At 39.2% G+C, this 137276-nt stretch overlaps 9 protein-coding genes across 12 annotated transcripts; 6 read left to right on the top strand and 3 right to left on the bottom strand.

Moving 5' to 3' along the window:
* The first annotated feature begins 9304 nt into the window (after window positions 1–9304).
* On the top strand, window positions 9305–13689 carry gdf10b (growth differentiation factor 10b). The gene is made up of 3 exons (XM_056772075.1): window positions 9305–9807; window positions 10495–11372; window positions 11670–13689. Exons 1-3 carry the CDS (start codon window positions 9564–9566, stop codon window positions 11859–11861), a joined length of 1314 nt encoding a protein of 437 aa, XP_056628053.1. The 5' UTR covers window positions 9305–9563; the 3' UTR covers window positions 11862–13689.
* Window positions 13690–13755: 66 nt separating this feature from the next.
* On the top strand, window positions 13756–16234 carry gdf2 (growth differentiation factor 2). Its single transcript, XM_056772076.1, has 2 exons — window positions 13756–14115; window positions 14224–16234. Exons 1-2 carry the CDS (start codon window positions 13770–13772, stop codon window positions 15072–15074), a joined length of 1197 nt encoding a protein of 398 aa, XP_056628054.1. The 5' UTR covers window positions 13756–13769; the 3' UTR covers window positions 15075–16234.
* A 4221-nt stretch (window positions 16235–20455) lies between these two features.
* On the top strand, window positions 20456–23005 carry rbp3 (retinol binding protein 3). The gene is made up of 4 exons (XM_056771809.1): window positions 20456–21668; window positions 21767–21957; window positions 22094–22236; window positions 22323–23005. Exons 1-4 carry the CDS (start codon window positions 20481–20483, stop codon window positions 22646–22648), a joined length of 1848 nt encoding a protein of 615 aa, XP_056627787.1. The 5' UTR covers window positions 20456–20480; the 3' UTR covers window positions 22649–23005.
* Window positions 23006–24704: 1699 nt separating this feature from the next.
* antxr1c (ANTXR cell adhesion molecule 1c) lies at window positions 24705–47286 on the top strand. Its single transcript, XM_056771782.1, has 18 exons — window positions 24705–25349; window positions 31517–31588; window positions 32814–32885; window positions 32976–33057; window positions 33142–33172; window positions 34076–34149; window positions 34265–34333; window positions 34555–34635; window positions 34730–34790; window positions 35261–35359; window positions 35504–35573; window positions 38328–38406; window positions 39527–39622; window positions 39885–39923; window positions 40219–40317; window positions 41272–41439; window positions 41554–41634; window positions 45198–47286. Exons 1-18 carry the CDS (start codon window positions 25207–25209, stop codon window positions 45447–45449), a joined length of 1668 nt encoding a protein of 555 aa, XP_056627760.1. The 5' UTR covers window positions 24705–25206; the 3' UTR covers window positions 45450–47286.
* A 15209-nt stretch (window positions 47287–62495) lies between these two features.
* On the bottom strand, window positions 62496–71081 carry ubtd1b (ubiquitin domain containing 1b). 2 transcript variants are annotated; one of them, XM_056771268.1, is made up of 4 exons: window positions 71023–71079; window positions 70433–70920; window positions 66656–66883; window positions 62496–63688 (listed from the first exon to the last, which is right to left on the bottom strand). In XM_056771268.1, the coding sequence occupies exons 2-4, from the start codon at window positions 70503–70505 to the stop codon at window positions 63303–63305; spliced, it is 687 nt and encodes a 228-aa protein (XP_056627246.1). In that variant the 5' UTR covers window positions 70506–70920; window positions 71023–71079; the 3' UTR covers window positions 62496–63302. The 2 variants fall into 2 exon arrangements, with proteins under 2 accessions (XP_056627246.1, XP_056627245.1); XM_056771267.1 differs by having other exon boundaries at window positions 70433–71081.
* A 938-nt stretch (window positions 71082–72019) lies between these two features.
* On the top strand, window positions 72020–91697 carry mms19 (MMS19 homolog, cytosolic iron-sulfur assembly component). Its single transcript, XM_056770863.1, has 31 exons — window positions 72020–72116; window positions 72565–72613; window positions 72808–72908; window positions 73182–73267; window positions 73593–73667; window positions 74488–74557; window positions 74653–74781; window positions 78247–78308; window positions 78461–78547; window positions 78686–78760; window positions 78951–79028; window positions 81869–82007; window positions 82310–82464; window positions 84604–84682; window positions 84872–84997; window positions 85297–85378; window positions 85459–85556; window positions 85646–85795; window positions 85992–86147; window positions 86232–86316; window positions 86724–86826; window positions 88626–88700; window positions 89038–89164; window positions 89356–89462; window positions 89828–89884; window positions 89985–90171; window positions 90280–90362; window positions 90472–90636; window positions 90723–90782; window positions 90866–90966; window positions 91041–91697. Exons 1-31 carry the CDS (start codon window positions 72029–72031, stop codon window positions 91069–91071), a joined length of 3066 nt encoding a protein of 1021 aa, XP_056626841.1. The 5' UTR covers window positions 72020–72028; the 3' UTR covers window positions 91072–91697.
* zdhhc16b (zinc finger DHHC-type palmitoyltransferase 16b) lies at window positions 91638–98503 on the bottom strand. Of its 3 annotated transcripts, XM_056770866.1 has the most exons (11): window positions 98335–98496; window positions 96596–96721; window positions 95790–96038; window positions 95471–95665; window positions 95260–95348; window positions 94735–94763; window positions 94454–94587; window positions 94141–94226; window positions 93921–94044; window positions 93085–93155; window positions 91638–92988 (listed from the first exon to the last, which is right to left on the bottom strand). In XM_056770866.1, exons 3-11 carry the CDS (start codon window positions 96027–96029, stop codon window positions 92886–92888), a joined length of 1071 nt encoding a protein of 356 aa, XP_056626844.1. In that variant the 5' UTR covers window positions 96030–96038; window positions 96596–96721; window positions 98335–98496; the 3' UTR covers window positions 91638–92885. The 3 variants fall into 3 exon arrangements, with proteins under 3 accessions (XP_056626844.1, XP_056626843.1, XP_056626842.1); XM_056770865.1 differs by lacking the exon at window positions 96596–96721 and having other exon boundaries at window positions 98335–98503; XM_056770864.1 differs by lacking the exons at window positions 96596–96721; window positions 98335–98496 and having other exon boundaries at window positions 95790–96578.
* A 369-nt stretch (window positions 98504–98872) lies between these two features.
* Window positions 98873–109679, top strand: prkar1ab (protein kinase, cAMP-dependent, regulatory, type I, alpha (tissue specific extinguisher 1) b). The gene is made up of 11 exons (XM_056770652.1): window positions 98873–99011; window positions 106390–106589; window positions 106703–106870; window positions 106954–107045; window positions 107135–107196; window positions 107272–107318; window positions 107415–107573; window positions 107677–107737; window positions 107859–107980; window positions 108060–108141; window positions 108294–109679. Exons 2-11 carry the CDS (start codon window positions 106416–106418, stop codon window positions 108464–108466), a joined length of 1140 nt encoding a protein of 379 aa, XP_056626630.1. The 5' UTR covers window positions 98873–99011; window positions 106390–106415; the 3' UTR covers window positions 108467–109679.
* A 151-nt stretch (window positions 109680–109830) lies between these two features.
* fam20a (FAM20A golgi associated secretory pathway pseudokinase) lies at window positions 109831–129238 on the bottom strand. The gene is made up of 11 exons (XM_056770650.1): window positions 128532–129238; window positions 125906–126099; window positions 125189–125239; window positions 123073–123151; window positions 122905–122997; window positions 112865–112980; window positions 112556–112736; window positions 112080–112189; window positions 111816–111897; window positions 111680–111739; window positions 109831–111484 (listed from the first exon to the last, which is right to left on the bottom strand). The coding sequence occupies exons 1-11, from the start codon at window positions 128876–128878 to the stop codon at window positions 111217–111219; spliced, it is 1581 nt and encodes a 526-aa protein (XP_056626628.1). The 5' UTR covers window positions 128879–129238; the 3' UTR covers window positions 109831–111216.
* Window positions 129239–137276: the final 8038 nt, after the last annotated feature.

The following is a 137276-nucleotide window of genomic DNA, read 5'->3' as shown; positions in this document are numbered from 1 at the left end:
AAACCTCAGATGTCCAAACAGTTTTATAGGAAAAGGACAAATCACTTAAATTCTTGAATCCTATGTTGTCAAAGTGTGCAAGTACTTTTTGATACTTATTATTGGTATTTGCAAAACCAAGAGCCAAACATAAAGGTTGACCGATTAAATCAATAATAATTTAAGGCCCCTAAGAAAATTTACAAAATATTGAGACAGCAGAAGGACAGCAGGGTTATTTGACACTCAACATTATATTAATTATTTTATGTTGCTAATAATATTCGCACACTTCTATTGATAACTGTCAGTAAGTTCGTATGTTCATATTCATATGTGAACATACGAACGAATTAAATTATACAAATACATGCGAAAGACGATGTACACACTGTTAAAAAAATCCAGTAAAATACAATTATTTTTTGCAGCTGGGGCGCCAGAAAACCCCCACAAAATAATTGTGTAAAATTACTTTTTTCCCCCGTTTTTACCGTATTTTTTTTAAATACATGGAAAAACTGTAAAAAAAACTCTGTAAATTGAACATCTTAATTATTCTCGTATAAACATCAATGAGAATACATGAAGAGCAAATAAAACTTTCAGAGGAGATCTCGACAATGTCACAAAGTAAGCTTGCATCAAAATTCAATATTGTTGAGGATCTCAATTCGAACTCAAATCCTGATTATTATTCCTCTACAATCTACATTCCTTTTACATCATAATCTTCACATATTTCAACAATTGTGTTTTATTGGCTGTCTCCCAAGCAATAAGAAACATCTGAGAGTACCCCTGTACTTCAATAAAACACAACTAAGAACTTCATCACATATCCTGAGCTATGAAAGAGCAACCTCTGAGCAATAACATAATGTTTTGACTTGTCAAATAGTTAAGAATGGCTGCAATGAGATTATGTTGGAAATACCTACACATAAAGCATTGGGACACCATTTTCTTGCAAAAGCACATGTAATGCAGTTGTGTTCAAAGAAATGCTATACTGACACTACCAGGTGGTTTGCCATTGTAAATGTTTATGAAAACCTCAGAAATAATCAAGTTAATTTTCATCCAACAGTCCTGTGACCTTCACCTCATTAGATGCCGCAGTCATACACCGCTAAACACTTGCGGAAATAATGCTGTATTAAAGGTTGCCAACAATCATTTATTCATTTCAGTTTTACAATGCCAGAGTATAGTCTGTGTGGTTGACATTTCTTGCAAACAAAGAAACATTTGTTCAAGCACTTGCAACTCATAAACCCCATTGCAAGAGGGAAAGGGGAAAAGACTCAAAATCATGTGATGTCTATGGCTTAAAATGGCAAAGAGTTTAGTGTGGTTGTAATTAGGCCCATTTGATTACAAGCTTGCCTATCAACATTGTGTGAGAAATTTATTTTAAGGAGCTGTTTTATGTCTTAAGCATGGATATCAGCCTGAGACACGTCATAAAATCTCACACCATTATTTACTGCCAGTAATTGTTGCAGGGATATTGAAAAACTCCAGTGTCTCGCCAGATGTTCACAGACTGGCCGACCACTTCGAAACCAACTGAAAATACAAACCACACTATAATACAACTCCCGTCATCCATCAACTAGCTGAAATCATTTATTTACGGGCAGGTTTCTTTCTCACACTTCACAGTGCTTCGAGGAATCTATATTTTTATACGTTTTTAAAACGATTCATTTTTGTTGCTGTGATCAAACAGTAGATTTGCTTGTATGGGGTCATTGACTTGCAACATATGCCTCAGTATATCAGATGAATTAGGAGAATGACAGATGTGAGACAGAGCATTAATGCCAATGACCTGTCTCTGAATGAATCAATGGGAAAATGGTCTGTGACGGTTATCATTTCGTGTTAAATCACAAAAATCAAAACCTGGCGATGAAGAGATGTTACATAACTTGGGACCTTTTGGAGTATGAGACACATTCTATCTAGATGATTGAATCGTGGTCTGATGGAAAGCATATATTTAAATGGATGAAAATAAGTAATAATGGTACAAAAGAGATGATCCGGCTGTTATGTTTACAGTCACGTTTATAACTTTGAGATCTTCTGAAATGTATTGAAAATAGTTAGCAAGAAAATATGTTTAAAATAACACAAATACATGAAAATAATAGATATGTTTTTATTAAATTGTAAATATTCTTTAAGCATGTTTTCTCAACCTAAAGCTTGAATGGTGTGAGTTTTTGTTTTTTGAAATCATATTAAGCATATACGTGAATCGACAGCTTCTTGTTTCTAAAGGAACTTAGTTCAGATAAGGTAAAAATAGCAAATAACAATTTAAATGTTTAGTTATTGTCAGAGTACGATTGTCACTTGATATTGAGGTTATCACCAAACAATAAAAACACTGATCAAGAATTACACACAAAGACAGTTTACAGTACAATTACAGTAGCTTGTAAAATATAAATCATAAAAGTACTTTTATTACAATGACCACCCCTGTAAAAACTTTCAATTTTCAACTCTCCATCCGTGTATTACACCGCTCCAGCTGTACCAAGTGATAAATGGATGTAAACCCTTGTCTCCACTTTTAGCCCAAGGCTCGAATTCCATATTCAATCCTTTCACCTGGTTCAGATATATCCTTTTCATATAAAAGTCTGCATTGCACAGAAAGTTGCCCATGTGGTATAAGCCTCGCAACAACATTGTCTATATAACTGCCTGTGGTCAGGATTTTCTGAATGTCTTTTCATATTATATTTTTTCATTTATTTCACTGTGTTGTCTCTCATTAGCCCTAGCGATCTCTCTCTTCTTCCGAAACAGGACTTGTGCAATGCAGTGTCTCAAGACTTCAGTTCGAAAGGGACGGTAAGATGTTATAATGTCTTGACAAAGGTGTAGCTGTACTTCATTGTTAGCTTTGAAACATGATATAATAAAACCTGCCATGCATGCCATGACATACATTTCAAACAGTCTTTCCAAGTTCCTCTCATATCTACAAGGTCATAGGGAGTGTAAGTGTAGAATTTGGGCTACAAAATGTCATAAGATACCTATGTGAAAGAACTATCCCTCAACCACAAGCTTCCTCAGACCGAACCTTTGCCAAGTTGCAAATTAACATTCATTTTAGTAACAACAGAAGCCTTTTGTTTTAATTCCTACCCTAAAACAAAAAGACACAGCTCATGTTTCCGTCTTGTTATTTTTCCGCACATAAAAGTTTCAAAAGGAAATAAAACTTTGCGCTAGCTTAGGGAGATAGATCAGATTCACTTGGGCTTGACTGAATGCAGTTGCACAACCATTGCAGTTCCTCACATTTAGCACTCATACAGACTCGAGACTGAAGAATAAGACATTTGAAGGAAAGGAAACGTCTTCACAGACATGTTTGAATATTAGATGTTTATCTAGAGAGAAACAGAAAGGAAAAGAAAAATGATAAAGACATCCATATGGTAATGAGGAGCTGGAATGTTATTCATCCTCAGACAAATAAATTACCGTCGCAGACTTCGGGAACCCGACCCTGACATCTGGGGAATCTCGAATGTAACAATAATCAAATAAATCAATTTCTGCATTTCGATTCATCCTGCTGTGGATCGTATTTTACAGAGCCAATGAATGGGAACTGCAACAGTCTACATCATCTCAGCCCAAATGTCTGATCAGCTCCACATATGTTGGCTGGGGCTTTGCTTTTGCTGGAACCAGATTCAATAGATTGTATTTGAGGAAAAGACCAAGTGGAGAAAAAGATGAGATAGAGAAGCAGAACTCTTGAATGTTTTGATGCTAGAGGTGACCACTGCTTAGATCTTTTGTGGTGTGCTATGTAGAATAAAGAATTAAGGTGGTCTTGTCACTTTGTCCATTGTCAGGTCTACCTCTATTCTCTAAAGTAAAATTCTCTAGAGCTATGCTACAATAGAGCTGTCTCCACAACAGCAACACCTTTCCCAATGCAGTCAAAGTAGAAAGTCATAAATCAAATAAGCTGACACCGCTTCCTAAAAAAGCCCTTCCCGATTTTTTTTCTATTCATTTGAAAGATCAGCTACTGAGACATGTCATTTTGCCTGACGCTTGACCCTTTAAAGAATATTTAGTGTAATGTAATAGGAACACATATCTGAACTAAATCTGCTAGGTGCCTTTCAGCTTAATGACAAATGCAGGAGTTGTCCCTGTGCGCTCATATTTTCCAGTGATTCGATGCTGGGGGTTCATCCAAGGGTCAGACAATAATTCAATATGAGGCAATAGCACATAACACAGGATAATAGTGAAATAATTCAGGTAAAACAAGAAATCATTGTATTTGTTAAGTACCTGACAAAAGAGAGCTCTGTATCGTGTAAATGTAAAACTGGTGTGTTTAGACAATTTAGAGTTCCAGTGTGTAGTTTTTTGGAGGATCTAGTGACAGAAATGCAATATAATATACAACTTTGTGTTCAGAGGTGTATAAAGACCTTGCATAATGAAGCGCTATGTTTTTATTGTATTAGAATGAGCTATTTCTTTCTACATACAGTGTGGGTCCCCTTCAATGGAATTCACCATGTTGTTTCTACAGTAGCCCTTAACAGACAAACTGCTACAGAGCGTTTCGGTAATACGTTATCTCCTTCGGCAAAGAAGCGAAAAACGCATGGCATCTTAGTTCTGTGTCAGCCTCCGTAGTGGTTTGAATGGGGGAAAGAGATCCATTGGTTGCAATTCGCATCCTCACCACTAGATGCCGCTAAAATCTCCACATTGCTCCTTTCACTGAAAGATTTTGTGCGCTTTCAGTTTATAATAAAAGCAGATAGAGTTGAATAATTAAGCAATCTGACTTTCAAAAAGAAAAATGAGCAGAAAATATCCCACACTTTCTTAGTTTGATGAAAGACTAAAAAGTAATTGCGATTTTGAACAACCCAACTATTTGTTAAACAAACTTTGCTGTAGTTTTGCAGCAGATTTGCCAGTAACTAACTGTAGATTTAATTTAACCTAGTTTTTATATTTTCATTTAAAAAACAAGACTAAATATCTGAGGTATCTTTACTTGTTAAAATGTTTTAAAGGTCGTTTGCTAGGAAACAAAACAAGAATGCTCAGGAAGAAAGTTTTTTTGTTGCTGTGAAGTGCGAGACCAGTCTTTTCGTGCTCATTTTGAGTCTCTGTTTTTCATTTCTCGCATTAAAAACAGTACTAATAGGAAAATCTAAAGCAGTAATTAAATCTACAGTAAGTTACTGGCAAACCTGCTGCAAAACTACAGCAAAGTTTTAAAGTGTGGGGAAAATGTTTTAAGCTTTTAAAATGATAAGCTTTTAAATGGTTCTGTGTTCTATAAACCAAATTACGCCAAAACATTACCTTGAAAAGTACACCACCAAAATGATGATTATCTCATATATCATATTGCAATGAGAACAGTTGTGGGTTTCACAGATGAAGATCACAAGACAAAGTTATCATAAGTGACAACAGACCAGAGATCAAAAATGTGATGCTTCAGGATGACTGCTTGGATCTGTGACATAAAGCCACTTTCGGGGGCGTAAAGAAGACAGACCATGAAGCCATGTGATCTTTTTGTTTTTTTGATTTCTGACAATTTGATTATAAGCTCCAATAAGCTCTTTATAGTCCTCTTAAAGTGTAATGTGTTCAAGTGATTCTGAATTATTTATTAGCTGAATCAGTCTTTACTCCTGTTCTAACTTTTAAGTAGTATTAAAATTAAATTATTATAGAATTTTATATGATTATGAATTATAGTTGCTTAACTGTAAATATACAAGTAAATGTTCTGCTAAAATACATAAAACATATTTATTGTGGGATTTGAAAATGAAACACATAACAAAAAAAGTGTTTTTACAGAATTTCAACATTTTATTTTCAAACGGTTTAAATGGGGTCACGTACCACACTAAACTAACAAAAACATGCGGGGAAAAAAATGAAATAATTTCACAGTTGTGCAGAGTCCAGCTTGGGCAATAAGTATGGATGATTTATGTGGAATGAAATGGGATTGGGGTGCAAGTGGTCAGACCATTTGGTACATTAATGTGCAGTGTAATAGTCATGCTGAAGGAGCGATGAGGGGAAAATGGCCTTCCTATTCAGGAGCCCTTGAAGTGATAACAGTGAGGACAAAATACAACAGACTATGACCAGTGACACTATCCTGTCCATGAATGGATAAACAAATGAGGAGGTACTGTAGTTACTTCAAAGGCCTTTGATTCATTTAAGCAGCTATTTCATAAGCACATATCAGGCTTATAAATAAATATGTCTTTTCATTTCAGTTATGCCTGTAACATATCTGTTATGGCTAATCGATGATCTAACTAAACAAAAATGTGCGCTGTAGTTTTAATATGACCATGTACATTGAGGCTCTGCGTTAAAGGTCTATTACTGAAATCCAAAGTTTTATTTTTCATTTGACATATTTTTGAATTTGAATTTTCCCCATAGTATAAGCATAAAAAAATACACATATGAACTTTCACTCACTTCTCTGTTCATATTTTCCACAGTGCTCCTCCATATTTCTCTTTTCATTTCAACTCCCCTGACAGAAACCATCTGAGCAAATCAAAATGTTTCAATTAAAATACCTCTCTGAATCATTAGCACATAATCTGCAATTTATCTTCATTGTTGGTGTTTAAACTGCGATTTTGAAAGCAAATTTATGTTTCAAGTCCAGAGCCTTCACGTCTTTATATATTTTTATCTTTATACTTTTATATAAAGAAAACACTAGGGTGCAAGAGATCTAAACAAAACACTAACTAACCCAAAACGTGCAAGTTCAAATCTAACATTCTCAACATGGTCTTTGGGTACAAGAAAATAAACGTGGAGCGACAGCAATACAAAACTAACCAGCACGGGAGACACAAGCAAACACAAGGGCACTAAATAGGGGAACAAACAAGGAATAATGAGAGTGGGCAGGTGCTGAGAATTAAACACTAATGGGAAGATATACTGTGAAACGAGGGGGCGGGGCCAAGAGACGCAGAAGAGAGCACATGGCACTATAAGCAGCAAAACAATGCCCATGTACTTCCACACAGAACACAACAAGCATAAAATACATGATACGCTCACGACCCTGTCCACAAAACTAGAAATCACAAGACAAACGGGACAGAATCATGACAAGTAAGCAGGTCGTGCATTGACTTACATTGTTGTGATGCTTAGCATATGAAATCTAAACTGTCATCGTTATAATTCATTACTATAGCAACTGATGCTCGTTCTCACATCTATATGCATGCAAATTACAATTTTGTTTATCCAAACACTCTCAAATTACCTGAAAATGTAACACCATTCTCTTCTTGCCTTCTAACCGCTGGTATTTCCCTCAGGAAGTGCAAATTTAGTTCATTAAGCAGCACAGTCAAAGCTATCTTTCTAACTAATGTTATTCTGACTCTTTATTTTTTCCTTTTCATCCACAAATTGGCATGACCATTCGCTGTATGCAAATAGAACAGGCCGGATATTTCTGCAAGACTAGATCTGTCAAAAAGATAGAGTCTGATGTGCACCACACAAGAGGAGGGAGGTGAGGCAAAACACTGACGGACCCTGTGTGAGCTACACATGGACATGCTGGCACAGATGAGGCGGTTAACAGAGGTTTTCATGGCCCACGGACATCACGAATCAGTCAAAACGGTCATTTAGCTGGAGCCAGCAATATGAAAAAAAGGCAAGCGGAGGTTGGTGAGGGGCCAAAACCAACATAGTGTACACTGTCTTCTACTTTAGATGAGCACCCTATGCAAAAATCTCAAGAATGAGCAAGAGCTTTCCGTCCAAGTCGCCATTGATACACCAGAAATGATTCTCTGTCAGGTTAAATGAAAGTCTCTGTACAGAATGATACGCATTTTGTATTTTATTTAAACATTGGGAGACAAAGACACATACCTTTCGGCTAACGCCTTATTCAATAATGAAAGTACCAAGGAGGATGCAGTGGGTTTGTAAAGGAAAGACAAAACATTGTAAATTCTGATTTACTTTTAGCAGCTTCTCTTAGGCCCAATTGTAAATGGCTGAAATGTGCACTTGATTTTATCCGCTACACCACAATAGTATTCAACTTTGCTCTTCATTTTTTTCCAGGCTATCTAAATGATTACTGCAACATTATTATCACAATGATGATATAGCTTACTGATGAAGATGAATTAATGTCTATCAAATTCAGATCCTATTTCTATACAAACACAGCTTTTTCTGTTTTACAGGGATTTGCATTTGGCAGATGCTTTTATACAATTTATTTAAGGTAGCCTATACAGAATGTGTGTTATGGAAATCAAACCCACAACGTTTGTCCCGCTAATGCAATGCTTTAACTAAACTACACAAACTTCATTAATACAGAACTGTGAAAAGTAAAGCTTTTTCGTTTTCTTTCTTTTTTTGGAAGTAAGCATAACCCAGTGTGAAAAGATTTTCGTAACTGTGGTGAGCAGTGCAGCTGGAAGTGTTTAATGGCTTGTCACCACCTCTTTCACAGGGCTCGCATTGTAATGCTGTGAACCCTCAAACTACAAGCTTCTGGTATCTTTTTGCAAAAGGTTATATTTACAACTAAATTCAAGGATGAGGAAAGCCCAGTTATCATGTCTCTCTATTGAAAAGTACAGGAAATTGTACAAGCATTTACTGTATAAAGTATTATAGTTCAGGTTTTCAGGTTCTTCCCACGGTACACATTCACATTAAATACTTTACTTTATGGGATCATTTACATTATTTATTCTCTGGACCTCACCCACAGATGAAGAACTGTATATTTCTGACATACTTCTTTTGACCTAATTCGTTTGTAGAAAAAATAGGCATTAAACATAGTTTCTTTCAATACAAAAGAATAGAGTTATTTTATAAAATTGCGTGTTGTTGACTCAATAATAAAGGAAAAGTTTTATACAACATAAGATGCCTGATGAAATGCCACGAGGCAAATTGTGACTAAACGGAAGATGAAAAGCCACATAAATTAACGTTTTGATTATTTGGGATTTTCTTTTAGTCACAACACAAATTACATTTGTGTCATTCTATAGTTATTTCTATCATAGGCCCTATATTGTTATTATTTTGTCATATGTACTTAAGACACATAATAAGCAGCTGCTACATTATATGATGCTAGTAATTCTGCAAGGGGTGAATAAACAAACAAACACCTTAATAAATTTGAAATGCGACCATGAAGCAACGAAGCTCAATTGAATTCCTTCAGTTATGTCGCTGCGGTAAGGATGAAGGTTTAATGCAGTGCAGCCTCTCGTTGGCTGGCAGCCCGGCACGTCATCATCTGTCATTGCTTCAACCGTAAGAAGAAACAAGTGTATGAACTTCTAGTAATTCTCATCCAACGCTGGATTCTGCAGCCTAGGAGACGGATTTCAGTATCAATCCTCAGACGGAACCAAGCTTCCCGTCAGGCATCAACTCCTCTGGTCTCTTTTCCATTCTTTGTGCACTTTTAACGGGATCGTAAATATAGCATTGTGAAAATGACAAAATTGTGCGTGGTGGCTCAAATTTTTCTTTGTCTTAACATCGTTAAAGTATACTTTGTGGACACATCAGAGCTGAACGGTGATATTCCCGCAACAGAACCGGCATTTGACAACCGCGCTCCAGACATGATGACCATTAATATGTACAGGGTTTATGATAAATACAGCAAGAAGCATCACCATCATCATCAACATAAACAGACCGTAAACACGATCAGAAGCTTCAGAGGCTTGCCTGGTGAGTAGACTGCACTTAAAAAACATTGTTAGTTTGAAATAACTGTGCAATATTTTTTTTAATTTTAGTGCTTTTAATCACATAAAAGTTTTTACTTTTAAAAAGGTGACACCATATACCACCTTTAGTTAAATGTTGTAACGCATACGTAGACGTTTCATTAAATGGTAATTTTGAAAAGCCATATACACACCTAAGAGAAATGTTTAGCTATTCCCCAGCATGTGAATATTACATTAAATTATTAATGGCTAAAAGTCAGGAATAATGCATATCGTATACTTTACATTTTACCAGTAATGTTGCCAAATGTTCAGAGTTGCTAAGTTTCCACTGGAGTTGCAATATTAAAAATATTTGCTCTTAAAAAGTATTAGTGGGAACAGGGAAAAAAACAAGAATCCTTGAAAGCCGCTCACTAAACACTACCATGTGGTCGTATACTGATTCAGGAGCAATGTTTATCTTTTTATTAAACTGCCTTGTAAACCGTAGACCATGGTTGGATATTAAATCTAGAATGTAGACAACGTTTTATTTATGAGAATGTTGTCTGGAAACTTTACTGGTCAATTAAATGCGCTCAGAATTATAGTTATTAATCTTTTATGGTTAATACTGACAGGACCCCAACTATAATTTAGCAATAAGACTTAATTGAATCCCTTTTCCAATGTTTCATTACAGAGATCTCCTATCACAAGGTTTTGTTTCACTTTAACCTCACCTCTATCCCCGATTCGGAGGTGATCCTGAATTCAGCGATACATTTTCCTGACCAGCAATCCCGTCACAGGTCCTGGTCGTGCCGGCGTTCCCGCGGAGCTGCGTGTCGCCTCCAGCACCTTCACCTGCTCACCCCAGCACATCTCATCATTAAGGGTGCATCACCAAACTCTGCCATGCCCTCTCAGTTGTCCAACATCACATTGTCCTCTAACAGAAAGGGGCTTTGGCAGATTACGGATATATCTTCAGCTATCAAACAAGCCCAGGTTCAAGGTGAGCTATTGATCACTGCTGAGTTCGACTTCGGTAGCAGATTCCAGAGAACCCAGGAGCGCTTGTCTCATCAAAGTTTGCCGTATGTTCTTGTGTATGCTGATGACATTGCCATAAACGAACCAAACAGCGTTGCCACGACTCTGCAGAGATACAGTTCATCTCCTGTGCCTGAGGAGAAAGACAACAAACCTCACTCTGCATTCTTAAGTTCAAGGATCAGGAGAGGAGTGGACCTTTTCCAGAGTAACTATCTACCCGATGTCCAATATGATGATCTAAAGAACAGGGAGTTGTGGGATAGTCCCTTTGTCGCGAAAAGGCACACACCTTTGTCAAAGGGCAAGGAGAACCATGAGGGGTTTAGAGGGTCCCAGGAGCTCAGCTTTGATGAGAAAACCATGAAAAAAGCAAGACGCAAGCAATGGAGCGAGCCGCGAATGTGTGCACGCCGTTACCTGAGGGTAGACTTTGCCGACATTGGTTGGAATGAATGGATATTAGCTCCAAAGGCGTTTGATGCGTACTACTGTGCAGGAACCTGTGGCTTTCCAATTCCAAAGGTCAGGGAATGATTTAATCTCAACTACATTTATGCATTTGGCAGACACTTAAAACAACTTAAAGTGCATTTGATCTTTACATTTTTTCAATCATTATGAATGTTCTAACAGAATTGTTTACCAATGCTTAAACGTTGATAAAACAATGAAAAGTTACGAATGAATAATAATTGGTGCAAATTTGGTTGTAGAAAATAAAGAAAATGTCTATTTAGTTGTGCTGTAACCGATCAAAACATGACTTGTTCTGAGCTTCTCCTTTAACCTTCTCTCTCGTCTTCTCTCAATGATATTCAGGTTGTTCAACCGTCCAACCATGCCACCATCCAGAGTATAGTGAGAGCTGTGGGAATTGTCCCTGGAGTCCCAGAGCCGTGCTGCGTACCCGACAATATGGGTTCACTGGCTGTACTGTTTCTTGACACAAGCAAGAATATGGTACTGAAGGTCTACCCTAGCATGTCTGTGGAGACCTGTGCCTGTCGATAAGATAGCTAGGTAGCTAATGGACAGTGATCAATAGACATCAATCAAAGACCATACTGTATATGAACTCAAGGGAGGGAGAAAACTGTAAATACTGAAGCACGTCATATTTTAACTTTATTATGTATGCAGATAAGACCTCAAAACCGTTCTAAGATCTTTGCACACATCCTTTCCTGTTTTCACTCATTTTACTGTGGAATGAATTGTATATATCAGCTATATCAATATGTTTTCGTGGGAAAAAATGGGGAGTAAAAATGTGCATAGAGGGCTTTTTAGTTAGTCTGTGCTAAGGAAGAAAATGAAAATGACCCCATTATGCCCTCCATGACTTCCTTTCTTAGGCTGAACACAATTAAATTAAAATGATATTAAGCTATATTAAACATTATCCTGGTTTGTCAAAACCATAGGGTCCAAATATTTTGAGCTCCTAAAAGTGCATTCATCCATAATAAAAGTATTCCATATGTACCCCGTGGGCTAATAAAAGGTTTGCTGATGTCAAATTATACATTTCTGAGAGAAAATTATGAATATTTCAAGTTTGAAGGTCTAGTGTATGAAATGTAACGCCATCTAGCGGTGAGGTTACAAATTGGAACCAACGGCCGCTTATTAGAAGCATTATGGCAACTGACTCAGGACTAAGATGTCATCACGTTTTCGGTTCTTTGCCGAAGGAGATAACCTATTTATGAAAAGCTCTGTAGAGCAGTTTGTCGAATTCCATGCAAGGAGACCCGCGGTATGTGTACTGTAGATAGAAATAGCTCATTCTAAGTTAATAAAAACATAACATTATATAAGGTCCCTATACACCTCTGAAGACATGGTTGTGTATATTGTAATGCATTATTGTCAAAAGATCCTGCAAAAAAATTAACATTATTATCAATTTATCAAGGTAATTTCAAATGTGGCTGACTTAAAATCTTTTGGGTTCTTTTATGCAGTGTTTCACAATGCATAAAACCATTTTTATTTAAAAATGGGGTTATTTTCATTTTCCAGTGAACTGTTATCTGTTTAACTTCCTATTAAAGTAAAATAGTACACTGCCGAATCTAGCATGTAAATCATAATGAACCACTTTTACTCATTTGTAAGATGGAGGGTATGAAAATGTTCAGCATACTGCTGCCATCTAGTGTCATGTGACTGTTATAGTTCCAGCATGAGTCTTTGTTTTTTGTCTGTGCAGCCAATGCAAGGATAGATGTATTGAGTATTAAGTAGTAATAAGCAATTTGATACCTTTACAAAAAAAGTACAGTTTGTAATACCAATTATCTGAAATTTGTATTTATTTATTATTTTAACTGTATTACATAATGATTGTATGCAAAAAGTTTCTTCATGTTATTTAATTCTGAATCCCGGTGGAATGTTTGTGAAAACAGAAAGGGCACAGGGCAACTTCCTTAAACTCATTAAAGTCTTTCACAACCAGATTCCAGCATCTCAATTTTATTTGGCGGTGGGGAAAGTGACAACTAAGAAACACTGAAAGCATTGGAATCTATAATGTTAATATTTATCATAGCTGAGGCTGATTAGCTCAAGCATGATCGTATATATATACAAACATATTAAGTGACAGATCTGCTTTTCAGACAATCCTGTCTTTTCTCAAAATCTAACCCAATTAGTTTTAAAAGTCTGTTTCCAAACTGTTTACAGAACCCTCATTAAATGCAAGCTTCCCCACGATAACAAGGCTCAAAATAAGACATCAGTGACCAAGATAAGAATAGCCGTGCTACTATTTTGGTTTCCAGTGTGTCGAACGCTTAGCGCAGAGCATGGGAGTCAACTTGAGGTTCACTTGAGGAACCCCAATTTCAAAGAATCCTCAACAAGTCTTGGATCAGAAAGTCGCCTAACTTCCGTAGCAACTAAAAGAAAATGCGAGGATTAAGATATCTGATGCTTCTGGTATACATCAATTTCACTGCCTCGGTTGGGATGTGTGAAGGGAAATCTTTAGGTGAAATCCCCTATCCGGGAGATGCAGCGTTCATCCAAAAAGAACAGCAAAACATTGAGGAAGAAGACAACAACGTTGACAAGCTGGAAAGCTTTTTGGGGCTCATGAAAGAAGATTTTTTGAAGAAGCTGAATTTATCAGGTGTGCCGCAGGAGAACAGGAAGGTTCAGCCTCCCCAGTTCATGATGGAACTATATAACAAATACGCTTCTGATAAGACGTCCATACCTCGCTCTGATGTCATTCGAAGCTTTCTCGTACAGGGTAAGAGTGTGAAAAATCTGATAATCTCTGAAGAATGGGAAACAGAGCTCTCTATTGTGAAAAGAAAATGATGCTAAATATGTATCTATAATTTCTTTTTCTCAACAGATGTGACTCACTCTGTTAGACACGGCAACAAAACCCAACACAGACTGCTTTTCAACATTTCCATCCCAAGTCATGAAGAAATGACATTGGTGCAGCTCAGGCTATTCACTCTCTGGGATGGTGATAAAACCGTCAACAATGACTTTTACATTTCTGTTAATGTATATTATGTAGAATATGGCCACATACACTTTCTGGATGGGAGACATGTAAATGATGCCATGAACACATGGGAAGCATTTGATGTGACTAGGGCCGCCAGGAGCTGGCAAGAATCTGGACAAGGAGCTGGTGAACTCCAGGTGGAGTTAGAACAAGACAGCGATTCTCTTAAGGATGGATGGCTTGACATAAACCTGGGTTTAGAGGATAACGCCTCTGCCGTTTTAATTGTTTTTTCAGATGACCTTGGGAACACAAAGGGAGAGTCTGTGAAAGAGGTAATGGAGATGATAATTCACGAAAGGGAGGTGGAATTTTTGAGCAATCGTGTTCAGGTGGACCAGCATCCCAGGAGAAAAAGAAAGGCGAAGAACAATTACTGCCGGAGGACGTCGCTGAAGGTGATTTTCAAAGACATCGGATGGGATAAATGGATTGTTGCCCCACCTGAATATGAGGCTTATGAGTGCAAAGGGGTGTGCAATTTTCCGCTGACGGATGAGTTAACCCCTTCCAAACACGCCATCATCCAAACTCTGGTTAATCTGAGCAATCCGAAAAAAGCAAACATGGCATGCTGTGTCCCGACAAAGCTGGACCCGATTACTGTTATGTACCAAGAAAGGGGTGTGATCACAGTACGACACCTTTATGAGGAGATGAAAGTAGCGGAATGTGGGTGTAGGTAGTATATGTTTGCTTAAAGATCTGTATCAAATATATTTGTTTTATTACATTTGTCCAAGTCATAGAATTAATATAAAAAACAATAACTTGCTTAAAATATTGGGTGTTGCATTGTATTTATGCCGACTTTTATATTTGGATATATCATCTGTAGATTATGATGAAAAATTGTATGGGTTCGGGGTGTGTTTTCATATGCTCTGCAAGAGTTTTGTCGTAAATTTCAAACGTGTTATGCAAACCCAGATAACACTGCATTGTTAAGCAAATGGTTCTCATGTACATGCAGTCCTGTGGTAACATTTTTCCCAATATTCTTTTTTTCTGAATTATTTAGATTCATCTTATTTATATTCTGTTATATTCCAACAGACTCTTTGTTACCTCCCCCACAAAATAAGATTTGTATATAATAATTTGCCTTCACTTGTGCAGGCTATTTTAGCATAACGCTGCTGTCCTTCTATATAAAACCTCGTATCTCCATGTTTTGTGATTTATTTATTTTTGCCATAAATCATTATTATTAGTCATCCCTCATGTTTGTCACTGAATTTTGCAAATATCTATGAAAAAAATATTAAAAAGGTCTTGTCAACTTTGGGAACTTTTTTACTGTAATCATTTAAAAAGTAAAGTTTTTTTTAATTTCCTGTAAAAACTGTGAATTTGGACATGCAGGGTTTCAGGACTGCAATGATACGCATCTCCAAATTAAAGTTTGTGCATTTTCAACATTGATTTATTCATTGTAATTCATACTTTTAGAAAAAGCAAGTTTTCCAAAACCTTTTAGTACTGTGTGATGAGCGCCCTCTGCTGGAAGAGTTTCATACATCTTCTATATTTCAAATTGTACTATTTATCCTTTTTAAGATGAATGTTTGTCACAAACTAAATAAGCAATTAGCAAGATTTTCAAACAATAAACATAACCTACACTTGTACCAATGATAATTCAAGTTTATTAACACACACACACACTCCATAGTCCTTGTACTGTACTATTCTGTTAGGTGAATATTACATTTATTGTTGGATTAAAAAACAATTCAGGGGCAGACAGTAGTGTTAATAACACAATGTCCAGCTCTGCATATTTTTTCTCCCGTTTGACGTACAATGCAACGATCCAGAAATGTTAATCAGAGATTCCTAATTCCTGATTGGCCACATGGAATCAGCAGACAGAATTGCATAAGACGCATAGCATTAAAAGATAAAGTAAGATTAACATTGTAGCACCAATTCGGATTGGCCAAGTTTGGGGTTACATTATTTCATCCTGTAGAAAGTGTCCATGGCCAAATTCTAAATAATTCTTTGCTCCATTTGATTAGAAAACCAAATCTCCTTACTGGTGACTGTTAAATCTCAAGCTAACACAAGTACATTTCTGTTTCAGTGTTTGTTCAGAGATGACCTATTCACCTGTATAATCATACTAGTTGGCCTGACATTACCTTTACATGTCTGATCTTAGTTTCTTCACATTAAACTCCAGTTCACCCAGAAATGACAATTCTTACATCGTTTACAGTCATTTCAAACCTGTTTGACTTTCTTTATTCTGCAGAACACATAAAAAAATATATTTTGAAGAATGTTTGTAACCAAACAATGGCGGTACTCATTGACTACTTTACAAAACCAGTGCAAATCAATGGGTATCACCGTTGTCCCATTACAAACAAATAAGAGAAAGAAAGTCGTACAGGTGAGTAAATGATGAAGGAACTTTCATTTCTGGGTGAACTTTACCTTTAATACAAAAAATATCAAAGTTTTGCATTGTTAAAAACAGCTTTACAGAAATACATTTTAGCGCACTTCATTTTCAGAACTCTAGGGCACTTTTTCATTATTTTTCATCTTTTTTTTTTAATGTTAACTGTGGAACAAAAGCCCAAAACTGTTGGCTTAACAGCAATTGACAATCATTTTGTGTCTTCCATATTCACACTGCTTCAAAACTAAGAAATAATTTGTTGTGCATAAGTACATTAAAAACATTCTCAATTGTTGATTTTTCATCTTGTCGTCTTTCGTTAAACTGATGTACTTCAGATAATGCGATTACAGGTTTATTCTGAGCCTCTTATGCAGTTGTGGTTGTTGTTGTCAAAAACCTGGCATCCGATCTGACAAAGTAGTGCACAAAACTGTGGCACAGACTCAATTCAGTTATCACAACAAAAGATGGCAGTGACTCTAAGAACTTGTTTAGTTTCAGTATGCACTTGTCTATGATATTCTCTAACATTTCTAGAGAATTTAGTTGGGATGCAGGAGGCAATCCAAAAACCTGCAAGCAGCGCAGAGATCCTTCACATGTCCAGTCAGAAAACGCTGGCAGCTACTGACTGTCGCATTCAAGGTGCACTCATTGACCCCAGACTGACCGCGTATGTTCCGGTCACGCCACCTGCACTTCTGTCACTCCCCACTGAACAGCTAATACGGCTAATCGGGAATTCTTTTAAATCGGAGGTGATGGACAACACTGTCGTTTACCCAAGGATTTAAAATACTATAGATCAGTAGACTGCGGCAAAACTAGGGCGCCTACCTCACAACATCTGGTAGAAGGATCTGGTGTACCATACATTGTTTTATATGAGCGAACCACTAACATGATGAAGGAGGCATGGACAACACAACTCTCCGTGAAGGCCGATTTAGGAAAAGAAAAGTCCTTCTTGTCTTCAGAAGATTTTAGCAAGCTGCACTGTTGGTGCAGCAGAGGCTGTTAACTACATTTTAACACCTGAGAAAAGCTCACATTGCTGGAGACAGATCAGGAGGGTCGGTTAAGGTCGAAAAGTTAAGGGTTGAGGACTTTATATGACAGTCCCTGTTGCTAGATCTGTTAACCCAGTTACTGGGCACAACCGGGATTAGATGGGGGTACATGAGCTATATAGTCAGTCTTTGAAAATCCTCAAGTAGATATCATGGCAATTGAGGGATTGTCTGTCAATACATAACGGGCAACAAGTAGATCAAATAAAAGAAGCTTATCTTTTGATTACACCATTATTGATGCATTATTCAAGCTAGAAATCCAGCAAACAGGTAGAAGTCTGGAAACACATCTCCGTTTAGACAGGTTTTGGGACTGAGAGATCAAATGAATGAAACTGTCTGGCGATCATTCAAAGACATTCAGTAAAGAACCTGATCTTTGCTCTGCGCCATAACCGTGGTGGATGCTTTGAAGTCTTGCCAATTCCGCTCTCCCATATGTTTGACATCTCATCCTATATTCACCTCTGTTCTTTATATAGTTAAACAGTATTCAAAACATCACCTGTTATTTTCACACCCTCCATAACATCAGCGGATCACCCCATGCTTCTACTAAAGCTGTTTATACAGTATTTTGACAAGCTATTAAACTGTAGGAGCTGGAATTTTTGCAGATAGGCAGCGCTAAAGGAAATAAGCTCTGGAATATATTTTTACACAAAGACCATTCATGTTGAAAACACAATCCTTGAATTCACTATCAATAATTCAATTGATGTAAATGGGGATTGGTGGATTGGGGGTGGTGTGGTTCCTGCTAGTTCTTGCTGAAAATGCAGGCGAGGGAGATCGTGAAATCATTTAGGATTTATCATTTATGACCTTTTAATGCATCAAAGCAGTGTGGAAGAAGCTGTAAAAATGATGTCCTATTGACAGACATAACACACCTATTTTATGATAAAAAAACGTTGCCAATACCATGGTTAAATATGAAAGAGGTCATGACCCTTCCAGAAGTGTTGTGGCAATATTATGGCTTTGAGAAATATTGTTTCATCCTGACGTTTTATTATGAAGTCACATGACTGGATTAGCTACTGAGCCATTCGCTAAAATGATGAAAGAACGGAAAAGAGCCACGTTAATTCTTAAGTGGGACATACCAAATAGGGAATGGTGTTTTAATGCTTTCGTTCCCAAAAACGTGGTTTTGAGTGCAGTTACTGGAAAATGATGGAGTGTGTCTGGGGTTGAGCCACATATAGCAGCTCAAGCAAGTAACGTTGACCAGAAAATAATCGGTTTGAGGCACCAGAGGGAAAATTCAGGGCTATTGGCCTCATTCTTGAGCGGATCTCTTTTTACAGTAAAACCTTATAATTGTAATGATTTTATGTTTCAGTTTTTTTCCCGAACATGTTTCACACATATTAAAATGAAAAATGAAATATCATTTTAAAGTTGGATCTGACATTTATGTTATTTATTGTCACTGCCCTTCTGAAACCTGCATGTCTAAATTTGCTGTTCTTCAAGAAATGGAAAAAACGCGGAACTTTTTCAATGATTGCATTCTGTGTTGTAAAAGTTGACGAGCACTTTTAAATACTTTTTATTGGTTAGATCTTTGAAAAACCCGGGGACTAATAAAAATGATTTAAGTCGTGAACATATCAAGGTATATGGAGATACAAGGTTTAAGAAGGAGAGCAATAATATGTTCCACTATTTACTACCGCTTTTTTAAGTTTGAAATTCTGTACATTCTTTATATTTGAATTCCTTTTCTTCTAGGTTAAGGAAATTAGATTAGTTATAAAGTATTGTTGATTTTTTTATATATATAATTTGTCTAGGATTTTGATGCTGTGTTTGTTATGCTAAAATTATGTAATTCTACAAAACATCGCAATAAAGACAAATGTCAGAATTTTCCATTTCAAGTGGACATGTGAACATTTCTTAAAAGAATGGGCGTTTAAAAAGTACAAATCATGTTTCAGCATCAAAAAACACAAAAATCCTGTAATCTCATAAATTGCGTGAAACAAATTGCATGAAAGGGTAAATACACATAAGCAATTAGATACGAGAGGCTGTGTTTTACCACAAATAAGTCCCGGCTGAAAACCATTGTTAGGCACAATTAAAAGCGGATTAAAATTTTTAACACATACGCTGGAAAAATAAGCAACAGAATGTTTATTTTACATTGCTAAGGGTGCCAATGAAGTGGTAATAGCTGTTTAATCTTGAATAAAATACAACTATTGACCAATAATAGGTAAATCGAGGACTAAAACCATTTTACAAATTAAATTAACATTTCATTTTCTAAATCCAGCCTGCTAAAATTAAATCAATAAATAATATTTCAAAAATGGTATTAAAAGACAAATCCAAATATATGCATGACCAAAATGTGTTCATGATGTGCTTTGCATCAACATTGTATGGTCGTACGTGACATGCATTTTAACTTGTTAGCTTGTTATTTTCCTACTGGAGAACTTTGGGTAATGAGATTAAGGTTTTATTGTAAGCAAAAGCCTCTTATTCACGTGTTAACAGAAACCTGACTAGAAGCAGTCTCACTTCACAAACCTCTCTGCATGAGGAGAGTTCAGCTGCATTAGCATTTGGAGTCACTCAACAAAATGGCTCAAGCTGTAGTTCTCCTCGCATCGATGCTGATCTTCAGCAATGTGGGACACTGCGTTTTCTCCCCCACTCTCATTGTGGACATGGCAAAAGTTCTCATGGACAACTACTGCACACCAGAAAAACTCAAAGGTATGGAAGAGACAATTGATGCCGCCAGGAGTAACACAGAGATCCTCAGCATCCCGGATCCGGCCACCCTTGCCAGTGTTTTGACCGAGGGGGTTAGAAACACAATAGGTGACTCCAGAGTGAAAGTCACATATGAGCCTGAATACGTTCCTGCCGTACCTCCAGCCATGCCTGACCTCCCACCTGAGCAGCTGGCCGGCATGATCAAGGCCTCCGTTAAAGTTGAGGTTCTGGAAGGCAACATTGCCTACCTGAAGATTCAGCACATCATCGGAGAGGAGATGGCTCAGAAGGTTGGTCCCCTTTTGCTGGAATACATTTGGGACAAAGTCCTCCCAACCTCGGCCATGATTCTGGACTTACGCTCGGCAGTCAGCGGTGAGCTATCAGGAATTCCTTACATCGTGTCCTATTACACTGACTCCGAACCTCTGATACACATCGATTCTGTGTACGATCGCCCCTCTGACATCACCACAGAGCTGTGGTCCATGCCCACTCTGTTGGGAAAGAGGTACGGAACCTACAAACCTTTGATGATCCTGACAAGCAAAAATACACTCGGGGTTGCAGAGGATGTGGCTTACTGCCTTAAAAATCTCAAAAGGGCCGCGATTGTTGGCGAAAAGACAGCTGGGGGAACGATGAAAATCAACAAAATCAAGGTGGGGGACACTGACTTCTACGTGTCTGTGCCTGTTGCTAAGTCCATTAACCCCATCACTGGCATGAGCTGGGAGATCGATGGAGTGGCACCAGATGTAGAAGTCCCTGCAGAAGACGCTCTTGAAACTGCAATCGCGATAATTCAACTTCGTGCTGAACTACCTGGGTTGCTTCAGACTGCGGCGGCACTTGTTGCAGACAACTATGCCTTTCCAAGCATCGGCGCTGATGTAGCCGAGAAGCTAACGGCTGCTGCTGATGGTGGAGAATACAACCTGATCTCAACAAAAGACGAACTGAAAGCAAAGCTCTCTGCTGACCTCCTGAAGTTGTCGGGGGACAAGTGCCTAAAGACCACCAGCAACACCCCCCCACTACCTCCAATGGTAAGACGTCCAATAAATGCTTATGAAATTTAAAATCAAAAACTTGTTTAGGATAAAGTTCTGCATTTTACTTCTCTACGTTTATTTTTTGTGTACAGAATCCAACACCGGAGATGTTCATTGAGCTTGTCAAAGTTTCATTCCACACAGACGTATTTGAAAATAACATTGGTTACCTTCGCTTCGACATGTTCGGAGATTTCGAGCATGTTGCTGCCATCTCAAAGATCATTGTGGAACATGTCTGGAACAAAGTGGTTGACACAGATGCACTGATCGTTGATCTGAGGTGACTATAAATTGTTTGTCAGCTTGTTTGAATTCAGCAACCACAATGATCCAGTAATGCAAAAAAAACTGTCATCCAACCCTTCCATTTTGCTGACAACCGCAATATGTTTCTATATTAAAATGTTCTTTTTAAGGAATAACGTTGGCGGGCCTATTTCCTCCATTGCTGGATTTTGCTCGTACTTCTTTGACAGCGACAAGCAGATTGTGCTGGACCGATTGTACGACAGACCCTCTAATACCACAAGAGACCTCCTAACCCTTACACAACTCACAGGTATTTATCCTGCGTTTATGCTTCCTAAATTTTGATCATATAAAAGCATCACTGCCAAGCTAACTGTACATTTTTACTCTGCCTAGGGAGGAGATACGGCAGCAAAAAAAGCCTGTTGGTCCTAACCAGTGGTGTGACTGCCGGTGCGGCCGAAGAGTTTGTTTTTATCATGAAGAGGTCTGGACGTGCAATGATTATCGGCGAGACAACCCGTGGAGGATGTCATCCCCCTGAGACCTTCCGTGTCGGCGAGAGTGATATCTTCCTGTCAATGCCAGTCGCTCATTCAGACACTTCTCAGGGCCCGTCCTGGGAGGGGGCTGGCATTGCCCCTCACATTCCGGTCCCTGCAGGCGCTGCCCTCGACACAGCGAAGAGCATCCTCAACAAGCATTTTTCTGGGCAGAAATAAGTCGCTCATCGGGGCCTAGTATGGAAGCCAATTTATATAGGATGTGCTATTTAGAGGGATAAAATATTGTAGAGGGCTGTTAAACCTGTATATCTAACTTATTGAATTTTAAGAAACTTAGTGACAGCGATGATCTTCTCCTGAACATTATTATTGATGGTTATCACATAAAGTAATACTCAGCCTGTTTCAAATTGAATGGTACTTTGTGTACTTGTTTCCTTTGTGTGCATTACAATTTATGTGCATTTGTATTAAAATCTACAAATGAAATACAGTTATGCATCACATGAAACTGAAACATGTCTTCAAATTTATAATAACTGAAACTTGGCCTCGGGGTTGTAATGAAACCAAATGATTCTGAATAAAAACAACATTAAAGAAGTTCTTATTGTTTTCTGTATAAAAACGGTCCTGGGAGAGTCCTTAAAATGAGCTAAAATTAGTTTAACGTACATAAACCAATTACAAAAAGCCTTGTTTGATTTTCACAGAAGATTTACCCCAACTTAGAATAACAGATATGAAACAAACAAAAAGCTCCACAGTAAAAACTTTCCCAATCTGGTAAGTCAACAATTTACTCACTGCTGTGGTGGTCATTCCGAAACTATTTTATATACGCCCACGTTTTTCTCCTTTTTCCAAAAAATCAGCAACAAAGGACTAGTTTAGCCAGAAGATGGCAGCATATCTGCTGGTAACTAAAACAAGTATCAGCTAGTTTTTGACACACTTTGATACTGGTCCAGTCCAGTGTTCTAATTGTTGTGGCTTTTTAAGTGGCTGACACTGGGGTCTTATGAGGAAGAGTGGCCTGGGCCCCCATGGAAAGAGTCACCGCTGCTCCACAGAGGTGGGTGACCTCAATTCAACACCAAGCCTGTTAAACAAGATACAGTCTCATTCAGCTCTTAAAAGCTAAAAGTAAAACAGAGATTCTCTGTATGTTCAAATATCCCAGCGGTCCAAAGCTGCCTCTCTTAGCTCTTTGAGTCCACAGCGCCCCCACTCTGCTGGCCCTGTCATGACACTCAAGATCGGTAGTAAAGCTTAGTGCAAACGCAACATACACCTTCAAGGAAAATTCTTTAGAAAATGCTTTTCATTAGCTTAGTTTGTGTTTTAAAAACACACTTAATTTGGTCGAAAAGAAGTTTAAGCCTAATATTCCACTGTTTTTTTTCTGACGAGCATTAGAGCTAAATAAGGCAAGGCTTTTTAATAAAAAATAATATTGTGCACACCCTTTTATACAAACGTTAGACATGACAATTTTACTTTAAGGAAAGCAATCGATTTTATTCAATTATTTAGGAGTAGCCTACATAAATCTTAAAAATTTATTCAAATATGGTCTAAAGATGTGTCCTTAAAAAATGTAACGTAAAGTCTGCTGTCAGTCCAGAACAAAGTGTGTAGGCAATATTCAATTAATCATCCCGCAAAGAGCAGAGCCCTTGAATGTAGAACTGTCATTGTCTCGCAATGTGATCGTCTGACATTGGCTACTAGCCTTCACTTGAAAGGAGCGATGAAAAAAGACCTTATTTTCTGTTTATACGAACGACCCTCTGTGTGGCGCCCCCTTCCCTCAAACCCCTTTGAGGCTCAAAACAGTTGCGAGCGATTCGTCTTGAGTTACATGTTCAAAAGCAACAATGTATCTTTGCCCACTTCTGGTTAAAGAACGGAACTCCAATAATATGAACTCCAAATATGGCCCTATTTACGCAGTAAACAAAATTAATGAGTAAAATTGAACATAAACAGCCATGAAAAAATACTAATAAGTAAATAAGATAAACCTATGGATGTGGATGTTTTATCATAGGTAGCCTTTTATCAAAATACATAACACTACAAAATTAATGTAGATTTTACGGGAATTTTGGAGAAACTGTTTACGTTTTCTCCTCTTTTTTACGAATAAACCGATAAGTATCTGCAATAAAACAGTTCAAAAACATATATTCCGCGTTTTCAGAGGAAGGGAGGAAACCTTAAAGGAGCAAAAGAAAAACTGGCCCCGTCTTTCTGAAGGGGTCGAAATATGACACCGCAGCTCCTCTGCCAACACTGAGCTCGTGCGCCTTCCAAACGACTCAGTGATCGCTTTGCACATTTATTAAATATCTAACGCTTGGAAAATACATATTGCCTTTAACAAGCGGATTCAGGACATAAACAATTTGTCATTCACGCAGAAGACATGATTTTTTTTTTCGGTTAGCCTACCAAAGTATCTCACTTTGGGGTCCGTTTCTACTGTTTTAACTTGTGTTTTTCCTCTTCACCATTTTTCAGTACTGAAACATTTGGGAATAGCTTAAACCGAGACCAGCTTTTAAAGGGAAGCGTGTGCAGGTCAAGTTTGGAGTTACTCGTTCTTCTGACTGAGTAAGGGCTGCGTCAACATCCGCAAAACTCGTTCTTTGTGTGCATCCTCTCATCCGGACCTCAGCAAAGGCTCCTAGCTGTTAGGCTTCATATTGTGGATAATGTGAATGGCCGTTTGCTACATTGCGGATTGACGTTTTTGCAAACACAAAAGGATGGCACGTTCCACGGCAAAAATGTGTCTTGGCATACTTTTCCTTGGACTTTTGTTGTTCACCTTTCGATCTGCGAAAGCCGAAGAAGATGCGGAGGAGAGGTCTTGTCAAGGCGCATTTGACTTGTATTTTGTTCTTGACAAGTAAGTATTTCTTATGACAATTATTTTTGTTATTTATTTGGCTTTGTTTAGTTTTAATTTGGCTAATTGATTTCTGAACAAAGAATCACATCTCTCGCTCTCTCTCTCTCTCTCTCCCCCCTCTCTCTCTCTCTCCTCTCTCTCTCTCTCTCTCTCTCTCTCTCTCTCCTTCTAAACATCGAGGAAAGTTATATCTGTTATCTATTTAGTTTTACAGCTGGTAAAGTGTCTGGCATTCAACATAAAAGTGTCAGTCAGTTAAATTCATATAAAAAAGCAACCTGATATGTAACTGCAAATGCTTTGATTGAGATGCTTTTGTGGTCTGTCGGCCTGATGTTTTCCACACTTAAAGATACTGCCCGAATAAAGTAGGCCAGTACATTTCCACTCACATTCTTAGACTTATTCTTAAAGATTCTCGTATTCCAGAACTCTAAAATAGACTTTCACCAAATTCACCAGATGTTCCTTTGTTTGGTATCATTTGGCAGGGTTCAGTTAGAGTTCAAGAGAGTACAGGAGACAATACTGTACCGTCAACTACAATACAGTCAAACAATACAACTGCGGCAATACCAGCAACAGCATGCAGGAGTCAGCAAATTTGTTTTTCTTTTTCTTTTCTGCTATTTAAGTTGTAACAACATATTATTTGTGTCATGTGTGTGTAATGATGACCGGACAGAGGGTACATGTTCCGACTGCTGAATAAGCAGTTAGAATGGTCACAATTCCATTCCTTTGTGGTTTTCTCTTCCTGTCTTTTTGTATCCTTAAGGAATACCTTTGTTCAACATGTCCAGCAAAACAACTTCCTTTCTCACGATATGCTCATGACTGTCTAGCAGAAAAGTAATGTGTGTCAGTTTTTCATTTGTCACGATGTGGTCTGCACAAACGTTCTCGGCCCAGTATAAGGTTCTCTGAAAACTTTATTCGAAACTCAAGTGGACATGTCTGGGTTGGTTAAAGATGACATTCTGTAGAGTGCGTCTCATATGTTTTTGTTTAGTTTGTTTTTCTGGATGTTTTTGTCCGCTCTTGTAAATTACCTACCCCCTTATTGCTTAACCTTGTAACAAAGAACTGTCCACTTCTGATGCTGACTGGAGGATGATGCCGGTATGACATGGGATGTCAAGCAATTCACTTCATTTTAAACTCGGCTGACCTTTAAATCGTGCAAGAGTAACCAAAAAATGAAATGCCTGACAGTGTCTGTCAGTGATCCTATGCAAGGCCATCATCCACCCAGTTCTTTTCATGATGGCATTCTGTCATGAAGACATAGCCAACCTCCTCCCACCCCTTCTTTAAAACTTTGGAAAAACTGACATTTGGTAAAATCGCATGCCCTCGAACATCTGCAACCCTGTCGGAATATTACAAGCCTTCAGTGTGCGCCATTTAAGATTACATGTGGGTACATTTTCAATATTTTTTAATGGTTGTTACATTACAAAAAAGCCTTTTTGTAGGCCTGTTAGTTTTCTCAAATTAGAAAAAGTGTTTTATCAAAGCATCAAAAACAACATACAATATATGTATTGCACAAGACCATTTGGCTTAAGGTGCACCATTATTGGATTTCCTGGAGTTATGTCCTGGATCTTGGCATGTATAACAGTGCTTCGTCAACATTTATTTTAACCTTGACCTTTGGTTTCTGGAGCTAATGAATATTTCATTTTGGGCACAACATTTTGATCTTAAATTAAATACAGTAATGTTGAAGTAAACAGTGTTTGTTTAGTTTTTGACATTCACTAAGAATAAAGAACAATTTTAACATCTCCAAATGTAATTGTGGACTTGTATGCATTGCACTGTTGTTATAAAAAACTACACAAATCTGTACTATGACTATTGGGAACACTGATGCTAAAATAGCCTGAATAGTTTTCAGACAAAACAAGAATGTGTTTTTTAATTCCTTATAAATTCTTTCTTTAAGCTGATTTTACTGTTGCACATGAATCATTTTGGAAAGTCACACGGTATCAATAGAATTGTGGCTAAATAAATTGCATAAATGACACAATAAGCCCTTGCATCATTGCTTTCCCTTCTGCTACATTGTGTTCCAGACACTCCCTGAGAAATAGAAGTCTGTAAATATATATATTCTCTAAGAATGTGCGCTAAACTTCCTCATTCAGGAATGACTTTTCTCCCCAAAATAAAATTATTTCATCATTTACTCACCAACGTCTCACTCTTGACCTTGACTTCCATTGTATGGACACAAAACCACTAAGAATTTCTTCTTTTGTGTTCCAAGAAGGAACGTGTGGGTAAATACGATTACTGAATTAGAATTTTGGGTTGAACAATCCATTTTATGCTTTCGAGTTTGTGATTTCACCATACATGACTCAAAACACTTGGCCATTAGGATTTGCAGCCTGTTGTCTTATATATTCTTGCAGTGTGTTTGGCTGTAAAAATAATGTCTGGACAGCAAAACAGAGACATTGATCACGGGCTGAGTTAGTCTGTGCTTCTACAACACTGTGTTGTGCATAGTTTTGGTCCCAATTACTGTTGTTTAACTTAAGATAACCCAGGCATTAAGTCATCGGTTTCGAAACAGCCAAAATAACAGCTGTACAGTTCTCCAATGATTAGGAAATGTCCAGCTTGTCTCTTAAAACAATGTAGTTTCTCCCCGAATGCTCACAATTCAACTTCTGGAAGAGTTTTAGGAGACATGCATTACTGGTTCAGTGTTATCACACACCACAAATCTGTTTTTTTGATGCTAGCCAGACTGCTAGGAAGTTTACACAGGGTGTAAAATGTAGTCAGCTTTGCAGAAAGCCTGTTCTCAAATGGACACAGAAAACTGAAAGAAAAGAGACACGTTTGAGGAATTTTGGAAGCATGTGCACAATGGCCCTGCTCAAGACTGAAGCTTAAAGTAGGTTAGTGGTTCTGTCAGTGCCCAGTTAACCGAAGTGGACTATAGCCAGGATTGGGTGGTTCTTACACATCCTGCTCAAGTAAGATGATTTTAATCAGGATTTTGATCTTAACACTACAAAGTGACAATTGAAGTAAAAGGGGTTAAGGGGTTTCGTACAAAAACACTGAAATCACTTTAACATGCTTTCTTGGGTTTTATGGTTATACAAATAAAACACAGAGGGCGGATTCACTCATACTGTAGTTCTGTTTATTTGCATGCATTATCTGTTTTTCTTAAAGGGATAGATCACCCAAAAAAGAAAATTCAGTCATCATTCACATACCCTGTTGTCATTTCAACCTGTATGAGTGATGCAGAACACAAAAGAAGATATTTAGAAAAATGTTGGTAACCAAACAACGGCAGCAGCCATCTTCTTTTATTGAATGAACACAAAACCAATGCAAGTCGATGAGTACCGTGGCATTCTGTCTTCTGCAGGACACAAAAGAAGATATTTTGAAGAATGTTGGTAAGTGAACAAAGGCGGTACCCATCAACATACATTGGTTTTGTGTTCATGCAATAGAAGTTAATGGGTACCAATGTTGTTTGGTTATACACATTCTTCAAAATATCTTCTTTCGTGTCCTGCATGAGGTAGAAAACCATGCAGGTTTGAAATGACAAGAGGTGAGTTGATGATAGCTGAAGTTTCATTTTGGGATGAACTATCCCTTTAAAGGAACAATCCAATTTCTAAGGATGTTCAATATTCTGTCCTGAAAGCAAACAAGCTACACATCCTGTTTGTGTGGGTCAGTGGTGAGTTATAGGTTGTTGAGGATGCAGGTTAACACGATCTTGTGTACTTTTGTGCAAGATCACTTGCAACCCAAGCATCTGAATAATTTCTGTAAAGGGCCAAAAGTGCGCTCAACTTCACTCATCTGGATATATGGCCAATTAACATTTTATTTGTTAGTCATTTGATAAATTACTGCAGTCATCATTGCTACAAAATGCAATTAACACCGTTTCTCAGTATTTTAGTGTCTATTTAAATTGTGATTAATAAAAAGATTTTTGCACTAAAATACTGCGCACAAAAGTGACCCATGAGTTCGTTTTGCCACTGTTTATAAACCCTGAAGAATCTGAGGAACATCGAGACTTGTTCTGCTAAACTGCTCTCAGCCTAGAAGATGTTTGCGTTCCCAAAGCAGCAGTAAACAGCACTGTCAGGGAAATGTCATAATAACCTTACCATGTCTTAGCCATTACAAAGCTCAAGGAAAAACAAGTCTGCATGTGTTATACCGACTTAACATAATCTTAGACCTTAAGTAACTTTTTCTTCTTCGCATTGTGCTGGCAGACAGACTTTCAACGTAGTAATTTACATTTTCAAAGCCTGTTAAATCTGAAATGTTGACAGGTAACTACAGATGACAGAAGAGTTATTAACAATGCCTTGGTTTCTTGTTTTCGCCAGTGTTGGGTGTAACTAGTAACTAAGTAATGAGTTACTGTAATTTAATTACTTTCCCCTTAAAAAAGTAAAGTAAGGGATTACTCTTATTATCTCTGTAATTTAATGACAGTTACTTCTGACGTCTGATGGGTAATATCCAGTATGTGTGTGCAATAGCGGAATTGACATCAAAAAGTCTAACTTTAAAATATGTGCTTTAATGTATAAGTCTCACATTTGTAATACTTTGGTCAGTTTATAATACTACTTTACGTAGTTTTATTTGAATTAAGAGTCGTTTCATGTCTGTTCTTGAATCACTTAACTAATCAAGGTTGATGTAGGATATAGAGATTAATTAGAAATAAGTAATTAAATACTTTTTAAGAGAGTAATATGTACAGTAAAACATTACACTATTGAATATGTAATTAGTAACTAGTAATCAATTACCTTTTCAGAGTAACTTACCCAACACTGGTTTTGGCTGAAACACAGATCTGTTTGGGATTTGTTCACTATTTCATTTGGGCGATTCCTCATGAACCAAGACTGATCTCAGAGAAGAAAATACCTGTGAGGGCGACACACTTTTCCCATTATCTCTCTTCCTAAATATTACGCCAATTTGCCTTCCTTTTATGTCTCTCGTTTCATTACACCGCAACGACTGTCACATGTCTTAACACATGTGTAGTTACCCTTGTATGTAAAGAGTTAGCAGATGACATCATCATTTGCTCGTAATTCGTTTTGCTATCAATGAGGTTCATCTTCAAAGATTTTTACAGTTGAAATCCTGCTGTCAAACATTATATGAACCTTATGTGGTTTAGGATAACCATTAAAATTAGATCAAAGAGGGGTACCACAAAATATTTTATAAAGGGTCTCACTTGAGAATAGACCACTTCCTTTTCCAACGCTGTTTGCACAGGTGAGAAAACTGCAAGCTAGGCACCAATCCCATGATTGCTGTTACCTCAAGAAAGGTCTGCTTCCAACACAAACAGAATTCATTGTAATGTTAGAAATTGTGAAGTTGAACTGTGGCAAGCCCTCAACGTGACCTGCAAAGTAATGCCAGATTCACTTCTATCTAACTCTGTTTTGCAGCTTCTCAACATTCCGGCAATATGCTGGCCAGTCTTTGTTGACTGTATTATGAAAACACTTTCCTCCTACGCCGTTCCAAAAAGAGCTTTTTGGAAGATCTATCACTTGACATTGAGAGAAAACTAAGCCATTGGCCTGCATGTCTCCTGAGTAACACAAACAGCTTTTCAAAATGGAGTCTTCAGCTTAACCAATAATACAATCTATCAAACTCAGTTGTTCTTTTCAAGCCCTTGTCAAACAAAGATTCATTGGTCATTGGCATCGGTCAATGTTATGTCTTGCTTTCAGACTTAATGGGTTACATCAGCCGGCGAGGTGCTTCATGCGACCCAGATACTTTTCTGTATTCTGTGTTTCATGTTTCATGTATAACAACTGACTCACACTAAATTCGCTCATTTCCCATTTGTCATCCAGCACTAATGAATTAGCACAGGATCCCCTCTGGGACTGAAACAGGAAATGATCAGCATCACACAGCATTTACAGCCGACCCTCAGGGGAAGAACAGCTAAAAAGTCTAAATTAGATGGCTTTGCTTTTAAGAAGCTGTTTCATCCTTTCGGGAATTACTGCTAAAGAATTAGCCAGTTGTATTGATCACTTCTAGGGGGGTTAAGAAGGACCTGTTGTTAATTGTTCATTTCACCTCTTTCTTCTCAGGTCAGGAAGTGTCAAGCATCACTGGCACGAGATCTACTCTTTTGTTGAACATTTGGCTGAGAAGTTTATCAGGTACAAAGACATAACCAAAGACTGGAAACACTTAAATCATACTAAATGGCATTTGTTTGCTGACATGATCCAGTTCCGGAGGATTCTGATCTGTAGTGGCCCCAAAACGTATTTGCACACATTAAGATTGTCTAAATATCATTGTTAATTAGGAAATATTAAAGGAACAGTTTACTGATGAACACAGAGAAAGATATATTGAAGAATGCTTTTAACCAAACAGTTATTGTCCACCATTGACTACCATAGTAGGAATATTTGCTTAGGCTTGCTATAGGAAGCTTAGACCAGTGTCATTTTGATATGTGTATTTAAAGGTTTTCATTTGAACATGTTCTACCAAGCTTAACAAGGTGAACAGAATGATTTTTCTTAAAGGGATAGTTCACCCAAACCCTCAGATTGTTACAAACCTGTATAAATGTCTTTGTTCTGCTGAACACAAAGAAAGATATTTGAAAGAATGTCAGTAACCGAGCAGATCTATTATTTTCCATAAGATGTGAGAAAATGGAAGGGAAGATCTGCTCGGTTACTTACATTCTTCCAGATATCTTTCTTTGTGTTTAGCAAAACAAAGACATTTGTATAGGTTTGGAACAATCTAAGGGTGAATAAATGATGACAGAATTTTTGGGTGAACTATCACTTTAAATGTTGTGCTTGTGCTTTATAAAAATGTAGAAAATGTAGAATGCTCCATCATATGCATGTTGCTTTGGTCAAAAGCATCTGTTTAATGTAAATGGTTTAATGTTTTATTTAATTAAAAAGTTCTCGAAATGGATTATCTTTAACTACATAATAAGGAAAAGGCAGCCAATAAGAGCCCAACATAGATGACAACTACTTCAATACTGTTTAAAAAGCATCCTATTGTCAGACTTGAAGAAACTGTCTGATAAATTGCCATTTCTGCAAATTCAAGGCAAATCGTAAAGACACTACATTTTAAAAGCTTACATTTGTTTTAGTTTTATTCTTTTATCACAACATAATTCTCATCATCACATTATTGTTTGTTTAGTTTTTCTTCAATCTAAAAAAAACTATTCATAAGAAATGAAAAATTGATGTTAAACTTTAGAACAGTAGTGTTAATATTCATAGATATTTAAGCGTGACCTACTTTTGAGAGCATGTGCATGTCACAGATCATCATACAAATCAATGTTATAATAAAGTTAGTGTACACTTTACTAAACTGTTTTTCGTCCTGCCACAGCCCACTGTTGCGAATGTCTTTCATTGTGTTCTCAACCAGAGGAACCACAATCATGAAACTCACCGAAAACAGGTGCAGTGACATCACACTTTCTTATTCACATTGCACATTCTGTATTTGTCATGACTAGTTATTCGTTCATTCATTTCCTTTTCTTCAAAGGGAGTATATAAGAAAAGGCCTTAATGTTTTAAAACGAGAGATTCCAGGTGGAGATACATTTATGCATCTTGGTTTAGAACAGGTAGAACAATATGAAAAAGTATTTTAATTTTTGTTTAACATGTTTTGATTGTATTATAACAGTATTAAATATCTTCATTCACAGGCAAATCAACAAATACAACAGGAAAACTTTGGTAATCTTTCAATATTTTTTTTTTCCATTACAGTTTCAATATACTGTACTATAAGGCCAAAAGGATGTGGAGACACAGCTTCTGTAGACCCATTACTAAAACAATATGACCTATTTAGACCAACACTTTTAGTGGAAGGGGTTACCCTGTTTTACGGTGTTTATCCCGCATCAAATGTACATGACCTAACTGGTGCCCTTGTGTATAAATAGGAACAATCCCCAAAATCCCTGTCTTTTCAGAACAGTGAATACTGAGGGCTAGCTCAATGTTAAAGTGGTCATATGGCGCGAATACATGTTTTTTTCATGTTATAAGTTGCCAATTCATGTATTAGACACGTAAAAAACGAAAAAGACGTCAAAAAGATTCTTTCTAAAGGCGTATGCTCACCCAGACCTGCCTGAAACGCCTCGTGTAACCCCACCCCCACAAATCTACATCAGTTGGTGGTATGATTTGACTAAGACCGCCCAAATGTATACATAAGTTTATGGCCGTACCTGTCAGTACAATTGAGGCGTTACATTTCCGTCACACGCTTGCAGTATTCGACCAATCACTACGATCTGGTTAACTGGCCAATCATAGTACACCTCGCTTTTCACAGCGATGAGCTTAGTAAAAATATCTGAGCGTTTCAGAGAGGCGGGGCAAAGAGAAGTTACAAGCATGCACGGTATGTGGAAAATACAGCGTTGTAAATCGTGTATACACATTGCATTGCATTACATCTAAAACGAACGATAAAATTTGTTTTAGCCGTGTCATATGATCCCTTTAATGGCCAGTTTTTAAATCAAACACTCAACAAGCACATACAGATGGGATGTCCACATACTTATGGTCAGGTTATGTTCCAGTTTGTCATCCTCTCCTGATTATTTGATCTTCACGTTGCAGGAACGGCAAGTGTCATAATTGCATTGACAGATGGTGAACTGCAGGAACATCAGCTGGCGACAGCTCAACAGGAGGTAACTGATCGAAACATGTTCAGCATTCTGCATTCACATTTTGAATTAAAAGAAACTGCACCTTGACTATCCAGTTGTGTAATCTTCTTCATTTCTGTGCTCAATATCTAACTAGGCAGCACGAGCTCGGGCGTTGGGTGCAATTGTATATTGTGTCGGTGTTAAAGACTTCAATGAGACACAGGTGATGAAGACAACAATGTTCTTTTAAGTATAGTTGTGTATAATTAAACTTATTTTAGCATTAATAAAAATGTCAGTGTAACATACTTCTGATACGCTCAAAAATGTTGTTAGCAAAGAATGTAAATCAGAGAAACAAAAGTTCTTTTTAAGGTCAAAACAGCTCAAACCAGCCAATAGATGCTCAGGTCAGTAAATAAACTTGTGTTTGTGTTGCTTTAGCTGGCTACCATAGCAGACACCAGTAAGCATGTGTTTCCTGTCCTGGGAGGTTTCCAGGCCTTGAGAGGAGTGATTGACTCGGTAAACTAAACCTTTCTGTGGAAGATTAATTAAAAACTGTTCTCAAAGATTTCATATTCAGCTGACCGGATTGAAATGCCATTTTGTCTATTAGATCATCAAAAAATCTTGTATCGAGATCCTGGCAGCGGAACCATCTAGTGTATGTGCTGGAGGTATGAAAAACCACAACGACAAAAGAGAACAAAATTATCATTTATGATATATTTATTGTATATACTGTATTTATTATTTATATATTTATTGTAAATATGTCTGTTTTTTTATTTTGGAATTTTGATTTTCATGCCGCATTTTAAATCAATAAGAATTGAAATAAATCAAACTTAAATATTGAGGTCATTTGTCTAAAGATTTGTCAGTTTCCAATAAATTTGAGTTCAATTTGAATTTTTTGTAGAATATAACCATCCGACAAACAGACTTACTCAAAAGAACAAATATATCATTGAGGATTCCTTTCCCTGTTATTTGATCTCTGATTATTTCAACAGGGAGACACATTGACCCATGTGCTTAAAGACAGAGAAGCTAATATTTATGCAGGGAATGACGCAATGAGATGTAATATTTGAAGATTTATTGCCGTTACTTTAAGTGAAAACTGTGGGAATATGTGTTCCAGAGTCCTTTCAAGTGGTGGTGAGAGGTAATGGTTTTCGACACGCCAGAAACATAGACCAGGTCCTTTGCAGCTTTAAAATCAATGACACCTTAACGCTCAGTGAGTTTTTTTCTAACATATTTCCACAAACACCCTAAGCACTTCATCATTGTGAAAATAACACATGGCTTTTAAATCTGCATGTATACCAAAATAATTTCTTTTTGATTTGATTTAATGAACATGTTTATTTTGTGTTACCAGATGAGAAGCCTGCGAGCGTGGAAGACACTTTCTTACTGTGCCCAGCGCCTGTAATAGATGAAGTTGGAAAGTAAGTGTGTTTGTTATGGAGGTGGACAGATAGGTCTGCCACGCATTAGACCATGTTTATGATCTCTGTCAAAGGTCACATTCCACTTCCTGCCAAACTCTCTTTTTTGCTTGTGAGGAGCCATAACTGCTGAAGGTTCTTCTAAATCGTTCACATCGTGTTGATGCAACCCACGCCCTCTGTTTCTCTTTGTTCCTCATGCATTATTTCCTTCTGCACATTTAGTGCTCCCCTAGACCCGAGAAGTTAAATATTATCTCCCACGCCGAGCTTAAGCACCTCTTCATTCGGCTCACTTAAAAACAAAGGTTCCTCTGTGGTTCTTTCGCATTACACAGTTTTTTAAAGTAAATTTTATGTCGCCTGTTAACTGTCACCCGTTCCGTCTACGGGACACCTAAGTTTGCGTCATACTGTGCATGTAATTTCTAAACGAATCATGACAAATTATATATCATTGGAAAGACTCTAGAATCCAGATTTCTTTGGAGTTTTTGAAAATAATTTATGTAGGGAGAGTAATTGATTCTTTTTTATAAAGAATGTGCTTAGATTTTTTGTTATCCTTTTGCGACCCATATTTTTTTTATGTATTTTTTAATCACAGAAAAACGTAAACTTTTTTTATAAATTTTTTACAATTAACCTTAACCTAAACCTTTGATTTTTTTTGTGTGTGTGTGATTTTTTTTGATCTACTATTCTTTTTTTCAAACGAGACGAAACGTAAGTCTGTTTTCCAAAGAATTCATGAGTTACCGCCATATTAGTTCCAACATGCGTTTTCATGTGTAGGCTCAAAAAGGGCTCCGACAGTTAACAGGTTTTAATACCAACTGTAAAGTCAGTTGCAGTTGCTTTATCAAATATTACAGTCTGATGCTATATGAGGTTTCTTCAATCTCGTTTTCTGTTCCGCAGAAGAAAGAAAGTCACACAGGTGTGGAATGACACCTGGATGAATAAATGATGAAAGAATGTTCATTTTGATTGAACTATCTCTTTAAATCCCTTAAACAGTAATAGTGGTTTTGTTTTAACTATCGTTTACATCTCTCTTTAGATAACTTTAAATGTGGTGAATCACCCTTAAGCCTAGTCACCATTAGCCCACAGGACCATCAGATGTTCTCGCTGCATCCTGTATTAAATGGTCAGCTCATTCTTTTCTGGTGTAAATGCATCCCCCCGCCCATTTCTCTCCTTTGATCAAAGTAGTCAAGCGCCTTTGCCTTCCCTTTCATCTAGCTGGATTTACAGATGTCAAATATACAACACCTCCTCTCAGGCGATGTCTTTAAAAAGAATGTCACACAGACATATTGGGCTTTTAACAGTGACACGGACATTTAACTTAAGTGAAACGTTTATTCATTGTAGTTGATCCACTTTATGGTGGCTACTGACTTAAATGGTCCTTAAACAAATACAGTTAATGTCAGGTTAAAGTATACAGTATTTGTTTAGTGTGAAAATAGTTTTCAAAGCTTGGGGTGGTCCCGCTTAACATACACTACTTGAGTGAATAGGTGGTCTGAGGTATTTGCCTCAAGTGAACTTGTGTATGTTTCACAGTCAACAAAAGCAACCCATTCCAACTCTCACAACTAAATTACTGGGATAGATCTCCCAAAAATCAAATTCACCATCTATTCACCCTCATACAAACCTGTTTGGCTTTACCTGTTTGGTACACAAACAATATTGGACAACATTGACTTCCTTGCGTAGACATTTTTTTAAATGTCTTCTGAAGAAAGATTTATTTTGGGGTGACCTTTAATGATGTATAGCCGTGAATCTGTGACAGCTCCCAGTGTCCAAACTGACAATACAGAGCTTCTCAGTGCTGCTGTCTTTTGATGATGTTATCTTGAATATTTGTATTATGCTTTGCCCCATACTAAAAGGCATTAAGACTTGATAAATGCTTATTGATAAGTAATGATAAGAGTTCTGATTATTTTTATTAAATATTTTTGTATATTAAATAAACATCTTTCTGGCTGTTTTCCTATTTCGTACACTTTTGCAGTTTTGTGTTTGTTGTAGCACTTAAACAGTCTCTTTCTTCTCACGTTATCGTCTTTTTACTTCTGTAATAGCAGGCATAATGTCAAGTCAGTAGTCAATATCGCAAAATAAACCACTTTAGCTTACCAGGCTTACATTTTGTGTTGAGTGTTTATTTTGTGTATATGACTTGCTGACGGTACATTATCCCATGCTTAGATACAGTACATACACAAACCTGCAAAGTTGGCAGAGTGCGTTTCAGTCATTACCGTCTGACAAAAGTCATTCTTTTCAGTCTGTTTTTTTGCACAGAGGAATGTGGTCCATAGCTAAAGTAGATGCTCTCCATCAGGGAACGATGAGCTTATCTGTCAAAAGAACAAACTTGGCCTCTGTTTCATTTCTGACCCTGTTTTGTAACGATAGAAACCTTGTGGGGGAATTTTAAACATTTTGAATGCTGTCTTTTTATCGAATGTTTGGAACGCCAGACAGCTGACTGCTACAAAGTTAACCAGGACCCTGCTGAGCTCTGTAATGGTGCTAATTATGGCCTGAAAGTTTTTCCCTGTAACAAAAGATCTGCAAACCATTCTATTTAGAAAAAGCTTAACAAAAACGTGGCACATTTGTCTAATACTTTGTAAATCTTTTGTGCTTATGTTTTTCACTCTTTGTGCAATGTTAAAAGATCCTGCTGGCTTTTAAAGTGACTAATGTGGGTCTTTTGCATTTTAGGGTGGTGTACCTGCAAGTCAGCATGAACGAGGGTCTGTCATTTATCACCAGCTCCGTACACATAACCACAACAGAGTGTGTAAGTCTGACTACAAACACATCCCAAAACACACCCAGCTAATCATCAGCAGACAGGTGAATGTTTTAAGTGTCACTTTTAAATGTAATTTGCGTCTGTGTATTTAATTAAATATAATCGCCAAGTAATTCGATTATTGAGTCATTGTACCATAAAATCATTATTTATGTAGTCTGACATGTCTGGAAGCAGTTATCTGTCATAATAATAAACTAACTGTCAGACAGTCTCAGAAACATATACAGTATATGTTGTCTACCAAACTTGTATAAAATTCTTCATCAGCTACCTGTCAAAAGTCTGGCCACACCCACTAACTCATTATAATTACTAAGGCATCAAAATGATCAAATAACACAAATGGAAGTCTGACCCAAATATCTTAAAAACGTACACTTCTTCTAAGTTGCTAGATTTTAAGCACATATACAGAATGTACAGTGCACATGAGTGTATTTCAGATTTTAGGTGTCAATAGACTGAATGTAAAGGGGTCACATGTCGTGAATGCGTGTTTTTCTGTCTTCTTTGTGTTATGACGTTCCCATGCATGTATTAGGAACGTAAAATCTCAAAAATGAAAGTGTCGGAACAAAAGCGGCATTCTATCTAAAAGTGAATGTTCACCCAGACCTGCCTTGAAACACCTTGTGTAAACACCCCCCCCTTAAACCTACGTCAGTTGGTGGTAGGATTTGAGTAAGACCGCCCAAATGTATACATAAGTAAGGTGGGCGTATCTGTCAGTACAATTGCATAGGAACCTGATGTTCCAAATATGGTAAGAGGTGTTACATTTCCGTCACATGCTTGCAGTATTCAACCAATCACTACGCACTGGTTAACTGGCCAATCATAGCACACCTAGCTTTTGTGAAAAATCTGCGCGTTTCAGAGAGGCGGGGCAAAGAGGAGATACAAACATGCACTGTATGTGGAAAATACAGTGCTTTTGAACCTTGTGTATACACATTGCATTATATCTAAAACAAACAATACAATTTGTTTAGGCCGTGTCATATGACCCCTTTAAAGGTTATCCTACCCCCAAACACACAGTGGTATTACCATGGCACTTTCTGTTGATAATCTCTGCCTCACTTTTCTGTTTCTCTCTCAGTTTGATGGCACTATCCTCCTGATCACCCTTCTGGTTTTGTTTCTGTTATTGGCTGTGTTATTCATGTGGTGGTTCTGGCCGCTTTGCTGCACTATAGTAAGTCTTTGCCTCATTGAGACATCATCTGAAAAAAACGTAATGTATCCTATAGCAGATCTTCCAGTATTGTGACAAAAGCCAGGAGCCTATAGATTTGTTGTAAAGACTTAAGTGGAGTGATTTAAGGTGGAAAATGGGTCAGCTGAACAGATTTTAATGAAATGTGGCTTGCTATTTTGAATATGGCATATAATGTTACTTGTGTTTTGGCAATGTCTATATGCCTGCCTGACTAAATATGACGTATTTCTTTCCGCAGGTGATCAAAGAACCTCCTCCTCCTCCACCGCAAGAGCCGGTGAGTAACAGTTTCACCAACTAGAAGATGATTGTTTCTATACCTGTTAATGTAAAGGTTCTCTCATCCCAAAGTCTAATGTTGACTGCACCATAGATGATGTTAGTGAGCACCACCCGCAAATTCTTTTATAACTACCACAGAAGTTGGTGCTCTGTGTCATAATACCTCATTGTTTTAAGAAAGACAGGTTGAAGTCCTTTGAATGTGCTGTGGTTTTGATGCTGGTGGCTTCTTAACAAGCTTGCCCATTCAAACATGTGAAACAATAAGTATTACTATGTATTATCGTCAGGAGTCAGATGATGAAGATGGAATGCCAAAGAAGAAATGGCCAACAGTAGATGCATCATATTATGGAGGTCGAGGAGTTGGAGGAATTAAAAGAATGGAAGTGGGTATTTCTTCACAACAACAAAAAAACTAGCTTGATGTATTTTACAATAAGAAATTAGTAAAATTTTGAAGAACTCAAAGGTGAGTAAATGATGACGGAATTTTAATTTTTTGTAACTTCTACACACTACTTTCATCTTTTTTTGATCATAGCTCAAGGTATTCACTGTTATTTCTCAAAAATTGCTTCTAAAGACACATGTTAACACATATTAACACAAAGGAGTCATTTGGATACTTTAATGATGATGGAAGTATTTTTTCGACCTTCTTAAAATGATTGAAAAATCTTAAAAAGACAGCATTTGAATTAAATTTTGTAAAAAAGCGTAGGAAGTCTTACACATCTGGGATGTCAATAGAGTATATACATTTCCATATTTGGTTAAATTGTTCCTTTAATAAAATGTGACAGTAGTTCTAAGTAACTTCAGTATGAGTTTTTTTATGAAAACAATTTCAGCTTTTTAAATTTTTTTGAATGGTCTGGACAACTTTTGCCATTTCTTAACTATTATTTTTTCAAATACCTCTCATGCACAGACTTGTTTTATCCTGAAATTAACCTTAACCAGACAAAGCTGTTTGTGTTAGACAAAGAGTAAGAGCATTGACAGTTGTAAGTCAAGGGGCCGGTTGTGAATTTACAAATTTCTTTGATGTAGACAGGGATTTGGTTGATGTGGTTTGGAAGATCCTTCCACCCAAATGTCTGACTGCATATTTACGGGGGATGTCGATTTTTGTAGAACCGTGTGGAGACCGAAGCGTGCAGCACGATACTTCCAGATGTCAAACAATATCAGTTCAAACTTCAGCAACTGACCTAGAAGTCATGAAAACATCTAAGGAAAAAAATGAAAAACATGCTTTTGGCGCGGATTAAGATTCCTTGGTCTGAATTGAGCTTTTCTCAGATAAGATTACTTAATGTTTGTGTCATATGGTCCAGGTTCGATGGGGAGGGAAAGGATCTACTGAGGAAGGTGCTAAACTCGAAAAACCCAAGAATGCTGTGATAAAGATGCCCGAGCAAGAGTTTGAACCATTTGAACCCAAACCCAGAAGATCAGAGGGCAGAAAACAAGCTCAAGACAGGAAGTGGTATTCTCCCATTAGGGTAAAATTGTTTGGTCATTTTCACACCATCCCTGGTTCGTTTTTAAAGCATCTTATAATTTTTGCAATCTTAGTTTTAAGTGCAGTGTTTAATAACTAATTTATCTATGTTCAGGGTAAACTTGATGCAATTCTGGCTCTCTTCCGCCGTGGATATGACCAAGTTTCACTTATGAGACCTCAACCAGGAGATAATGTAAGTATCCAAGACTAAATTACCAAACAACCTCAATTGATCCATTATCTTCTCCTCAAAATGATACTGTGAAAATTTAGTAGGCTAAATTTTGATCTGTGGATTTTTGACTTATTCCACCTTCTACTTCGCCCTGGTTGCATCATGCTTGGCCAGACATTTCTTTACCTTTCGTTTGTCAACCCAGACCCCTGACGTATGCCAAGAAACATCATAGGCACAGCTCGCCGCCTGCATCAAATCAGTAGTCATAGAAAAGAAATACAACATGAATGTAGACACTTTCCAGACAGCATTTTAAAAGTAACTTTGCTTTTTCAAAGAAACCACATGGTCATGCCAAATCGCAGGCTAGACTCTCATGTGGAGGAGTTTTATGTACTGTTAGATCAAGTGGTCCACTAAAATGATTTTAATTGGCTGATGCTGATATCCATACTGTAGAACTGTGGCCGATTGGCTGATTAGAGCCCGATATAACATAAGAGACAAGTTGGTGAAACAAAGAGGCTTAGGAGGCTAGACCATAACTATGCCATTATTGTTTTCATGTAAACCCCAAAAACACTCAATTGTGAAAGCGATGATGTCATGTTCGTGGATATTTTGTGCAGGGTCAACAGGGAGTTTTAATAGCAACAACAAAAACAGGCGTGTCCCAGGCGTAACTGTCAATTACATGAGCTAGCATGTTAAAACTATGTTTTTACCAGCATTGACGAACCAGGATCGGACTGGCTGTCTGGGGCACCGTTATCGCTAACAGACCAGATGGAGGGGAACTGGGGGTTGCCACTTTTAAGTGCCACCTATTTTTATTTTTGTACAATTAATGCACAATACAATTTTAATATTCATTAATATTATTATAATTTTAATATAATATAAATTGTTATATTATTAAAAACTAGCCATACTGCTAAAACAAACACAGACCGGAAGTTAACTACGGGCCTGACACTTGGGTCCGATAAAATAATGTCTATAGGCATGAGCAGCATGTGTGCAGTATACAGATATGTGCGTGTACGACCAAACACAATGAAAAAGAAACAAACATATCGATGGCAAATAACATGATTGTTTTGTACGGATCAACAGTTTGTTAATGCTTCTCCATCAAAGTGTTAACGTCTGCACCGGAAATCCCGCCCTCCAACTAATCGTCACTTCCCTACAGGGACTCTGTTAGTGTTTTTACAAAGTGATGTCGCCAACTACTGGTGTGGAATGCTTAATGCATTGTTTTTAGTAGTTTTTGCGGATCTGTGTGAACGCAGATCGTTTGGACAACTTTGTTAAGTGTACGTAAAATAATTGAACAATTGTTGTGTATTACTGTATGTGCTTAGTTAGTAACTTTTAGCTTAGCATAAAAACAGAAAAGGTCCACACATTGTATTACGTTATTTATATGCAGCTCAACATTTCTTAATATGAATAAACACTGGCTTTACATCGGAGTGGCCATTTTAAGAACAAAATGCTAACTGCCTGCAGGGTGGCTTAACAGAAAAAAAATCATCAGATTAAAAATGATCGGACGATGCAGATAATAAATTCCAAATGTATTGGATCTCTAGCAAAGTCTGTGCTGAGATGTTAAAACAGGTTTTTTCTGTAATTCTGTGTTTTCAAAAATCTCATCCGCTGCCAAATTTAGCAACAAAGGAAGTGTGATGTTGGCCCTTCTGACTATTCGGTTTCATGCTAATTTTAAATGACACATGACGTATTCATAAGCGCACACAAACCCAGATGGTCCTCGTCTCAAATTTTTAACCCAGTTGGTTTTAATAACCCTTAAGCGAAAGGTTGCAGTGGAACGGTTCTCATCTCTTTAGCCTGTAATGCTGTGGCCCTCTCGACTGCTTTGTGGTTTTTGACGAGAGGACATAAAAATGCCCAGACAGACATTTCTCTCACTTTCTCTTTTTTTAAGCATGGAAACAAACGATGCAGGCATCAGTTCCTGTATAACGTTCCATTAGTAAAGCATGAACGTTATCCAGCATTGCTTATATTGTAACTTTCCTTGTGGGATAATGTTAACTGGTTAAACTAGCAACATCTACAGAAGTTGCTGAAAATGTCATGGCTGCTCTTTTCCACGTTTTACCCCCTCAAGTAATGCAATTTTCCTCCATTTTAAAAATAAAACTATTCCATTCCTGCTGTAGTTTCCTGTAGCTGTACGACGCTGTGGATTCCTAGTGTTCTTTTTAATACGAGGAGGTTGTTTTGTTTGAATTCCTTTGGTTAGGTTTGAGCTCAGCAGTACAGAATATGTGTGTGTGTGTTTGTGTATGTTTGGCTGTCTTCTATAGTGTATTATTATCTATCCTCAGTCTGGTTTTCTCATCTCCGCTTTGGCTATGCCATCTTCATCATGTTTCTACATTCAGTCCGACAATGCACTGGGATCAGTTTTCCACAGGCTGTTTCAGCCACTCTGACGTGAATCCTAGGGGGTCAGAACTCAGGGGTTTAATGACAGTTTTTTTGGTTTGACCACCCCCTACTACAACAAAACCCCCACATCCGCCCCCTCACACACTCACTCTTTTGGAGGTTGGAGTATGAGGTCATAAACGAAACTGTTTCAACACAACGGCCACATCAAATGCTTTAAAGATCGTCTCAAGACTCACTTCAGACCGCCTAATGGCTCCAGCAGTGGGTCATTTACCTAAGCTTTTTTTGGGGGGGGCATTGAAAACAAGCAGATTCAAAACATCTACCTCATCAGTTCTGTAATGTACATTTTAAGGTGGATAAATATGAAATGAGATATTTTGCCCATTTTTACTTCTCTAATGTAACTTATGTTTTTGGAAAACAGACCAACTTGAGTGCCTTGAGTTTATCTCTTGGGAATAGTTTGAATGGTTATAAGTGGGTAGCTAGGGCTTGATGACACCATCCAAAAGAAAAGTTGTTTCTATGGTGGAGAATCATTGATGAAAACAAGCATTCTTTTCGCTCAAGAATATAAATGGTGCACAGATGGTTCCAAACACTTTTAAAGAAACATGGAAGTAAAACTATTGGAGAAGATGCAAACGTTCATAGTGAGCAGTGGGTAAATGTTGAGTAAATAATGAAAGAAATATAAGAAATTATCATATATTTATTAAATGTAAGGAAATTCATATAAATTTCAATGCCTTTTCTGTTAAAAAAAATGTCGGTCCAGACAGACTCTCCAGAGCAGGAGTTGGGGTTATAGAGGACTTTCCATGATCTGTAATTTACAATTCAGTGTGATTTCATCTGTGGTTTTCGCAGAGCTTCAGCCAATATGTGTGTGTGTGTTTGTGTGTGTGTGTGTGTGTGTGTGTGTGTGTGTGTGTGTGTGCGTGCGTGTATGTGCGGGATAGAGGGAGAGAAAGAGAGAAAGAAATTAGTTAAGCTGTGAGAGAAAGATTTGGGTGTCATTACCACAGCAACTTTCTGGAAAATACGACAAATTGAATTCTTGTGTATTGGAACGCATCCACGTTCAACATAGAGCGTTACCTCACTGATGTGAAACGCTCTTTTTCTTCTCGTTTTCCCCTCAGGGCCGATGCATCAACTTTACACGAGTGAAAGAGGAGGCGGCCAAAGCCCCACCACAAGCTCAAAGCCCACCTCCACCCCCGCCAGACTATCGGCCCGTTCCTAGCCCTGTCACCCCACCTCCAAACAGCCCACCCCCGAGAGGACCGCCTTTGGCTCAGACTCCACCAGGTCCGCCACCTGCACGAGTCCCCCCAGGACCCCCCTGTCCCCCTCCGGCACGCCCCCCGCCCAGCCTCGATGGCAGACCATGAGATAAAGATGCAGCATGCCTGTCCACTGCATCCATCTATACAGCCAAATGAATCTCTTCTCTCGCCAAAGGATAGCAAAATATGCACATGGTATTTATCAGTCAGGTTACATTAAGATGCAGTGTGTAGTTTGTTGCTGGACAGCAAAAAAAATGTAATAAAAGCAAAAGTAAGTTACTGACGTGACAAAAATTCAACTACTGAGTTTTCCATAAGCAGACAGTAAAGATTAAGACCTTTTTACATTTACAATGACTGTAATACTTCATTGTATGTTGGCTGGACAGCTTAAAGGACCCAATTTGTTTTAAAATAATATGTTCAGTTGAACATGCAAAAAAGTGTTTCAAAAATTCTATGAGCTTCTGATATCGTCCAGAGATCCAAACAAGTCTAAAATAACCAGTATTAGATGCTATGATATATTGTATAGCATCCTATGCCTTATACTTGTTTTTTTTTCTAACAAAGTTGTTGGGTTACACGCTCTCTCTCAGGTGAGTCTCTTGTCAGAGACAATGTGACCAAAGAGGAATTTTGTTGCACGTCGAAATGTAAGATGTGAGAATGCAAGTAATGAATGTGCAAAGGTTGGGTTTTGACATTTTTTTTATATCACAGTTAATGAAATGTATAAGTAAGTCATTTGAGATACAACTATTGTGTAGGAAATGTCTCAAATGATTCAGAATGATGGAAGTTTGACAGATTTTAGAAAGTGCCACAATTGGTCTAGATTTTATTCCTGGCTGAAATTGCATTAAAGGAACGTCAGCAAAAACATCTGTACAATAAATTCCACCATGATGTATAAATAGTTTTACTACATTTAAATACCTTTTGTTTACATTATTGTTACCAAATTAATGAAGGTGACATTTTGACGTAATGGTTTAAGGGGATAGGAGAGAATATTCTTAGTGGTCATAAATATAATGACACAAAACAAATCTCCTAATAGTCTCAACAACATGCTCCATTTTTTAAAGCAAAACATGAATCTATTTCTTTTTGATTTTGGCCTAAAATATGACCCAGACAGGTTTTTGGAGATTCTGTTTATATGTTTGTTGGTTTATTTGTTGTACATGTTGAACCTAAGCATATGCAAAGTCAGGTCAGTTCTAGTCATGTTTTGTTGTATTCCACACTTGTACTGTATGTTAATATTCATCTTGTTTCCTATACATTTCATCATCAAACATATTGCAACTGCAGGGCAGTTCACAGCATCTAATTTATTATCCCCACACCTGAACGAAGGTACTTGAATACGACAAGGTGTCCTCTGTTAAAACAGGATACTGTGTATGAAGCCAAAAATACAAAAAGAAAAAAAGAATCAGTCTCAGATAACAACCAGTGCCTTCTGTTTGTTTTAAAACCTTTTTTATACTTCATCAAGTATGATAAAGTAGCACTGTTTATACTTGTTTTAATGACAAAATCGGTGCATGCATTTTGTTTTCCCATTCATTTAATTTTGTCCTTAAAAAGCGAAAGTGCTCAGCTGTGAACAAGCAAATATTTTCACCTCACACACAAGACTCATTCAAGATGGCTTTAAATGGACATTCAGATCTATTAATGGCAATAATTGAGTATGATGCTATTGGCTATGTCTGTACTTTTGTTTTGTTTGCTTGTGGCAATTATCTGAAACATTGTGATTTGTACTATTCCACAGAAAAAAACTTTGATACCAGAATTATAAATTCAAAATTATATTGTGTTACGATGTTGTAAGTACATTAACAACAATACTGAAGCATCTATTGAAAGGCTCATAAAAGTTTACTTTTCACATTATTAATAAAGGTTGACTTTCAAGCTTTTATCACAATTTGTCTAGTTATTGAGGCTTTGGTCTTTTTTCGAGGGAATTAAACATTCAATCCTTCTTTTAATTTATTTAATTGATTTGTGTGTTTTCTATATTCAATAGCTTTTGCAATAGTAATTGGTTTAACACACCGTATAATGTGAACACACAAAGCCATTTAGGGACGGGTTTACTTCTTTCTGCCACTTTTTTATGCTAGATGCCATCTTCAATTAATGGGCTATTTCATCAGTATTAAAGTAATGGATATCTTACCCCCTTGTTTTACAATCGTTGAATATTTAACTGAAAGTTAAGAGAAAAAGAGTCATCAGTATTTGAAGAGTTTGGTTCCAAAACGAGATAACTCCGTTGTATAAAAAAATCAGTTTTTTTATTGTGCATTCCAATTAATATCAATCAAACTGCAGTTGGTTTGTTTTGATTTAAGGCATAATAACAAAAAAATACAGCTAACGCAATACAAATATTATTTTCTCATTTTGGAACTAAAATCTTCATTTATCAGCCATCCTTATGTAATATATGTGAGCATGTAAATAGGCCCTTACAACCTTCCAATAAATGCTTCAAATATTTTTTTCTTTCTTTCGAAATCAACCGAGGGAGCTATTTTCTTTGTTATTGTCATATCTGGTTTATTCACGGAGGAATAGAAGTAATGTAAGCTGGTTTGGATAGTACTTGTAATATTTGAAAATAAAATGCAATTACTACTACAGTTGAATTTCCCCCATATGACACTACACTGTAAAAAGGTGGTGTACCAGAAAAATACCTTCAAATATTGTTTTCTTTTTTACATTATCAAATCATGTTTTTATTGTGCGTTCTGATTAATATTAACCAAATGCAGTTAAGTTTTTTTGAATAAAGTATATATAACTTCAAGCGTATATTACTAAATATATTAAAGCTCAAAAAATACAGCTAACTAACAGGTTTTTTGCAAATTAACTCTTCATATCATTTTTGTGAAATAACAAAATTACAAAAGGACAGATGGTGGAAGCATCAATCTCCTGCACAAAAAGGATTGGGTTACAAGGTACCTCCTACGGAAGGAAGAGGGTCAACAATGGGAGGTATTTTCTGCTGTGGACTTATAGGAACAATAGGAATGGGGTTGGACCGGTCACCAGTGCTGTGTAGGCAGATAACTGAGACATCACAGGTGGAAGACCAGACTGGTTTAATGAATAAAGAATAAGATTACATAACAAACAAAAATCTCTAGAATAGGAATAGACACTTTCACAAATTAAAATAATAGCATTTATGAGTAATAGATGCAATCATTACTTGTAATGTTTTATCTTTGCGGTTGATACTTCATGCAAACATATCATATTGCAGACCAGCTTGTGGATAACCGGTCAAGTTTTTTTTTTGTAATTGTTGCACCAAGACACCAAAGTAAGCACCAGAAACTGCTTCAATTAAGCCTATAGAACTGCTGTGACATCTTATTTTGCCTCCCACATGCTGAATCAGATCATATGTGGGAAAGGTTGTTCTTAACAATTCTGCATTATACAAATTGCACAATAATATCATGACTGCTTTTCTTAACACAAACCTCACACACACTCAAATATTTAATCCCTGATAGTTTTCGCATAACAACCCAGTGATTAATCAGCATTGTCTGTCATTGAAGTTTTGAATAACGGAAGCTATTGCACACTTATTATTTAAAAATGAAAGAGTTGTACTGGGTCACACAACAGTTCAAGACATGACCACAAGGTAATAAAGCCACACTACTGAACTTTTGCTTACGGCTCCCCTATGTGGTTGTTAAGGGCAAGTGTCTGTTACCAGTGTCGTAAATAATGTCACCGTAGAAGCTTCCCCGCGGGCAGCACAATTGAACGGCTCCGAGATGACGTATTTTTGTAGGCTAACCCAGAAGTAAGCACTGCACTGGTTCCCTCAACTGAAAGCTTATGCAGTTTTCCCATAGACAATTGGAAGATCGCTCAAAATAAGATCTGTGACTAACAAATGTTCATGATGTTTACACGTTTGGTCTATCAAGATAATCTTTACAGATTAACACAACATTTGCAAATTTTGAAGCCTAAATACAATCGGCAGAAGTAAAATGCTAACACGATGCAATAAACAGACTACACTGGTCGCTCAATATCAACGTCACCACCACCAAGCCTCCAACATATTTCTCAAACTTCATTCAAAACATGTTCCCTGGTAAGTATTTACTCCGTGAATGAATCCCCAATAAAGATTTTTTTACATTTGTGCATTATTTTTTTAATTTAAATGCATGATGACGTCTATTGTCCCCACCAAAGGAAGTAGTCGCTTTTAAAAGGTTTAAAAAATCACAAGCGGGTTATAACTGGTGTGTTTTATGTCATAGATTAAAACGTGAAAATATTTAGTGGTTTTGTTTGCTACAGACCTCATTTCAGGTGATTTACCAAAAACCCATTGAATTCTTAAAATACTCGCTTCTGGGGTTTGCATACAAAAATACGTAATCTCTGAGCCACTCCATACATTTGAATTTGTTGACTAAACTGATGAAACCAGCGAATGGAGAATCCTTTTCGCACTCTTCTGCAGGAAGGGAATGGGCGGGGCTATGTGTACCGACCCAAACACAGCACTTACAGAGTGTGGTTGTAGCCACTATGAGGCTGCTCAGATAGCAGCGTGAGTAGAATTCATCCAGTTAAGAGTTGTTCTACTACTGATATCATTTTTGAGACACTGTTTTAAGGTAAAAAAAACTACAAAGTGTTGCTTTAAAGTGTTATAATTGACAAGTGAAGAAAGCTTCCTGGTGATTTAGAAACCTAAAATTAGTTTCAAGGCACAATAGCAAACCATGATGAGGTTGTTTTTCTTGGTTTGTCACAAATCTGAGTTTTATTTTTGCAGACGCCAATGTAATAAGGTGGCACGGCAATGATGAAACTGAGGTGAAATCATCTCTTGATGTTCAAGATGGTGGTCTTACTCTCTTTCTCCTCCTACAGCTGTGGTCACAGGCAACAACCCCCCCAACCCCTCCTTCCTTGTTTATGCACGGCCTGACCGCGTCCACCGACAGTCAGATATATTTTTCTGCTCAAAAACCCCGGGCCAATGGAATGTGCTGATTCTCAGGGTTTCTGAAGCCATTCTCACATTGCAGCCCCGTATGAACTTCCCTGACCGATTTTTGCTTGCGCCACTCCTGCACTCCTTATTCCGACTATTTGGATAGCCTTGTCTCCAAGGTAACACACAAAGACACAGATGTTTTTTGGTTAGCCAAAGTAGTTTGCCAGGACAGACGGAGCACAGAGGACAAGCATAGGTCTTTGACATGACTAAAGTCTGACTTTCAATGAACTGTCACATGTTACACAGACATTTGCATAATGTCTGGGCTGTTTCATGATCTTGTGAAAATATTTAAGTCTCTGCTTTCTCCTGTGAATAATTCCTCTTACGCTCAATAAAAGTGTGTGTTTAAAATATCTATTAACACTTTAAACAGTCTGTGGAGAGGCTCGAGAGTTGCCAGATTCAAGTTAAACAATAAAAAATATTGGAAAACTGAAAAGTGTGAATATTATTCTTTCATTTTCGGGTGAACTATCACTTTAATAGTCTGGAATATATTTCAATATTTATTTGTTAATGAGCATGTTACACAATACCATAATAAAAACCAAAATTACTTTCAATACATGTTTATAAGGACATTAAGTGCAAGTATTTGTTGACTATTCCAGACTATTAAAGTGATAGTTCACCCAAAACTGAAAGTTCTGTCATCATTTTCTCACCCTTGAGTTGTTCCAAATCTGTAAACATTTCTTTGCTCTGATGAAAAGAAAGAAATTTATTTGAAGTGCTTTTAACCAAACAGATATGGTAGGAAAAAATACAAAGGCAGTCAAAAGTGCCCCAGAGCTGTTTGCTGTCCTACATTCTTCAAAATGTCTTCTTTTGTGTTACATTTTTTTAATCTTTTCCTACAATGGGGATCGATGGGGGTGAGATCTGTTTAGTTAAAAGCATTCTTCCGAATATCTTTCTCTGTGTTGATCAGAACAAAGAAATGTATACAGATTCCGAACAACTGGAACGTGAGTAAATGATGACAGAATCTTCATTTTTTGTTTGAAGTATCCCTTTAACAACATTCTTCAAAATGTATTCTTGTTCTGTGGAAAAAGGATACTCATACAGGAAGGGTGAGTAAATGATGACAGAATTATTATTTTGTGGTGAACTATCACTTTAAGGGCAGAAGGAGGAGAAACACCACCCCCCCGGACAGGTGGTCAGTCTGTCACAGCATTAACACATTTATGTAAGCAAATAGTGATTGTTTGATAAAACTGCTAAAATAAGCTGAGTAAACTGGTTTGCATCATCTGGCAGGAAATGCACGTGAGGGCAGGGTTCTGTTGCGTGGCTTCTGGGCTATCATGCAAACGTGGCACCCTCCTCTGCCCCCTCCTCTGCTCCCGCTCTCTCTACCCCTCCTCTCCTTCCCTTTTACTGGCAGCGCCGGGGCCCTGGGGCGAGATGTGTGGCGGGGTCTTGCTCTCTTGTCTTGACTTGACTTGGAGAGATTACGCTGACTCCTGCTGGTGAGAGGAGGAGAGGTCCGGCCTTCCCCAGATGTGAACCTCAACACCAGTATGAGGTCGGTCCCAAGGTTTTTGGGTTTGATGGGAAAGAATGTTCGGAACAGCAAAGAAATCTGATCCCAGAACGGCAGCGTGCGTGTGCATGAGAAAATTTAGATTGAAGAACAAAGTGGATGTAAAAACCAGTGGTTAAAAGCGGGAGGGAAGAAAAGAAGACAATAAAACAATTAACAACTTTCAAAATCATCTAAGCTGTATGTCTCTATCTGTATGTTTGGCACCATGTTATGCTTTATATGCATTTTAGTTTATTTTCAATTAGCATTACTTAATAATGCTTAAAATAAACGTTAAAATAACGTCATCATTTTTTTCAAACTATTTTAGTCATTCATTTGCCATAACATTTGCAGTTATGCTTAGAGAACATACTTGATAATGCAGTAAATATATATTTTAAATATGTTGACTATTTTAGACAACATCAAAGACAACAGAAAAATTGTGTATGTAGTACGTCAACACCAGGCGCATTTACACAACCAAGCATTTACTCATTTAAGGGCAAAAGTATCCAAGTCTGGATAGCCCACATCAAAAAGTTTCTCACATGGGAAATTTCCTACAATTGTTTTCAGAACATTCTTCTTCTTCGCTTATTTAAGCCAATGGACCAGATAAATGTTTTAGGTAATTGAAATGGTTAAAGTGATCCCCAAACTATAAATATTCTATCATCATTTACTCTCCCTCTTGTCATTTCAATCCTGTATGACTTTCTTTCCTCCGCAGAACACAAAAGAAGACGTTTTGAAGAAAGTTAAACATAAGTAAAAGGATAAGAAAAGGCAGATTTGCGCACAATAAGTGTTGTGCATGGAAATGTGTGTGGCTCTGCATTGAACTTATATAAAAAAAGAAGTCTAATGCATATGCTGTTGTTTCAAAATAATGACATGCATGCACAAATGGTATATAAATCACTCTTGATAGTAATCTATGTTGTAAATATAATTTTTACAAATCCTTGGACAAAATGATAAGGGTTTGGTGTGCTTAAAACACTCGCTCCCCCATCCACCAGTGGTCAGGCAAACAATAAAGTCCCAGTGAAATAAAAAATGACAATTTTCATGAAATATTGCAGGATTTATAGTAAATAGCTCATTGGGGCGGTGCCCTTTCAAAAAATACACTAGTGCACCTAAAGAGGGCATGTTATTACCTCAAAGGTGCATATTGGTACCAAATGTATACATATTTTCCCATTTTCAAAGGGTACCGTCCCAGTGATAGCTTTTATCCTGACAGTGTGTCTTCAGTGATTGTGGCACACAAACTTTGACACATTTCGTCCCAGCTTAGACCTATAGGAGGAAGACCAGCTTGTGGCGTACAGTACATTGAATACATTTTATCTGGATTAGTAGGTTTGTAAACCACACAGACATCTCTCTCTCTCAGAACTTTCCCGGACCACAGAGACAGAATGCTTGCTCCCCTGCAAGCTGAGATCTCTGGGGCCCTGGGGGCAAGATGCCAATCTCTCTCTCTCTCTCTCTCTCTCTCTCTCTCTCTCCCTCGGCCTAATAAAATGTTTGTATTCCAATTGAAGGTGAAGTGCCAAGTCTGTTGTTCACTTCATAAGCTTTTAAAAGCTCTTTTGAGACTAATCTCATGATCATTTGTGATTAATCGGATAATGAATGTTCCTGGTGCATAAATCTGATCAACAAGTTTTGTAACTCTGTACAACATAAACAATGATTTTGTAAACACAAAGTTTTGTAACTATGTATTATTTGTTGGACCATAGTTTTACTTTAATTTCATGGTTATAAATTATGGTAATTGTAGTAATTTGTGGTTACTAAAGCCATGTTTACTATAGTAAAAAGACGGTTCATTTTTATAAGGGATGCTTACGGGTTGATCAAAATTAAAATGTATCTTATCTTGCGGTTGATCACAAAAATCCTCACTGTATGAGGACCCAAACCATTTCTAGAATCCCGAATAGAGACTTGGGCCAGTAAGGAACCACCAACCTGATCTCACAGGAATTCGTAACTATTTTACGAGGTGGCTCATTTGTATGAATTTGTACGTCTGAAAAAACGTCTGTGGCGCGAAAGCAAACTGCACTAAAATCTACGAATGAGATCGAATCATACAAATTAGCCAAAATTAGCCACATCAAAAAAAGTTATGTTAAGTTAATAAAAGAGTTAGTTAATCACCGCAAACACCATAGCATTGCCATAGCATCCACCCAAAAGCATTTAAATAAAAGAGTTCTATATTATTATGCAAAATATGAGAATCAGTGTTTTCATTTGCATTCCAGATTTGGTTTCATCTTTGTTTGTGCATTCTGCTCTGTCTTGTCTACTGCTGCGACACTAAACTCCCTTTTCTCTTCTAACTGGTCAACATATTTACCATAAGTCTGCCCAGATACGAAGGAGATAGACACATGGGTTAGCATACAAACATTGTCTCAGATTTTTAGCCCTGGTGAGCAAATGGCAATATTTCCCTGCTATCCAGCAAGACAGTTAAACAATCGTATGCTGGAATTTAACAGAATTGTTTTCGGGACAGGAACATGAAACCCGCTGATTTTTATCCCAAATATTTGATTCTCTGGAAAGATATGAGCCATGCATGTGGAATTCTCAAGCTGTTCCAGAATGAGAAAGAGTCTTTGGAAGTCCTCATAAAGGAGGCTTGAAAATAGCGGGAAAATCAAGGCTACATTACTGCAAACTCTTGCAAAACAATCTCTGCCAGCCACACAGATGTGCCCATTACAGATGCAGCGGGCTATTGGCTAGCGTTTCAAGCACATGCAGAAGGTTTAGTTAAGTGTGGGTGGGAGGATAGTCATAATTTCCAAAGAGGAAACAGAATAGCTCTGTTACAGCAAACAGAGGGAGCTTTTAACGCAGCTGTTGTCCATTTCTGATTTGGTGCAGCTCGCCATATACATTTTCTGCCCTAGCGGAATGCAATTTCTTGTATATATTTTAGGTCGTGGATGAGAAAGAACTAGTGGCATCTGATAAGAATACATTTTATTGGTTGCGTTAATAGCAACCAGTTATTTCGACATGCACTCTGTGCTGGAGATTTTAAACTAGTTTTGCTTCAGGACAGTATTTAATGTATTCTGCGTTATATTTGTAATAGTCATATATTTGGAAGTTATATGAATATATGCACATCTCTTAAATTTGGATAGTTTGCTTTGAAAAACCCTCAATTATTTAATTTATTTTCTTTTAAAATCAATTTATTTCCCTATCCTAATATGCATATAAACTGTATGGTTTGTTCCATTTTATTTCTGGTTAACACCTAGTGTGTAACATTAGTTAGTGTATTTACATAAACTAGTGATGACCAAATACTTCTGAAGAATTTATTAATATAATATTTTAAATCAAAAGTTAGTTATGTTAAAGGTCCAGTGGATGAAATTTAGCAGCATCCAGTGGTGAGGTTGTCAATTGCAACCAACGGCTCACTTCACCCCTCCCTTTTGAAGCCTGAAACAGGGTTAAGGTGGTGTTCAGACTTGACTTAATCCTATGGAGTAAGCCACTTACTCCAAGCCACAAAAACGTCCTGAGTGCGCTTTAAAACATCAGCTTCTGCGACTTTTTTATGCCGCACAGAGAATCTTTTGAGGTCGAATAAAGTACAACGTATCGGGAAAAAAACGCCCTATAACAAGCTCCTTTTTAACAGCTAACCAATGGCAGAGACCTGTCGTTTCCATAACAACATGTGAGGAACGTGATTGGTCGAGAAGGCTCAAGCTCGAAAAAAATTAAATGCCTGTTGAAACATAGTTTTGTATAAATGTAAGTTTAATTTTAATTTCAACAACTTCTGATTGCATTTGTAGCTATAAATTATTATTGTAGTTTTAAAATATGTGATTAGTTAATGCAAAGACGGTCTCTGTTTGTAATTCAAATAGTTCCGTTACGCTGCCAGTCTGCTTCTCTGGGCTGTCTTCATGCACAGATGCTGCCTCCAAAGTCATGGCGTTCGGCTGATATTTGTAACCAAACATAGGGTTTTTCTTATTCAACTTTTTGTTGTCAAAAAAAGAAGTCAAGTTTTAACACGGCCTAAGATGTCGTCACGTTTTCACTTCTTTGTTTAAGGAGATAACATATTTACAAAACTCGTTCTGTGATGTAGCTTGTCCATTTAGTGTTACCGTAGAAACAACATGGTGTATTCCATGCAAGGGGACCTGTGGTGTATAAAGATAGAAAAAGCTCATTCTAAGGTAATAAAAACATAACGCTTCATTATGTTTATGTTTATGTTTATACACTTCTTAAGACATATGTATATTATATTGCATTTATGTCAAAAGATTCTCAAAAAAATTACACACAGCACATTTAACATTAGTTAACAGATACTGTCTATAATATTGACTATTTTTATATTCAGTTTTTATTAGCGTATGTATTTACTAATGTTATAACTTTATTGCGACACCAGTTTCCCTTTAGCTGAGAACTACACTTATGCTCTAAAGCAAGAAGAAAAAATTCAACATTTCCTACATGGAAACTGAAAATAGTCCAGTTCATTTATCCAAAATCTGACTGAACACACCGAGTCAGCAAACACGTTTCTTTAGAACTCTGAACTAAATAAATGTGTTTGTAGGAAAGCGCATACCTTACTTTAAACTGATGGCACTCAATATTTAAGTTATTAGTAAATCTAGTAAATCAGTCCTTCAAGCCAAACTTCAGTCTGCAATAGCCGATAGAGACGGGAAACATTGGCCTTACAGAGCTGCTTAGAGCGGGAAATACAAGAACACACGGTTCCTTGTGAGATAGCATCAATGGAGGCCTTTTCCCAGGCTTTCACTACCATGAATGTGTATTTGCTCAGTGTGTAGAAGACCATGGTGAAGGCTCAGGAGTTTATGAATGTGTTATTCAGATCTAGCAAACTGGTACAAAGTGCAATTCCTCATCTCCTCTATTTTTGCTGCTTTGTAAACGCATATATCTCATTACTCATCATTCCCGCAATCATAGGGACTTTTCGCCTGAAGCTGGTATTTTCAGTTAAACTGCCAGAGAGGCAGATTTGAAAGAAAAGAGCCCCCCTTCCTTAACCTGAATCATACCACCTAGGAAACTTTGGACTGGGAAAACAGCGACATCCGTTATGTAAGGAACCACAACATAGTAAGAGGTTTATTTTCAGTGAACCTGATCTTGAGACATTTTAGTGGTATTTTGAACTCTATGTAAACACATTAAACACAAAAAGAAATGCTTAGATGTGCTTATACACTACCATTTGATAGTTTAGGGTCACTTAAATGAAAAGTTACTCATGATCTTAAAACACCATTTGATTTGAAAGTTTGTACTTAAATGTTACACTCAATTTTCTGAAAAAAAATATTGGAACAACTTGTCAATTCATGACAGAATTTACAGCTTTGGGTGGAGGATCCCTTTAAGTGAATACACATACTTCCACTTTTGCCAATTTTCTTTACAGATATTTCTAGGAATGCTTTTATCTCTTCCAATCTTGAACAGGGTTTAACAGTTGAGCGAGGTCACACCATAAAAACCATGTGGTAATATTCAATGTTCAACCTGTTATAAACATATTGCACAACTCTCTGGAATCACAAGAGAAACAATGTGAGGAGACTACAGGGACACAAGATGATGTAGATCTGCATATAATGGTGTGTAATGCAAAAGGTGTGTGATGCAAAAATAGGGGTGAAAGGCCATCATATTGAATCTAAATTGTTTTGACCTCTTAAATGAAACCAGAATGAAAACGAAACTTGAATTTCTTTGCAAATGATGCCATCGTGTGGGCTGTTGGAGTAATGGCTCATTTCATTTGGTGCTTCTGAGTGGGCTGCCGGGTCAGCATGAGGATCGAAGTGAGAGTTCTCAGATTGTCCACAGAAACCAGACAGAAAAACCAAGGTAGACTAAAAGCCGAATCTGCAGTCTCTGCAAGGATTCCAGCAACATCTCATCTTTCCTAGAAAGCCAGCGTTTCACCCTCATCACTCGTACATATTACAGGCCTTATTAACACAAGAACATCCACCAACATGCACTTTTCTACACTGTAAGAAAATCCAGTGAAAAACTGAAAAAGACAAATATTTAGTTAAAAAAATGTTTACATTCCATGTTCTTTTCTGTTTTTCTTGTAAATTTGCTGTTTTTTTCTTTAATTTGGATTGCTTTAACCGTATTTCAAAAAAATATTGTAAAAGATTTTTCCAGAAGCTAGGGAAGCCAAAAATATACCGTAAAAAATAACTTTACCATAATATTACATGTTTTTCCAATTTTTTGTGTAAATTTGCAGTCTTTTTCTGTAATGACTTCAGTTTTTTACATGCTTGTTTATTTACAACCGAAGGCAAATAGAAAATAATTACTGCTAGCTATAAACTAATATGTTAAAGCTTTATGCCCGTTTTAGTTATTTTCTATTTTTGGCATTTATCTCCAACATCATCTTTGCGGCTGATGCCAGGGCTGTAAAGGAATTTTCATATCTCATCAAAAATACAAATGTTTGATTATCAACATTTATATGAAGTCATCTTAATCCAAAGCATCAACTCACCGATGCAGAAGATATTTTAATTGGTGGTGCGTGTTCAAGAGTGTGCACATGTCACGTGTCCGCATTTGAACAACAGCCAAATCAAATTTCCTTTGTTAATGATTAAAATGTATATCACGGCATGATTTCAAAATGTTCATCTCCAAAAACTTTTTTACACTAAGGAGGACAAATTCCCACCAATTGGTGACAGTGCTGACTGTGGTCAACACACGTCCAGACACATATAACACGGTTGATGTCAGCATAAAAACCTCACAGACAGCATAAAAACCTTTACAGACTTGAAGGTTATAGCTACGCTTACTTGGCTATGGCTTGGGTCAAACTTACAACTACAAATTACAGATCCAAGACCTATAAAATCTCCTCCTGTTCTCAAACTTGCATATTTGTTGTACAAAGCAGAGCAATTTGAAAAGATTAGCAGTTTACTGACAAACATATGTTTGCTTTCTCAGCTGTTCATTTTATTTGACAATAAAACATTTGAAAAACAAATTACCTTGTAAATGTACATAACTTCGGAAAATAGGTTTTAAGCACACGTAAGAACTTATTCAAAATCTCTTAATATACAGATATTTATCCATAAAGAAATTCACGTGAATTCCATTCCAAAGAATAAAGTTTGTGTATGTTGCCTGAAGCCATTGGGTGGGATACATACAGGATTGTGTTAAGTATAATGGCTTCTTACCATCTGGGATTTGATAGACATACGTCCAAAGCAGAGTCTTCTTAAATTGTCCCACCGTTGTGTGTTGACAGCTATTGCTTGCTAGCAGCTTCCACAGTCTTTCAGTTTACACATCCTTCATGTAAACGTCACGAGACACACCATGATTCAGATTGAAAAGCAAGACCCTAAACAGTATCAGTAATACATGACATACACTTACACAAACTAACATACAAACTGAAAAAACCCATTTAAACAATCCCCAAAACGACTTGAATTATTTTCCAAAAAAACACAGTGAAAAGCAAAAATAACAGCATTTGATGTCCCTCCTCACTGTCATGAACACATGTGGTTTAGAGGAGGGTAAGTTATTGTTATTGTGTTATTCTCTAAAATAAAAAAATAATATTTTTATTATTCTATTGAATAGATTGCTGTAACCTTTTTTGAAGTCTACTGACATAGTGTCATTCATAATTAGAAACATTAATGACACACAAATGAAGCCATCCCATTTCCTATTTCTAAAAAATGACAAAAAAAGATTTTAATGAGAAACAGACCAGCTAGAGACATAACAGCTCTACGGAGTACACGGTTAAATCTTACTGTTGTTTGTGGGGTAGATTACACACAAAAATAAATTTAAACTGCCATTGAAGTAGCGTCTTTTCACAGTAGCGTATTGCAGGTAGGTTCTTATAGTCTAACAGTGCTGTAGACAGCAACTATAGTATATTTATTTGGACTCGTCACAGCATAAAGGTGTCAGATTCTGACGACTAAGTGAAGTGCAGTTCGCTCTCGATGTGTTTATAACAATAGCCAGAGGTCAAACAGATCCTACACTGTAACCCATCTAAGGAAAAAAAAGCATATATATTTTAGGGAATTCGCAATATAGTACTGTTGCATTATTTACAAAGCATGTAAATCATGACCGATTAAAACATAACTGTGAGGTTTAGTGCCATTCCGTCATGATAAAGGATTGGGGTTCTTGTGCTAGTTGCTTTAATGTTTTCACGTGTGCTTTAGGGGACTTAAATGGATGTTCTGGGTTCAGTAAAAGTTGTGCTATATAAACATATTCTGTTGATTAAAATAGATAATAATTTGGAACTGATTAAAAACGCACAAAATGTTATGGACCTACAATAAACTGCCAAGATGAGTCAGTCATAAACAAGATAACAAGCTTATGAAATGCATTTTAAAACCAATGCACATTGTAAACATATGCAATAAAGGCCAAATGTTATGTCCAACTTCATACACATGACATCCTTCAACTGCATTTAGAAATTTATTTAAAGCATTAAAATGGTATACATGTTAAATTGGTGCGAGCATTGAAAATAATTTAAAGTTGCGGTCGTTTTACTTCCGTATTTTGATGCATTTCCGAATGAAATGGAGTTTTGAATTAGAAAAATTGTGGGCTTGGATTGCGCTTTTCGCTGCGATATGATTGGATGTATAAAAACAACTGAGATGCCGAGCTTTAAAAATGTAACTTGCAGCAAATTGACAGTTGAAGGGGAGGAGTTAACAGATGATCCGCCCAAGCCATCTAACAAACGTCATTAAAATGGATGGTTACTTTAGGGCGGAAGTGCATTTTCAGATTTAAACTGAAGATTATAAGGGCACAGTGGTTTTAAAAAGAGAATGAACAACAGTGATAAACTATTCCTTATAAATGCTGCTATATTTCATGAAAAAAATAGGAATTGTAATTTTTTATTTCACTGGGACTTTGAGGAAGCTTGGCAAAAAATTTCAACGCATGAACAAAGTGAACTTTCTTTTCTCTAAGCATTTTGTGTATCTTACAATAAAACCCAATGTATACCTTACAACTTTAAAGTTTTACATCTATTTTGTGTAACGCTCATCATATTTTGAGGGCTCCATCTAACCTGAGAGAGCTTTAATAACAAATATCGTACAAATATGCATGCTGGACATCACATTTGGCCACTATTGTATAATGTTTAGCTACAAACATAGTATAAGCAGCTTTTACCTGTATTTACAGTTTTTGAAGCTTGTTATGCCACATGTACATGAGTAATAAAGTTTCCTTAAGGTCATTTAAAAATGAGCAGAGTTAAGGTTTGAATAGCACAGATTATAGAACAAAGAGAAGAACAGTATCAGTAAGTCATGACGTAACAAATACTGTTTCCAGGTCCAAGCCACCACTCACTTCAAGTGAGGATGCTATTTAAACAGCAGTTTATGAGCTTTTTATACATATCATACATTTACACCAAAATGATTAACTCACTGTGTACAATACAATCTAAAAAATCTATATTTGAATAAACTGTAAAAATGAACTACGGTGTGGAAATCTGGGCTTTCGTGTAGAGATAAAGGTTAGCATTGTGTTTTTTGACAGTTGTAAAGCAAACCATCAGTGTATATCAGCATTTTTCTGTTGTTTGTCTATGGCAGCGTTTGGACCCGGAAATGGTATATGACCTTCCACATGTGGTGGTGTGCGACATCATGCTTCATAAGCGGATTGATTTGATTGCGGTCTGATAACTGAACCAAAAGAGAAACAGATAATAACACAAGGTCAGACAGCTGGCAAATTGATTATACGTCATTCTTAAAGATCTTGCAATGTTTCATCTACGTTAATCGGGAAACAACAAGATGGCTCATCAAAATAGGGCACTGAGGTTTGATAGAACCTGGATAAAAAGATGCTGTTGAATTCCTAAATGTAAGAGATGCACCGATGCATCGGCCACCGATATTAATAGACCGATATTGGATTCATTTAACACAATCAGCATTAGCATGGAGAAGGCAGATATGGTTTATTAACCAACTGCATGGAGGTAATAAATTGAATGTCCGAATAATCCAACGTTTTTCTGTGAGGAAAATTAAATGACAACAGCACAGACCTTAATTTTATTAAAGAAATGTTAAATGTTCAGTCAAATATGAGTTGATGTTGTTAATAAAATAAATATTGGATAGCAAAAATCACCTTTGAAGATTGTCATGTTGTCTCATTCTATTTTTATCTTAAACTGTTCCTCTCTTAAAATGTTAAATGGATCCAATTAATGTTCAGTAAAATTTAATACAGAAAAAACTAGCTAGTATTGTAAAGTCCTATGCAATTGACTTATATCGGTTATAATAATAACGGTATCGGAAGATTTGGTAAAACTGGTATCGGCAAAAAAAAACTATCTGTGCATCCCTACTAAATATACAACATCCCTGTTAGTTTAATGTGTATTGTGAAATGAATGAACACACAACACAATGAGCGGTTTAAGCAGCGTCTCCTGTGACGGGCCTTGCGATAGCATACATTGAAAAAACGTTTGTGGTTTTAGATTAGCTACATCAGATATATTTGCTGATCGATATCAGCATCTTTTCCCCTGCTTTGAGATTGCATAGCAAGTACTGGATTGTGTTCACAGCCATCAGATACAAATAGCCACACTTTTTTTTAAATGCCATCTCCAGGCTGAAAATGTCTCTATAGGTAAAATAAAAACAGCATTTAAGAACTCTTCTTTCAAGGCACAACTATGCTAGGATACTTTTTAAAGTGTGCAAAATGAAGCTTGACTTAAATTATCTTACACCGTGAGATCACTTTCAGAGGACCGTGTAGATACAGTACACCTTGCAGGTTACAGATAGTCAAGGTACTGAAAGCACTGTGCTTTTCTACCAAACTTGACATTGCAGCTATTCAAGTTGGCACTTCTGCTCAAGCTGCAACTCGTGAGGTCGGTTTATTTGTTTTTCCAGATGTCTCAATTTGAGGAGGACTCAATGAGCGTCTAGCTGTGAATCATGGAGTTTCTCCACCAGGAAGTTGTTTTAAACAGCAGGGTTGAGCAACAATTCAACAAATAATTCAATTTAACTCTTGATGGTAGACAAAGACCACAGAGTCTCTCCCTTTTTTCTTGAAGTCTATTCATTTATGTGCAAAACGTTTTGTGTTTAACGCTGTGGTTTGGTCCCGTCTTTGTCAAATCATCAGCTACACCTTAGTGGTTTGCTGTTAACGGCTGGCTCACAATGACCTGGATTACAAAGTCCTTCAGGATCTTGGTGTCCTGGAGGCGGGTCTTGTCTGTGAGGAGCTTCCCAGAGAAAAACCACCGTTGGTGGGTTACATCAATATCCTCCTGAGCGTGAAGTTGTTTTTTGAGAAGGCCAATGGTGTCGGACATGCTGGCGTTCAAGCGAAGGTCTTTGCCAGTGGAGAGGCGTACCTTTAACTGGAACTCTTTCTTCTGTGTTGTCTGGGGCTCAGGGTTGTCCGACGGGTCTTCCTCGCTTCTTTCTGTAATCAGATTAACTGGTGGTGCCAGGCAGTATACTGGTAGCTGGTACCGGTTGCCGAGTTCATCATAACACTCGGTCAGGGTTCCTGGAGTGGTTGGAAGAAAAAAAAAGCTATATCTATAACAATGGTAATTCATATTTCTCAAAATATTTCCTGTCTGCACCTTGTGAGTATATATAACAACAGCATTGTAAGACAATGCGATTCAATCCAACTTCCTCTTCCCTTTCATTTAGAAATGACAATGAGAAAAGCGTACATTAAACCCCTAATGTTCGCCCGCATTCCACATCCTTTAGTTGGTTTATAAAAGGACAAAAGCAGTGATGCATTCTATGTAGTTCAAGAAGAAGTTCTTCATTTTAGAAGAACAAAAAAGTTAAATGGGGTTTAAACCACATAAGGGTATATAATGATCCTCGTGTTTGGTTGAAATAATCCTTTAAACTATTATAAAGCTGCAGAATACTTTCCTAAGGCTCAAATATCATAGGGTTTTGGTGCCTTTAAAGTGTTATTTTTAGCTTGACAGGGCCTGGTGACCATATGCTTTCATTGCAGTAGGAGTGGGAATCATTTGGTCCCTCAAGATCGATTCAGAATGTGTTAAAGGGCAGTCACTTTCATGAATTGAAGCATCCTCGGACAAAAATCATCATGCACAAAAGAGAGTTTTATAATTACTCTTACTGTTGCAATATTACTGTTTTTTTGCGGAGATCACCAATGCTGACCATGCAAATCTACTAATTTTGAAAGTGTTCGGAACAGGAGGAGCAGCATTTGAAAAAAAAAATGGCAGTGTAATGCATGACAGCAAAAGAGAGCTGTGTAGGTAAACTTCACTTCCCGACCCGAAGAGGTGCTCTAGTAGCAGATGCTAGAGGCTGCGGTCCTCGGCCTCCTCATTAGAGCGCCCCACTCCCATGCCGAACCGACACCGCTTTGAGGTCCCCTAGAAGCAGGATCAGTGCGAGTGACCTTATACACCATCAGCTGGGCTTTCTCAGCGCCAGCGCTCTGCTCTCCGTTTTTCCACACTCAGCGTACCAATGCTCAAAGAGGCAGCACAGAATAAAGGCCAGGGTATACTTGACTTCCCGCATCCGTTTCGGATCACAGAATCAACAATAGGCGAATTTTCTTGTTAAGATTTATTTTAAGTTATTTTTACGTTGTGTTGTGCACATGCAAATTTCCTTTTCATATTACAAACTAAAATTTGCATAATAACTAGGGTTTGGTATTGTTTGAATTTTAGAGATTCTGATTCCAACTCAGATTCCACTTAAAGATTCTGATCCTTATTGATTCCCTGTTCCCAGTTGAAGTAAAACACTTAGATATCAACCTGTATGGTCATTTAGCCTGCTTTTTGACTGGTTTATATATTTACGAGTAAATGTATTTACGAGCACTGTTTTGTGTACATAAACACATAGCAAACATGTTTTGTCAGATTTTTTACAATTTGTAGTACCATAGTTTAAATGCTACATGGTTAAACTGTTTTTACTATAATTAAACTATGGTTAATTTATGGTTACTATCCTTTCTTAAAATACTATAGTCAAACTATGGTTACTATAGTAAAAATCTACTTCATTTTCTTCAGGGCTTTTATTGAGATATTAGCTGATCACAAGTTAACACGTGCACATTTCTGAAAATATGCACACAGGAATTGGTAAGAGGAATTGAAACTTTAGTGTCCAGTTTCCGATTACTAACCTTTAGATTCCAAATTGTAATCTATACGCAATAAAATGTAGGCTATACTTTTTCTTACAGTATATAAAGAATATAATATATAAATATGGTCTTAACATGCACATTTTCCGTTAGTTCAAATAAATTCTGAGTAATTTGGTCTGGTGTATTCATAACAACTCAAAACATGTCAAATAAAATCTGCGGTCATCTGACAAGGCAGCATTTTAAAACCATTTTAAACTTTTATAAACATGTAAAATATTTGTGTACAAATGTAAAGACATTAAAAAATTCTGCAGATAGTTCCCAAATTTTAGGACAGAATTAACAAAAAAGTCTGCAGATTCCGTAGGGCCCTGCTTATGAAGGAAAACAACTTGGGAAAAAAAATTATGTGAGCAAAACCTATGAGAGGGAAGATGTACCTACAACAAGATAAAGTATGTGATTTAAGTTCATGCTGTGGCTCTTAAAAAAATAATTTGGTGCCATTTTTCCAATATAGGAGCAATTGGCTCCATTGTTGATATTTTTGGCTGGAGCCCTGCATTGTACGGAAAAAACACAGCAAATGAATTCACCGCTGCTGATACCCAATTAACGTTGGAAAAAAATTGTGGATGCTTGAATCATAGACTTCATGTGTCACTGCACAGATCTGCATATATAACATCAAAGTGGTAGAAGAGTAAATAGTGAGCAGTCTGCTCTTGCGATGTCACACTGCTCGGTCCACGAAGCGCTGCATTAGGTTGAACATGCCTATATATCGTGATCAATTCATTCATCACAGCTGATCTTGTTGTAACCTCTGTCTTTACATCATGTCGCTCAACGGATTTACATCATAGCTTAGGCTAATGGATTGGGTTGGTTTCGTCGATATCCAGGCGGTACCTGTCAGATGGCTGAACCTAAATACTGAGAGGTATGGGGTATAGAACAGGGGTTCTCAACCTATTTGACTCCAAGGACCAGCTGCTACGCACAAAGACTCCAAATTCTACCATATAAAATATTTCAGAGCTTGAGATTAACTTTAAAAGTGTTTATTTAATATAAAAATAGATAAATAATGAGAAATATCTTGATTTTTAGTTGTGTTAAACTGTATTTCGATGCTAATTTTATATTATTATTTATCCTTGAAAGTCAGCGGTGGACCACTGTTGACAACCAATGCTATAGAAGAATAAGGAAATTGACAATTTTCAATTTTAGGTGAAATTTCTCAAATGCAAAAAAACACTGTTGTTATACGGTAATGGAATAAATGTACAGCAGTTTCGCTACACCAAATCAGCCATTAAACTGACATCCTAGTGTACTGACTCTCACCATGTGGTAATGTGATGTTGGCTCCATCCACTATAGCCTGAGCGAGCTCTTGATCATTACACTCCAAAGCCACAGCAGCAGCTTTCAGGGCATCCCAGATCTCCTTGCGTCCCTCAAACGCTGGAGCCGTGTCCCAAAATTCATCTCTCTTACTGCGAAGCTGGCCCTCCGTCATGGGGTAGTCGCTCTTCCACTTTGGCTTGTCTTTCTTCAGGGGCTCATTACGACCTTTGGATGTAAATGATGTATGAATTACAACCACAATGTGAGATGTGGATGACAATGCGCTTGGAATAACGGCAAAGTGGAAATATACTAACGCACAAAAAACTTTGTCTGGGAAGCCTTGAAAAGTCAGGATCAAAGGCAACACCAAATTACTTCTGACCATTTGGCCAGGATTTTACCATTCCAATAAGGTCGCTTTAAATCAGTACAGACAAATAAAACATTTACTCTCACAATGACAGCACTTCCCCTATGACATCACCAAAAGGTATGCTGACAAAGACTTTCCATTTGTATTTTCCATCAGTACGTCTTCTAACTAAATTTTTAAATGGCAGAAGAACAGACATCAAGCAGTGGTGTAAAAAACAAGATTGGACATTTATTGCTTTAAAATATTACAGTTTCATAGAACAATGGGAATGAATAGTTTACATTTAACCAGGTGGACAAAAGCATGTGTAAAGTAAATCACTTGTTATAAATACTGAAATAACTTTCTCAATTGCAATGCTGCTCTTATTGTCAATCATGTGTGAATTATACAAAAAGATGTTAAATATGTGAAAATGCTAGCAATGATTTTAGCCAGGTTTTTTTTTATCACAAAAGTGTTTTATTACCACCATGGAAAAGTTATGGTTTAACAAAATATCTCATTTAAGATGTGGTGGAAATCACTGTGAAATATTTTTATTGCTGAATAGTGTTATTGTAAACAAATGAGAGAGAGAGCATCATGTACACAACTGAGCAAAGGTTGTGCGTTTATGATCTGTCTGTAAATACTGACCTCCCGTTATCTGTTAATACTACCTTCCCACACCTACAAATAGTTCACTTAACCCTGAGGACAATCCCAAACTCTAAATCACTGGACCACCTTATCTTGTCAAACAGGACTCTTGTTTTGAATAAACAATGATATGTTGAGCCCAACACATTGATGATAACAGACAGCACAACTGAAATTGGATAAGCCAAAATATATGCATTTCTTGAGTAAATGTTTACAAGAGGACAAAAGATCTACATACTGGACATGTTATTGTGTCTGACTCTATTTGTAATGTTGGATTTAAGATCCATACAGTAAAGCATCCACTTTCTTTTAATTGTCTTTTTTTATTTTTGCCGTCTGGTAGCAACAGAATGCAATACATCTACCATCACGTATGTTTGTATTGTCTGAAGAGTTCTAATACGAGCCTAAAGAACAAAACACAAATCTTATTAAGGTTTAACAAGTCTAGATCACTGCCAGATAAATAACCCGACTAGCGAGCATTATGATGCACATTTGGTCTCTATTAAAACAACGTAGCTGAGCTGAAATGCTTCAACTTTTTAAAAGGTGTAATGGGACACATTTCCTTTCATTTTAAAAGTATAGCTTTGTTAAAATCTGTGCCTTTCTTGAGATGGGAAAGGTTGTGTGCCCAATTTTAATACGTAGGGTAAGGGACTTGTGATCACTACAGTACTGTATTACTAAAAATAAAACTTAAACAGAATAACAGAGAATGGGTGGGCTGGTGTTTTTGTGTGTTTTTTGCCGGGGAACACGTGTGACTCAGTGGTTTCCCATCACATGTAGATTCAGCTCTCACTGCGGCCAAGTATTTAAAAGGTCACCTTGCATCAAAACATATTATTTATAGCATGGGCAGCTTAGGTGTAATAAGTGATCAGGACACAATGTGGGATTTACTCCGTTCTGTTCCACCAAAAACCCTTCAATCTAGCAACAATAATGCAGAATGGGACTGTTTGAGTATTATTAACAACAAATTACTTTCAAAAGACACAAGGTTCATATATTATGAGAAGTGCATTCAACTGAACAGCGCCGGAACCCATTCAATTCTATTGCATGGACACAACCAATGCAAGTTAACATTCTTAAAAAAAAAACTCTGTTCTGCGGAAAAAAGAAAGTCATAAAGGTTTGAAATGACAGGAGGGTGAACAATCACTTGACAGGCAAAGAAATGAAGACAAATGACTGTTTACGATTCGAGCTTTGGTCAAATAAAAGTTCAAATGGCAATATGAAGAACTCCACAAGAGACCTAATGTCCTCTCACAGTTATAGGAGTACAGAGAGAAACTCAGATTCAGCAGGGTACTGTATTTAACAGTCAAAAGCGGTTCTGAAAAACTATTGAACGCATTCCGTAATAAAAAACTTAAACACAAACTTTAATTCTGGATATGATTAATCGTTTGATAGCATCAGAAGTCCTTGATTCGTTTTATGATGATCATAACTTATTCCACAACAATGAGGATGTGTATTGCATAATGTGACGGTTAAAGTGCATCATATAATATGATCTCTAATCAAACCATATGCAAATTCTTGCAGCTCTGTCTTGAAGAGAAGAACTCCAAGAGGGTGCCCAATAACGTTGCATTCCTATCATGTAACTTTCTTCTTTCATCCCCCCACCCAGTACAAGCAAGGACACATTCTCCTCCCCCACCCGGTTTCACCACTACCAAAAGGAAATTGAGATGTTCTCTTTTCCTCACCGCTGATGTGAAACACATAACATCCGTCCAATTTACAATAAAGAACTATTTTAGCATGCCGTATAAAAGCCGGACATTTTGAACACCATGGCCGACAGACAGCTTACGTTCTGATGAGCTTCTCAAGTTTGCTGTGGTTCAAAGACAGCCAAGAGAGATGTCTTCCTGTTTTAGCAGGCGTTTGTCATGTGACCTAAAGCACAGCTGAATATCTTATCTATTGTTAAAAGTACACACACTGAGCTGCAATTACAGATAAGCAGCATGCTGTACTATTATCAATACTGGAACTTTCACTGACAGATAAAAGCATGTCATTGTTGCTGGTGATGTCACTGAATTGTTTGCCGATCTTCCGCAGTTTTCACTATAGCTTGGTATGGCAAATGCACATTGGGAGAAAGCATGCATGGGCATGCCGCAAGACCACTGCAGATTGTGTGATTGCAACGTGTAAACGTGTTAGAGTGGTAAACAATAGTTATGTACTATGAAGTTTCAAAGCCTTATTGTTTCAAAGACCAACTTTTAGGAGTATTCTGGACCAGTAACAACAAAGTGAAAGTTGTTTTAGATATGAAAACACTTTGTATTCTTTCAAGTCTAGTTTGAAAGAGGGCGAGTAAATTGAGAGAATTTTTGTTTACACCATATGACACAATACCTTTATCTACCAGTGGAACTAATGAAAAAGTGTTGTGTGTCGTTCACATATTAGGTTTAAGTCAACACACCTTTAATTTGCATAATAAACCACACAAAACAAAAATCCCTAACGAAAAGTACAGCACCACGGAACAACCATAACACGAGATCACAATACACCAACGTATATTCATGTACTTCCACGTGGTCCTAAAACCTTAAAGAACGTCAAACTCATCAAGGCACCTGAAATTTGCATATACTAAGACTACAGAGACACACAGAGAAAACAAGCATGCAAAACAGCATCACATAAGTCTTAAGCATACATCCTTAGAACTAGTTTGGCAATGTGTGTTTATGTCTCACCTCCACGTTTCCTCTGCCCTCTCGCGCCGTGTCCTCGTGACTCCGCTCGTTCTCTCCCCACGCATCCTCCCATGATTGTCAATTAAACACGGGCCACATTTTAATACTGTAACTACAATTATTCCCTTCAGTCCAACGGAACACGCAGTAGTTTGGTGTTTATCGGAGCGATGTTAGCTGGTTAGTGGCACCAGCTTTTCATTAACCACCTCACCTTGAGATGGCATCAGAGCGGGTTACAGGTCGTCTCAAAACAACTTTAAGTGGCTTCCTTGACTCAAAAACTCTACGTTTAAAATAAGAAAACGAACGAACTACAACTTTAAACAAAAATCTAGAATTTTACAGCTCGCGATGCTCTATCAGTTCTCTGGACGAGACTTGCGCGAGTTGTTTCTGGCTTTATCCCGAGAGCTAACGTTAACTTAAAGCAACTAACGTTAACGTTAGCCAGAGCTCTGGCGTTATCCCCAATCCACAAGTTCGCACTAAAAGAAAATAATATTAATGAAACTACAATTTAAGATCCATGAACTATTACTCTCTGGCTTTATGATACATTGCCGTAGTATGGTACGTGGCAAACCTACCTTAATTCTCCATTTCTCGCTAATCTACTTTACCACATCTGATGTTACCATTACCACTAGTTAACATTACTAGGCGTACCGCGCATGCGAGCTCTGGCCACGTGACTCCACCAAAGCCCCTCCCTTAGGAGCTAGGGGGTGAACAGAGCCATTTTACAGAGAGAGAGTTGCGCCAACGGAAGTTCAAATTTTTCGCGTGTCACGTGATTCATGGAGCCTTCAGATAGTTCCGGGAAGTTATGTGTATTCTTTTAGTGCTTTATTTCTTTCGATTTTTTATTAATTAAATGATTAACGTCTTTAATGGGTTAATAGTTTACCTCAGTTGGTCTGTTTAGCCGCAGTACCATGCGTTAAATATTAACTTCTGGGATCTGTTGATAGCCCATGAACCGCCATTGCTGTGAAAAAACTGTTCCATTGGAGTCAACAGAGTTGACACTACTCTCTCTCCCGGTAGCTCGGGGGTGATGAAAGCCCATGATGATTAACTTTTTAAGTATAATTGTATTATATCAAAAATATTTAACTGAACTCAAGTGATACGTAAATGATCCAGAAGTCAATTTAATACGAAATGTATTTAATAATATGTAATGCAATACGACGTCACGCTTTGCCCAACCCGGCCAGAATTGCCAACGCCACCACTAGTGATATAACTCACTAGAAACCATGAGTGTGTTTCCAAAATGAGACAACTGCGTTATTATTTTATTTTTTATGGTGCATTCCAATTAATATCAATCAAACTGCAGTTGTTTTATTTTGTTTTAAGCCATAATAACAAAAAATATAGCTAAATAACAAAATAAAACATGTTTTTTTTTTCAAAAGGACCCATCTCATTTTGTAACCAAACTCTTCAAATGTATGTATACGCAATAAAGTCCAATATAACTAGTCTTGCAGTATAAGTTTTTTTTAATTGTTTTTACCCAGACGTCCAGCTCAGCAAAGTGCTTTAGTGCGCATGCGCACAGTTCAGTGTGAAGCCCTGTGCAGGATGGCTGCGGATAGTAGCGTGCTGTTGGGTTTGATAGAAGAATTCGTGTCAGGACAGGTTGACAGCAAAGCTACAGAAACCGCTGCAGGTAGCTTATGCTTGTGTCTCTCTCGTCTTCTCATTTTCTTGCCATTTTCGGCTATGACTTATGTATGGCTCTTTGTGGAGCCTTTGTGGACGACGCATGTGTGTGATGCTGTGTGTCTCTTTAGCGTGACATGAATGCGTGTAGGCTAACCGCGCGCCACATCCTTTATCGTTCTCACTAACTGCTAAACATACAGATCAAACCGATGTCAGAATTGCATCTCACTTTGATTTACTAGAGACCCAAATCAGTAGTTGTCATCATTTCGATACATGTATTTAAGACTTGTTTGCTTGCCTTGCTAGGCTGCTAGCAGTGTTTCAAAAATGTGAACCTGACAGTGGACTCTTGAGTGTTTCTCCCTGCCCTGTTGTGACCTTTGTCTTTGGTGTTTGCCTGTTTTTAGTGTTAGTCTTTTAAGATTTTATATTTGTACTTTTTCTTTAAGGTGTCAAGGCTGGACAGTTTACAGTACTCAAGTTGGTTGAGGCATTGGGGTAAAGTTTGGTTTTCTTTATTTCGAGATCTGAGTCTGCTCTTCGGTTGTAAGACTTTATTATTCAAAACCGTGGTAATACTAGTAATACCTGTATTGAATAAAGAAGATGATGTTCAATATTTTTGCTTTTCACAGCAGTCAATATATAAAAGTTGTTGTTAACCTACTTTACCATGATTTGAATTCATTTAGACTGTGCCTGACCAGCTCTCAGCATCAGACCCGTGGCCGTGGAGTCCAACTCCTGTCCCAGGTTCTACTAGAATGCTTCAGCAGCTTGTCCCAGAGTGAGGGTAAGACCTTTCTGTTGTATTATATTTTGTGGTGGCGTGAATGATTTAATATGCAGAACATTTGAATGGTCAGCTGCTTGAAATAGTTTTATTTGAATAATGATGTAGTTTATTTAAAATACAATGTTCAGTTCTTTATTTTGGCATACACATCCTCCTTCTTTTCCAAATATCCATTTTTCAAACACTGCTGCATTGACAAAATCTATCATATTGTTGAAGGAGGGCTTGCAAAGACTTGTGTCATATCTCACATGCATGTGTTGTTTGCAGTGGAGGTCCTGATAGCTTTTTATGAAATCAGACTGAAGGATCACCATGTAATCACACCACATGTTCTTCAGGGGCTTAAGGCTTTGGTAAGTTTCAGTACCTGTTGAAATTTTAGAGCACGCATGTCTGTGGACCTTATAGTAAAGCTTGCCTCTGCTATAAACAGGAATTGTTAAATGTAGATCATTTGGTGGAGCATTGTGTTATTAACTCAATGGCTTTGATCTCAGGGAACACACACATACTACAAATGTATGATGCACTGTTGATTTAAGCGCCTACCAAATGCATACATGTAAATGTCATTTGAATATTAGACCGAGCACAGTAATGCCTTCGGACAGCCTTGAAATTTGAGTTTATTTGTAAACTTTTAAACTAAACTTCTGAACTTGACAATCTTTTGCACAGACAAAATGCTCAGTTCTGCCACCTGGATCGGCTGTGTCCATTTTGCGCTCCATCTTCCAGGATGTTCATGTTCAGGTAAATAATAAATTAGTTATGCTTGCTTAGACACATTTACTTCTTCACACAAAAATGAAAATTCTGTCATCATTTACTCACCTTCAAGTTGTTCCAAATCTGTATACATTTCTTTGTTCTTACAAACACAGAGAAAGATATTCGAAAGAATGATTATAACTATACGACCCCCCCATTGACTCCCGTGGTAGGAAAAAATACTTCTCTTTTTTTTCTGTTGAACACTACAGAAGACATTTTGAAAAATGTAGGACAGCAAACAGTTCTGGGGACTTTTGACTACCGTTGTATTTTTTCCTACCATGGTAGTCAATGGGGGACACAATCTGTTTGGTTATAAGCATTCTTCCAAATATATTTCTCTGTGTTCATCATAACAAAGAAATTTGTATAGATTTGGAACAACTCTGAAATATAAATAATGACAAAATTTTCATTTTTGAGTGAAGTATCCCTTTACACTCATCACACAGCTTGTGGTGGAGAGCTATGCTATTTATTTTCTAGTAGCCTAAATATTTTAACAAGGAATGCAATAAACAATTTATAAAAATATGTACATTGAGAAACCAAAACCATTCATATGAACCACCCAGCCTGTTATAGAAAATTTGGACAGTAAATAACCAACTAAAATAAACCCAGCAACCACATTATTTCATACAGGAAGTAATGGTGAGATAACCTCGTACAACACCCTAGTGTTGTCTTTTTACACAGTGATAGAAAACATTAAGCTTTGTTTGAAAGCTTTATTTGCTGTTATAGGACTGTAAACAGTTAAAAACATATTTTTTTCTAACCTATTTCTTAACATCAGTCACTGATGGTGGCTGAGCGATCATGTGTGTACAACATCCTTATCAATCTAATGGAGTCCAGAGAGCAGGGTAAGCCTGTCAGATATGACATACCTTATTCTCACGCTAAAAGAACTGCCAAATGGTTGCCAAGCTGTTTTATTTACAATAGTCTTCTTTCACAGAACTGAAGGGCTTGGGGGCAGACTTTGTGTTTGGATTTGTGCAGTCGGTTGATGGAGAAAGAGATCCACGAAACCTTCTGCTGGCGTTCCAGGTGGCCAGAAACATCATTAACAAGGGTTATGATCTTGGTTAGTAAAGGTTTCCTATTACAAATATAGTAAAAATATCAATATTACGTGTTTATAGCTTTTCTAAGATATTGAAGTAATATATCCTGGCATCATCATCAATCCCTATGATTTTCCTTGGGGAGATTCCGAGACGTAGTGATGTTTGTAGAGCATGCTGTGCTCGGTCTCCTTGACTGGTGATCAAATACAAACTGTTCATCATGGACGATAGTGGATAGTATAAAGACATCGGATAAATCTGCAGATGTGGTATATCCGCTATTTAAAAAATCTAAACTTAGCCAGTCCAGTGCACTCTCGGGAAAGCAGACTTGTTTCAGTTAAATGCAGTCTTAAAGAGTTAGTAACGTATAATTTTTAAGGTCTTACTTTGGTTTATGGAGTGTCTAACTAGGGGTGTGCGATATGACATATTAGATCGCGAACGATTAAAATGACTGCACGATCCACTTTTTCGGGAAAATCGTTAAATCGTCCTATATAGTAGTGTTCTATAGAATTCGTCAACATACTTGCGATAGATTGCGTCATGTTAACAAACTCGTATACGTTGCTTGTGAATTCAGTAAGATTAAGTGACGCGGTCAGTGAAGATGGAGGGAAACACGGAGGACTTGGTCCCTAAAAAAAATTCTACATCAGTAATATTGAAATGGTTTGGGTTTTCCCCAACTGACACGGCCAAAACAACAGTTATTTGCAAATGTGGCAATGATAAGATTCGAGCGTCATAAGGCAACACAACGAACCTTTTTAACCACCTCAAAATAAAGGGACTGAATGAGTATGCCGACAGTCAAATTATAAAGGGATCCCACGCGAGTAAATCAGGTACAACCAAGCATACGGAAACTAAAAGGCTTAAACAACCACTTTAGCGAAAGAACCATCTGAGTAAGGAACTCCGTATCCGTATGACAGAATGAACAAACGCTGGAAAGATGTCCTTGACGCGGTCGCATTTTACCTGTCCAAAGACATGATTCCCATAAAGACTGTGGAAAATGAGGGCTTTAAAAAACTGCTCAAAGTCGTAGATCCACGTTACGAAATACCCAGCCAAAAATATTTATCCTCCACGCCCATTCCACAGCCCATTCCACAGCTTTACTCCGAGTGCCGCAACAAGATGAAAAACAAAATTCAAAATGTAAAGTTTTTTGCTAACACCTGATTTATGGTCTTGCACTTGCATTAAATATTAACTTGATTAAAATATTCTTCAAAATATAAATGGTAAAGAGTATATTTTTATATGGGGACTTAGTCTGGCTGTATTGAAGCCCCTTTAATTTGCAAAATAGTCTTAAAATCAACTTGAAGAAGAACCGCGATAAAATCGTGAATCGTGATCTATCTGGAAAAAATCGTGATTTGAATTTTTTTTCTAGATCGCCCACCCCTATGTCCAACAACAAGTTAATGATCACAATAGATGTAAAAACACTACTATTTCTCAATAATATTGCAGTTATTCATACCTTACTTCTTGACTGACTCTCAAATGATTTGTTCCACGATTCATCCGTCTAATCCCCTCCTATCAGTAAACCTAGTGCCATGTGATTGGTCAGATGGTGTAGTCTGTTGTGATTGATCAAACACGTTCAGCATGTGCCGCAAATGGAACGCCTACCATCATTGCTGGATTACGGTTGTTGAATATTATATACAGTGTATAGAAAGAGATGGTGGGGATTTTACATTATCAGTGTGAGCCCTAGGTCTAACGAAGAAACATCCGAAGACGATAGTAGATAATAGATATTCGATATTAGATTAAACACTTAAATTAGCCGAGGTCATAGCTGGATAAACAAACTGTAATACTCCTAAATAACAGTACATGTTAATGTTAGAGTCATATGCATTAGCTAAGCACAGGCATAAGGTACACAAATATTTCTTGAAGTTAATACAAAAATAAATAGTCACACTTATGTAGGGATGGGTATCATTAAGGTTTTAACGGTATTACTACTTTAATCGATACCACTTATCGATCCGGTACTTTAACGGTACTCGTATCGGTACTTTTTGTTGTGTTTTTATTTTGAAAGACAAAACTAAAGCTGAAGTTGTTTTCACTATTTAAAAGATTCTTTACTGACCTAACTTATCTTAATGCAGGTAAAAGATGACTGATACTCGCCTATTATTCATAGAGAATTAAAACAAAATGCATGTGGGCCTAAGTTTGTTTGTGTTTTTTTGTTGTTTAATAATAACCATAATTGGACCAGATGCTGGAGTGGATTGGTTCACTGTAACTGCATCTTTACATTCACATAATGTAGTTAACTCTGTTTGGGTTTAAAAGTTATACAGGTTTGGAACCTCTTGCAATGTACACACAGAAAAAATGTTTATGTATTTCATCACTACAATTAATTTTTTAGTAAGCTCTGCTTTATAATTTCTTAAGCATCATTTATTATTATTCATCCATTTTAAATGCAGTACTGTGAAAGCATTTTTAATGTTTAAGATTTAACATGCAGTAAGATTTACTGCAGAAAAAAATACTCTAAAGATTTATATGTAGTCTATTTTTTAATGTGATGTGTGTTTATTAAATTATTAGATACTAATTTACAGAAACCTTATGCAATGTTTATCTCGGTGTTATTTAGGAAGACTGCTTGGCTAGTATACGTACCTGAGGACGTGGATGATGAACTAGTAGCTAGGCAGTTGAAAACTATGCATTTCTATGTCTGCACATAATGCACTTTTGAAAGATGTTTTGCCAGATTGCTTGTGTTTCCGCTCTTACAAGCAAAAATTAGACCGTTTGATTCTCTCCGCCATCGTCACTTTATTATGCGCGAGCTTTGGTTTTGTGTGCTTGCAAGCTCTCGTGTTGTCTGCGCGCGAGCTCTGTGTTGTGTGGGACAGACGGACATTTCGCGAGCGAGATTGCAAATAATGAAAATGCCGGTAAATGTCTTTAATATTATCGAAAATTAGAAATGGTTGGTCAGTTAAAATATGATAGTTAACGTTTATTTAGCAATGATAAATAGGAAATGTTTTTCTTAATTTCTCCAGTACCGACAGCAGAACCGTTAACATCAGAGCTTATCGATACTTCGGTCTTTTATAATTTCGCGCCGGGACCGATTAAGTACCGGGTTTCGGTACCCATCCCTACTCGGTTAGAGACTCGAACTAAGACTGTTCCCTCACTGGTAAAAACAATCTGTCAATGACTTAGAATTTTCAGTTTACTCAACCTCTGTTCCTGACATATAGTAACCACAAGGTCCAGAGGCAACTTTCAGAATAGTTGTGTATTAATTGTGTACTTGTATAGGACTCTTAGGTCCTTTAAAAAAGCTTTGTGTGAGACCTTTTTGGGTGAGCTTAATCAATTGTGTTTGACTTAATACATAAATGTTAGTTTTAATTGAGTTTTCGGAAGTCATTCATTGAGTGATTTAAGAATCTGTGTTTTTGTAGGTAAATTCGTAGAGGAACTTTTTGAAGTGACATCCTGCTATTTTCCGATTGACTTTAGTCCTGTAAGTAAGAATCTAATATGTCCCCATTTGACCCGATGTTGTTCTTATATCACCACAAGTTCTGAAAACTGTGTAATAATACAAAAACAAATTTGTGATATTGAAGATATGAATAACTGGACTTCAAACTTTGTTTCTCTGTTTCTGGTTAGCCACCCAATGATCCTCTTGGAATCACACACGAGGATCTTGTTCTGTGTCTACGTGCTGTTCTCACCGGGACGCCCCGGTTTTCTGAGGTAGGACGCTTTCTCTGGAGTCTCCTTTTGGCATTATGCAAACGGAAAAACACGTCATGTGCTGGAAATTGCATATGCGTATTTAAATAGTTCAGTGACCTTTTTGTGTTTTTGTTTGTGTTTTGCATCCTTTTACAGTTTCTATTACCACTGATTATTGAGAAGCTGGATTCAGATGTTCAGAGTGCCAAAGTGGACTCCCTGCAGACGCTGGTACAGCTGCAATGCAGACCGTACACTTTCTAGAACATGCAAATTAAGCTGTTGTTTGCTGTTTTGTTTGAAAATTTGCTTGACGGTGGAAAAGAATTTGGAAAGTTGCTCCGGCTCAACGGGTCGGCTGAAAGATTTTTTTATTTTTGCTACTAACAATAAAATCTGTCATTATTCTTTTTTGTTTTAGGCTGCTTGTGGTCAGACATATAGCCATAAAGAGTTGGCAGAATTCCTTCCTGGCCTTTGGAGCGCAATACGGAGGGAGGTAAAGTGAATAACACAGGAAGTGCCAGATGCTTTCCACAATTTTGTTAACTCTGTACACCATATTTTGCTTTTCCTCACACTTTGTCTCAGATTCTTTGTATTTTAAGTGTGTTGGGATGCTTACGTGATGTTCATTCTGCATTACCTTGGCAGTAATAAATGTGAATACTCAACTAGTACTCCACTTTGACACAGAAAAAAAAAAAATCAAATCAAACAGTTTACGCTAATACATTTCTTGGTATAATGCCCATGTGGCAATTTTTCCTGTGAGGAATGAATGGTGTTAATATGCATTTTGAAAGCAACAGTGCTTAAAAATTTGCAAAGTTGGGCCACCCATGTTAATCTCGAACAAACCTGAAGGATTATTAGGAACACCTGTTAAATTTCTCATTAATGCATTTATGGTGGTGGTGTAATGGTGTGAGGGATGTTTTCTTGGCACACTTTAGGCCCCTTGGTGCCAATTGGGCATCGTTTAAATGCCAAGGCCTACCTGAGTATTGTTTCTGACCATGTCCATCCCTTTATGACCACCATGTACCCATCCTCTGATGGCTACTTCCAGCAGGATCATGCACCATGTCACAAAGCTCGAATCATTTCAAATTGGTTTCTTGAACATGACAATGAGTTCTCTGTACTAAAATGGCCCCCACAGTCACCAGATCTCAACCCAATAGAGCATCTTTGGGATGTGGTGGAACGGGAGCTTCGTGCATCCCACAAATCTCCATCAACTGCAAGATGCTTTCCTATCAATATGGGCCAACATTTCTGAAGAATGCTTTCAGCACCTTGTTGAATCAATGCCACGTAGAATTAAGGCAGTTCTGAAGGCGAAAGGGGGTCAAACACAGTGTTAGTTTGGTGTTCCTAATAATCCTTTAGGTGAGTGTAGTTACATTGTTTTTGTCCTTATGAAAAAACAGTCAGTAAATAAAAAAAATTCTAAAGACACTCACTAAATCAGCTGTCTGGTTTAAACTGATGCCTCTGTTTTTTTAGTCTTTTTACAGGTTCATTAAAATTGACTCGCTGTTTGAGTAACAAATCTCTTGTTTGCTGTAAATTGAAACATTGTCGTAGCATATTCATATAGTGTTATGTCTGCACCAGTGAAACAGCTGTTTTTCAGATGTTAAAGGACCCGTGTGTAATTTTTTTGGAGGATCTATTTACCTCACCGCTAGATGCCGCTAAATTTCATACGCTGGATTAATAGGGTAAAACACTCACCTCACAATTATGGCTGGACAATTATTAATCGCAATCATTAGGAAATGCTGCTCGATCTAAAAGCAGTGCAGAGTCGCTTATAATGTGCATTTGAAAAAGCAACACCCGGCAAACATGATCATTATAAATATACTTTATTATCATAAAAATACCTGCTGAGGCTTGAGTAACAGTGATAAAAAGCTGTCTATATGCATTTCCTTGATCCTAGAACGTTTTATGGTCTACTTTTGCAGTGCATATTGGAGTTTCCGTAGGGGAATGCCCTGTGGCTTTCGGAAGCAGCAGCATTTTCCCGTACTTCACTCAAAAGCTGTGCATAAATCCCATAACATTTACAGCCCTTCTCACAATTTAAAACTACACTCAATGCAAAAGCATCACAATATTCAAATTCAAAGAACAGATTTTTTCCAAAACATTACAATTTTCAATAGAATTTGTGTTTTACATAAAACTCATTATTGTTAAAGCTTGACAACATTCAGGGTTGTATGCAACTTTTTGTATGTCAATTAACCCTTTGATGCACAAGCTATTAAAACCTTTTCTTATGCAAAATGTGGGTCTAAAATGACCAAAGAAAATAATTAACAAATAAAATGTTTCATCGTTTGAATTTAAATTATTTAAGCATTTATTTGAATAGTTTCCCAGAATTTTTTGTTTCTACATCACGTTTACACACAAATGCCAAAAATTACCCATCAACACTATAATGATAAAACAAAAAGATTAAGGTACTCTTTTGTTCAAATATTCATTTCAGTTATTTAGACACATTTACACTTGAAATATATTTATTTTCCACGTTTTCACACTTAACATATCATAACTCCTAACACTAAATGTATCATTCTAATTCTGTGACTTTTTTATACAGAGATGTCTTTTATTAGTTTTCTACATTTTTGACATGAGTTAATGAAATGCAAAATCTTTTAATCTCAATATCTCAAAACTGCTCAGAATGCAGATCGATCCTTATTATAAGGTGGCTAAAATTAATTCTTCATAATCAAGAACTATGATAATCAAGGATGTCGGGTCATTTTGTGCATCAAAATGGACCGAAAACACTTGACTTTTAAGTATTTTTTATATAATATATATACTATCAGAACGCTAAGCACTTGGAGAGAAGTTTCTTAAAGCAGTTAGAGGTCATGTGTTGGCAGCTCTACCAATGGGATTAGAAAAAATTTTTTTCACAATATACTGTATTTTTACACCTTTTTTCGACTTCGTTAAAGTGACAGTTCACCCAAAAACGTGGGTATTGCAGTGTGTGACCCAGTCTTATGTTCTCTTTATCTGTTAACTAATGTAGTACCTGTGGACTGGTGTATTCATCCATTACATCTCTGAAATATCTCAGCTTTGTTTAAATTTTAGCTGTAAGTCAGTATGTCTAAAGAACAAATAAGCATCAGTATGCATTTCACAACATGTGATCCCTTTAATGAAACCAGTATCATAAAAATCATATGGTTCCAGTTTTTTACAAAAATTGGAAAAAAACGAGTCCGCATTAGAACCACTCACAGATTCCAGCCCTCACAGTCTTGTTTGATCTTTGATTTATATCTTGTTTAGGTGCTCCAGACAGCCAGCGAGAGGGTGGAATCAGCCGGCCTATCCGCTCTCGGCACGATCACATCCTGTCTTTCTCGTTCCGTGCTCGATTCAGACTCTGAGGATGCTCTGCAGGTCTTTCTGAACCTCGTACTCAAAGGTACAAATGTGTTATATTGTTATTTAGTGGAAGTTGGTTTCATTTAACCACCATCTAATCGCCAAGTAGTGTAGTTTATGTAGATTATATGCAAGAATGATTGACAGCAGGGAATCCTCCAGCCAAAAAACAATATGAATTATGAATGGGCCATTTTTCCACAAGTATTACTTTTCGCCCAATAATGAATTGAACAGAAGCTATGGGAGTGACTGATCGGCCTCATAACTTATACCGTCATATATCCATGCTGCCTTGGCTTGTTTAATCCATCACACCTGGTGTATGTCTCATCTTCTCAGACTGTCAGCACCATCTCTGTGAGCCAGACCTTAAACTTGTGTGGCCCAGTGCCAAACTCCTGCAGGCCGCCAATGGGGCCTCATACAGAGCGAGTCTGATAGTGACCTCGGCCGTCATACCTGCCCTCCTGGAGCAGTATAACAACAGGACAGAGGTAAACACAGCCGAGACCGATTTTTAACAAACAACTATTGGCCGATTGCGATATGGGTCAATTGCATACAGTACTATACAATTGTAAATAGTTTTTCTGCATTCAATTTATTTTACTGAACATGAATTGGATTTGTTTCATCATTTTAACTAAATGTAAATGTTAGTTAAGAAAAAAATACAATAAGACAACAATCTTCAAAGATTATTTTTGCAATCCAATATTTATTTTATTAAAACATGACCTCAAATTTGACTCAAAAGGGATAATATATATTTAAATAAAGTCTGTGCTGTTGGTATTTACAGTTATTATTTTGCTCAGAGAATTTTTTTGGATATTAAGACATCCAACTCACTTCCTCCATATAAACCAGAAATCCGTTTGATCTCTTTCCTAAATTCCATTATTTTATTTCCCAAATTCCATTTTTTCCGTTTTTATTTTACTGGATTCTGTGTTTTCTTTTTTTGTGGTGTACCACTATGTTAATATGAACCAGTATCTCACATCATATGTTTTTTTATTTTGCTGTTTTAAGTCTACTTACATTAAATTACTAGTTTTGTACATTTTTTAGTTTGCTATGAGGTTAACTGGACTTTAATTTCGACGACGGACTTTAATTTTGACGGCTTGCCGCAAAGTTTGACAGCAGCTTCACTCAAATTAAACTGTTAAATGCTGCTGAGGTAAACTCTTTTAGAGCAGCTCTGATTCAGTTTATGTGTTCGCGTCCACCAGACGCTAAAAAGTCGACTACAGTTACACAAAACCATACAACTCATTCGCACGTAGAACAAACAGATTGCATATTTAAACAGCAGCTGAATAATTATTAACAGCACTTTAAAGGTCTCCTCAGACGACCACTTTCAACAAGTTGGTTGGATTTATTAGGATCTTCATGAAATGTCTGTAACATATTTTGCTTAAAAACACTCAATGGCTGTGTAAACAAATCCCTTCTTGCCTCGTCAAAACCAGCTCTGCTCACAGAAACCCATTTTAGTGTATGTCTCTTTAAAATGATAATGAGTTACAGCAACTCCACCCCCCTTCCGTCCTGCGTGTCAACACTGCACCAATGAAGACTGCCATGGCTTAGCTAAATTATGTTTCCTGAACTCCTCTGCGGTTAGTTACGTTTTAAATGTCTCAAATCATTGGTCTGTAGACTAAAAATTTTGTCACAGCAAACAGCGCTCACGTTGTGCGTGTATGTTTGCCGAAAATCCACGGATTGCATACCTGCAGATCTCAGCAAATAACGTGGATTTAAGCGCTTGTCTTTAACAAGTTATAATGTTACACACACAAAGTGAAAGCATAACCTAGTAAGCTGTGAATGATTTCTCAGCATAAGCATGAATGATTTGAGACGTTTAAAACGAAACTAACCTGCAGTGTTCGCCCCTTTTCATTAGCAAAACAAACAGTTTGCCAGATCTAAACATATTAAAGCATGTTAATGTATTAACATTCATACAGCTAAACTCAAAGTGTCCATCTGCACTTATATACAGTAAGTTTAACACGGGCTTTGAATGTTCTATTTAGCCCGTGACTGACTTAGCTCCCTTCGCTATCATATGCTAACGGTATCGTCCTATATATATATATGGTACATTGATGTCAATTTAGACTGTTGATAAATATTACTCGCATCGGCAGTTTTGTCACGTTCAGTTGACCTTGATCCCTCTTCAGGAAAAACTTCGGAGCTAATCCTGTTTGTACTGTCCCAGGTTGAAAATGCACTCCGTCTTGAAGTGATTCGCGCAAACAAGCAGGTTTTTACTTATGGTTTCTGATAGATTTCCACTAAAAACAAAATAAATCTTCCTAGTTTGGACTCTGTGCAGCGACTCAATTGCATGTTGTTCACAAATTTTTGCCATGGCGTCACTCACGTACACCGCTGTCGCGTGTGGGTGGAACTGTGTAGAATAAGGGGCGGTAACATTATAATAAAATCCGCTTTGGACATCACAACCGGAGCGCAAAATCTGAACGGCTCGATTTTCTCACATTCTTGCAGGGAAAAGCACACCAAAACAAACTAACTGGGTTTATTATATGTTGACTCAGTGCTTTGTTTAAATGTTTATATAATTTTGTTTTGTCATCTTTATATAGTGTGCCCAACGGCGCACCCTTCTGGAGGTTATACAGGGTTTTGTTCTGCCCACCCCGTTGAGCCGGCCTGCAGAGGGAGGTGAGAAAACAACACGCTCAAACTTCTACCAAGTTAAAACACATTTACCCCTTCAGGCTGGTAGTGAGTCAGTACAGTTGGGCTCATGTATAATCCTGTATAATCTGCTCGAACAGTTATGACACTACAAGTTTCAAAGTAAGTATAAGTAATATGATTTCTTTCTCTTTCTGCGACGCATGAATGCAGAGGAGAGTGTTTTGGTGCCGTTTCAACAGTCTTTGGCTAGCGTGGTGTTCTCTGCGCTGACGGAGTCTAGCGTTGGTCTTCAGGTCACAGCCACACGTGTGCTTGCTGCACTGGGACAGCAGCCTGGTGAGAGGAAACACAACAAAACCACAACAAACAGTATTGTTTCCACTGACATGCGTTTTCTACATGCAGCCACCCTGTTTCTATTATCTTCTATTATATGGACTATTCATTTAGGTTTATATAGTACAATCCACAATACAATGTGACCATTGTAAAACACTTCATGCTGAAAAGAATACAACTAAAACAAACATCTTTATCCATTTTATATCTATATCCATGTTATCCTTGATTAGGGAAGCCAGGTTGCTGAATAACAAATAGCCATTGAAATGTCACTCTTGTTTTGCTCCTCACAGGCTTGTTTACACCGCCAGATGTTGAGAAAGCTGTTGATCATTTGACAAGACTCATTCTAGAAGAAGAGGATAGTAAATTGAGGTAGTTATCACCCAGAAATGATCACTGCCGACGGTATCTTAGACATTTGGCTCACACTGATATTTCTGTCTCTCTCTCAGTTTGGCAGTGGTGGAGTGTTCAGGCTCTCTGGCTCATCTACATCCCAAAGCTTTCATCTCTAGGATGATTCCTCGGTTGAAGGAAGAGATCTTCTCAGGTGGGGCTCTCCCATTATGTCTTAGTATTGAAAACACAATAGCTAATCCCATCGGGGCACACTTAATCTTCAAGAATGACTTCTTGCAGATCCAGCGACTGTCAGTGATCGCTTGTCTCAGTCTAATGGAGCTGTGCGTCAGCGATGCGTGACTGCATTAGCATCCGTGTCGTCTCAAGCCAGCGTGGTGAGTGAGAGCGCCCCCGTGCTGCTGCAGGTTGTGGCTTCAGCCCATGCAGGTATGTGTTCATTCATTTTATTTTATGCATTTATACTCAACATTTTAAAATAAATGTTTTCAGTCTATTCTCGCTAAAATACACAGTAGAATAGGCGTGATTCATTTATTGTTTAATATAAGTGTGTTTTTTATATTATAATGCATACTGTACGTAATATATTGAAATAGTGATGAAAGTATTGCTCATCTTTAAGGTAGCTGCGGTTTCTCTGTGGAGGAAGTGATCTCCGTATGCATCAGTTTGGAGAAGATAGCACAACACACACGTGACACTGAGGAGATTGGTCAATTCTTCAATGACATCATTATTCCTCAACTCTTCGGATTGTTTCTGAAAGCAGTTCTGCAGAGTAGGGACTCTGATTTGTCCACTGTATTTTTGACAGATATTCTGTGCTTGGAATTGTTTGCCAGCGCTATTTTTGTTTCAACAGGTGACCGTAGTCTACTGACAGATGAAGCCGTTTTGTCTGCGATAGTTCCTGTCATAAGCACAGCCTGTGCTGGATTAAAAACAGAGTAAGTAAAAAATCACACCCCTATACATAAAAAAATGAATTGTGTAATTTCTGTGCTTCTAGTGCCATTGGATTCTGTTGATGCGAAGTAAACGATGGGTAACATAGCCTGCCCAAAGTGTAGACGGTGGCTCAGTGGCACTATCTAAACATTTCTGTGAGTTTGAGCAGCTTCTTCAACTTCTGGCTCAACCAATGGTGTGAATTTAACCAGTGACAGAAGGGGAAGTAACCCCCCTGTTTGGAATAACATACCGGAACATGTTATCTTTTCGCAGTTCTGTTTGGTGACACTATAAACACAGAGATGACACCTTGTGACTAACTTCATTTTGGGACTTTCCGAACATAACTTTGACATGCACAAAACATCAATATTCAAACACGAACCATTCTGATGTTTTATAGATTAGCATCCCACATGGCTGCCCAGGCTGTAAATCTATTCCTGAATGGAGATGTGTCCTTCCTGCCGGATAATGACTTTCCCTCCCAAATCCAATTGCTGCAGGTATGAGGATTAAAACGATCCCAGACTTGTGTGCATTAATACGTTATATCTGTCTTCTACTAAAGTACATCATTAGAAGCACATAAAATGTTGTCATTACTTAATTGTAACACTACAAAGATTTTTTTTATACGCTTCGTTTTTTAATCTACGAAGGGCATTGTTTTTCAACGATGGGTTGCATGCATGCACAGGTGAACAGAACTGAAAAATAATCTTTGTACAGTTCTTCTGTAGATATTGTCATGTAATAAAATACATGTGGAAAAGAAAATGGAAGATAAGATATAAAAACAATATTTGGTGATATTTTTATTTTGTTGGTCAGAAACGATACATGATTACGTGCTAGGCCTACAAACATTGTATTGTTTGTTTTAGATGTTATGCAATGTGTATACCCGATTTAAGGTTCTAAAATGCTGTATTTCAAACATACCCTGCGTTTGTATCTTCTCTTTGCCCTGCCTCTCTGAAACAAGGAGATTTTTTACGAAGCTCATCTCTCTGAAAAGCGAGGTGTGCTATGGTTGGCCAGTTAACCACTGCGTAGTGATTGGTCGAATACTGCAAGTGTTCGACAAAATTGTAATGCCTCTTACCATATTGGGAACATCAGGTTCCAAAGCAATTCAACTGACCTTACTTGCGTATACATTTGGGCGGTCTTAGTCAAATCATACCACCAACTGACGTAGATTTATGGGGGTGTGATTACACAAGTCGTTTCAGGCAGGTCTGGGTGAACATTCATTTTTAGATAGAATGCATCTTTTGTTTCTGACATTTTTGCGATTTTATCTGTCTAATACATGCATGAGCAACTTATAACACACCAAAGACACAGAAAAACACGTATTCGTGCCATATGACCCCTTCAAACATTGTGTTGGCAAAGTGGACAAGCACATTTATTTAGATATTTTGGTAGATTGGTAAGGTACTTGCAAAAACCCAGTGACAAACATAAATGGTGATTAATTATAATGATTTATTGCAAAAAAATATGTAGATAAGAGGTTTCAGAAGGACCGCAGTGATATAAAAGAGACATTTAGCTATTACGAAATGGATTTTGTTCATGTAAAATGTCCTTTTTTAGGACTCAACCGGCTTCAACTTTGTCACAGAAAAAATTCTGATTGATGCAGGTATCTCGATTAAGGCGAACTTGTGTGGCGGGCACATACAGCCACCTACTGTCCGTGTTCACTTATATAGCCGGTCTTCTGTTCGATGTCTGACTTTACTGATATATTTGAATCTACTGACAGGAAACGTTTAAAGTTAACTTAAAAAATGAAAATTCTGTCATCATTTACTCACACTTGTCCTTTCAAACCTGTATGACTTTCTTCTGCAGAACACAAAGAAGGTATTTTGAAGAATGTGGAAACTGGAACCCATTCACTTGCATTGATTTTGAGTCCATCCAATAGAAGTGAATGGGTGCGGCTGCTGTTTGGTACCAGCATTCTTTCAAATATCTTCTTTTGTGTTGTGCAGAAAAAAGAAAGTCTGGGTGAACTATCACATTAAGAGAACAGGTTTTATTTCACATCTATATAGCCGATGCCAGTGTTAAGTAGATGGGGTTCCCTTTAAAGCACATCTCACAGACCAGGCTTTATTACTCCGGATTAACAAAATTCTAGAAAACCTTGTCAAATTCGTCTGGAAGGATTTAAGACTTCTCGAGCAATTGGTGGTCTAGCCGCTCAGGTCATCAATGTGCAAATTCTCCAATCTTTCGGCATCTTTGGGTAAAGAAATACAAGTAACTGTGTATGTTTTTCCAGATTCATGCAGAATCCAGAGGCCCGTCTCAACTGGTGTGTCTTCTGATGGCCTGCGTGTGCTCTTTTCCACGGAATGTGAGTTATGTTTGTTCTGAAATGAGTTTCTTTTAGAAGCTTAAATGGAAATTAATGATTTTTTTATTGTGTATTGCTGTACACCCAAATCATATAAGGTTTTTTTTCCAAACAACATCAGTGAAAGAAAATACAATATTAGGTTTGATATTACACCAAAGCTAAAGTTCAATTATTTCCCACAACAAAATGTGTGGGTGTAAATTGTGAAAAGCGCTATAAAATAACTGGAATGAAATCAAGTATATGAACGTAATCTTTATTAATTATGACCAGTTTGTAATAAAACTTCATATTTATTTATATGCTGTACATGATGCATGCTTTATCTGATCAGGTGGACATCCCTGAGATTGACAGGCTTCTTGTCCAGTTGGAAGAGCTGAGCTGTACAAGTCCGCACGTGTTCGCCTACACATTTGCTGCTAAATGTTTCGCTGGTTTGGTCAACAAGAGGCCGGCAGGTACACAGACAATGATATTATCTTCATTCCAAATCCCACGGCCTACATTTTGTGCCACATTACCTAATGGAAGGCTTTTTTTAAATCAATCCGCATCATTGGAAATAATGAATGAGTTATTCGAGCCGTGGAGTTTATTTACCTGATCTGCATAATGATTTGTACAAGTGAAATCGCGTTTGTGTGTTCAGGTAAAGCTTTAGACGCTGTGCTGGAGAGAGTGTTAAAGAGGATCAGCGTGGAGTTGGACAACGTTTCCTCCACACAACGAACGCAAGCCTTCACATTACTTCTATGGGTAAGAACACAATCACGTCCAACGCGTAAAAATGACATCGACACAGTCTAGTGAGCAGAATATCATGGAGACTTGGGGTGGGCTCTTTGGTTAGCGAGAAGGCAACTAGCAAAAAACAACCAGACATATGATCAAAACACTGAACGTCATTGTAAGTTTATTAAATATTGAGAAGGCTTCCGGTAGATTTTGGATTTTGGGGTAACACAAAGCACACACAGTTTACAGCCAGTATCAATAATGTTCTGCATTATATTATAGTTAAGACGAAATACATGTTCTGGTTGATTTTAACACAAAAATAACATGTATGGTTAATGCCCAGAAACATACATTTAATAGGAATGTGTATATTTTTTGCGCAGGTGTCTAAGGCCCTACTCTTACGATACCATCCACTATCAACAGTCCTGACAGACAAGGTGAAAGATTTCTGTTTCACGCTCACATTATTCTTGACACTCATTTTTACGGGTTCACGTTAGGATGATCTATTTCTCACTCTGTCCCATTTGTTCTCAGCTCTTTGCTTTGTTGAGTGACCCAGAATTAGGGTCTAAGGTGGCCGATGGTTTCTGTGTTCTCATGAGCGACTCGCCAGACGTACTCAATCGCAACTGTCACGCCGACCTGCGCATCATGTACCGACAACGTTTTTTTGCTGAAAACTCCTCCAAACTGGTTCAAGGCTTCAACTCGGCAGAGCAGGGTACCGCTGGATAACCACTTTCTGTTTTATCTATCAGTGTACTAGATAAACTGTTTGTAAATTTCCTTTAACGGAGCAATATCTAAAACATATTCTTTTGTTCGACAGAAAAGAAGTCTTGTTATTTAAAAGCCCTTTCTCACATTGTCAATAACCTTCCAAGACAAGTTCAGCTCACAGAGCTCCCGGCGGTGAGTGCCTACGAGTAAACAGTCATAGAACCATAGGTGCAAATGTGTACTGCCAATGTGGCACTAGTTAAAAGTGTTGAATCCGTTTTCTGTGCTGTTCTGAGAACAGTTGCTGCCACTTCTGCTAGAGGCGTTATCATGTCCGGATCAGGGGGTGCAGTTGACTACACTGTCCTGTTTGCAGCCAGTTTTGTTGGAACCCCCGGCTGCCCTCAACAACCAGCTGGAGGCTTTATTTACCCGCCTGCTGGCCCTCACCACCAGCCCCTCTATGGTACAGGACCTCATGTGCTCTGAAAAATGCCATTTTTATAAAGCAGCATTTGACCCAGTGTTTAATTCTTATGCTTCACTCCACAGAAAGTGAAAATTGCATCTATCCGTTGTGTCCATGCTCTGTCCCACTTGCCTGAACATATGGTAAAAATGCATTTATCGACTTGTAATCATGTTCTGCTTTAAAAAATTTATTATATATAATATAAGTTTACCACCCATTTCAGATCTTGCCGTTTCGTGCTAGAGTGCTAAAAGCTCTTGCTCTTCCACTGGATGACATTAAGAGGCTGGTCAGAAAGGAGGCCGTGTCTGCCAGGGGAGAATGGTAAGAGCAATTGATTTATGTTTTAAGGTCCCATGTGTTCTTACATTATCTAATATCTGCTTTCTTCTTCACAGGTTTTTGCTTGGTAGTCCTGGTGGAAGATAAACTTCTGCTATCCACTGGATTAAACATCATTGGATGGGCCTTTGGACATCTGGGGACAGAATACCATTCACAGCCTTTGATTTTACTTGCCCACAGCCTTTTTATAGTATCCTTTCTACTTTAAAGTGCACAGTGTTTGGCCTGCCTGGGCATAGCAATGGCTAAACAAACTCTAGGCAGCCACAAACTGCTTGAAGATGAACCCATAATGATGCAGTAAGCAGACTGTTTCTTCTGTCAGGCCTTCAAAGTGATGCTGGATCAGGACCGTAGAAAGGAAATTTGCATATATGGATTGCCAGCAGCCAGATCTTACATGGCACATCTGATTCTACTGACCTGTTTCTTTGTACACACACCCCCTCAGATTCCAAGTTTGTCAATGCTGTGTTACAGTTTTGGAAATGGCGGGTGGAAAAAATGTAGTTTGGGGAAGGATGCAGGGATCAGTGAATGTGTCTTAATGTCAGTATTTTAAGATGATGTGTGATACTAGCCGAAACGTTGGTTGTCATTCTTCATTTTCAAAAGATTAACATATAGATCTAACTGACAAAACTCGATGCCAAGAATCTTAAACAATATTTTAATGTCAAACTTGTCAATAAAACTTTTTTGTAAAGGTGTGTGAGGGAGTTTTGTTATTAAAATGGATTCCTTCAAATAAAAAATGCAAGCCAAAAGTGGATTTACGTCAAACATGGTTTATGTTAAAAAGAAAATATAGAAATTGTGGTAAGGGCAAGTACCTGTTCTGCAGCTGTTGTGTTGTATTGCTGTATTATAACAGATCTGTTCGCTTTCACATGCTGTCTTTGTAGTCTTTAAATTGTTAAAACATACTTTTTAGGTAGTCACCAGTATGGCTGATAACGAAGAAGTCTGAGAGTCCACACTGAAATATCTTTTCATTTAAACCTGGATGTAAAATTGAATGATATAAAAAAAATGTAATAAAAATGTATGATAAGCAAAAGCGGAACGATATTTATAATTTCATACAAGAATAAGATGCTCTTAGGAATCATCCTGGTAAAGTTGAACCTTCAAGTTATTTAGAATCTGATGTCAGTACAGCAAAAGCAGTACACAAATTTCACAATGATAATTCAGAATGAGGAAAAAGATGCAAAATAAAACCATTTCACTAGTGGTCAAGGGCTGTTTCTGTATAAACCGCAGAAATACTTTAAAATCACGTCAAATGCATCAACTAGAAAACATTAGCAAATGACTCCAACTTGCCTCAAGCATTAACATACATTCTTTTGTCTAGGGACGCATCCATACTAAGCTCATGTACTAGTACTCGTAAAAAAATACATCATGTTACAAAACTGACTGAAATTTGCTTTGAAAGTTTGTGACAAGCACATCATTTTTTTATTTCATAATGTGTTTAACGTGGAATTGTTTGTTATTATGAAGCGATACTATTTTTTTTAGTCTCATTGTGTTTAGAAATGATACAGGCATTGGTATCGGCGAGTACCAGGAATAACCCAATTCAAGATTTCCATTATTCTGTATGATCACCCGAAAACAAACATGAAAAAATATAAATAGTGTTTCACAGTCATTAAAATCCACTCACAACAGTTCTTTGGCACCAAGTACTACCACTGACTCGGCACCTGTTCAAAAAAATCGTCTTAGGACTAAAACACACACATTTAATAACAAATCCACCTAAAAAATTCCACCATTAGTCCATAAACCAACAGTACGTTTTGGGCGGTGCAGACATGATGCCTCTCTCATCCAACAGATCCATAGCTGATGAGAAAATATCTGGTCAGGATATGTCGATGACATTATATAGCCATTGTGTTGTTTCTGTATTTAGGACAGTCCCACATCAGGCCGTCCCCATGAGGAAGATGACTGGAGGGTAGCAGCACTCGTGTTAGCCAGTGGCTGTTAGACAGGAAAAGTGTGTTACAACACACGACCACAAAAACTGCTTTTACATTTACAATTAAAGGGAATGTATTCAAATGGTCGACATCTCACCTCGGCTTTTCCACAGCAAAAAACATTTTCCAATTGTTAATTGTTCCATGGTGGTATGGATTACGGAACACCTGGGAATAAATACAGCATACATTAAAGCGTACATAACATGAGATCATGAAAATGACATTTCATGCAGCGTGTAATCTTTCCGTGTTTAAAAGTAAGTAGTCTGCCAAGTTGGTGAAGCGAAGGTGAATGAATAACAAAGTTATTGGCTTGGAAAAAAGGGAGTCGACTCTGAATCACGCAAATGAGTCGTCCCTAGTCCGATTCGCGAACCGCCGCGGATTTACATCACTACATATGGTCCCCGCCTACGTTTTGCTAGGATTGCCCTCTTCTTCTTCAAACACTGTGGCTCGTGACCCTCATTCGCGGTAGACCAATCACAGCAGACTAGACCATCTGACCAATCACAACACACAAGGCTAGCGGAAAGGAGGGGATTAGACAGATGAACCGCGGAACGAATCATTTGAGAGTAAATCAAGAAGTTAGCTAAGAATTACTACCTATTATTACAATAAGTGTTTTTACATCTTTGTACATTGTACTTGTTGTTGGACACTCCATTAACCAAAGTTTGATCTTAGAATCCCTAGTTATGTACCTCATTAAATTTCTAGTTAGTATATAACCTGGTCAATCTGGGTAAATGCATGAACCAAATGTATAATTTAAACGTTAAAAAACTATAATCGACATAGTATGAAAGTATAAAAAACTATGCAGCCTCTGTGGGACACACATTTTGTAATAAATGACAAAGGACTTTGTATTAAGCTCTCCTATCAACTTTTTACTGATCTTTAGAGTTTATGAATTAGTCTTACTTTGCCCTTCATCTTGAGTCGCTTTCTCTCTTTTCGGTTGATGTGTCTCTCCACACTGGTCTCTCCTCTGCTTATCAGCACCGCGTGCCACAATGTCAGGGCTCCCAGAGCAAAAGTCACCGTACTGTAAGAATGGTCAAAAAGATGGGATTTGGAAGAAACATTAGATGGAAGGATGGATGTTGTAAATTTATTCGTCAAAATACATCATTGTTGTTACCTTGTGAGCACCCACAGATAAATAAGGCTTTTATGAACCATTCGTTCCTGATGGGTGTATTCAGGAGCAGGCGTCTGATAATAGCTCTTTAAAATAAAAAAATGTTTAAATGACTTGACTCTATTCAATAATTAAAAAATGAAATGTTACAAGATAAATGCAATTGCATCATTCACTAGGCAAAGAGTTTGTTGTTTCAAAGGGTATACCATTAAAAAGCCATCAGATCTTGTAAATAGGCCCAAAAAACACATCTCAACAGCAAACCAGAGGTTGACCAATACACTTTATATTATCGAGGATCATCAGTTACCTCAACGGCGTTGTAAGCCTGCAGAAACATCTCTTTGGCACTCATGCTGCAGTAGATGCAGCCCATGGTCATATACATACAGAAACTGAAGAAGTAACGGTGATTAAAATGACCCACACAATTATTCAACCACGCTGGTCAAGAGGTCAGTAAAGATCCACAACCACACAGTAAAATCACAAAATATTTTCACTTTTAAAACTGGCCACAATGAATAAATAAATCAAAGTAAATCAAAACATTTACAACTCATTTACATTTTAGCACCTTTAGAAGGATACGACAGTGGTGGTCCATTTTCAAAATACATCTGTGAAAACAACAACGAACAGAAAGTAAAATCAGCACACATCCAAACACAGTGGCTCTAAAATCTATACATACAGAATCTTGCACTGAAATAATGTATGGAGATCAATGCATTAGGGAACAAAATATTAGATGAACGCACAATTTTTTTTGTTGGATTTCAATTATAAAACAATACACAGAATGCAATGTAGTGTTTAAAATGAAGACAAAAGTAACCGGACACTTTCTGGCTGTCAATAATTGCGTAACATGTCCATATGTAATGTGATGGAATACATCTTTGGTTACTCTGCTAAAACACCCGTGTGAATTGGAACTGATTTACATCCAACAAACTCTGAACATATTTCAGCCAGCTACTTTCCAAGTTACTTATTATAATACTTTACATACAACAATATAATATAATATTTTATCTAATGCAATGACATTCCCAAATTTAAAATGTAACTAAGCTTTTTGAGTCCCCTGTGGATAAAGAAATAAAGTCTTACCTGCTGCAGATGCTGCAGTGATGCGTTCTAGCTGGCTTTGGAATTATACATTTTTTACAAATAGTAACAGTTGGAATATCGCTCATTTCCTAAAACAAAACACACACACATGCAAAAAAGGCATAAATATAAAATAAACAAATTCTAAGCAAACCATGCTCCAACCATCTAAACTTTAAAAAATTTACAAATCGAAAATAATCTGAGTCACCTGTGGAGGGGCACCCGGATGTGTGGTTGTGGCTTTGTAATAATGGAAGACCACCATAAGTAGATTCCAATGCCCGTAACAGAGGTGCCACAGTATCCAGTGTAAGGGGTACGTGTTCAAGATGACGGGGAGCATGCAGACATACACGATAATCACGACGGAGCTGGTCAAGGAGATGACCAAAGAAACAAACACCTTCACAAAAAAGGTAAACACATTAGGAATGATTCAACACAGTGGGTTCTGCACCCAATCCTTTATGATGGAAGCAAATACATAATGAAATCAAAATCATATTAACAGATATTAGTCTACTTACCACTCCAAACCAACGGGTCAGGTTGTCCACCACCCAGTAGATGGGCTCAAAGGCACAGTCCAACACCGTGTCCGAATTGGTCAGGATGTTGTAGTACAGGGACTTGAGCATCACTTTCCCGTAGTTCCAAAGGTCTCGTACCCCGCTTTGGCGCTTTCTTCGTCCTCGCTGTGGACAGAGTCTGAACCAGCGTAGGAAGAGGCGCATGACCCTGGATAGATACCACCTCCAACTACGCATCCCACCCGCCTGCAAACACACAACACTAAATGAGAGTTGTTCCCCTATGCATAACACATGAATCCATAACATACAGGCTAGAAATCAACAGTACAAACTCTTTGTCAAGTTTATGGTTCTGCCAAACAGAAAAAAAAAATATTTTTTGAACTTTTTACTGTTGTGTTGCTTAACGTCAATATGAACTTGTTTTCTTTGCAGCATTTGACATCTGACAAAATAAAGAGCCTTTTTTCTGTTATTTTGACCTGTTTTCCTCCAGTTTTCACAAATACTGATAAAAACGTATTGCTTAAATGCACTTCAAGTTGCTTTGAATAAACAAATGTTGTTCAAATGCATAAATGTAATTGTAAAATAGTATAATAAAATGCTGTTTTACAAATATAAGTCACAAAAGTGAAGCACTGTTGGTACACTGGTCTAACTCACAATTGTCAATGATGATAATGAAGAAAAATAGGAACATTTTAGCAGTTAATACCAAAGCAAATATAACACCTAAAGTAACTTAAGACTGGATATTTGTGTGCATTTTGGAAGTTTAAGTAAAATCCTTAACTAACCTTAGATTTAGATTTTCTTACAAATCGGGTTCAAAATAGACCAACGTCACAAAAAAGTTGTTCTGTGCCGTCACAAGAGCATGCGTCCATGTTAAAGACCATAGAGATCACAAAAATACACCTTCTCTAAAGGACAAAAGCATTAGTTTGATTAGGAAAACAAATGTGGCGAGCTCAAAATATCCTCCTAAGGGGTGGACAACTACTGGGTAGGATTATCAACTAATGTCCAAGGCAGGAAAAAACACTCTAAATATTTTATCAAGCTCTTGGCGGTTCACTTTATGTAACAACAACCAGATTAGGAAAAGCTTCAAGGCACACGACCAGAGTAACCTGGCACTGGACACATTTCCTCATGGGGATAATAAGGGTCTATCTGATATGGCCACAGCATATGATGAAAGTGAGTATTCTAATCTTGTAACAGTATAAGTTACAGCATTTGTCCTTTGTTTTATCGTGTCCTTTGGGGATCCCTCGTGGCCTGAGAAGGTTTTCAAATAAGATCTATAAACCTGGACCTGTTTTGTCTTCCCAACGTTTAAGGAGGAAATATGAGCTTACGATAAGTTTGTCTTTTTGCTTGCATGGCTTTGAAAAATGTCATGTGATGTAATATGGTGCATTACTCATTACATGGATTTTGAGAGAAAGTGCTTTTAAATGTCTGAAGGTTAAATATAAAACACAACCAAGCCAAGGTCATTCTATTTTTCTCATTTTAGGCGAATATTTATCCAAAAAGTCCAACCAAAAAATAATGACCAAAAAATATTTAAATATTATTTTGATTCATTTTTAATATTAGACTAACATTTACTAAAAAATATACTACATAGTCCGTTTTTATCAGTCTGTGAAAACTAGCATTTAAAGTGATAGTTCACCCATAAAGATATTTAGAAGAATGTTGCTGGCACCCATTCACTTGCATTGGTTTTGTGTCCATACAACAGAATTGAATGGGTGCCACCGTTGCTCGCTTACCAACCTTCTTCAAAATATCTTCTTTTGTGTTTTGCGGAAGAAAGAAAGTCAAACAGGTTTGAATGTAAATTATGAATTTTAATTTTGGGTGAACTATCATTTTATGCAATTATTATTTAAAAACTAAGTCAAAAGCATTTTAAAACAAAAGCTATGTAGAACGTACAGTCAAGCTTGTCAAAATCAGTATATCTTATATTACCATGCATAATTGTTTGGCTAAACCTTATAAAACTAAAAATATAGTTTTAATATACTACTATATGTACCACAAAAGCAAAACGAAAATGCAATGCCACTCTGGCTAAGGTTAAACGCAGAAACTTTATCACAAGACAAAATAAATGCAGGTGATAAGAAAGGATGCGGACAGGGTCCATGATGCGTTTGCCGACACTTGGGGTCCATGGAAACCCACACTTGACCTGGTTCCACTGTCATGCTTATGACTGACATACTGTAACGTTGAGACAGGGTCTGATCTCAGGTTTCAACGCACGTCTGCTGCTGATCTAAAGATACACTTTCCATTGCAACAGCAGGTTCATTAGAACAAAAGAGGTCAAATAAAGTGCGATCAAAATGCTTTTAGATTCAGTAATGACGCGTATGCTGCTATTGATATCGAGTAACTAAAGGGGACGTGTGTATGCCGCTATTTCAAAGGCCAGGTAACGTTATACATTTACATGTAAATCTGCGCCAGGTGAGGATGCTCCACTGCCAGGCAATAAAAATAAAATACGTACCAAATCCGGTCCCGAATCGCTCATAAAGATTCAGGCCATATTCGCAATTAAAAAAGAGACACGTATCTCATGAATGTTTATGAATTAAATAGATTACACCTCATCCACCAACAAACAGTACTTCTGTAGCAAGAGCATGACCAGAATGAGTTTCCGGTGTTTTACTATAGTTTTCAAAATAAAAGACACGTCTATTGTACGGAATACAGTTTAAACGCGTTTGCAATGAAATCTGTTAATCCTTGACTTTGAATTATATATAAACATCTAACTCTAGAAACATCTATGTGTACTGCAATGTAAAATGTGGCCACATTAATAATAAAAAAAACAACAATGACAAATGAAGTGTAAATAAGCAATACAAATATCGATTCTCATACAATAATTCTTAAATAATAGACAAAAATTGATAAGTATGTACTAAAATAGATAATTTTTGAAAAATAGAAGCGTTTGGTACTGTTCCTGGGTTAACGTGTAACGGGCTCTTTAAGGTTACCCAGGGTTACGGTTGCCATGTGAGAAGCATGCGAATTGACGTCAATAGCAGACTTTGGTGTTTCCGGTGGGCTGACATCCAAACGCTTGTCAGGAGTAAAGAGTTGCTGTTCCGTCACTGAATAACAGAATAACGCACAAACCGAGTCCCCTTGTAAGGCTCGGAAAGGAAAACGGTAAATCATATGCGATATTTTTTGGGCGTTGTGACGCAATATTACATTTGATTATCGGGAACTGCTGTAAATGACATTTGTTTATGATACAGATCAAGATGGCGACCAACGTTACGGCCTTCGATTAGATATCTCGCCTTATTCAAAATATCATATTAAATGCACAACGCATTTGCCTTCAGTATTTTGCTTCGTGTGTATTGCATTTATATTTTATGTATTGTGAAGGTTCAGCGTTTTGCAACATGAATCACATTTTAAAGCGCGTTATGTTTTTGTCTGTATGTTGTTCGGTCAGTTACGTTATTTCTTATTCGTTACGTTGTACATTATAGTCACTTGGTCCTGTCAAAATGGATTAAAACTGTTATAATTTATGATCCGTTGTAAATGCATGAATGTTTGTGCTGGTAAAGTGTTAATAATGTCGTTGATATTGAACATGGTTTTAATTGTGCAACATTGTGCAACAGAGGTTTTTCGTCTGTAAATAATGAGGCACAGTCATCTCAAATAGTCCATTCAATGGATCAGAGTGTCCAGGTGTTCGGAGTCTAAAATAATCTCCAGATTATTTCTGACATAAATCCCAGTACTAAAATTATGTAGTGATCCTGTCCCTATCCTCTATGGGAGTCCACATGGCTCAGAAGATTTTAGAAATTTCATAATGATTTTTGCGTCTATTTTTAATAAATAATTAGTTAGCTGCAAACAATAACATCCAAACAAACCCTTATTTTTTAGTACAGTATTTAAACAGGAAATGGACTAAATGCTGAAATGCATCATGCTTAACTCCAGCTAAGCTGTTTCTCAATTCCAAGAATGCAAAGAACGGACTTGTGTTTTTACGGGGACCCCCCTCGAGGCAGCCTCGGAAGAACAAACTTGGATGGAGGTGGCGCAGTGACTTCTGGGACTTCTAGCGGGTTCTATACACACTCAAGGCTGCATTTGTTGCATCCTTGATATCGAGAACACATCCGGGTGTTCTCTGTTCTTGTGTTTTTCCCTGCGTTTCAACTTGGATATATTGCCCTTCGGAGTGAAAACAATCATGGCCGCCATATTGAAGGGTCGTTCCAAACCGAAGTGCTCATAACTGGCCACTTCAAAGGGCCCTTTAGGATGAGGGATTTCGAAGGGTACAACTGATGGTCACTTCGGGCTCCCATGATTCTTTGCGTGGTGATACCACCTCCTTATGGGCGCGGGATGAAGGGCAATTTAAGAAACAGTTGTTTGTACCCTCACCCTTTAACCCTTCAAAGCTCTCACTCTAGAGGGTAAACCATTTGAAGGGCTTAGGGCATAGGGATGAGCCCTTCGAAATGGAAAGCAGATCTTGTGTATTGGAACTGGACTTTGGCGGTTATTGATGACGTAGAGCGAGAACACAAGACGGCTGAAGAACGCATATTGAGAAATGGCCTAAATTTAGGTTCCTTAGACTAAGTGTTTAATTGTATTACAATTTATGTGCTAACATCTTTCATATTAATTGAGAGATAAATTAACTAGTTAAAACATCGCGTGCACTTCTTTTATAGACGGGTTCAAAGCAACAACATGAACCAACCTTTCTACGCATGCACGCGTTCGTAGGTTGTCCTTAAAGGGATAGTTCTACCAAAAATGAAAATTCTGTCATCATTTACTCGCCATCAGATTGTTCTAAATCTGTATAAATGTCCTTTGCTGTTATCAGAAATAATCTACAGGCACTCTATTGTTTGCGAATGTGTAGTGGAAGTTAAAGTGATAGTACACCCATCCTTCCATTTTCTTCCGCTTATCCGGGGCCGGGTCGCGGGGGCAGCAGTTTAAGCAGGGATGCCCAGACTTCCCTCTCCCTAGACACTTCCTCCAGCTCATCCGGGGGGACACCGAGGCGTTCCCAGGCCAGCCGGGAGACATAGTCCCTCCAGCGTGTCCTAGGTCTTCCCCGGGGTCTCCTCCCGGTGGGACATGCCCGGGACACCTTCCCGGGAAGACGTCAGGGGGGCATCCGGAAAAGATGCCCGAGCCACCTCAGCTGGCCCCTCTCGATGTGGAGGAGCAGCGGATCTACTCTGAGCTCCTCCAGAGTGACCGAGCTTCTCACCCTATCTCTAAGGGATCGCCCCGCCACCCTGCGGAGAAAGCTAATTTCGGCCGCCTGTATCCGGGATCTTGTCCTTTCGGTCATGACCCACAGCTCATGACCATAGGTGAGAGTAGGAACGTAGATTGACCGGTAAATCGTGAGCTTCGCCTTGCGACTCCTTCAACACGACAGACTGGTACAGCGACCGCATTACTGCAGAAGCCGCACCGATCCGTCTGTCAATCTCCCTTTCCATCCTTCCCTCACTCGTGAACAAGACCCTCAGATACTTGAACTCCTCCACTTGAGGCAGGGACTCTCCACCCACCTGAAGTGGGCAAGCCACCCTTTTCCGACTGAGAACCATGGCCTCCGATTTGGAGGTGCTGGTTCTCATCCACGCCGCTTCACACTCGCCTGCAAACCGTCCCTGTGCATGCTGAAGGTCCTGGTCTGACACCCGAAAATGAAAATTCAGTCATAATTTACTCGCCCTCAGATTGTTCCAAATTGCTTACAATGTGTATTTGAAAAAAACAACACCCGTCAAACATGATCGTTATAAACATACTTTATTATCATTTAAATACCTGATGAGGCTTGAGTTACAGTGATAAAAGCTGTCTATAGGCATTTCCTAGATTCTAGAACTTGTTATGGTCTTCTTCTTCAGTGCCTATTTAGAGATTCCTTACGAGAGCGCCCTCTGGCTTTCGGGTGCAGCAGGATTTTCCGTACTTCACTCAAAAGCTGTGGAAAAATCACTGCATATTTATCGTCGGTTTATCGTGTTAGCCCTGAAACAGGTCTCATCCCCCATTTATTGCCATAGTAGTGAAAATAAATATGATGGGTGTCAATGAGGGTGAGATCTGTTTGGTTAGATTAGATTCAACTTTATTGTCATTACACATATACAAGTACAGTGTAACAAAATGTAGTTTAGGTCTAACCAGAAGTGCAATTAGCAAGTGCAGGATATACAGTGTGAATAAATACAGAATACAATATTAGGAAAATACTATACAATGGCCATGTACTATGAAAATGTGACAGTCGGTATGTACTATGAACAATATAGACAGAAGGCTATATACTGTGAACATTAATGTACAGGTGGTTATGAACAGATAACAATATAGACTATACAATAGTGCAAGTGATTTGAGTGTGCATTAGTTACAGACATTAGCTATTAAAGTTACAGTGCAGAAAATTGAGGTGATGCGGTTATTAAAGGTACAGTGCAGTACATGAGTTATTGAAGTTATAGTGCAATACATGAGTAGATGCAGTTATACATTTACAGTGCAGTAGATGAGTTAGTGCAGTTATTGAGGTTACAGTGGAGTAGATGAGTTAATGCAGTTATTGAAGTTACAGTGCAGTAGATGCGTTAATGCGGTTATTAAGGTCACAGTGCAGTAGATGAGTTAATGCAGTTATTGAAGTTATAGTGCAATAGATGAGTAGATGCAGTTAGTTATGCAATAGATGCAGTAGTGCAATAGATGAGTTACAGTGCAGTAGAGAAGTTGGTGCAGTTAGTGCAATATAAACAATGTAATAGCAGCATTAAAGTTAAAGTTATGAGGGGTAGTGGAATCAGTGGGGAGCAGAGTTCAATAATGAAACAGCTCTGGGAAAAAAGCTGTTTCCTAGTCTGCTGGTTCTTGTCCGGAGGCACCTGAAGCGCCTGCCGGAAGGCAGGAGAGTAAACCGTCTATGAGCGGGGTGAGAGGAGTCCTTGAGAATGCTGCGAGCTCGACGCAGACAGAGTTTCTTTTGGATGTCCTCAAATTCAATGGAAGAGAGTGTAGTCCCTGTGAAGCGCTGGGCAGTTTTCACCACCTGCTGCAGTGCCTTGCGCTCAGCAACAGAACAGTTCCCGTACCAGACTGTGACACAGTTGGTCAGGATGCTCTCTATCGTGCAGCGATAGAAGTTCACCAGGATACTTGAAGACAGTTGGTTCTTCTTCAGTATCCTCAGAAAGAAGAGACGCTGGTGAGCCTTCTTGACCAGGCATGAGGTGTTGGTGGTCCAGGACAGGTCCTCCGAAATATGGGTCCCTAGGAACTTAAAACTGGAAACACGTTCAACAGCCATCCCGTTAATGTGGATGGGGTCGTGTGTGCCTCCTTTCGCCTTCCTGAAGTCCACTATGATCTCCTTTGTCTTGGAGGTGTTAAGGAGCAGGTTGTTGTTTGAGCACCATGTGGCCAGGTGCCGTACTTCCTCCCTGTAAGCAGTCTCATCGTTGTTGCTGATGAGACCAATCACTGTTGTATCGTCTGCGAACTTGATGAAGGAGTTAGATCCATTCACAGGTCTGCAGTCGAGTGTGAAAAGGGAGTAGAGAAAGGGGCTCAGTACGCAGCCCTGTGGTACACCAGTGTTGAGGGTGATGGTGGTGGAGCAGATGTGGCCTAACCTAACAAGCTGAGGCCTGTTCGTCAGGAAGTCCATAATCCAGTTGCAGGTTGAATTGTTAATGCCTAGGTTTCCAAGTTTGATGATTAGCTTGGAAGGGATGACGGTATTGAATGCAGAGCTGAAGTCTACAAACAGCATGCGTGCATAAGTGTCCTTATTATCCAGATGTGTGAGCACGGAGTGCAGCACCATGGACACCGCATCATCTGTGCTCCTGTTGCTACGGTAGGCAAATTGGTATGGGTCCAGTGTGGATGGTAAAGAGTCTTGTAGTTGTGAAAGGACCAGCCGCTCAAAGCACTTCATAACAATGGGTGTGAGTGCTACAGGGCGGTAGTCATTCAGGCATGTCGGGCTGGAATGTTTTGGAATGGGCACAATGGAGGTGGATTTGAAACATGCTGGAACCACTGCTTGGGCGAGGGACAGGTTGAAGATATCCGTGAAGACCCCAGCGAGCTGCTCCGCACATGCCCTGAGTACGCGACCAGGGATGCCATCAGGACCAGCAGCCTTGCGTGCGTTTATCCGGCTTAGTGCAGTGTAAACATCTGTGGAGTTTAGTGTGAAGATTGGGAGGTCAATAGAAGGTGTGAGCCTGGTGGCGGGTTCATTATTGTCTCTCTCAAAGCGTGCATAAAAGTCATTAAGCTCGTTCAGAAAGGCAGCATCTGTGGCTATGGGGATGGAGTGGTTGGGTTTGTAGTCACTAATGGCCTGGATGCCCTGCCACATGCGTCAAGGGTCAGAATTGGTAAAATGCTCCTCTTACTTCAACTTGTGGCAGTGCTTGGCCTTTTTGATGCCCCTCTTCAGATTTGCCCTGGAAGTACTATAGGCCTGTGCATCACCTGATCTGAAGGCGGTGTTGCGTGCTTTCAACAGAAGGCGCACTTCCTTGTTCATCCATGGCTTCTGATTCGGGTATATGGTGATCTGCTTTTGATCTGTGACACTATCAATGGTGGTATTGATGTAGTCCAATACAGAGGAGGTGTCGGTGTCTATGTCCGTGTGAGAGCCACTTGTGGCCTGAGAAGCAAACATACTCCAGTCTGTGTGTAGAAACCTTTCCTGGAGTGTTAAGTCTGCCCCCGCAGGCCACACCTTGATGGTCTTCACTGATGGCTTCACACGATTAATGAGAGGTGAATACTTGGGGGTAAGGAACAAAGAAAGGTGATCAGATTGACCCAGGTGGGGGAGGGTGTCGCGGTTTAAGCTTCAGCCATGTTTGTATAGACATGATCCAAAGTTTTGTTTCCTCTTGTGTGGCAGGAAACATGCTGGTGAAATTTAGGGAGCACTGTCTTTAAGTTAGAGTGATTAAAATCTCCCGCAACAATAAATGCAGCCTCCGGGTGAGCAGTCTGTTGTTTACTGATGGCTGCATGAAGTTCTTTCATAGCAAGCTTGGCATCAGCATCCGGTGGAATATAAGCTGCCGTTATAATGGTGGAAGTGAATTCCCGTGGCAGATAAAACGGTCTACATTTAACCATGAGAAACTCAAGGTTAGCCGAGCAGTGTCTCCTGACAATAACAGAGTTCGTGCACCAAGCTTTATTGACATAAATGCACAATCCACCTCCTCTTGTCTTACCCGATTCCTCTGCCGTTCTATCCGCCCGGTGTGTGTTGTAACCCGCTAACTCAATAGCGTTCTCCGGTATGCCGCTGTGTAGCCATGTTTCCATGAAGTTTATGACATTGCAGTACAAAAATATTTTATTGTTGATGATGCGAAGTCGAATCTCATCCATTTTGTTCACTAATGATCGTACATTAGCAAGGAAAATGCTGGGTTAAGAGAGCCGGTGTGATGTTGGCTTTAGCCTAGCTCTTAGCCCTCCGTGTTTTCCCCGCCTTTGTTTACGATCTCGACGCCGCCGGCGAGCACTTCCGCCCGGCCGTGTGGTTACTGACATTTTTCCAAATATCGTTATCTGGGTTTATCAGAGCAAAGACATTTATTCAGATTTGTATTTGTATTGGTTTGGAACAATCTGAGGGCGAGTACATTATGACAGAATTTTCATTTTCGGGTGTACTATCACTTTAACTTCCAGTACACATTCGCAAACAATAGAGTACCTGTAGATTATTTCTGATAACAAGCAAAAGAAAACTAAACTTGTCTCTCCAATATTTTATCAGGATTTTGCGGTACCAAGCTCAACCGCTGGTCTTCAATGTCCCATAAAGTTTCTTCAAATGCTGCAAAATAACATGACCCATTGAACAAATTGTTTAATAAAATTAACATACAACCAAATTCAACAAATCGTTTATTAACAACAATTATTACACAATAAAATAAAAATATACATTAATATTAACATCAATAAAATAAATTATAAATAGTTATATTATTAGGCATTAGCCAGACCGATAAACAAACCAGAGTTAATTTAGTTTTGATTTTAGTTTTATTTCGTTGTATTAATATTTCAATTAGGCTTTATTTTAGTTATGTTTTTTTAGTTTATTTTTATTTTATTCAAAGTTGTGGCAATTAATATATTCTTTTGTCATGTTATAATTCATTGGTTTATTTTTTATGTGGCTATATAAGAATAATTCATTTTTATATTTTGTTCATTATAACAATTTTAGTGCTTTAAACTTATTTCCGTTTATTATTGAGGCAACATTAAAATCTAGTAAACTAAAATTCCCCTGAAACAAACACAAAGTCAGATGAAATGGTCTATACAATATAGTACACAGTGTTTAAACTTAGATCTTGAAGTTTATGTTCATTGACAAATAAATGCTTGTTGCAGTTCATCACCATCTCACTGAGCTCTTTGTCACTATTAGTAAATGGTCTCTATTTTTGTCCCACTGCAGATCAAAGGTCAAATCTAGTGTTCACCATGGCATCAGGCAGTGCGATCACCGAGGAGGAGAAGAGTCTGCGAGAATGCGAGTTATACGTGCAAAAACACAACATCCAGCAGCTGCTGAAGGACTGCATCGTACAACTGTGCACCTCACGACCTGAACGACCAATGGCCTTCCTCCGAGAATCCTTTGAGAGACTGGAAAAGGTATGCACTTAAATGTACATTAGATTCATTATGACATAAGATCCCAACAAAACTCATACTGTGCTGTGGTACTACGTCTTGAAAATAGGTGCGTGTGTGTTCTTAATTCACAGGAGGAAGCGAAGCAGATCCTGAACCAGCAGAAAGCCACTTCTCGCTCAGACTCGCGTGAGGATGAAGTGTCTCCTCCCATGAATCCCGTGGTGAAGGGTCGCAGACGGAGAGGAGCTATCAGTGCTGAGGTTTACACTGAGGAGGACGCTGCTTCATATGTTAGGAAGGTCCGTTTGTCACACTGTGATAATGTCAAATTGTAATGTAGAGTTTTGAGAGAGTATTAATGTATTCTCTTTTCTCTGTGAAGGTTATCCCTAAGGACTACAAAACTATGGCTGCTCTTGCCAAAGCTATTGAAAGGAATGTGCTTTTCTCACATTTGGATGACAATGAACGAAGGTGATCTATTGTTATAGATATTTGATGTTTTTTTATGGAGGCAAGTACTTTATGTATTGACATTATGTATCTGATATTTTAACTTACAGCGACATATTCGATGCAATGTTCCCGGTCACCTACATTGCAGGAGAGATTGTTATCCAGCAAGGTAGAACTGCAAAAATACTTAACCAAATTTATTTTCTTTTGTTATCGTAAATCTAAATTCACACTTGTTTTGTAGGTGATGAGGGCGATAATTTCTATGTCATAGACCAGGGCGAAGTGGATGTAAGCTCCGTTACTTCAGTTTTGTTCCTCTTTAGCATTTAAAGTCAACAATCTTGGCCAGTGACTATATATGGTGTATCATTTGTCTCTTCACAGGTGTATGTTAACAGCGAGTGGGTCACAAGTATTGGAGAAGGGGGCAGCTTTGGAGAACTGGCTTTAATCTATGGGACCCCAAGAGCAGCGACTGTCAGAGCCAAGACCAACGCAAAGCTCTGGGGTATTGACAGAGACAGCTATAGGAGAATACTGATGGTACACCACTCAAACACATTACTTTCGATCACAGGAAGTTATATACCAGGATATATTTCACATCATATACTAAAACAATGATATGGGTTGATTTTGATTTTAGGGCAGCACTTTGAGGAAGAGGAAGATGTATGAGGAGTTCCTAACCAAAGTATCCATTTTAGGTAATACTGAGTGCGTAAATATTAATGAAGAGTTTGTTAATTCTAATGGTAACCAGTTGAGATATGATGGGTTTCAATTTGTTTTTTGCGTCTGTGACATGAACTTGTCTAATCATCACAGAGTCTCTGGATAAGTGGGAGCGTCTGACTGTGGCTGATGCTTTAGAGCCGGTGCAGTTTGAGGACACCCAGAAGATCGTAGTGCAAGGAGAACCAGGGGATGAGTTCTTCATCATCCTAGAAGTGAGCTTTGCCCTCCGGCTGCAAGTGTGTGAATGTTTGTGACTTCTGTTTTCTAAAGTTCAACTCTTTGTCTTTTCAGGGATGTGCTGCGGTTCTGCAGCGGAGATCAGAATATGAAGAGTTTGTGGAGGTCGGCCGGTTAGGACCATCGGACTACTTTGGTATGTCATGAAAGCAAAATATATTAATTGGATCAAATGTTTCAATCTCACAAAACAATAAGGATATAATACAAACATTGTCCAAACATTTATCCGGGAAATAACATTTTCATTTTTGAATTGTGTTCGTCACACTCGTTCTCTTTCTCTAGGTGAGATCGCACTGCTCATGAACCGGCCCCGTGCGGCCACTGTGGTGGCCCGCGGGCCACTGAAGTGTGTCAAGTTGGACAGGCCTCGTTTCGAGAGGGTGTTGGGGCCCTGCTCGGACATCCTGAAACGCAACATCCAGCAGTACAACAGCTTCGTCTCGCTCTCCGTCTGAAACGGCCCCCTCCCGCAACCTCTGTCGGGTCCATCATCGACACAGTTTCGTTTTTAATGTACACATCATATACACAAGCTCGTTAATTTTCTTGTGCTTCCCATTTGACCGTCACATCGTCGAAAGCTTATACAGCGTTGTCATTGTTGGACATTTAGAGCCAAATGAAAAGAGAGACAATCAAACATATGCTCGTCCAATCAAATCACAGCTTTTATTTCACCGAATTTTTACCTGGAACTCCAGCACTGAACTGAATAAAAAGCAGGAGTTAAAATATATTTATAGTAAAGTTATTTTAAAACAATTGTGAATTCCTTTACCCATACAGTGCTGAAGTTAGTTTTTTAAGACTAGTTTTCTATAAGAGACGAACTGCCTACGAAAAGAATTATGTAGTTACATTGTCATTCAGCTCCTTTAAGCCTTACTGCCGAATTTGCCCTATACAGACCTTCTCAAACAAAGACATGATGTTATTTAATGGAGAAAACAACGGTCAGAAATATGTCACAACTGTAGGATTGAAATTTTTGTTGTTATCATTCCAGCACACTTTCTTGATATTTGTGTTTTGTTGCTTGTAGTTAATATGTCAGGTCATTCCCAAGCAGTATATATGTGTTAGGTTTTATAGTAGGAGAAGCTGGCTCAACAATTTAAAAAACATTTAAAACTATTAAGCATAACAGTTATGTGATTGAAATGATAATTGTTATATTTCTGCTAAAAAAGCCAGTGCCAAACGTTGGACAGAGCCTCAGTTCTTCACTTGAATTTTGCTTCTAGCAGTGAATGGTGCACCATTGCGGAGACACTGATAATATTTCATTTGTATTTTAAAATTGCATGTGGCTATCACTGAGTGAGAATCGTTTTCAGTTTGAATGCTTCAGTATTTACCTTTTTGTCAGTATATGCCCAAAAATACAAGTTTTATTTTTAATAAGCTTATTTTTCCACAAATGATACCTTCAAGTACACAGTTGCATATTTAGACGCATGTCGTATTTTGAATTTACCTTATTTGTTATTTTCTCTCATGGGTGTTTCTATGGCGATTTTTAACAGGCTTGTAGCAGTTTTAATGTTCAATTGAAAATGAAATGATTAAAAATCATGTAAATGCTGGGGTATCTGGTTTTCTAGTGGTACAGTTTGAAAACCGAGTCTGATAAGTTCTATATAATAAATAAAAACAAAATGAATTAAATGCAGCATTTCTTTAAACAATGTACACAAAATCAACCTTGTTTCATGAATGAGACTTTGCTGAAGTTTAGTGCAAAAACTTGTTTTGTTAATAAGATACTGTCAATGTTTCTGTTAAACAGTCTCTATCACATAGTCATTGTCTTATTCTCTTTATATATATATATAATATTCCCAGTATTAGTTTATGAAACAAAATTTTTGCATATTTAATTGTCATTTGAATTGGTTCAGATAACTTTGTTTTATATCTGTGTGAATAGACAGACTGTTGAATGATTATGTGTTTTAAACCGATGAATAGAGCTTGCCTTGGCTTTTGTTGTCGTGGGTTACATTTTTTCCTTATAACCCAAATGTTTCTGCTTGTTTAGTGACATTCAGTTTTAAGAGTTGCGGACCACTGATTATATTTGCTCCAGTGTTTCCCAAATATGTCAATTGATTCCCTGTGAGTTCTACATAGAAATAAACCTTATGGACATAGGCAAAGACTTTAAGTAGTCAAAGGTTCCATTATTCATTCATCAGCTTCAAATTAAACACTTTCCCTTAAAAATAAGTTTTTTGTATTCGTATATAGATTTTCACACAAGGGGGCAGTGTTTAATGAAAGTCTTGGATTAGGTTAATAGTGGCACACTACCTACTTCCTTAAAAAAATTCGATTCAAGTTTTCTTTCTGGTTTTGGTTCTTTTTATTTATTATTACAGACTTTCATTTTTTGCTTGCTGGGACGTGCAAATGTTCCTCAGGCTGTTTGTTTAAAACTGGTGGGTAACACTTTACAATAAGGTGCTGTTTGGTAATAATAGTAAGTGCATGAGCTAACAATGAACAATATAGTTTTTCAGCATTTATTAATCCTTGTTAATTTTAGTAGCCTACAGTAATACATTTTAGTTCATGTTGCATTAGCAAATAATGTTAACAACGTTTGACTTGGAATAATGTAACGCTGAAATGATAAATTAATATGAATAAATGCTGTAGAAGTATGTTCGTTGTTAGTTCATGTTAGCATTAACTTATTGTACACAAATAGAACCTTATTGTAAAGTGCTACTAACGTGCAGTTAAAGAACAATAAATGTTGCGTTTTCTGATGTAATGTGATCTTATTGTCTTCAATGCCAATCCTGCATCACCTGACCACAGACAGATTTTCCAAATGACTCTTTTCTGACAACGATCAACCCAAATTCACAATCACAATCAGACATTTCTTTGAACAGTCTAATTTTGCTGGCCTCCTCTGGTGCCATCAACGAGTATTTATGAAAAAAATTGGCATTTAATTCTTTTCCAAAATTGAGCATCCAAGAGTACCATTGTAGGTTTCATTTTGTATACTTCCAGTGGTCCTGTGCCAGCCCAGCAGCTGCCATTAAGATGCATAGGAATGTTAGTTTTTTACAAAAACAATCAAATCTCCTTGACTTGGGTACGCTGATATTTTTGTTGTGGAATTATGGGGGGGTTCTGGGCAGGGGATTCTTGTTATCTCTTCACATCCTCACTTCTCACTGTCCTCCTGTCACCTGTTATTTGTTGCTGGGTGGGTAGTTGTTCCTCTCTGTGATTCCACAAAGTCTGTGACCACCACTTGTGTTTCTCCCAGCTTCTTCACACATCTTCCCACTGTCCTAAGAACATGTTCCAATCGCCGATCCAAGGCCTCCAGATGTGCCTCAGTCAGAACTGGGGTGAGAGGATCTCGCGATAGGGATTCCCGCATTACGTCACTTAGACGGTACTCTGATCTTGCCAAAAGTTTCAGTCTCAGTAGTGTAGAGCGCTTGATGCTGTAGGATGTACAGTAATGATGTAAAAAGAAATAGCTCACCCGCAAATATTTTTTTTTAAAACCTGTATATGACTCTATATTACAAATATCTGTAAAATAAGTTATATCTGGGATGACATGAGACTGAGTAAATGATAAGAAAAGTTTCATTTTTAGGTTAACTAGTTTTTGTAGAATAATTTAAGATGCTTACACACAGCATTGCGTCAAGGGTGCTAAAATGGACATCTCATCGTGGAAATATCGTCCAAATCTGCAAGAAATTAAAAAGATTACAAAACCTTACTAATAATATAAATTTTAAAAATGTAGCACAGATGAGAACATACCCTCTGGCATTATCTAAGTGAAGCAAGAAACCTTCATCCCCAAACTTGGTGAAAATCTCATAATGGTGCCTGTCCATGTTTCCTACAACAGGAGGTTAAAGGATCTTTTCCATTAAGGTTAATACATGCGATGTAACTTTTTGTTATTTGGTGAAGAACCAATCACTTATACGTTTTTGCAAGGTGTGAAATTGGTATTATGTGAATGTTAGGCCTGATACTGTAGATTTTTTTCAAATGAAAAGTAAAAATGTTCATACATGCCTGTGAGAAAGTCAAATATTGCCATGTCAATGATGTTGAGAAGTCTATTCCCAGAGTTGTAGGGATAAAGTGTTTTGATTGTGTTACAGTATAATGGATTGACTTCCCACCTAAAAAAGAAAAAAGAAAAGACTCAAAATGTTTCAAGTCTAAGCATTTTTGCTTCACACCCAAGGGATAGTTCACCCAAAAATGGCAATGTTTGTGGGTTACCAACATTCTTCAAAGTATCTTCTTTTGTATTGTTCACATAAAGAAAGTCATAAAGGTTGAGAATAACATGAGGGTGAAAAAACATTTTGGGGGACTTTTCCGCTTTTTTAAAGAAAACACTTGCTTTGAAACTCAACCATAAGTCTTCAATCTATGAAAAGGACTAAAATACTGATTGGAAATTATTTCCCCCGCAAAACAAGTTGTCCAACTATAGGTTGCATTAACAAGACATAAAAGACATAAAAATGAAAGTCACATACTCCTCTCGGCCAGTGAAGCTGTAGGAGCGTATCCAGGGGTTGGGAATGGAGATCCGGGGAGCAATGCTCAAGCCTGGGAGATAGGCAGACATGGACCCTTCAAGAAGATCCGGGTGACCACACACAGCATACTCTGACTTGCACACGTATAAACACTTGGCAAAGAAACACGTGTTGTTGGCTGGTCAAGGAAAAAGAAGAAATTAAAGTAATTAAACTTACACACTGATGTCAAACCAAAAGGCCAACAATAGTATTTAATACACATTTTTATTCAAATATTTTGGCTTTTTGAATACTAGTTCACACCTGGAGAGATGAAGAAAACATTGCGCAGGTCCGCGTTGTGAGTTATATACAAGATTTCACCGGTGACATTGACCAATCTCCCAGACACAGGTGGAACTCTCCGGAAGTCCAGCACTCTGCACACAAGTTACACTTTATGGCTTGTTAACTCAGGTGACATTAAAAGTTAACCTAATACTTCCTGACGGATAAAGTTACCAAGTTTTAACAATAGTTAAATATATTTAAATGAGATAAATATTAGCTTCAGATTGTAAATGGAATCTTATTGTTCCCTTTCTGTCGGTCTCTCGACGTTGTGTCGAGAACGACAGATGGGGTTCGCCCTTGAGAACCAATCAACTCTGACTACCATAGAAAAGGCCAATGAAATTTAGCGAATGCAATTTGCATGCCGGGCTCCGCCCCCGGAAATCCGGTATAAAACGAAGCCGGCGTGCAGCATTCACTTACCTTTTGTTCTTCAGAGCCTTCGCTCATGACTACGAACAGAACGAATTCTATGAATTCCTCTTCTTCTACATCGCTGGATCTACTACGTGTAGCAGCGGATCGTCCCTACCTGCAGCGACCTTCCCCTGGGTGTCTCGGCGGTTCCGGAGGTGTTCAGGACTAACTGAGCATTCTCCAGCGCGGCATGTCCCGCTGTTCTCTTGGGTGCGGCACTCATCGAGGAGGGGGATGGACACGATCGCTGCGTTAGGCGTCTGGGCGTCCAGCACACTGAAGCAGCGTTCGTTGACACATCTGCCCGCACTGTGGGCGGATTGCCATTCAGAAGTTGCGGTCACGGGTGGCTGTCTTCCTACGGGAACCAGCCACCATTTCGTCTGCTACCCGGGCTGTGACATCTGTGGCTACGGCCCTGATGACCACCCACGTTAGCAGCGTTAGTGATATGGGGAACTCTGCAAACGTAAACCCGCCAGCTAAGTGCTCACGGGCCGATCGCACCCCGATTCGCTCCTCTGAACGTTCCCCAACCGGCGGTGGCATACCGTCCGGATTCTCACGCACACACATCGGGTACGATGTGTGACGTAGATGAGATGTTGCTCGCAGCATCGGAGGGAGACTAGCATCCGACTCTGATGAATCCGAGCTCCACCCCCAGCGGTCGAGATAGGAGGAAGCAGAGGTGATGTCATTCATGCTAACCCGGGGATACGTGGTTCCTGAGGTTGGAGCGCAGTGCAAACCGCGCCCACCCCGGGTACCATTTTTTTCCCGGAGGTGCATGAGGAGCTGTGTAACACTTGGAGCGCTCCACTCACGGATCGCTCCGGTGAAAACCAGCTCCGCCTCCCTTACTTCCCTCGCTGGTGGGGCAGCCAAGGATTGCGTCGAGATCCCCCGGGTGGAACGTCCGCCCGCGGTGCACCTGTGCCGCGGACGGCTACCACCTGGGGGGAATCGGCCACCCCTACGGTCCAAAGCACGTAAGACTTAGGCATCACTGATGTCGAAAGCTTGCGATGCTGCGGGCCAGGCTGCCTCCTCTCTACGCCATGGCCATCCTGCAGGTCCGCCAGGCCAGGGCGTTGAGAGTGCTCCACGAGGGTAAGACCGACCTGGGTATAATGCAGGATCTCCGTGCCACCGCTGGCAGCGCTCTACGGGCGACCAAGGCGGTGGCACGGGCCCTGGGTCGGACGATGTCCACGGTAGTGGTCCAGGAGAGACACCCCCGGTTATACCTTGTGCAGAAGGGTGACACCAAGGAAGTCCGCTTTCTTGATGCACCCATCTCGCAGGGTGGGTTGTTGGTAACACCGTTGAGGACTGTGCCCAGCAGTTTTTTGACGGTGAAGCAGACAGTGGCAATTAGCCACATTTTTTTCATGCCGCGACTCGGCCGCCCAGAGGCCTCCGAGATCCCGCGTGACGTCTGCTTCCCTTCAACCCAGGACCCCTTCGACATCGGCTCCGGTTCCTGTGCCCCCACAGGCGGCACCCCGGTAGCAGAGGTTGAGGGGGAAACCTTCACCCCGTCAGCAACCTTCTCGCGAGAAGGGACACTGACGGGAAGACCCCAGGGTGGACAACATCGGGCCCGAACCTTCACAGCCACGGCTCTGATCGGTCGGTACGGGACGACTCCTGCCTCGTCACCAAAGCCGGGCCCTTGTCAGGGCCTGGCGCCCACTTACTCACAGAGTTTTTCTGTTCTCCCCGGGTTTACTTACAGCCGATCGCACACTCCACTGGACTGTGCTCGGCGAACCAACCTCACACCCTGGCGAGGTGTGAGGTCATACACACACGACAGCTGTCACCACTCTCAAATCGACAGTGCGTGCCGTTGTCCCGCCAGGCAGGTAAAAAGGGCGGAGCCAACCTTCCCTCCGAGGGACCCCCTACGACAGGTGGTTAGCTCCGCCAGCCGACGAACCACCCCCTGTGGGAATGATGAAGCAGACCGTCCCCTTGGTCACCCTGTCACAGTCCCTGGGAGCTCAAGAGCTGCCCACACTGTCTCGCTGGCCTTGCAGGCGGTCCGTCTTGGTTACTCGATCCAGTTCGCCAGAGACTCTCCCAAGTTTCAGGGCATCATCTCTCCCTCTGTCAGAGGCAGGGACGCCTCCGTACTTCAGGTAGAGGTCACCACCCTTCTGGTGAAACAGGCATAGAGTTCATCCCTCAAAACCAAGATGTTCAGTGGGTCACCACCCGCACTTCATCATTTCCAAGAAAGACGGCGGGTTGCCATCGGTCTGCGTACCCTGAACAAGCACCTTCACAAGCTGCTATTCAGATGCTCACGCAGAGGCACATCCTGACATCTAGCAGGTGTCAGGATTGGTTCGTGGCAATCGACCTGAAGGACGCTTACTTTCATGTCTCAATCTCCTTGACACCGGCCGTCCCCCCGGTTCGCGTTCGAGGGGTGGGCATATCAGTATAGAGTCCTCCCTTTCGGTCTGTCCCTGTCTCCACACGTCTTCACGAAGATTGTGGAAACCGCCCTTTCTCCCCTTCGGGAAAAAGGTGCGCGGGTACTAAACTATCTCGACGACTGGCTTATCCTGGCACACTCGTGAGATCTGTTGTGTACACAGAGGGACCTGGTGCTCCGGCATCTAGATCGATTGGGATTTCAGGTCAACCGAGGAAAAGAGCAAACTCTCCCCAGTGCAGAGCATCCTCTTCCTCGGTATGGAACTAAACTCTGTCACCATGACGGCGCAGCTGTCCGCAGCACGCGCCCAGTCAGTGTTGAACTGCCTGGAACACTTCAGGCAGTCGGCGGTCCCCCTGAAACAATTTCAGAGGCTCCTGGGACACATGGCGTCCTCCGCGGGGATAATACCCCTCGGATTGATGCACATGACACCGCTTCAACACTGGCTACAGAGTCGAGTTCCGAGGATAGCGTGGCACACCGGCAGCAGACAAATGGTGTTGACGCTCTGCTGCCGACGCACCCTAACCCCATGGTCTTCCATGACCTTCCTCCGGGCGGGGGTTCCCCTCGGGCAGGTTACGAGACACGTCGTGGTGACGACGGACGCCTCGCTGCAGGGGTAGGGTGCAGTGGACGGGCCCCCGTCTGCGCTGGCATACAATTGCCTAGAGTTGTGGGCTGTGCTGCTTGCACTGAGAAGGCTCCGGCCTCTAGTACAGGTACAGCACGTGTTGGTCCTCCGGGACAGCATGACAGCCATAGCGTACATTGCCAGGGTGGCGTACGCTCATGGCAGCTAACACAACTTGCCCGACGCCTCCTCCTGTAGTGTTAGCAGGTGATCCGCTCCCTGCGGGCCACACACATCCCAGGCAAACTGAATCAGACAGCCGACGCGCTCTCTCGTCAGTATATGCCTTGCGGAGAGTGGCGACTCCACCCCCGGTCAAGCTCATTTGGGTGCTGTTCGGTCAGGCACAGATAGACCTCTTTGCCTCCCACGACACCACCCATTGTCTGCTTTGGTACTCCCTGACCGAGGCCCCCTCGGCACGGATACCCTGGCACACAGCTGACCACGGGACGGGCGAAGCACACCTTCCCCCCCAGGAGCCTCCTTGCACAGACACTGTGCAAGGTCAGGGAAGAGGAGCACCAAGTGTTATTGGTTACACCGCACTAGTTTAACCACACTTGGCTTCAGAGCTGATGCTCTGGACAGCGACTCCCCCTGAACCATTCCCCTGACAGAGGACCTGCTCTCTCAGGGGAAGGACACGTTCTGGCATCCCAGATCAGACCTCGGGAACACCCATGTCTGGTCTCTAGACGGGACGAGAAGATCCTAAGATGGCTACTCCCCCTATACGGCTGAGACCATCACCCAGGCTAGGGCCCCATCTACTAGGCGGTTACACGGCTCTAGACGGTGCCTCTTCTCGTCCTGGTGTCTTTCTCAACGAGAAAGACCCACTGAGGTGCTTGATCAGGATTGTGTTCCCCTTCTCACGAGACTGGAGCCTAACATCTCCCTTCCACACTGAAAGTGTATGTAGTCGCTATTGCCACTCATCACGAATCAGTTGATGGAAAGTTTCTAGGGCAACACGACCTGATCACCAGGTTCCTAACGAGCGCGAGCGGGCGGAATCCGCCTCACCTCCACTCCATACCCTCTTGGGACCCTAACGTGGGTCCAAGAGCCCCTCGGAGGCTCCGATCTTCCTCACCTGAGTAAGACGGCCCCCCTGTTGGCGCTTCCTTCAAGAGGGTAGAGGACCTCCAAGCATTCTTTGTGTCCCCGGATTGCCTTTAATTCGGCCCTGGTAACTCTCACGCTATCCTGAGACCCAGGCCCGGATACATGCCCAAAGTTCCCACTTCTCCCTTCGGGGTCCAAGTGGTGGACTTGCAGGCGCTCCCCATCGGGGAGGAAGACCCAACCCCATCCGTGTTGTGTCCTGGACCGCACGCAGAGCTTCAATAGCTCTGACCAGCTCCTTGTTTGTGTTGGAGGACAGCAGAAGGGGAAGGCTGTCTCCAAGCAGAGGCTGGTGCACTGGGTCGTAGATGCCGTTACGACGTCATTCCGATCTCAGATCTGCCATGCCCTTTGACAGTGTGGGCTCACTCCACACGGAGTTTAGTCACCTCCTAGGCACTGGCAGAAGCGCCTCTATAGCAGACATCTGTAGAGCTGCGGGTTGGGCTACGCCCAAACACCTTCGCAAAGGTTAACAGCCTTCGCGTAAACCCGGTGTCAGCCCACGTCCTACGTGGCGACATGTAGGACTGGCATCCGGGAGGGCGTATGCCTGCGAAAACACCATCCCACCCTCCAGCAGGTTGGGTCAGTGTGCTATATACCTTTTTCTTCTTACCCAATCACATGGCTAAGAAAATTGGTACCTCACCAGCCTTCCTTCTTACCCAGACTCTGGTTAAAAACAGGCATTCCATCCATCACTAAGCAAAGCAACCCCCTGGGGATTGGTTGGGCAGAGCAACCTTTCCCTTAGGCTGGGATACCATATGACCTATCACAGATAGTTCTAACCGGCCTGGTGCTATCAGACGCAGTAACACCCCCACCGTGGGCTGTTCCGTCTGCTATACCCTCATGACTATGGTTCCCACACACGGTAACCCATGAGCTTCCCCAGGTGGACCTCCACCTCGCGGTTAACTACACAGTCCGCACATTCCATGCGTTCTCCTCCAAGGACGAGACCATACTTTTATCCACCATATTCCTCCCCACGGGTAGGAGGTGGCCTCTGTAGCGCTTCTCTGATTAAGAGTCGCGCTTACCCGGTGTAAACTGATCCGGACGGCCTCTCGCCTATAGAGAGCTAAGGCCCCGTCCGTGAAGGTTACCAGTCAGGGCTGTACCCATCTTTCTCCAGGAAAGCTCTGGAACCCCCCGACCACCACACTGGAAGGTTACAGTTTCACGAAAGCTTCGAGATGACACGCCCAGGCTTGTTACCGTCGCTTCGCTGACATTGTGACGCGATACAGCGTTGTGGCGTTTTCCATAGGCAACCCCATCTGTCGTTCTCGACACAACGTCGAGAGACCGACAGAAAGGGAACGTCTTGGTTACGTATGTAACCTCAGTTCCCTGATGGAGGGAACGAGACATTGTGTCCCTTATGCCACGAACACGTATCGTATTCTGCTGCAGTTTGAGAGGTCTCAGGCTCTTCAGAACAAAAGGTAAGTGAATGCTGCACGCCGGCTTCCTTTTATACCGGATTTCCGGGGGCGGAGCCCGGCATGCAAATTGCATTCGCCAAATTTCATTGGCCTTTTCTATAGTAGTCAGAGTTGATTGGTTCTCAAGGGCGAACCCCATCTGTCGTTCTCGACACAACGTCTCGTTCCCTCCATCAGGGAACTGAGGTTACATACGTAACCAAGACGATAATGTGGTGTTTATTTTCACAATATAAATAAATATTTTGGTAATTTCAGTATAATGAGAAGGCATTTACTATGATTCCTAATGGATTCTTAGAGGATACTTAATTCATCCTTTCAGAACAAATTATGGTACAAAAAATTACCATTTGTCAATTGCCGGAATGCCATCTTCCAACGAAAGTTATATATAACAGTTTATAAAGTTGTAAATATGAATATTTCTGTTAAAAAAACGCATTGATTCGCTTCCAAAGGCCTTCATTAACTTGTTGAGCAGTTTGTGATCAATGGATGCACGTTTTGAAGTTTCAAAATCTCTTCCATTCTCTCCTTTTGGAAGAGCCAAGAAAAATGGTATTACAGCTCTGACTGTATTCATCTGAAAGTAGAAAGTCATAGACACCTAGGATGCCTTGAGGGTGAGTAAAACATGGTTTAATTTTGTTTTGCCTCTGAACTATCCCTTTAAATGTCACAAAACTGATGGCAGAACAACACAAATATTCTTCCACTGTGTGAATTCTGCAGTTGCAGCACCTACACTAGCTGATAAACAGCCAAATCAAGTTAAATATAGCTGCAAGCAGCAATTACGGGGTCTATGAGTGTCTCTAGATGCTATGTAACAAATTTCGAGGAAATCTAACGACTTTTGTAGGAGGAGTTCGGAAAAAATATATTTGTTTTAAATAAAATGCCATATGGCGGTCAAGATGGATGGTGAAATATGACAAAGGTGGTATCAAAGAAGTCGACTCGAGCCAACAACTCATGTAATGTAAATGAAATGACACGAAAAGCATCTCTTGACCACTAGGGTTAAACTTTACAGGTCCTCTCAGAATACGGACATGAAGAACCATACCAAATTTCGCAGCGAGATGCTATTGCGTTCATGAAATGCTACATTTTCTGGGGAAATTCGACTGAGGAATCCTGGGTACGGATTGACTCGGCATGGAATTAAACAAGACCACGCCAAAGTTTTCAAAAGTTATAAGCAAAAATGTTCTATATCTCTGGATCACTAGGTGGCGCTGTGCCCAAACTATATACAAAGTTTCATGTAGATACACAAACGTTTGGTGAAGAGACAGCATCAAATCCATTTTGGTGTGATCAGTGTGAAAATTAATTAACAGGCTATGCGAGAATGGTTTGGTCAATCGAAAATCTTTTAAAAGCTTTTTGTCAGCACTGTCTCCAAATTGTGTGCAAATTAGACAAATGCTGTAGGAGGTTAAAAAAAGTAAGCCTTTCAAAAGGCGGGGAAAAAATTACTAGTGTTGGCGCTAGAGGGTTTTAGTTAGAGACTCCAAATTTGTCACAGTAATATATAAGATTGTCAATGTGCCAAATTTTATAACTTTCCTGTGTACCGTTCTATGGCCTACCATAGACGCAATGGCAGAATTATAATAAGAATGCTAACGGATACACAGTGGCGGTTCTACATTGAATCACTCCCCAGGCGAGATCCGCTCTGGGTGCCCCCCCATCTCCTCCCACCCATCCGAGAGAAAAAAAGCCATGTTTTACCATAACTATATAAGTGTAAGACGAACCTTATATTTCTCAATTGCACAAATCCTTCAACAGAACATTTTAAAAACACAATTCTGCACAAATCAGTATAAGTTATCAGAACTTAAATATACTCTATGTACATAAATGTTGCAACATATGTACATGATGTACATATGTATCATGATGTAACACGACCAGAGAACAACAACATTAAAATATTAAGAATAATATACAAATAAAATATAGAAAAAATATTCTAAATAGCACAAATCCTTCATCACACAAAAGCAAATCTAATTATTACACTATTGCACTAAGAACAGAAAACACAAACTAAAACCTGACCTTTCTGGCCTTCCTTAATGCAAAATCATCAATAATGTCATCATACGAAATCTGCCCCCTATTGAGTTATTGATACTGATGATAGGAAGGCCAGTGAGCTGTTCTTGAGACATGGTTGACCTCAGGTATGACTTGATCAACTTTTGAAAAGCTCCTCTCTGCTTGAGCCACAGTGACTGGCAGAGTAAGTGTAATCCTGAGAGCAGTCCAAAAGTTGGGGTAGATCTCTGATAGATCCTTATCATGCATAAAAGTGATAAAATTCAAGGAGGCTGATGGTTTTTGATGGCTGACCAGTGACAGAGGATTCTCCAAAATACTTTAGAAGTGCCCATGAATTTGCAATTGAAATTGACATCAAAAGACAGTAGGCTACAGTATAACTCTTATGAATTGCAAATTTAAATAAACATGCCCTTACATGCCAAATGTCTGTCATGACTCATTAGACGCTTTATTAATCTAATCTAAGGGAGGAACAATTAGCTCCTTGGTTACTGCCTCAAATTATATTCTTTGTCACGCATCAGAGTTATAGCAAATGTTTGCCTTTGAACACATCCAGACATATGTTAATTTCGTTGGCTAATTACAGGGCCCAACATTAACCCCAATGATGGAAATAAATAATAACTTTACTTGTAACAGTTTTGTTGCAAAGCACAATCTTATGGTGAAATTAGATCTCGTGTTTGTTGAGTTAAGACCGAATTATTGTTGTATAAGCATCATAGCAAGAAGGCTAACAAACGTAAGAGTTAACGTTACCACCCATTAACATTAGCCCTTCATTGATGATGGATAACGTCACCGTAATCATACAGAGAGAACGTAGTTACATACCTTTATCTTTTGCTCCTTTCTCCGCTTCTACTTTGATTTTTTCTTATATTGGGCACCTGACGGCTTAAACCTTTTTCTCTCCATCGCTTTCATGTTTATCTGGCACTCGACAATCAAGACTAAACCACTTCACCTCCACATAATCGTTTTGGATTAACTTTTTTTATTAGCCATTTCACACACAATGCAGAAAAAAAACGTGGAAAAATAGGCCTGTGCTTTAAAATTATGAATGAAATGTGCGTTATTTAGAAGAAAGTCAAGGTGTGACTGATTTTAGCCCACTAAATGGGCCCCCCTCCTTGTCCGCTCCATTTGGGAGAGGTGAACTGTCCATCAGGGGATCAGCCCCTCCCCTTTACAGTTTTCACACAGCTTCTGCGCTTCTCAGCAAGCAGGGGCGGCGATTTGCCAATTCCCCACACAGACAGTTATATTATACATAATAGAAACCTGCTTTGCGGCGCGGATTATTTTTCTTTTTCAAGTGCTTGTGCCGCCCCCCACGTGTCGTGAAAATTTGGCGCCCCGGGCGGCTGCCGGTCGCCCGTGCCTAAAACCGCCACTGCGGATACAATAGGGGTCTACAATTTAACAATATACACTGACTAATGCATCTGAGTACATGAATTAGTAAAATGTCAATTAATACAATTTAAACATACATGTTTTGAAAGCTTCAGAATGCATCAATGACTCGTAAAAGAAATTTCAACATAACTCTCCAGGGTTTCATCATCATACAATCTGCCATAACAGACCCGCCAAATGCACTTTGATGAGACTAATCATGCAGAACCTCATTGTTTCAACAGGCCCAAGCAATGACATACAATATCCCAGTGCTTTAAATGTCTGGTGCCTCAGGGATTTCTTCTGTGTTTACTCATATCAGATCCTTCACAAGGTAATTCATTCCTACCCTTAATGATTGACTGTAACTCCATCTGTCTATTTGCTCTGATGACTCTCATCAGTGTTTTTATCATCTCACCTGTCGAGGTGAAAGGCTGCAATCTCTGCATTGTGCCTCTGAAAGTCAACAAAATAGAAAAAGTTCTCTGGTGTCTCCTCGTGTCGCTCCTGTCTGAAATGAAAGGCTTATATTTAGTGACACATAACCAAACGATTCCAAATAAGACATAACGCAATGTAACAGTACCTCATTGGTTTAAACATAGCTTTCCCAAAGTCTTGGAGCTTCAGTGCCAACTTTAAGTGAAGACCGCTTGGCTTAACCACTGGTTGGACAGTCAGAAAGAAAGAATACACTCGTGACATCATAAGTATTTTACAAGGGAGCTCATTTGTATGAATTGAATATGGAAATTGTACAAAAGTGTACGATTAATAAAAAAGCAATAATGAAGCCCAACCACTAAAGCTAACCAACAGTGGCAAAAAAGCAGATTGGGTGAAAATGTAGAATGAAAATACAAATTCATATAAATCAGCCACCTCATAAAATTGTTAGGAATGAGAATGTGTTGTGCAATACCTGTATATACAATATACAAACAGTGAAAAATCTATAGGTTAATTATCTTTAGATTCTTGAACTAGCTCTTTTTTATATTATTTTACTTTATTTATTCTTTCATTTAATTTATTTAATTTAAGTTGGCTCCCCTAAAAGTTTTCAACTGCAACAGTTTAGTTATAAGTTTTTTTTACATAAATGTACTCGTGCTTGTAGTAGGCTCCACCAGGGGCTTTTTTCTGCTTTGTCTGAGGTTGTGGGAAGCCACGGAAGGCTGCTGCCAACCCCAAACCACACAGTTCCAACTTTTTTTAGCTTCTCTATGGCTAAATCATATCAATAGTTTACACACTCAACCACACTCCAAAATATCACAAGTCGTGGTGCAAAGCAGAAAAACAACAAAAGATTCAAGTCGGACCATAAAACTACTGCATCAGATGTTTATTTGGGGCCAAAAAATCTAAAAGGGAAATTTTGGATTTGGTTCATTTGTCCGAGTTCAGGGACAGGTGGTGAATGTGTGGTTTTGAGTTTAGAGGAGCGATGCTATAATGTAGACTGGTTGCCTTTTATGATTGGGGGGTTGTTTGTTTCTGAAAGGGGTGTACTCCAAATGCCATTTATTCTACGCACGTCTTATAATAGCAAGTACTGGTCTTACTCATCACCTTCAAAGGATTTAAACTACAGGGCAATGATGATAAGGTTTGGATACATGTGAATACACATGGTTATTATGAAAATGGTTATATACCATGAGAGCTACTGTTTCTTGTGACAGATTGAACAATGAAGATGGAATTTTAAGTTTTAAGACAGTTCATGAACTTAGAAATGCAGAAAGATATAGAAAACGTATTGTTAAAAAATGTACAGTACAATACAATTGGTGCATAGGCCTGTAAGTTAACTTATTACATCTATTACATTTATTAAATGTGGCTTTAATGTAAAATATTACATTTACCTTACCTTTACATAACCTCATTAATTTAGCAGATGCTTCGCTTTTATCCAGAGCAACTCAAAATGAGAGAGCGTTTAACATAAAATGTTGTTGTCATTTATCAAAATATGTCCCCTGAAATCAATTTGTAAGTTTTGTGCCTCTTAGTATAGTTTAGTTGGTATAAAACTGAATTTGCAATGATATAAAAAAACAGTAATTTAACAGAATTTAACCGTTTTATTTGACAGATTTTTCACATGTAAAAAACAGTAAAAATGTGAAATCACAGAAAAATACTGCTAAAAAGATGTAATTTTAAGTTTAAATGTTATTTAAAATATTTTTCTGGTGCCCCAGCTGTCAGTGTATTTATGAGATGTTTTTATAGGGTGAGATATGTGTCATGCAAAATGAGATTTGACAAATTTCACATTTAGAAGATATTTAGAAGATATAAACTCACAGTTTCTCACTTCTCACTATCATTCTATAGTTCAGCTCCTCGTTTTTTACTACAGTACATCCTGTATGGGAAATGCTACATATTGCACTATATAGGGATAGGAAACGATTCACAATGAAATTGTTTCTTATTGTTTACTCTTAATGTAAAATATGAATTGTGTTACAATTTGTGTAAAAATGACACTTCCCACTATAGTTCATATATTATTTAAATAGAGATGCACCATCCACATTTTGTTATAAACTGGAATGTTTCTTACATTTTACACAAGTCATTTCAGTATTGTGTGTAATGGTGTCATGTATTTGTTGTGGGGGAGTCTATTTGAGTGAAAGAACTTTAGGTTTAGGGAAAGTTGAGTAAAAATATCAAGTAGTTACCTTGAGAGCAGTCACATGCACCCTTTAAAGCTTTCTCATCCTGAGTGTAATCTGTCAGACACAGTGAAAAATATTGCATTATACTTTAAATCAACATAAGCCCCTTGTCAATTATAAATCAAGAATAATAAGGAATAGTTGCATGCTATTCATGCCTAAGGCCCAATGTCTTAGTTACATGTGGTTCACACAAGCAAATGTGGAGTTCCCCATTGCAAGTTTTAAAACATAAATCATTGGCTCTGTCTCAAACCTAGCAAGCTGGATATTAAAGAAATAGTCTAACAATAAAGGGAAATTTCTTATCTATTTATTCTCATGGCATCCTACTGTATACGTATGATTTCATGTCTTTAGATGAACTTATGACATTTCTCAAACAATAGGTTTGTGTAAGGAATATATCATTTTCATTTTTATAAAATTTACTTATTTTAAGAAATTTAAGGGATGAGACTGTAGTGCCTTTGTTTTTACATTTTTACACATATGGCAAATGTGACTAATGTGGCATTCACTTTGTCAATACTTTATGTGTGCTCCCTGGTAATGGGATCGCACAGCTAACACAAAACCAGTTGCAGGAACACATCAAAGTGGGCAGCATCACTATGCATATTGGAGTATTATTTATTGAATTTCATTTTATTCCTTGAAATAAAACCAAAGCACTTTCATATCAAGATATGTTTGTTAAAGATGGGAGGAAAACATTACCTGCACTAATAACAGTGCCTGTGTGCATGTCCTCCAGAAGTCTGTCTATGCTGCTGTCATCTCTTGAATATAGTGCATATCGGTTGATGCCCAAATGGAATCTTAGCCAACTGGCCTCAGGGTCAAAGGTCACAGGGTGATCAGGTATAGTGATGTTTGAGGCAGCTGCCGCCTCAATGTAGAACTTTTTCAGTCTGTGGAACACAAGTTGTGAAGTTGATGTTGTCTTTCATCCTGATTAACCATTTATCTTATGAGTATATTCAACATTTGCAATGACAAAATTCTGATTGAAGAGATTTTTGTCTCTTTAAACACTGCGGTTGCCTTCCAATACATTTAGGTTGATTATAAGCCATTCTGCCCCGTCATTAAATCATTATATTCCTAAAATGATTATTCAAAATGAACCCTTGGTGTATTATCTCTTTACAGTCATCAAACTAAGAGATATTCTTAGCTCCAGTTCCCTAAGTGTGCACAAGTCTACACATGTAGATGCCTTTGAGATCCAAGAACATCACAATTTTATTCCACAGCTTCTGCAATCTGCCGGCAAAATATTTTACTTCCTACAACATGTGAAACATTATTAATTTAATAAAACAGAAAAGCTTTTCTATAATACAGTATACTTTATGTTTTTTTTATTCTAAGAAAATGTAAATGAATATTTAAATGTCAAATCCCATTTGCAAGCCATTTAACTGCTGTAATGCCACACAATTAATCAGTTTGATGTTTGTTATTAATTTATTAATCATCATTAGTTATCTTTATTATATTTAACCATCAGTCCCCATGAGTTCAAAACTGGCAATTCTTTTATTTCTAGGGAATATTTATAGTACATAATTTTGGGTGAAATATTCCACATGTGCGAAAGTACATAAGGTCATTATTATTTCATGGTAACATCTTCACGCTTCATAATACTGATCTTATTTTCTGCAAATATTTGCCCTTGAACTTGTGATCATGGCTTCTACGAGCATCAGCTTTAGAAAACATAAAAAAGGAATTAATCAAATATCAAAGTTAAAGGAAAAATATATGTTTACTGTGGCAGAGACCCAAAATAAACAAAATGTGTGAGTCTCTGTGTGCTGATTCCATAGTAACTGCGCTCACCACTGCTAATGTACACAGTGAGTACTCACACCTGGACACAGGTGCACATATCGTCTCATCAGCTCTTATAGAAACTAAAGAGTTCTGTCTTGTGATTTAACTTACAATAGAGCCTCCGGCAATCAACCACGTCGATGTGGGAGACACTTGTGATGCATATCTTGGCCAGCCTGTTGGACATTACTGATCATTGGTTGCTCTGTATAAATAGCATTCAAACACTGCAAACTCTCAAGTCAATATATTGACAATACTGGTTTTATGGGATGAATAAGTAGTTTATCTCTAACATTATTTGAAGCCACTGTGACACCACTCTAGGACTGTATGATAAAATGTAGATTTTAATTTAGACTTTATATCACAAAAGACTAGTATATTAGGAACCAAAATATAAAAGAAAATAAGAATTATATTAATACTAAAGTGCCTTTTCTCTTATTTTTATTGTTACCATAGAAATACAACAAAGACGGCCACCAGATACTTTAATAGACCAATACATCTCTGTGTAAAAATAAAACAATGCAGCCATCATTGTTCACTGCTTGTAATTTTAATGGAAATTTTATGTATATTTTTTACCTCGCTTTACAAATCTACAAAATCTAATTTTGTTGATTTGACACAAAATGTCCCAATATTACAATAGCTCAAACTATCCCAACACCACATTGCCGCACTTTTTATATTTCTATAGGCTACTATAGCATGGATTTATGCAAAATATATATTTAAAAAAAATGATTTTATTATAACATTTACTCATTTGGCAGATGCTTTTATCCAAAGCGACTTGGGTGCAGTGGGCAGCTATCACTGCAGAGCAAAGAGGGGTAAGGTGGCTTGCTCAAGGGCACTTCTGTCATTTCCTGGTGGCACTGAGTATTGAACCAGCGACCTTCTGGCTACGAGTCCAACTCTCTAACCACTAGACAACAACTGACCTTTATAATTTAAGATTTATGCCATCTAAAGAGATTTGTACATGTTTTCTTTCTGAGCTTGTCTACTTTTTTTACCAATAATAGACCTTACTGTAAGTAACCCATAGTGACCTGTCACCAATTTCAGGTGTGCAAAGTCAGTTCAATTCTCATAAAATGCATGGCAAACACAACACTTAATCACAAAATCTTCTTTGACAGGGCGCCTGTCTTATCAGTTAGCTTGCTCAATAAAGCTGCAAATAAATATGTACATTCGGAATGTCCTAACCGATGTGGACAAGTACTATATAGCTTTTCCCAGAATAAAGATACAGGTAATCAGACTGCAAATAACAAAAACACCATCCGCTAAAACAAATGATTGGAGACTACAGTATATTCCAGGCCAGTATATATACACTATAGACTACTTAAATAAACATTATATAAGTTACAGTAGCCTTCATAAAAATTTGTAATAAAAGTGAGATCTGAGATCAAACTGTATTCAACTTTGATCATCATAGCGGAGTCACAAAATAATTTGACTGAGTAACTTTGCTTACCTCTCCCATCGGGTCATTTTTCTCTTGTGGTAATTCATAAGCTCCTCGTGCTGCAAAATAAGATCATCAGGCCCCAGTTCTGGAAGACGGATGTTGTACAGCGAGTGTCGGAACAACCTTTCCAGTTTGGAGACTTGCTCTGCATAAACCACAGTAGAACTCTGGTTCGACAGCCATAGATCAGTTGTTGGAACACGGTTCCCCAAGCTGACATTGTCGCCCCTGCATGCGCAGATTTCTCTGGACAGGTGATACCATGTTTTCAATCGGGGAATTAGGACAAAATGAACATCAGCCGCCAGGAGGGTGACCAACGTGACAGCCACCAGCAGTCTATCTCTCCTCATGTCCCCCGATAGAGACCGAAGAGCACTGCAATGGTTTTCTCCCAGCTGGATTGGGATGTTCTCCTCTAAATTGTGCCAGATGGACGTCCTCTCCACAAAACTTGCTCCTGCTCATCAACAGATCCTGCAATTTCTTAGAGACAAGGGTGGTGTGATTTCCACTTGTTTCATTCAACAGAGCGCTATTCCATAGTAGCTCACGCAAGCCATTTAAGACTGTGCAGTTGCTCTGCTGTGTGTGCCTCACGATTCTGCGCTAAACCACTTTGTTGTATTGCGTCCTTGGCTCATGGACTGAAGACTGGAAGCAGTGCAGCTCCCTTGCCTTTAGGCGACATTCCAACTGCACCTTCCCACTTCCCATGTAGACACAGCCTCCAATCAAAATACATGCACGCAGATAAACACACACACAGACTGGAGAGAGAGAGAGAAAGAGAGAGAGCGAGGAGAAAAGGGAATGTGATGGAAAGCATGTCTGACTGCCAACACACATAAAGTGAGTATGTTTTCAGTTGAGAAATTAAAAGGTCGGGGTTTTCTGCGCCTTAAGTGTTAGCCACAGTGGAGCAGTGAAATGAGTACGTTCATTAACACCGATAGTGAGGTGGACGGGAAACACGGTAGGTATTTCCCAGATTGCATCTGCGCCGCTGTGGTGTTCTAGAACATCTGCCATTTGTTTGGATACGCTTCCGTGTATGTGTGGATTTGTGGGATCCCTGTGAGACCGAAATCAGTCCTGTGTAAATTAAAAACAATTGTGTTTGGAACATAAACAGACCTTAAAACTCATAAACAGATTAAACAGTATTTTTAGACCCACAACATTACAACACACAGGTCTTTCCCAACAGTGAAAGGGTGAATGGGTCCAAAATCCAGATGCTGCTATTTTGAAATCAAACAGCCTGACTCAATTCTGCGGTCAAAAACAAATATATCTTTTTGAGTGAAATGTCAACATGGTCATTGCAGATGTTGTTGATGTCTCAAAACTCTGAACAGGGCAACATGTAATTGAGTAACACTTGATCCATTACTACTTACATGACTTCAATATTGACAGAATGTCAGCAAGTGGCTGTATATGTGGGAGCTTGAAAACTGAAAGGTGTGTTTATCTACAGTAGGTAGCTTGTGGAGTTCTCTCAGCTTTGTTTTCTTAACGTTTATTGCTGTTATTTATTTAACTTTATTATGATTCTTCAGAAACTTGATTTCATATATCTGAAATAGGGAATCCTCCTGATTTTACGTTTTATCGACGTCCCAAGATTAACAATGTCGTTTTTCACTTTCTTCAGACTTTGTGTAAACTTGTACTCTGTTATCTGTCGTGGATAATTTATACAGAGCAGCTCCAAAGCTTCCAAGAATTCTTGAAGAATTATATAACAGCACATTAGAAGTTGTCTTTTGGGAAAGCTCTGTTCAACCAGTAGAAAGCTTGCACATTTATCCATGACCTGATGAACTTTGCAAGATGCATAAATAATGAATACAAAAAAACACACACATGCACATGCACACACTGTATCCCATTTAATATCAGTCGAATGCATTCCACCCTGAGAAGGAGTCTCTGCATTCCCAGACAAGAGTTTTAGTGAGCCGTCAAATTTCAACATTGTGGTTATTGAGAAAAATTTGTGTGTGCGGTTGGCCAAATCTTTGTCAATGGATAGATGGAACAAGTAATAAATCACAACACAGTATTCTGCTCATGTTAAGGTGAATGTTCCACTTGCTATGTGCCAAAATACAAAAGGTTAAAGCAATAGTTCAAATGAAAATTCTCTCATAATTTACTCACCCTCTAACTACCCCAGACATAAAGTATATAACGTCTTTCAGATAAACAAACATTTTATATACTGTATAAATATATTACTGTTATATAAACTGTACATATCATCACATCTATCATTAAAACGTTTATTAAACTAATCCAAATAGTTGTCACAAGACACATAATAAGACGTTATATGTGTGTTGCCATATTTACATTAAGATCTAATACATGTTTGCCCATTTTCAGTTTTGGTAAAAATCCAAATAATAATTGCTGTCTCATAAAGCTTTCCTGTAGTTTAGTGGTAAGAGCATTGTGTTAACAACGCAAGGTTGTGGGTTCAATCCCACGGGATTGCAAATACCTATGTATAAATGTATAGGATAACACAATGTAAGTCGCTTTGGATAAAAGCGTCTGCCAAATGCATAAATGTAAATAAACACCTATTGTCTCACTTTGATAAGCCACTTGAGTTGATTACTTTTTGCTTTTATGATGGATGTGCTTTTTGGAATGTCAAGTCCTGTCTAGTAGCGTATATAAGCCATTAGAGTAGGCCTATTTTACATTTGTTCATTTTACAGATGCTTTTATCAAAAGTGCCTCACATTTGAGGAATACACAAAGAGACTGATCTCAAATTCATATTAAAAATCGTCTTGGTTACGTATGTAACCTCAGTTCCCTGATGGAGGGAACGAGACGTTGTGTCGAGAATGACAGATGGGGTTCGCCCTTGAGAACCAATCAACTCTGACTACTATAGAAAAGGCCAATGAAATTTGGCGAATGAAATTTGCATGCCGGGCTCCGACACGGATATCCGGTATAAAAGGAAGCCGGCGTGCAGCATTCATTTACCTCTTGTTCTGAAGAGCCTGAGAGCCTCTCACGACTGCAGCAGAATACGACACGTGTTTGTGGCATAAGGGACACAACGTCTCATTCCCTCCATCAGGGAACTGAGGTTACATACGTAACCAAGACGTTGCCTTTCTGTTGGTCTCTCGACGTTGTGTCGAGAACGACAGATGGGGTTATCTATGGAAAACGCCACAAACGCTGTATCGCGTCACAATCTCAGCGAAGCGACGGTAACAAGCCTGGGCGTGTCAGCTCGAAGCTTTCGTGAAACTTGTAACCTTCCAGTGTGGTGGTCGGGGGGTTCCAGAGCTTTCCGGAGAAAGATGGGTACAGCCCTGACCGGTAACCTATCACGGACGGGGCCTTAGCTCTCTGCAGGCGAGAGGCCGTCCGGCTCGGTTTACCGGGAAAGTGCAACTCTTAATCAGAGAAGCGCTGCAGAGGCCACTGTAACACATCTCAATAAAATGAAAGGAAGGAGTCGGGAACCGGCAAACATTTAAACATTTAATAAATTAATATAACAGCCGGCGGCCCCTCACGGACGACCGCCGGCGAACATAACATGAACATAAATATAAATACAAACATAACATAAGTTCGGGCCCGGTCCTCTCTCTTCGACGGTCCGGTCGCTCGTTCCTTTTATATGCTCCCATCTCCTACGTGATTCTAGGCCGGTGTGCGCACAGCTGGCGCTAATTCACAATTACTCACCGGACTCGAACCACGGTCTCGCCCCGCCTACTCTACTACATACCCCCATCACCCCTCACAGGCCGGGGGTACCCCCGCGACTGTGCAAGCTCCCTCCCCCTCCTTCGGGGGGGGTGGGGTGGGGGGTATGCAGCGACGAGACGAGACAACGGAGACGGGAGCCCTCGGAGCGACCGGAAAGAGAGAGGGGAGAGAGGAAAAAACAAATTATAGTCCGGTTCCCTGACATGCTGCCGCTTGTTCCTCAACCAGCCGGAGTACTCTTTCGCGGTGCCTTGCGGTGGCCCTGGGGCTTCGGTGGACGGCTCGACCGTCCGCCCCCTGGCGGCCGGCGGTGGCTCCTCCTTAATCTGGGAGTCGGGGCGGGTTCCCCGTCCCCTGCTCCGCCTCATTGGGCGGACGGACGCAGGCTCCGGCCTCTGGCGGGCGGTGGCCGCACTCGGCGCTTCCGCCCCCTGCTCCTCCCCCTCGGGTGACGGACGCAGGCTCCGGCCTCTGGCGGACGGCGGCAACTCCCCTGCTCCCGCTTGGACGAAAGCCACCCCACCTCGACCCAGGGGCGCGGCAGCAAAGGTCGCCGTTCCACCGAAGGTTTGACGGTGGCCGCACTGTGCACTTCCGTTTCCCAGAGCCACCGCTTCGGGCAGCCACTGGCGGACGCCCTTCGTCCGCGCTGCCCGAACTCTCCGGCACCGCGAGGCCACTCGGCGGCAAGGACTCTCCGACAGCATGTCTCTCCTTCCTCCCGGGTTTCGGCACCAATGTAACACATCTCAATAAAATGAAAGGAAGGAGTCGGGAACCGGCAAACATTTAAACATTTAATAAATTAATATAACAGCCGACGGCCCCTCAAGGACGACCGCCGGCGAACATAACATGAACATAAATATAAATACAAACATAACATAAGTTCTCTTCGACGGTCCGGTCGCTCGTTCCTTTTATATGCTCCCATCTCCTACGTGATTCGAGGCCGGTGTGCGCACAGCTGGCGCTAATTCACAATTACTCACCGGACTCGAACCACGGTCTCGCCCCGCCTACTCTACTACAGCCACCTCCTACCCGTGGGGAGGAATATGGTGGGGATATATGTATGGTCTCGTCCTTGGAGGAGAACGCATGGAACGTGCGGACTGGATAGTTAACCGCGAGGTGGAGGTCCACCTGGGGAAGCTCATGGGTTACCAAGTGTGGGAACCATTGTCACGAGGGTATGGCAGACGGAACAGCCCTCGGTGGGGGTGTTACTGCGTCTGATAGCTCAGGTCCGGTTAGAACTATGTGTGATAGGTCATAAGGTATCCCGGCCTAAGGGGGAAGGCTGCTCGGCCCAGCCAACCCCCAGGAGTTGCTTGCTTAGTGATGGATGGAATGCCTGTTCTTAACCAGAGTCTGGGTAAGAAGGAAGGTTGGTGAGGTACCAATTTTCTTAGTCATGTGTTTGGGTAAGAAGAAAAGGGTAGATAGCACACTGACCCAACCTCTTGGAGGGTGGGAAGGTGCTTTTGCAGGCTTACGCCCCCCCGGATGCCAGTCCTACATGTCGCCACGCAGGACGTGGGCTGACACCGGGTTTACGCGAAGGCTGTTAACCTTTGCGAAGGTGTTTGGGCGTAGCCCAACCCGCAGCTCTACAGATGTCTGCTAGAGAGGCACTTCTGCCAATGCCTAGGAGGTGGCTAGACTCCGAGTGGAGTGAGCCCTCACTGCCAAAGGGCATGGGAGATTCTGAGATCGGAATGTCGTCGTAACATCATCCACGACCCAGTGCGCCAGCCTCTGCTTGGAGACAGCCTTCCCCTTCTGCTGTCCTCCAACACAAACAAGGAGCTGGTCAGAGCTATTGAAGCTCTGCGTGCGGTCCAGGACACAACCCGGATGGGGTTGGGTCTTCCTCCCCGACGGGGAGCGCCTGCAAGTTCACCACTTGGTCCCGAAAGGGAGTAGTGGGAACTTTGGGCACGTATCCGGGCCTGGGTCTCAGGAAAACGTGAGAGTTACCAGGGCCGAATTTAAGGCGATCCGGGGACACAGAGAATGCTCGGAGATCCCCTACCCTCTTGAGCGCCAACAGGGGGGGCGTCTTACTCAGGTGAGGAAGATCGGAACCTCCGATGGGCTCTTGGACCCACGTAGGGTCGTGACCCACTGAACATCTTGGTTTTAGGGACGAACTCAATGCCTGTTTCGCCAGAAGGGTGGTGACCTCTACCCGAAGTACGGAGGCGTCCCTGCCTCTGACAGAGGGAGAGATGATGCCTTGAAACTTGGGCGAGTCTCTGGCGAACTGGATCGAGTAACCAAGACGGACCGCCCACATTGGTCAGCAAGACAGTGTGGGCAGCTATCGAGCTCCCAGGGACTGTGACAGGGTGACCAAGGGGACGGTCTGCTTCATCATTCCCACGGGGGGGTTCGTTGGCTGGCGGAGCTAACCATCTCTCACGAGGGGGTCCTCGGAGGGAAGGTTGGCTCCGCCTTTTTACCTGCCTGGCGGGACAACGGCACGCACTGTCGGTTTGAGAGTGGTGACGGCTGTCGTATGTATACGACCTCACACCTCGCCAGGGTGTGAGGTCGATTCGCCGAGCACAGTCCAGTGGAGTGTGCGATCGGCTGCAAGTACACCCGGGGAGAACGGAAAAACTCTGTGAGTAAGTGAAAAGGGCCCGGCTTTGGTGACGAGGCAGGAATCGTCCCGTACCGACCGATCAGAGCCGTGGCTGTGAAGGTTCGGGCCCGATGTTGTTCTCCTAGGAGTCTTCCCGTCAGTGTCCCTTCTCGTGAGAAGTTTGCTGACGGGGTGGAGGTTTCCCCCTCGACATCTGCTTCCGGGGTGCCGCCTGTGGGGGCACAGGGGTCCTGGGTTGCAGGGAAGCAGACATCACGCGGGATCTCGGAGGCCTTTTGGCGGCCGAGTCGCGGTGAGAAAAATGTGGTTAATAGCCACTGTCTGCTTCAGCGTCAAAAAACTGCTGAGCGCAGTCCTCGACGATGTTTACCAACAACCCACCCTGCGAGATGAGTGCATCAAGAAAGCGGACTTCCTTGGTGTCACTCTTTTGCACAAGGTATAGCCGGGGGTGTCTCTCCTGGACCACTACCGTGGACATCTTCCGACCCAGGGCCCGTGCAGCCGCCTTAGTCGCCCGTAGAGCGCTGTAAGCGGCGGCACGGAAATCCTGCATTATACCCAGGTCGGCCTTACCCTCGTGGGGCTCTCTCAACGCCCTGGCCTGGTGGACCTGCAGGCTGGCCATGGCGAAGAGAGAGGAGGCAGCCTTGGCTGCCCCACCATCGAGGGAAGTAAGGGAGGTGGAGCTGGTTTTCACTGGAGCGGTCCGTGAGTGGAGCGCTCCAAGTTTTACACAGCTCCTCATGCACCTCCGGAACCCGGGTTAGCATGAATGACATCATTTCTGCTTCCTCCTAACTCGACCGGTGGGAGTGGAGCTCGGATTCATCAGAGTCGGATGTCAGTCTCCCTCCGATGCTGCGAGCGACATCTCATCTACTCACACATCGTTCCCGATGTGTGTGCCTGAGAATCCGGACGGTATGCCACCGCCGGTTGGGGAACGTTCAGAAGAGCGAATCAGGGTGCGATCGGCCCATGAGAACTCAGCTGGCGGGTTTACGTTCGCAGAGTTCCCCATATCACTAGCGTTGCAAACGTGGGTGGTCATCGGGGCCGTAGCCACAGATGTCACAGCCCTTGTAGCAGACGAAATGGTGGCTGGTTCCCGTAGGAAGACAGCCACCCGTGACCGCAACTTCTGAATGACAATCTGCCCGCAGTGCGGGCAGATGTGTCAAAGAACGCTGCTTCAGTGTGCTGGACGCCCACACACCTAATGCAGCGATCGTGTCCATTCCCTGCCGCACCCAAGAGAACAGCCGTGCTGGAGAATGCTCAGTCAGTCCTGAAAAGGACTTTTAGATAAAATCTCACACACCTCGGAACTGCCGAGACGCCCAGGGGAAGGTCGCTGCAGGTAGGGACGATCCACTGCTACACGTCGTAGATCCGCCAATTTAGAAGAATTCATAGAATTCGTTCTGTTCGTAGTCATGAGCGAAGGCTCTGAAGAACAAAAGGTAAATGAATGCTGCACGCCGGCTTCATTTTATACCGGATATCCGGGGGCGGAGCCCGGCATGCAAATTTCATTCGCCAAATTTCATTGGCCTTTTCTATAGTAGTCAGAGTTGATTGGTTCTCAAGGGCGAACCCCATCTGTCGTTCTCGACACAACGTCGAGAGACCGACAGAAAGGGAACTTATATCCACAAAAAATAAATCGTATGAATCTGGGTGAGTAAATATGAAGATATTAGATTTTCTAAACTATTCCTCCTGGAAGGTATGTGCTAAATTGAAAATGCTGATTGTGGTTGTTTAATTTTGTCAATTACATTTTTGATGTATGAATTTTAAAAGGAAAGAAAGAAACAATATATCACTTAAGTTGCATCTTATATAATGGTGATGATGTGTGAACAACCTGAGGTCACAACTTTTTCTCAGTTTTTACCTCAATAGGGTTCCATTAAATTTCTGGTTATAAAATGTTTCAGTTTTTCTCTTTCTTTCTGCATCAACAAAATGGATACTTACTGTAGTTGCAGTGCTGGCCAAAGCCTTTACGGGGCCCTAAACAGAATTTTAATTAGGGTCCCACTGTGCCCCAGATAGACTATGTGCACAGGCGTAGCGACAATCTTGCCAATACAATCGACAATTTTTTTGTTCGATTATTTGCACGCAGGAATGTCATATAATCAAAAACACATAAACCTTGCATTGCAAATGTTTTGTAATTGTCAAAATATTTGATGGTTTCATTACTCCCAATTTTAGGTGAACTGGCCCTGTTATTTTGAGCACAGACCATACAAAGTTTGTGAAATTTATTGTTTATGGAGATGGTGGTCTAGTGGGTTAAACCACTGAACTGGTAAATCAAAGGTTGCTGGTTCGATCCCAGCAGCCATCACCAGTGTGTCCTTGAG

This window comes from Triplophysa dalaica, chromosome 17 (assembly GCF_015846415.1).
Source record: "Triplophysa dalaica isolate WHDGS20190420 chromosome 17, ASM1584641v1, whole genome shotgun sequence".
Taxonomy (NCBI): domain Eukaryota; kingdom Metazoa; phylum Chordata; class Actinopteri; order Cypriniformes; family Nemacheilidae; genus Triplophysa; species Triplophysa dalaica.
This window is presented reverse-complemented; position numbering and strand designations above follow the sequence as displayed.

Coding starts and splice junctions, on each gene's coding strand:
- gdf10b (XM_056772075.1), top strand. CDS start 9,564: ATGACAAAATTGTGCGTGGTGGCTCAAATTTTTCTTTGTCTTAACATC. Junction 9,808..10,494: donor AAGCTTCAGAGGCTTGCCTG/GTGAGTAGACTG, acceptor GTTTCATTACAG/AGATCTCCTATCACAAGGTT. Junction 11,373..11,669: donor GTGGCTTTCCAATTCCAAAG/GTCAGGGAATGA, acceptor AATGATATTCAG/GTTGTTCAACCGTCCAACCA.
- gdf2 (XM_056772076.1), top strand. CDS start 13,770: ATGCGAGGATTAAGATATCTGATGCTTCTGGTATACATCAATTTCACT. Junction 14,116..14,223: donor TCGAAGCTTTCTCGTACAGG/GTAAGAGTGTGA, acceptor TTTTCTCAACAG/ATGTGACTCACTCTGTTAGA.
- rbp3 (XM_056771809.1), top strand. CDS start 20,481: ATGGCTCAAGCTGTAGTTCTCCTCGCATCGATGCTGATCTTCAGCAAT. Junction 21,669..21,766: donor CCCCCCCACTACCTCCAATG/GTAAGACGTCCA, acceptor TTTTGTGTACAG/AATCCAACACCGGAGATGTT. Junction 21,958..22,093: donor GCACTGATCGTTGATCTGAG/GTGACTATAAAT, acceptor GTTCTTTTTAAG/GAATAACGTTGGCGGGCCTA.
- antxr1c (XM_056771782.1), top strand. CDS start 25,207: ATGGCACGTTCCACGGCAAAAATGTGTCTTGGCATACTTTTCCTTGGA. Junction 32,886..32,975: donor ATGAAACTCACCGAAAACAG/GTGCAGTGACAT, acceptor TTTTCTTCAAAG/GGAGTATATAAGAAAAGGCC. Junction 41,440..41,553: donor AGTGGTATTCTCCCATTAGG/GTAAAATTGTTT, acceptor ATCTATGTTCAG/GGTAAACTTGATGCAATTCT.
- ubtd1b (XM_056771267.1), bottom strand. CDS start 70,505: ATGGGAGGATGCGTGGGGAGAGAACGAGCGGAGTCACGAGGACACGGC. Junction 66,884..70,432: donor AGGGCAGAGGAAACGTGGAG/GTGAGACATAAA, acceptor TTACATCCAAAG/GTCGTAATGAGCCCCTGAAG. Junction 63,689..66,655: donor CAACATCACATTACCACATG/GTGAGAGTCAGT, acceptor CAACCACTCCAG/GAACCCTGACCGAGTGTTAT.
- mms19 (XM_056770863.1), top strand. CDS start 72,029: ATGGCTGCGGATAGTAGCGTGCTGTTGGGTTTGATAGAAGAATTCGTG. Junction 72,909..73,181: donor CAGCTTGTCCCAGAGTGAGG/GTAAGACCTTTC, acceptor TGTTGTTTGCAG/TGGAGGTCCTGATAGCTTTT. Junction 86,317..86,723: donor TGTGCTGGATTAAAAACAGA/GTAAGTAAAAAA, acceptor GATGTTTTATAG/ATTAGCATCCCACATGGCTG.
- zdhhc16b (XM_056770864.1), bottom strand. CDS start 96,101: ATGTTATGGATTCATGTGTTATGCATAGGGGAACAACTCTCATTTAGT. Junction 94,227..94,453: donor AGGCTTACAACGCCGTTGAG/GTAACTGATGAT, acceptor TTTATTTTAAAG/AGCTATTATCAGACGCCTGC. Junction 93,156..93,920: donor GACTCAAGATGAAGGGCAAA/GTAAGACTAATT, acceptor ATTTATTCCCAG/GTGTTCCGTAATCCATACCA.
- prkar1ab (XM_056770652.1), top strand. CDS start 106,416: ATGGCATCAGGCAGTGCGATCACCGAGGAGGAGAAGAGTCTGCGAGAA. Junction 106,871..106,953: donor CTGCTTCATATGTTAGGAAG/GTCCGTTTGTCA, acceptor TTCTCTGTGAAG/GTTATCCCTAAGGACTACAA. Junction 107,574..107,676: donor GCTATAGGAGAATACTGATG/GTACACCACTCA, acceptor TTTTGATTTTAG/GGCAGCACTTTGAGGAAGAG.
- fam20a (XM_056770650.1), bottom strand. CDS start 128,878: ATGAGGAGAGATAGACTGCTGGTGGCTGTCACGTTGGTCACCCTCCTG. Junction 112,981..122,904: donor GCAGCCTTTCACCTCGACAG/GTGAGATGATAA, acceptor ACTTGTGTGCAG/AGTGCTGGACTTCCGGAGAG. Junction 111,485..111,679: donor CCCTTGACGCAATGCTGTGT/GTAAGCATCTTA, acceptor TACATCCTACAG/CATCAAGCGCTCTACACTAC.